General features: G+C 52.8%; 6 protein-coding genes across 16 annotated transcripts in view; 3 read left to right on the top strand and 3 right to left on the bottom strand.

Moving 5' to 3' along the window:
* Positions 1 to 10,686: 10,686 nt before the first annotated feature.
* TMEM138 (transmembrane protein 138) lies at positions 10,687 to 17,192 on the bottom strand. The gene is given in 7 exon segments (XM_032356926.1): positions 10,687 to 11,406; positions 11,681 to 11,756; positions 13,115 to 13,222; positions 13,225 to 13,262; positions 13,265 to 13,287; positions 14,524 to 14,789; positions 16,789 to 17,192. Coding segments are annotated over 6 exon segments (486 nt in total). The 5' UTR covers positions 14,652 to 14,789; positions 16,789 to 17,192; the 3' UTR covers positions 10,687 to 11,293.
* Positions 17,193 to 17,282: 90 nt separating this feature from the next.
* LOC116598301 (cytochrome b ascorbate-dependent protein 3) lies at positions 17,283 to 26,863 on the top strand. 2 transcript variants are annotated; one of them, XM_032356918.1, is made up of 7 exons: positions 17,283 to 17,436; positions 20,396 to 20,503; positions 21,571 to 21,769; positions 22,835 to 23,043; positions 23,637 to 23,791; positions 24,540 to 24,696; positions 25,330 to 26,863. In XM_032356918.1, the coding sequence occupies exons 3-7, from the start codon at positions 21,586 to 21,588 to the stop codon at positions 25,351 to 25,353; spliced, it is 729 nt and encodes a 242-aa protein (XP_032212809.1). In that variant the 5' UTR covers positions 17,283 to 17,436; positions 20,396 to 20,503; positions 21,571 to 21,585; the 3' UTR covers positions 25,354 to 26,863. The 2 variants fall into 2 exon arrangements, with proteins under 2 accessions (XP_032212809.1, XP_032212810.1); XM_032356919.1 differs by having other exon boundaries at positions 17,290 to 17,669.
* Positions 26,864 to 28,070: 1,207 nt separating this feature from the next.
* On the bottom strand, positions 28,071 to 40,800 carry TKFC (triokinase and FMN cyclase). Of its 5 annotated transcripts, none has more exons than XM_032356906.1 (18): positions 40,715 to 40,800; positions 39,250 to 39,365; positions 36,475 to 36,664; positions 35,465 to 35,575; positions 35,209 to 35,390; positions 33,885 to 33,963; positions 33,472 to 33,561; positions 32,707 to 32,741; positions 32,543 to 32,627; positions 32,362 to 32,451; positions 31,713 to 31,829; positions 31,271 to 31,390; positions 30,980 to 31,117; positions 29,534 to 29,640; positions 29,326 to 29,429; positions 29,182 to 29,215; positions 28,985 to 29,074; positions 28,071 to 28,686 (listed from the first exon to the last, which is right to left on the bottom strand). In XM_032356906.1, the coding sequence occupies exons 2-18, from the start codon at positions 39,250 to 39,252 to the stop codon at positions 28,525 to 28,527; spliced, it is 1,737 nt and encodes a 578-aa protein (XP_032212797.1). In that variant the 5' UTR covers positions 39,253 to 39,365; positions 40,715 to 40,800; the 3' UTR covers positions 28,071 to 28,524. The 5 variants fall into 5 exon arrangements, with proteins under 5 accessions (XP_032212797.1, XP_032212800.1, XP_032212799.1 ...); XM_032356909.1 differs by having other exon boundaries at positions 40,708 to 40,790; XM_032356908.1 differs by having other exon boundaries at positions 40,683 to 40,776.
* Positions 34,102 to 72,823, top strand: DDB1 (damage specific DNA binding protein 1). Of its 2 annotated transcripts, none has more exons than XM_032356899.1 (27): positions 34,102 to 34,791; positions 42,505 to 42,653; positions 44,115 to 44,231; positions 44,583 to 44,804; positions 46,992 to 47,106; positions 48,068 to 48,165; positions 48,934 to 49,092; positions 49,698 to 49,781; positions 50,337 to 50,453; positions 51,058 to 51,160; positions 56,051 to 56,126; positions 56,223 to 56,331; positions 58,089 to 58,267; positions 58,366 to 58,529; positions 58,613 to 58,720; positions 58,900 to 59,107; positions 60,094 to 60,189; positions 60,299 to 60,410; positions 61,403 to 61,526; positions 61,860 to 62,024; positions 62,733 to 62,827; positions 68,973 to 69,143; positions 69,473 to 69,582; positions 69,826 to 69,995; positions 70,235 to 70,337; positions 71,309 to 71,432; positions 72,022 to 72,823. In XM_032356899.1, exons 1-27 carry the CDS (start codon positions 34,713 to 34,715, stop codon positions 72,103 to 72,105), a joined length of 3,441 nt encoding a protein of 1,146 aa, XP_032212790.1. In that variant the 5' UTR covers positions 34,102 to 34,712; the 3' UTR covers positions 72,106 to 72,823. The 2 variants fall into 2 exon arrangements, with proteins under 2 accessions (XP_032212790.1, XP_032212791.1); XM_032356900.1 differs by lacking the exon at positions 34,102 to 34,791 and adding an exon at positions 40,845 to 41,103.
* A 1,588-nt stretch (positions 72,824 to 74,411) lies between these two features.
* On the top strand, positions 74,412 to 101,939 carry VWCE (von Willebrand factor C and EGF domains). 5 transcript variants are annotated; one of them, XM_032356903.1, is made up of 20 exons: positions 74,412 to 74,838; positions 79,496 to 79,590; positions 79,695 to 79,784; positions 80,100 to 80,228; positions 82,949 to 83,065; positions 85,166 to 85,282; positions 86,217 to 86,345; positions 87,168 to 87,589; positions 87,672 to 87,765; positions 88,995 to 89,077; positions 90,584 to 90,671; positions 92,329 to 92,414; positions 93,732 to 93,849; positions 94,375 to 94,460; positions 95,703 to 95,799; positions 96,862 to 96,944; positions 98,033 to 98,123; positions 98,206 to 98,288; positions 98,564 to 98,654; positions 100,943 to 101,939. In XM_032356903.1, exons 2-20 carry the CDS (start codon positions 79,566 to 79,568, stop codon positions 101,545 to 101,547), a joined length of 2,634 nt encoding a protein of 877 aa, XP_032212794.1. In that variant the 5' UTR covers positions 74,412 to 74,838; positions 79,496 to 79,565; the 3' UTR covers positions 101,548 to 101,939. The 5 variants fall into 5 exon arrangements, with proteins under 5 accessions (XP_032212794.1, XP_032212793.1, XP_032212792.1 ...); XM_032356902.1 differs by lacking the exon at positions 74,412 to 74,838 and adding an exon at positions 75,513 to 77,180 and having other exon boundaries at positions 94,375 to 94,440; positions 95,707 to 95,799; XM_032356901.1 differs by lacking the exon at positions 74,412 to 74,838 and adding an exon at positions 75,513 to 77,180.
* Positions 101,940 to 108,411: 6,472 nt separating this feature from the next.
* Positions 108,412 to 114,683, bottom strand: part of LOC116600196 (pepsin A) — an 8,932-nt gene continuing 2,660 nt past the window's right edge. Inside the window, exons 3-9 of the mRNA XM_032360317.1 lie at positions 114,506 to 114,623; positions 113,829 to 113,947; positions 112,938 to 113,137; positions 111,325 to 111,441; positions 110,241 to 110,385; positions 110,049 to 110,147; positions 108,412 to 108,715 (exon numbers count right to left, since the gene is read on the bottom strand). Coding sequence (XP_032216208.1) covers positions 108,566 to 108,715; positions 110,049 to 110,147; positions 110,241 to 110,385; positions 111,325 to 111,441; positions 112,938 to 113,137; positions 113,829 to 113,947; positions 114,506 to 114,623 — 948 coding nt within the window. The 3' untranslated portion in view covers positions 108,412 to 108,565. The remainder of the gene's footprint in view (positions 108,716 to 110,048; positions 110,148 to 110,240; positions 110,386 to 111,324; positions 111,442 to 112,937; positions 113,138 to 113,828; positions 113,948 to 114,505; positions 114,624 to 114,683) is intronic.

Genomic DNA, 114,683 nt, shown 5'->3' with positions numbered 1-114,683 from the left:
CATTTCACAGCAGAGGAAGTGCGGCAATGGGCTCGTGCCCACAGAATTAACAGGACTTCCCACACATACTTCGTCACCCGGAACCAGGGGGCTTGCTTGAAAAGTGGAACAGCTTACTGAAGACTGGGTTATAGCACGGGGTGGGAGACAACATCATGAAAGGATGAGGCTTGATATACAGAATGAAGGACTTCTTTGAATGAGAGTCCATTAGATGGCGCTGTCATCCCCCTGGCCAATATCTATGGGTTCTGGAACCAAGGGGAAGTAGGAATGACTTGTCCCATTAGACCTTACCCACTCAGAGTTTTTGCCTCTTATCCTGAAAAATTGGAGCCTACTGATTTGGAGATCTTGGTTCGCAAGTGAGGAATGGTCCACAAAGGGACACAAAAATGGTACCACTGAATTGGAAGAACGGACTGCTACCTGGCCATTTTGGGCTTCCTATGCCACTAAACCATGGGGCAAAAAAAAGAGGGAGGGGGGCCCAAGCTACCGGCTCGAATAATTGAATTGATGCTGATTCTCAAGGGAAAATTCCACTGTTGCTACACAGTGGAGGTGAGCAAGACTGGCTCTGGAACCTAGAGGATTCTCTGGGAGCATCTCAGTACATCCATGCTTCCCCAAAAGCAGAGCAATTAAGGACCAAGATCTTTTAAAATGAGGGTTTGGGTGACTGTACCAGGTAAAGAGCCCAAAGCACCAGAATCTCAGCTGAGGACAAAGGAAATATGGAATGGGTAGCTGAAGAAGGAAGCCATGGATATCAACTGTGACCGTGTGATCTGTTACAAAAGTGACCCGTTACAGGGGTGCCTGGGTGGCTCAGTGGTTTGGGCTGCTGCCTTCGGCTCGGGTCATGATCTCAGGGTCCTGGGATCGAGCCCCACATCGGGCTCCCTGCTCCGCGGGAAGCCTGCTTCCCTCTCTCTCTCTCTCTCTGCCTGCCTCTCTGCCTACTTGTGATCTCTGTCTGTCAAATAAATAAATAAAATCTTTAAAAAAAAAAAAAAGTGACCCGTTACAAAAACGAGGACTGTAGTAATTTGCATGTGTTTCTTTGATTCTTATATATATCTTTGTATGTACTGACCATTTTCTCCTTTTTTACTTCCCTTTTTATTTTATGTACAAATTGCAGCAGGTTAACTTTATAATTTAATCTTTAGGTAATAGAATATTTTGTGGAACCATGACTAAAATTGTGGAGTAATTACTATAGCCAGCTCTGGATACAGTGACGGTTAGAATTGTGTCTTCTCGGGGCACCTGGGTGGCTCAGTGGGTTGAGCCTCTGCCTTTGTCTTAGGTCATGATCTCAGAGTTCTGGGATCGAGTCCCACATCGGGCTCTCTGCTCGGCAGGGAGGCTGCTTCCTCCTTCCTCTCTCTCTGCTTGCCTCTCTGCCTACTTGTGATCTCTCTCTGTCAAATAAATAAAATCTTTAAATAAAAAAAAAAAAAAAAGAATTGTGTCTTCTCATTTGGAAGAGGGGTGAGAACATCACTTTTAAGGATAGACATATTTTTATTGGTAGGACTATAACTGATAGGGAAGTTCAAATATGTCTAGAAGGACACATATGGATCCTAAGTAGCCAAGAAGATGAATTCTGGTATCTATTTTTTGCCTCTTAGTTCCAGATTCACCCTATTTAGTACCTGTTCTTTGATAATGGACGGGACTCAGCATTCGTTCCTCGAAGTGAGCCCGATTTTAGTTTTGTCAGTAGAGGGCACTGGAGGGACACTCGAGGAAGGAAAGGACTTGTCTTCTTGGCTGCAGGGAGCTCTGGTTTGCTCTTCCTTGCTCTGGTGCCCTGCCTGAGCACACGGACGTCAGGGACCATGGTGGGCCGGGGGAGCTCAGCGCCAGCTCAGCACCAGCAGTGGGCACTCCCTCGGCAACCTTGCAGGCTGGGTCCAGCCCCAGCGACTACTTTGCGGTGGCCCTCCTGGGAGGGAGGCTGCATGCTCCAGGCCTTGTACCTGTGGCAACTCCCTAACTCTCTGCATATGCACCCTGGGCCTTTTTCACTTATGCCCTGGACCATTGTCCCAGAGCCCCCCAGGCATGGACTCCGCGTACTCACAGCAGTGCCGACTCCCTCTGCACGTCTGCTCACCAACCTCAGCCCTTCTCCTGGGAGGGCTGATTCGCGTGGCCCTCCACGCCTTGTGTGGAGGTCATGCATTCCAGGCCTCAGGCACACAGGACACGCTTAATTCCTTTGGTCACCTTCCCAACAGTCTTGGCTCCCCTGTAGCCTGGAAGGTTGTTTCCTGGGAGCTTCCCAATGTGGACACTGTGGTCTCTGGGCCTGGGGCCTACAGGTGGTGTCCTTACGCTGCCCGTGCACCTGCTCACGGGCCTCGGCTCACCTGTGTCCTGGAGGGCTGCGTCTTGCCTGGCAGCCGTGAAGCAGCTCTGGTCTGAACAAACCCGTGAACCTGTCTCCCACCTAGTGGGCTACAGTGAGGTCTGAACCCCAGTCTCAGGGTTGGGGGACCCTGCCAAGTTTGTCCTTTCTTGGGTACTCTCCCTCAACCCTCAACCTTTTTAGGTTTCTCTTTTTTTAGAATTCTCTTTACGTCTTTATAGTTACTCTTTTGTCATAACTTTATAGTTAATTTATTAATTTATAGTAGACGTGCCACGTTTAAACTACTGTATGGTTTCTATCTCCTGATTGGACCTAGACTGAACCACCTTGTTACCTTGTTACTGATTTCTAGCTCGATCCCATTATTGAGAAAGAATGTACTATTTGTGCTTTTAAATTCACTGAGGATTGTTTTATGGTACATACTGGCCAATATTCTGTGTACTTGGGAAAAAAATTGCATTCTCCACTCCTATATGTTATAAAGAAATTAATAGGAAAAAAGACAAAAAGACTTTCCTTTTAACTGGGCACTATTTCTGATGTGCTCCATTCCTTTCTGAGAATCTGAGTCGCCATCTGTCCATTCCCGTTTCCTTCAGGCCAAAGAATTCCTGAAGCATTTCTTGTTGTGCAGAATTGCTGGCGGCTCATTCTTTGAGTTTTCTTTTATCTGAAAATGTCTTTATTTCATCTTCCTTCTTAGAAGTATATTTTTGGTGAATGCTGAATTCTGATGATTTTTTTTTTTTTTAAACATCTTAGAGATGCTCTGTTCTCTCCTGACTTCCAATTTTTAGTAAGCCAGCCGTCAATTGTTACTCATTTCTGCGTGGTGTGTCTTCTCTTGATGTTTTCAAGATTTGCTTTTCACCTTTAGATTTCAATGATTTGACTAGGATGCCCTAGAGGTAGCCTTTCTGTGTTTCTCAAGGTGGGTTCGTGCAGTATCTTAAATCTATAAATCTTTCATCAAATTAGGGTAATTTTTGGTCATTGCTTCCTTAAATATTTTTTCTGCCCTGTTTCTTCTCTTTGCCTTCTGGAACTCCAATTACAGATATGTCAGACTGTCTGATGTGATATAACTAGCCTGTGGAATTTTTAAAAAATCTTTTCCCCTCTGTTTTTCAGCTTGGGTGATTTCTGCTCGTCTATCTTCTAGTTCACTTAAGTTCATTGTTATCTCAGCTTTTGGTGTTAAATCCATCCATTTAATTTAAAACTTCCCCGTTACTGTCATTTTTATTTCCAGAATTTCTATTTTTCAAAAAGTATTTGTTTCTGTGCTGAGGTCACCTATCATTTTGCTGGGAATGTATTTTCATTGCTGCCTTAATATCCTTGTCTGTTAATTCCAATATCCGGCTCATCTCGATGTCCATGTCAGTTTTTAAGATTTTATTTGAGAAAGAGAGAGCACAGCAGGAGAAGGGGCAGGCAGAGGGAAAGGGAGAAGCAATCTCCCTGTTGAGCAGGGAGCCTGACCAGGAGGTGGGGAGGCTCGATCCGTGGACCCTGCGATCATGACCTGAGTCCCAGGCAGACCAGACACTCAACCGACTGGGCTACCCAGGCGCCCTCCATGTCAGTTTTGAATGTTAAAGTGTGGAGACTCTGGTTTCTGTTCCTTGTCTGCAAAGACTAATGTTCCTTTGGTTGCCTCTAGTGATTGGCCTGGCCGGATACACACCAGAGGCCACGCTTACTGGGTGGTGGCTCCAATCTCAGCCTAGATCTTCTGTCTTTAGCTGAGTTGCGGTGAGTCTGCATCGCACATGCGTGGTGCAGGGCTTGGGCAGAGACGTGGGCAGACAAAATCCGGGGATTCCCACCTCTCCGGCTACTTCCCTTCTGAGATTCTCATCTTTCTCTCCCATGCCTTCAGTTGCCCTGGCTCGGTGCTCTGATCCTGGGATTTTTTTTAACCAGCATCCTGTACATGCCACTTTGCCTACTGCCAAGTTACGAGTGGCAGAAATAGGGAAGTTTCTCTGTGTGAATCTCCTCTTGAGAATGTGGACTGCCCATCAAACTCTCCCTTCATTCTGTTATCTTCAAGCAGCTGTTTTTGCACATCATGTCCAGACTTTACAGTTATCTGTGGAGGCGTCATTCCCATAAGTTCCTAGGTATAGTTTAAGTATTTTATCTATTTCCTCCATGTTTTCCTCTATTTCATGAGTGTATCATAGTTTAAACCCCTTGTTTACTTTCTCCAATATCTGGATCCCTTGTTTCTATTTTTTTACTTTTACTCTGGTTTTAAATAATGGGACCTATCTCTTGACTTGCCAGTACTTACCACTAGATCCAGAGATTGTGTATAAAAAACATAGCGTTTCTAGATTTTTTTTCCCACTCTTTTCTCTGAAAGGGAGATAGAAGGGGACTGATTACCTTAACTTACTCATGAACTCTATAGCCGGTGGAAGCTGCACCGCCACTTTGATAAGCGTCAGTCTACCTGTTTCATCTTGTTCCTAGTGAGGAGCCCTGAGCTTTTTATCTGTTCAGCAGTTCCCTCCCGCCGGCAGGTTCTGAATTCTAATTATCAGCACTGTAAATCTGCCAAAAATTCTGCTCTGCTCTTCGGAGCTTTGCAGCTTAGCTTTTGATAACCTCTGGCCCTAAGATTTGGTAAATATCTGGAGGAGGTAATTGTTCTCTGTGTAAGTCTCCTCGGGTCCTCAGTTCTGTTTCTCCAATGTTGTAAGACAACCTGGCTCAGCAGGCTTCTGTTTCCTGGCTGTAACCCTCCATCTGAGCAAAGCCTGGATTCTTGGCTTCTTGCTCAAACCCAGAATCAGCAAATGCCCCAGGGAAAAATCTGCTGCAAACTCTCAGCTCCCTACTTTAGAATTTAGTATGAATCTCTCTACTTTAGAATTTTAGGTCCCTCAACCCTCCTTCCTTCAGTAATCCTCTGAGGCCCTTTAAAAAGTTGATTTTTATATTTTATCTGTTTTTTCTAGTTACTAACTGGAGCACTGGTCAGCCAGAAGCAACTCTGTCCTACTAAGTCTCTAAGCATTTGTAAAATGCTTTTCTTTCCTCTGATGGCTGACTGTCCCCAGGGAGTTAATTTAACATTCCATCTTAAATACACATTCCTACGGCTAAGTGGGGGGAGGGGAGGCAAACGGTTTTATGGCATTTTCCCCCATAATCATAGCTGCATATAAAATATATACACATATCGTCAAAGATTTGAAATAAGGGGCGCCTGGGTGGCTCAGTGGGTAAAAGCCTCTGCCTTCAGCTCAGGTCATGATCCCAGGATCCTGGGATAGAGCCCCGCATCTGGCTCTCTGCTCAGCAGGGAGCCTGCTTCCTCCTCTCTCTGCCTGCTTGTGATCTCTGTCTGTCAAATAAATAAATAAAATCTTAAAAAAAAAAGATTTGAAATAAGTGAAATAAATGACTGGGACAGGACTGTGGCAAACTGCGTTTGTCTGTTTTTTCGTAAAAATATTTCTGAAATGTTATATTATCTGTAAGAAGTATACAGGTAAATGTAGATTGTGGGGGCGGATGGAGGGGGAACTCAGTGGCTGAGATACAGCAGTGGGAAGATTAATTGCATAAACCTTTTTAAAGCTTAAATTTTGTATCACATGAATATATTAACTATTAAGGAATACACACCACACACCCCCCCCAGAATTCACAGGGCCCCAAAGTGCCACAAATATTTTGAAGAAACAGGCATTTGGTTATTCTCAATAGCTGCAAAGACTACAGAGAACAATCTAGGCCAGATTCATTCTGGGGCACAGAAAATTTCATCTTCCCGAAATTGTTGTGAGCAAAGGGGACTATAACATTCCTATACAAGCTTTTGTGAAAAGTTCAAAGTTGGGCTATTTTTTCATGGATGTGGGTGTAGTAAGCATAGATGATGGTTGCTTTGTTAGGTTTTTTTAGATCACTTGTTCCAATTATAGGATATGGGTCCTTACATGGTTTATTTAACCCTGTACCTTTTCTTCTTAAGTAACTGTTAAAATCCTGAAAGCACAGCTGATTACCTATACAGTCTCTCTTTCCCCAGAACTTTATTCCAGTCTTTTAAACCAGGACTCAGTATACTGTGGCCTGTATGGGGCAAATATAGCCTATTTTCACACAGCCCTTGAGCTAAGAATGGCTTTACATTTTTACATGGCTAAAAAGAGTTTAAAGAAAAATGTTGTGTGACACATGAATAGGATATGAAATTCAAATTCGTGTCCTTAAATAGTTTCATTAGAACACAGCTACATTCATTCACTGATGTGTCATTCCAGCTGCTTTCACATTCTGGCGCAGAAGCGGAGCACAGCAGGACCCAGACAGGCAAGTTCTGGTTCCAGACCACCACAGCAAAGAAATAACGCAATAAAGCGAGTCAAATCAAATTTTTCATTTCCTAGTGTACATAAAAGTTGTGTTTACACCATCCTATAGTCCACTAAAGGTTCACTAGCCTTAGGTTCTAAAAAAACTCTACATATATACCTCATTAAAAATTATTGCTGGGGCGCCTGGGTGGCTCTGTTGGTTAAGCATCTGACTCCTGGTTTTGGCTCAGGTCCTGATCTCAGGGTGGTGGGATCCAGTCCTGTGCTGCATCGGGCTCCACACGCTCCACGGGGAGTCAGCCCGAGATTCTCTCTCTCCCTCTGCCCCTCCCCACCGCTCTCTCGCTAAAAAAAAATAAATCCTTAAAAAAATTAAACTAAATTGGGGCGCCTGTATGGCTCAGTGGGTTAAATCCTCTGCCTTTGTCTCGGGTCATGATCCCAGGGTCCTGGGATCGAGCCCCACATCGGGCTCTCTGTGCAGCGGAGAGCCTGCTTCCTCTCTCTCTCTCTTCTCTCTGCCTGCCTCTCTGCCTCCTTGTGATCTCTGTCAAATAAATAAATAAAATCTTTAAAAAAAAATTAAACTAAATTAAAAATAATAAAAAATAATGGACATTGAAGGAGGGTAGGGGAGGGTATATGCTATGGTGAGTGCTGTGAATTATGTAAAACTGATGATTCACAGACCTGTATCCCCGAAGCAAATAATACATTATATGTTAATTTTTTAAAAACAATAAAAAATAATTGCTAGGGCAGCCTTGGTAGCTCAGTTGTTAAGCGTCTGCCTCTGACTCTTGGGGTCTTAGGATCGAACCCCGCACTGGGCTTTCTGCTCAGCGGGAAACCTGCCTTACCCTCTCCTACTCCCCCTGCTTGTGTTCCCTCTCTTGCTGTCTCTTTCTCTGTCAAATAAATAAAGTCTTTAAAAAAAAAAACTGCTAAAAAATGCTAACCATATCTGAGCTTTCAGTGAGCTGTAATCATTTTTTTAAGATATTTATTTATTTGACAGAGAGAGTGAGCAAGCACTAGTGGGGGGGGCAGTCGGCAGAGGGAGAAGTCGGCAGAGGGAGAAGCCGACTCCCCGCTAAGCAGGTAGCCTGATTCAGGACTTGATTCCAGGACTCTGGGATCATGACCTGAGCCAAAGGCAGACGCTTAACTGAGCCCCCCCAGGAGTCCTGAGTTGTAAACTTTTTGCTGGCGAGGGTCCTGCCTCAGTGTCGCTGCAGCTGCTTCCCGTGAACTTGTATGTTACGGCAACTGCTGCTTTCCTTGAACCTCATGACCCAGCCTCCACTAGTTTTGCACTTCTCTTGGGCACCTGCCCACCTCTCTCAGCCTTCATAAAACTGGAGTTTGGGCCTGGCTGTGGGTTGCTAGGAATGGTGATGCTGGTTTGAACTTCTACCCAAACCACTCAAACTTTCTCCGTATTAGCAACAAGGCTGCTTTGCTTGGTGTGAACGCTAGAGCAGCGCTTCTAATTTCCTTCGAGAAATTTCCTTTGCATTCACAGCTTGGCTGTTTGGCCCAGGAGGTCTACCTTTTGGCCCATCTTGGCTTTTGACTTGTCTTCCTCAGTAGGCGAAGTCATTCTAGCTTTTGATTTTAAGTGAGAGACACACAACTCTTTCTTTCACTTGAACATTCAGAGACCATTGTAGGGTTATTCACTGGCCTAAGTTCAATACTGTTGTATCGCAGGGAACAGGGAAGCCAGAGGAGAGGGGGAGAGACAGGGGACAGCCAGTCGGTGGAGCAGTCAGAAGATGCTGAACATCTATTGCCTAAATCTGCTCTCTAATATGGGCGTGTTCATTGTGTCCCCCATAGTTACAACAGTAACATCAAAGAACACTGATCGGGCGCCTGGGTGGCTCAGTGGGTTAAGCCGCTGCCTTCGGCTCGGGTCATGATCTCAGAGTCCTGGGATCGAGTCCCGCATCGGGCTCTCTGCTCAGTGGAGAGCCTGCTTCCCTCTCTCTCTCTCTCTGCCTGCCTCTCCATCTACTTGTGATTTCTCTCTGTCAAATAAATAAATAAAAATCTTTATTAAAAAAAAAAAAAAAGAACACTGATCATGGAGCACCATTTTAACAACTATAATCACAATGAAAAGTTTGAAATGGTGCAAAAATTACCCAAACGTGACAGAGACATGAAATGAGCAAATGCTGTTGAAAAAGAATGGTACTGACAGATTCACATAACAGGAGGGTGCCACAAACTTATTTCTAAGAAACACAGTTTCTGTGAAGTGCAAAGCAAGGTGTGCAACAAAGACCATATGGCCCTCAAAATCTAAAATACTTAATATCTGAAACTTCACAGAAGTTTGTCAACCCCTGTGCTACGATGCTTCTGAATGAAGAGTTTCACAGCAACTTTCTGATGAGGTTAGACTGAATGGAATGAATGGCCTTCCCTGTGCCTGTGCCTTTTACCAGGACACTTTGTAGTGCGCTCCCAGCCCGGCTCTGGGCTTGGTCACATGACTCCCTTTGGCCAGTGGGAGTCCAAGAGATACAACACAAGCTGGGGGATGGAAGTGAGATTGCACAATGGGGCTCATTTTTTTGTTCTTCTGCCACTGTCATGTGAATAGACCCAGGCTAGTCCTCCGAGGATGACTCATGAGAACCAGAGCAGCCCAGTCATTCCAGCTGAGACCAGCCTAGGTTAGCCAAAAGCCCCAAATCCCAAGATCATCACAGCTGACCTGGCTGACCCACAGATGACCATAGACACGTGAGCAAGCCCAGCAGAGATCACCTGAACCGGCCCAATCAGCTGAATCCCAAGGCTCAAAAGCCATGTAACTAACTATTCATTGGTACCTGCCACTGAAGTCTGGGGATGGTCTCTTTCATGTGATTCTGGCAAAAGAAAGCTGATACCACGGGCATGTGAAACTTTTAAAAGATCTTATTGGGGCGCCTGGGTGGCTCAGTGGGTTAAAGCCTCTAGTTTCGGCTTGGGTCGTGATCCCAGGGTCCTGGGATCGAGCCCCATATTGGGCTCTCTGCTCATCGGGGAGCCTGCTTCCTCCTCCTCCCTCTCTGCCTGCCTCTCTGCCTACTTGTGATCTCTGTCTGTCAAATAAATAAATAAAATCTTAAAAAAAAAAGATTAAAAAGAAAGATTTTATTTATTGATTTGAGAGACAGTGAGAATAGAGAGAGAATGGGGGATCTGCGGAGGGAGAAAGAGAAGCAGACTCCCCACTGAGCAGGGAGCCTAACGCAGGGCTCACTCCCAGGACTCTGGGATCATGATCTGAGCCAAAGGCTGAATGAGCCACCTAGGCGCCCCACCACATGAATTTTTAAAAATTTATTTTGCTGGGGTGCCTGAGTGGCTCAGTTGTTAAGTGTCTGCCTTTAGCTCTAGTCATGGTCCCAGGGTCCTGGGATCAAGCTCTGCTTCAGGCTCCCTGCTTGGCGGGAGGCCTGCTTGTCCCTCTCTCGCTCCCTCTGCTGTGTTCCTTCTCTTGCTCTCTGTCAAATAAATAAATAAAATCTTTAAAAAAAAAAAAAACCTATTGTGCCAAAACAGGCCAAAGAACATTTTTATTCTTCTGAGGGCAGTTTAGGACTCTGAAGATGGGGAGAACCCGAATAAAGCATAGAAGTCCAGGGTGTCTGGGTGCCTCAACTGGTTAAGCATCAGACTCTTGGTTTTGGCTCGGGTTATGAACTCAGGGTCAGGAGACCGAGCCCCACCTTGGGCTCTCTGCTCAGCACAGTTTGTCCTCCCTGCACGCCTCTCCCCCCACACCCAGGCACCTGTGCACAGGTGCACACGTGTTCTCTCTCTTGCTAAATTAATTAATTAATTAATTAAATCTTTAAAACAAACAAACAAACAAAAGAAGCCTAGAACTCCAAGGGTTGGGGTGGGGCATCAGACTGCATCTTGAATTTCTATAATAGCTTGTACTCATAATGGCATTCAATAAATATCTTTATTTGTTCTGTGGCTCAAGCTGCCCACTGGGTCAAGTAAATGCTAAGGCCAGGACCTGACATGCCTCTTATCTGCAAAGAGATCTAGCTACACAAACAGACTCCACCATTTATGGAAAAAGAATTCAATTTATTTCCTATTTATAAAATGTAAAAAAAAAAATGCCTTGGTTATAAAATCTAAATATCTCCAGTGTGATCAGTCAGGAGTTCAGAAATGTCACTCTTTGCATCCATTAATTACGTTTGGTGCAAAGAAACAGGTGCCAGGAGCCCCTCCTGTACTAGGCTAAGTGACAGCTTCCCAAGGATCAAGCCTCACAGCCTTATGTGAGAAGAGGGGTAGAGAGTAGGAAAGGGGCAGAACTGAGGGTATGAAGGCCAGGGAGGGTTTTTTACTGAAGCCTGTATTGGGAAACACTTTAATTTGCAAGAGGGAAGATCTTCCTTCTTGACTGTTGAACGTTAAATGGCCCGTCGTAGGAAAGTCAAGGTGCTTCCTGTGCAGAGCCAACCCCCACCTCACAGAGGCACAAATGTAGCCTCTGTCAGGAGGGAAAGGCATCCATCAGTGTGACAAGCAGCGGTCACCTTTGGACTTGCGTGAACTCCTTGCGCAGCCATAAAGAGTCCTGGTAGAAGCGAGGATCACCCAGTCTCACAGCTGTGCGTTTGTAGAAGTAACAGTATAACACTGCCGCTGTGGACAATAAGTAGGAAAGAAGCTTCAGGGATGCTCCCAAATATTCTTTTTAGGCTAAGAACACAACCTAATAAGACAGAGGGGCCCAGCCTCGTGATGTCCCAGTGACTCCCAGCAAGGGCAGCGGGCCATCATCTCTCCTGTTCTTGTCATGGCTGTTCCCCTCATCCCAGGCGGGCAGTGATGGACTGGGAAAGCCAGGATCACGGCCCTTAGTTGCCTGAGCCATAGGTGGGACCAAAGTGAGGCCTGCGGTGGCTCTGGTCCTTACCTAGTCTCTGGAATACAAATAGCGTTTGAAGTCCGTCTGTCCAGACAAAACGGTTGGAGTTTTTCCAGCGTAAGTTCTGAAGGAGACATGAGTAGACAAGGAAACGTTAGTGACCAGATGAGGCCCTAGCATCTCCAACTTGGGTTAGCTGCAGAAATGCGGCCTGTTTTTAAATCAGGCTAATCTCCCCCTCCTTCTTTCTTCCCACAACCCCAAGGAGTGTTTCTCAAAGAAGCTTCAAATTCCCTTTTCCAGCACAAAGAAAATATCCTTTTAATCCTGAAGGATAGCCTTTTCCAAAGTGAAGTGATACACATTATCTCAGGAGTTCAGTGCGGTCACTGTCTTCCTTTGAAGATCTCAGGCTCAGTTCCTGTCAGATAAAGGCTTACTGCACTCAGGGTTTAATCAGATTAACAGCTTTAGAGTACAAAGTACAAAGCCAGGACCTATTTTGGCCCCAAGAACCAGAGCAGAGACAATCCTCTTCAGGAAGCACCGAGAGACTCTGGCACTGTTATTTCTTTCCTGTGAGCTCTACTTCTCTCTGTAGAATAACAAGGACAACTTAATAGAAGGTTCAGTCTTAGAAGACGGCGTTAGTAGAGAAGTGACTAGAGAACCCTGAGGTTTTAATGTGTCCCATCAAGATGAGTACTTGAGAAATAGGTGATACACAAAGAGATGGAATGATTCTCGAAGCAGGAGAAATCTGGAACCACAAAAACTGAGATCTGCTGTGAAGACGTGTTGGCACCTTGGAGATGAGTCCTCGTGTGATAGGGACAGAGCAGAGGGCATGAAGCACTAGAGGGAAGAGGCACTCTTGGCCTGGCCATTTCCTACGGAACACCGATATCTAAGAATACCTTGTCCCAACACCCACCTGCCCAACAGCTACTGATGAAACACAGTCACTTTCCTGTGTTACCAGGACTGCTTTGGGGGAGAGGTGAACAGAATATTCCAGAAGTGTCCCCTGACTCCTGGATAAGGCAGCTCTTTAACACAAATGGTTGGGCAGAAGTGCCTCATGCAGGGACGCCTGGGTGGCTCAGTTGGTTGGGCAGCTGCCTTCGGCTCAGGTCATGATCCCGGCGTCCTGGGATCGAGTCCCGCATCGGGCTACTTGCTCGGCGGGGAGCCTGCTTCTCCCTCTGCCTCTGCCTGCCATTCTGTCTGCCTGTGCTCGCTCTCTCCCCCTCTCTCTCTCTGATAAATAAATAAAATCTTTAAAAAAAAAAAAAAAAAAAAAAAAGAAGTGCCTCATGCAACTTGCAGATGCCCAAGCCCAGGCAGGACCACATTCATTCATCAGAAACACATGTTTCCTGTCAAGGATTCTGTGAGATATGAAAAAAATGATGCCGGATTCCTAGAGAAAAGACACTACTAGCCCCTTAAGGATTCAGGAACTCAGAGCTCCGCTCTTACCATGACCCAGACATGAAGGGAGATGCTGAGGGCGAAGTAAACAGCTGTGAGGATGATGGTCCCTTTGAACTTGTGGAACAGGAGGTTGACCAAGCCAGCCTGGAAGACCGAAGGTGTTTGAAGAACATGAGGAAAATGATGATGATGTGAAGAGGATTGCGATATCCTGGATGCTGCAGACAGTCAAACACAACACAGTCAAATGGAGGTCTGTGCGGTCACCCAAGGGCTGGCCCTAAGTCCTAAGGGACACCATGAAATCTGGCCTTCCCTCTGCTCTAGGCCTCCGAAACCACACACCCTGCCCCACAAGGTGGCACGGACCTTGGGTCCCAAATGACATGAAGCTTGAACCACCTGCTGGCACCATCAGCGTGCTGCAGCCCATAGATAAGGCTTTCCTGCTCTGATGCTCTTAACCTTCTAGACACTTGGGAGGAGAAGCTGCTTTCTTCCCTGTGTCCAAAAAAAAGCCAGCCCTGCCTGTCACATAACCTGGGCCTACCAGACATTCCCATCTAGAGAGACAGCAACGCCTTTCCCTTCATCTCTGCACGGCCAATGTCTTAGTGCATTCAAGTCTCAGTTCCAATGTCTCCTCTTCCAAAACCCTCCTATAACCCCACTGCCTCAAGGAGCCCTCCCCTCTCTGCTTTCCACCCCCTGTACGACATTTGTTACTATTCAAAATTATCTTTAAAAAAGGGGGGGGCCGCCTGGGTGGCTCAGTGGGTTAAAGCCTCTGCCTTCGGCTCGGGTCGTAGTCCTAGGGTCCTGGGATGGAGCCCGGCATTGGGCTCTTTGCTTTGCAGGGAGCCTGCTTCCCCCGCTCTCTCTGCCTGCCTCTCTGCCTGCTAGTGATCTCTGTCTGTCAAATAAATAAATAAAATCTTTTTTAAAAAATGTATTCATTGTCTCTTTCTACTTGAGTGGAAATCCTGTGAGAGCAAGAAATTGTCAGCTTTACTACTGCACCTAGAACACCGGCTGGCAGGCCAATGAACAGTTGCTGAGTGAAGGGAGACAGTGTCGAAGACTGGTTTTCTGTTGGTAACTTGCCTCATGGAGTCTATGAATCGTTGTGGAAGAAAAATGCCAACAGCTTCCATCCCATATATATAAAGGATATGACTGCCCTTTTAGCCTGCTGTTCTATAATCCTCTTTCATGGCACTGTAAGACAATACTTCTACTCACAGATGGAGAAAATGACCCTCTGACCTCTCCCTGGATTCCAGACCCTTGTTAGAAGCATATAAATACAGGACCTGTGTGACATGTCTGTGGAGTACCCAAGATATGCGAAATTTTATTTTCCCTGAGATTTCTTTTTAAAATACGGAATCACAATTGTCAGGGCCTTCAAACGGCTCAGGGCTCAGCTGTCCGGTCCCACCCAATGAACTCACATGAAGAGCACCAGCTGGATGACGGGAGCCGTCCGGAGCAGCTCCGAGAAGGAATTGACAAAGAGGTCATAGGACAGCAGGAGGAACTGCAGGGAGAGCACCAGGCTATAGTTACTGGTCTGCAGCATCTTCCTTCTGCTTTACTGGGCCCCCAGGGGCACATTCCACAGTTCCCCAGAAGACAGCTCCGGGTTTTCTCCCCAGCACTGAGGAAGAAGCACTAGTTCCTCAAATGGGAGTTGTTTTCCTTGCTCTAAGACAAGGGCCTGTTGAGGCAAAAAGAAAAAAAAAAGAGAGGAGAGACAGGTGGTTAGAAATTCATTAATACAGTAAATATTTACTGAGGACCTACTACATGCCAGGCGCCATTCCAGGTGCTTGGGATAACATCAATGACCAAAACCACTACCACCTCCCAAAAAACCCAACTAGTCACTCCTAGGGGCCTTTACCCTCAAACTTTCTCCATGCCTGGAAACTTCTAACTGCAGAGCTCTTTCTTTTTTAAGTTTTAATTTATTTATTTTAACTAATCTCACCCAGCGTGGGGCTCAAACTCAGGACCTTGAGGCCAAGAGTCACGTGCTTCTCCCAACTGAGCCAGCCATGTACCCCAACGCAGAGCTCTTTCTAACCACTTCTGAGTTCAAAGGAATCTAGGAGCACTACAAAGAGTGACTGTCTGGTCGTGCAATTAATACGAATTCTAATACTAATTGCAGCAAACCTTTATATATCACTCACAATATGCCAGGAACTATTCTTTCTTTTTAAGTTATTTTTATTAACATATAATGTATTATTTGCCCCAGGGGTACAGGTCTGTACACATTTCATAGCATTCACCATAGCACATATCCTCCCCGATGTCCATAACCCAGCCACCCTATTCGTACCCCCCTTTTTTTTTTGAGTAATCTCTACAACCAACCTGGGGCTCAGACACATGACCCTGATCCCCGATATCAAGTCACATGCTCGACCAACTAAGCCAGCCAGGCACCCTGGCCAGGGACTATTCTAAACACTAAAATTCTTGAACTCTCACAATAACCCCATGAAGTAGAAGACACACAATTATTACTCTATGCATTACACAGGTAGGACAACGGAGGCCCAGAGAAGTAAAATAATTTGCTCTGGGTCACACTGCTTGCTAGTAGCAGTGGCAGAGCTGGCATTGGGATTCAGGTAGCCTGGGTCCAGAGTCTGTGCTTTTAACCACTACCCAAAGCAGCCTCTCCTGAAATAGACGGGCTGACATGTAACTAGGCGGGAAAGATGTTGGCGCAGAACGGGAAACGGTGCAGGCAGTGCAGAGGAAATAGTGCTCTCCTGCAAAAGTCTATGTTTAAGGTGGTGGCAACACAGTGGCACCAGGTAAGGGGGACTGGGCCTTTACTTTCATAAATCCCAAGGCCCAGAAGTTGCTCTGCAGGTGTCCCATGACCCCTTCAGCTGGGTCAAATTGATAAACAAATTTCAAAATGCTCTGAAGCCCAACACGATGAGATTAAATGAACATCTGCAAAATGTTCTACAATTTACAAACTCTTTTTTTAATATTCACCAGATTCCTTAACCCCGCATCCGTGTTGAGAAGCAGCCATCAGTAGGAATATAATGGCCGCATACCCAGGGGCTCTGAGAGGTTAAGGAACCGCATCCCCCTCACCTGGTGGAAAGTCCCACCTCCGTGGCCGCGGGATGGCACTTCCTCTGAGCGGAGATTCCGCATTCGTAAACAACACTGACAGCTATCAACTACGACCAGCACCGTGACACGCCCGGCGACCTGGACAATTGCCTTTAATCCTCGCCACTGCTCCGCGAAGCGGGAAAGAATGAGCGCCCCCCCCCCCGCCCCCGTTTCACAGGCAAGAGCACAGGGTCAGCGTTCAAGTGCCTCCAGGTCGCGGGGGAGCAGAGCCAGGCTTCCCAGCGCGGGGGGGACACCAAAGCCCGCGCTCTAAACCACTTCACGGGCCCCCACGGCGGGCTGTCGCGAGGTTCGGTGACAGGGAACCGCCGCCGCCAACTCCGCGGAAGGGAAGCCCCGCCCCTCCGCTTTAGGGCAGCAGGGATTCGCGAGGTAACGAAGCCGTCTTCGGTCTGTCCGCCGCTCCCTGCCGCGCGCCCTTTGTCCCCAGAGCAGTTTTCCTCCCAATCCTTCCCAAGCCACCTCAAAACGCGGCTGCCTGGGCAAACAAACCAACAAAACACCCAAAACAGTGACAACAAAAAAGCCGACTCTGGTCACCTCACCCAAGCACTCGCGCCTCCGAGACCCAACGTCGGTTGTCATGGGGACGCCGTCCTGGCTTCCGGACACCGGTGTAGCTCCCGGAAGTAGATGGCGGACGCGGGCTGCGTTCGTCCCGAGTTAGCCGCCGGTCCTCGGTTTCCCCTCCAAGCTCTGCGGCCGGCCCGGCCGCCATGTTTGGCCTCCGCCGTCCTGGGCCCGCGCCTCTCCTGCCCTCCCAGCGTCGCCGCACCCGGCTCCGGTCCTCCCCAGCAGCTGCCCGCGGACTCCCGCCCACGCCGCGCGGGGCCTTGCTGCGGGCCAGCCCCCGGCGGGAGGCTTCGAGTCCGCCCAAACGAGATGGCGGTGAGGGATCCGGCCGAGCGGTGGCGGCGCTCCCCGGGAAAGAAACGCCCGTGTTGGAACTGGAGATGGGAGCCGGCCACCTCGGACTTCATTTCCCAGGCGGCCGCGCGCGCGACCGGAAGTGCGGGGAGCCTATAAGAGGGGGAGGCGGCCGGGTTCGTGGGCACTGAGGCGCTGGCGAGGACCGTGTGTTCGTGTGTGATGTGGAGGGTTCGTGATTCCATACGCCTGGAGTCCTGGTAGCTGCGGCGCCGGGGGGCGAGAGGCGGGTCTCCGAGACCCCTGCGACGCACTGTGGTTCGGGGGTGAGGAAGAGCTCGGATGGGGAGTCCGGGGATCTGGGTTCGAGTGCTGGCTCCGCTACTGCCTCTCTTCGTGCTGTCGCTACTCCTCACTCGAGCTCAGCTTTCTCTTGTAGGACATGGACGCCGTTGTCCGCGCCCTTCCTTCTGCAGGTGTGGTGTGGTTGTACAGGCACAAAAGCCCTTCGGAAGTCGCAGTCAGCAGGCGGAGCCCCTCGCCCTAATTGTCATCGAAGGTTAGCTAGGACCAACAGCCCCTTCGTCCCCGCACAAGAGTCGGGGATCGGGCTCGGGGTTCCTGGAAGGGTTCTCCGGACAGCTGAGCCACACCGGGGCAGCCTGGAAGGTCGGGTCTGTAATCTCTGTGGCGCGGAGGAGCGCCTTGCCTAGCTACCTCCTGACTGTAATTTAGGGGTCCTCGCTCCTGAGCCCAGACTTTACAGAAGCCACGTTTGGACGTGAGGAGACCTTGGAGCTGAGGGAAGAGAACTGGGAACCTGTACTAGCTCTGCCACTCAGCGTGGCCAAGTCGCTCTCCTTTGAGTCCCAGTGATCTTGATCTGTAAGAGAAGAGTTTAGGACTTGAACCCGAAGTCTGATTCTTAGGATTTCCAAAATCCCCACCATTCATCCTGGAAGCGGGGGCAACAAATCGACTTTCTGTTCCTCCATCTATGTAGTTCTAAATAATAAAAGTAGTACTGTAAGAGTTTGGAGTAGAGCCTTTTTCTAAGATCAAGGGCTGAATGGAAAGTACCCATTTCTTACACTGGGGCCTGATTTTTTTTTTTAATATTTTATTTATTTGACAGGGAGAGACACAGCAAAAGAGGGAACACAAGCAGGGGGAGTGGGAGAGAGAGAGAAACGGGCTTCTGCTGAGCAGAGAGCCAGATCCCAGGACCCTGGGATCAGGACCCGAGCCAAAGGCACACACTTAACAGCTGAGCGAGCCCCAGGCACCCTGGGCCTGATCTCTTTTTATTGAAGCCAGGGAGAAGCCTTTTTGTCAAGGAACTGAGGGGAGTATTGGGTTGGAGAGTACATTTCTTAGATCATGGTTGACAAACTATGACACACCGCCTGCTTGGTTTTTTCATTTTTAAAATGTTTTAAAATGCTTCCCCCTCTCTCTCTGCCTGCCTCTCTGCCTGCTTGTGATCTGTCAAATAAATAAATAAAATCTTAAAAAAAAAAAGCAACAATTGAAAAGGAAAATATTTTCTTTTTTTGTTTTTTAAAGATTTTATTTATTCATTTGACAGACAGAGATTACAAGTAGGCGGGGAAGCAGGCAGAGAGAGAGAGAGAGGAGGAAGGCTCCCTGCTGAGCAGAGAGCCCGATGTGAGGCTTGATCCCAGGACCCTGGGATCAAGACCTGAGCGGAAGGCAGAGGCTTTAACCCACTGAGCCACCCAGACGCCAAAAGGATAATATTTTCTGATATGTAAAAAGGACATGAATCTGAAATTTCAGTGCCCACAAATAAAGTTTTTTGGGAACATGGCTGTGTTCATTTGTGAAGGTACTGTCTATGATGACTGCTTTTGCACTACATCAGAAGAGTTGATGACATAGTTGGGAGAGAGACTGCGGCTCGAAAAGCCTGAAATATTTACCATTCCGGCCCTTACAGAAGGGCAAGCTGACTTCTGCCACAGCCTGGGGCTCTACAAAGTGAGGGCAGAATAAGAAACCAAACAATGGTGAGCACATCTGGAAATCATAGCACAACTTACTTTCTTGGAATCAATGAGAGAGTATTCTCAGTGTTAGGGTTGCAATTTTCACTGCATTCTTTTCTTTCTTTCTTTCTTTCTTTTTAAGATTTTATTTATTTATTTGTCAGAGAGAGAGAGTGCACATGCGCAAGCAGCAGAGTGGCAGGCAGAGGCGGGAGAGAAGCAGGCTCCCTGCCAAGCAAGGAGTCCGATGCAGGACTCGATCCCAGGACCCTGGGATCATGACCTGAGCCGAAGGCCACGGCTTAACTGACTGAGCCACCCAGGCTTCCTGCATTCTTTTCTTCTTTTGCACTCTTGCACAGAGGAAGGGATCATCTTTGTATTGTGAACAGTGTTAACTCTGCAGCTTTCTGTCAGAAAAGCGTCCCCATTGTGAACTCTAAGGCTGTCCCAGGGCAGTAATCCAGGACCTCTTCTAGAAGGGTGGATACAGCCCTTTTGATTATATTTACTTTGGTTTTTCTTCCCCAAAGGAAAAGGAAGTCATGAAAGATAATTGTCTGAGGGAGGGAGCCTGCTGACCGAGTGCTTCATGCTGACTTTCCTGGGCAGGTGACTGAAACATCCGGTGACCTGAAACTTTCTCTGCTCTTACAGGGACTAAGGGGTCACCTCTGAGGCCAGGTAGCGAATCTCTGAGCTCAGTAGTTGAGTCACGAAACTTCTAGGAAGATGGTGACATTATTTTCCCTCGGCCTTATGGAAGCTTATCCCCAGCCCCTTGGATCTTCCTTTCTCAGTGATTACTGCCAATTTGGGTCACATTGTGAGAGTTCGGGGTCTGTTTCTGTGTCATTTGTAGGGGGACACCTGCTGTGGAGAGAGTTGGCACAGTATCAGGGCCACCGAGGGGCCTGGGCTGGCACGGGGGGCACGAGCTGTAGTTTGTAGCTAGGATGGGCTGTGACAACACCCAGAAGAGAAGAATACTTTGCTCTCACAACGTCCTTATGGACATTTCCTCACTTGCCCTTCCAGCAACCTATGGTCAAGGAAAAAACAGGAGCCTTGAAACCCAGCAGACAAGGGTTTCACGGGTTTCAGACTGGGTCCAAAGGCTGGTGTTTAATCTTCCTGAGCCCCAGTTTCCTCATCTGTAAAATGGGGATGGTAACTGCTCACAGGAGCTAAGGGGTTCATGCGTTCATGGGTTCCAGTGGGGCATCTGCTCATAGCCACTCTTCAGTATGTTCTTACTAGCATGCATGCCTTTCAGATGAGACAACCGGGTCTTACAAATGCCAAGTGATCTGCTCAAGACGCCCTACTTCATAAGAACTGGAGTCTCGGCCATTGCTCGGTGAGCCTACCGCTACGTCTAAAGGTGAGGAACCGAGTGTTTTATCTCCATGGGCGTTCTCGGCTGTGTCAGGGACTTTCCTCTCCGCTACCTGGTTCAGACTGAGGGATTTCAGCTGCAGGAGACCGCACTGTCCCCTCCTCGGTGTGAGCCCATGGGACATGGGGACTGCCACGAGAGCTGGGCCCGTGTTGCCTACACGTCAGGCGAGAGCAGAGCTGGCCCTGTGGCTTTGTGCATTTGCCTGCTAGCCGGCCCTCAAGTCCAGTTGCCTGGTTTGTAAGAGCAGCTGCTCAGGGGCCTAGACATTTGTCTGAAACCGGAGTAGGTGTCTGAGTGTACCTAGGACACAGAGAAATCTCAAAACAAACTCTTGCTTTCTAGACCATGAGTTCTTGCTTCCTCTTTTTTCTTCTGAACTTTCCTCAGAGGAAGAGAAAGCAGAAGTCTGGGGTCTAGGGACATCTGAGGGCTGCTGTCCAAGGTGTGGAGTGTGGGGACTTCAGAGCCGAGGCCCGATCTTACTTCCGCAAAGGGAGGGTTAGCCCCAGAGAGTTTGCCATCTGGCAAAGAACTTTTCCGTAGAAGTGGACGATCCCAGGACTTCCTCTCAGCTGGCCTGATCGCTGTGTGTTGGCTCCTTGCACGTGATATTTTTGCCTCCTTCTGTCAGAACCGAGGGCCTAGGCATTTGTGCGATCTAGCCTGGGTCTGGACTCCTGGCCCTTGTTGTTTGGTGGGGGACGGTGGTTTGGATTCTTTACCGTTCAGTCCTGTGAACGGAGGCTAATCCCAGGGCTTTGGGCCGAGAGCCTTGACGTCCAGCCCCTCTCCAGAGCAGGGCCCAGGCCCATGCTGGCTGCACTGTGTGCTGCCAGGTCCTGGGTGGGGCCTCCCTTACTGTGCATAACCTGAGATCAGGCCGACCCAGCACCCCAGGTCTCATGGGGTGCTGCCCAGGCTGGTGGCAGGAGGGCTAAAGTGAAAAGTGCCCGCTGTTACCAGTAAGAGCGAGTTCGGTGTTCCCTGCAGTAGCTGGTGCGTGGGGGGCACTTGAGCCAGCAGGGACGTGTGACTTCCGCTTCTCCCAGGAGCGCCTGCTCAGAATGGCCATGGGGTGGTTCTACTTGTCCTTCTACGCCCTGTGCCTCCTGGGCTTGCTGTGTGTCATCCTCACCATCTACTGGATGCAGCTGTGGCACGGGGGCTTTGCCTGGGATGGCACCATTCACATGTTCAACTACCACCCAGTGCTCATGGTTGTTGGCTTAGTGGTGCTCTACAGCGCTGGTGAGTACCCAGACTTCCCCGGGGCTGGCCTTGGTCGCCATTGGCTTTGTGGCTCTGGGAGTGCGGTGGGGCAGGCTGTCTCCCGGCCCAGGTGTCATTCGCAGGAAGGAGTAGTGAGAATGGGGGCGTCTGGGGAGGGTAGCTTTACTCTAGGGCTGGGGTGGCAGCCTTTTCCTGTACAGGGGCACATGACAAAGGCTTGGCAAAGCACAGTACCCGTGTTGCAGCTGCTCATCTCTGTTCTCGTAGTGTGAGTAGCCATGGTTAACCCCAAAACATATTCGTGGCCGTGTTCCCATAAAACTTTACGTACAAAAACGTGCAGCAGGCTGGATGTGGCCCATAAGCTGTAGTTTGCTTTAGGGAGCGGGAGATCGAAGCCTCTCGTGCCCTAGTCAGGTCCTTACACAAGGAAGCGGCTTCCTCCCGCCACTCCCATCTTTGCCCTGTGCATTCAGAGCTGGGCCTTGGGGCCCAGGGGGAGCCTCGTTTCCCCACCTGTAAAATGGGAATGATGGCATCGATCACAGCAGCTCATTCTGTGTACTTCTGAAACCTCATCCCGTTTTGTCCTTCCAAGAAGCCTGTGAGATGGGTCCCCACCGTTATGCCCATTTTTGGAATGGAGAGGTTTGGAAACAAGATGCCAGATGACCAAGAGGCAGAGCCAGGGGGTGGACATAGGTTCTCTAACCTTGCTAAAAGCCTGCGTTTGTGACCGCTAACGTCAGTTGTGAGAATTCGCTTAGAAGAAATATTGAACGTGACATTGCTTTTGCAGCTGCAGAAGTGCACACGAATGTGTGTGTAATGCAGTCAAAGACGGGCAGGTCCCAGAAGCCCACTCCTCCCTTTGTATCACTATGCTCCCTTCGCCCCAACACACACCTCATTATGGCCACTATCCCAGCAATGAGCAGGGATAGGAGACGCTGGGGGGTGTGTGGGGGATGCTCTGTGCTACCCTCCCCTCCTCCTCTGGTTGGGAGGCCGCGTTCATGCCCCTAACTTTGGGGGAGTAGCACGAAGGGGAGAAGCTGGGCCCTGGGACATTCTCTTCCACAGCCTCACTGGTGTACCGGCTGCCGCAGTCCTGGGCAGGGCCCAAGCTGCCATGGAAGATAGGCCACGCGGCCCTGCACCTGCTGGCCTTCATCCTGACGGTGCTGGGGCTGGTCGCCGTCTTTCAGTTCCACCGCCGCTCCAAGATCCCCAACCTCTACTCCCTGCACAGCTGGCTGGGCATCGTCACCGTTTTCCTTTTCGCCTGCCAGGTGCGTTCTCTCCTTTGGGTTCCCGCTCCCAGCTGGCGGCTGTGGGCTCTGCTCAGGGCTTCCCGTGCACCTGCACCACACGCTCCCTCTGCTCAGCGCCCGGAGACGGCTCCTCAGGGCGCATCCCAGAGCGCAGGCAGCTTAAATGCCGGAGACTACCGGTTCCCATGCTCGTCTGTTGTGCTCTTACCCGGTGCGCTGCCCATCTGTCGTCGCTGAGGTCACCCAGTCACTGCACACGCCACGCCAACTCTAGATCATCTTTTCCACTGTTCTTTGAACCAGAAGCAATTCTGGAAGTGGCTTCCACATTCTGACATCAGCCCCCTACAAGCGAGGAGTCTTATGGGCCAGGAATGGAAGGAAACAGAGACATACAAGGATGGCTGGGCTTTCGGGAGCCTGGGCTTATAGCTAAACTTTTCGTGGAACATTCTGGTTTGGCTAAGAAGCGACCACAGTGCAGAAGCTAGGGGTGGCCCCTGATGGGAGGTTTGAGCTGGGAAAGAAGGGCGGGGGACTACTGCAGGGTAGGAGGTCCCAGTGAGGTGCCCAGCACAGGGCAGTCAGGTTCTTTCTCCCTGTGTCCACAGTGGTTCCTGGGCTTTGTCGTCTTCCTGCTGCCCTGGGCGTCTGAGTGGCTGCGCAGCCTCCTTAAACCCGTCCACGTCTTCTTTGGAGTCATCATCCTTTCTCTGTCCATCGCGTCGGTCATTTCCGGCATTAATGAGAAGCTTTTCTTCAGTCTGTGAGTGCAGTGGGGCTCCCAACTGTAACACGGAGGGGGAAGACATGGGGTCTTCGAAAGGTGTACCCTGTGAGCATAGGACCTAGCCAAGGGAGGGGAGCCTTTGGAGTTGGGCTTGTTCCTGGTCTGGAAGGTCATGGAGTCTTCAGATGGAGATGGTAAATTGCTCAGCAAACATTTATCTACCATCAAATTGACTCAGTACCTACTGTGCGTATCAAGTACTTAGAGCCTACTAAGTACTAAGAAACTCTTCTAAGTGCCTTAAATTGAATCCTTTAATCATTTTTACAACATAGGTACTCTTGTCATTGCCATTTACAAATAAAGGAACTGAGGCACAGAGAGGTTAAGTAACTTACCTAAGGGCACACAGCCAGTAAGTGGCAGAGCCTGGCTTTGAGTCAAGATTACAGCCTGTATGTCTAACCACTACCATCTCTTATTCTTTCTAGGCAGGAGCATAGGTAGTGAAAGCAAATAGATATGAGGTCCGACTGGGCTTTACGTCTTCGCTGTGCCATTTCCTAGTTCTGTGACTGGACAAGCGAATCCCACCTCTTTGAGCTTTAGTTCCCTCAGTGGGAAAAAGCAGTCTGCAGAGATTTGCTGTGGTGGGAAGGGCTTAGTATGTTAACGTTCCAGGTCACAGATGGTCCTTGGAAGCTTTCTTCACCATCTGCAAATGGTGTTGGGCAAAAACAGGTACAAAGTCTGTCGAGGGCCTCCCTTGTTTTGTCGTCCTCAGGAACAATGCCACCCAGCCGTACTCCCATCTGCCCGGTGAAGCCATCTTTGCCAACAGCCTGGGGATGCTGGTGATGGTCTTCGGGCTCCTGGTGCTCTATATCCTCCTGGTTTCGTCTTGGAAACGCCCAGAGCCAGGGACCCTGACGGAAGGACAGGTACGGGGTCCTAGTCTCCCATTCCAGGTTGGGGTTGGGCCAGGTCTCGAGAAGGGTCCCCCAGGAAAGGCTTGGGCCTTGCCGGGAAGAGCACTCAGTAGTGTGGTGGGAAAGCCAGTGGCTTGAAGGTGGGGTTAGGTTGGCGGTGGGGCCCACGGGGGTCAGCACAGCACACCCCAGCAGCTGCTCGGGCTTGGGGGCTCCGGGAACCTCTTTTCTTGGGAGAGGACAGGTCTTTCTGCCCCTCCCCAGATTCCTGTGGTTTCACGAGGGGAAAGCGTGGCCTTCTCTCCCCCAAGGAAGGGCTTGGGCATGATGAGCGGGTGTCATAATTTCTACTTTTCCAGCCTTGGGGCTGGTCTTGTGAGGCAGGATTTATCTAGCAGGCCGAAGGGGTGAGCGCTTGGACTAGGTGTCGCCTGCTTGTGGCCATCAGGCACCCGAAGGGTGTGGTGAGGGGGCTTGTCTATCAGGCCAAGGGGCTCTGGGGCTTCCCTAAAAGACGTGGCTTGGGTGGAGAACGTTCTGCAGGTCGGGGTTCTGTCTGAGCCACTCAGGCCTGTGGGACTCCTGCACGTTAGGGCCATGCTGAGGGGATGCCGTTAACCCCGTTGCCTCTGCCTGTCTTTCCAGCCCCTGTTGCGTGACGGGGAATGACGCGGGAAGGGGCAGCCAGGGGCAGGTGAAGGTGCTGTCCTGTCCCTCAGCAGCTCTGCTCTGCCTGGGGCTCCCGTCTGGCTTCAGCAACAGATCGCCTTGGGCTCCGGGCCCAGACCGCTTCGTGCCTCCACATGGGGACTGCTCCCTCCGCCACCCACCGTGCTGCCTGCTGGCTTCGCTTGGCAGCTTCGCCTTCTGTACTCCCTCCTGGCCTCAACTTCTCGGTTCTTCATTTACATACGCCCCCCTCCCCCAGCCCAGGGCTGCTGCTGCCGCCCCTGCTCTCCGTGTGAAGTCAAGCTCATTTCCCCTTTAGACCCCTAGGATGTGGTAGGAGATCTTGACAGCTCAGTTGAGCCGGTACTCAATGGGCAGGTGCAGAGTCAGGGAGGCAGCGAGGTCCAGCAGCTTCCCCTTAAAGGCCTGCCTTCCGTTTGGGCCGCCCCCACCGTGGGCTGGGCATCAGCCGCCCAGCCAGGCGTGAGGCTGGGCACAGACTTCTCGAGGTGACGGAGGGAGTGGGGAGGATGGCAGCCGAGCGGGTTCCCAGAGAAGTCGGGGAGCTGACTGCCCTTTGCTGTTCTGTCTCATGTTTCCACATTCCCTGTCTGCCTGGGCTGACTGGGTGGCTCCCCTTTGCTGCTACAGCCCTGGCCTAGATTCTGGCCTTTGCCTATGACCCCTGCAAGCACCAGTCACGGCCAGGAAGCCCCACGAACCCTGGTAGCCTGCTCTCCCAACAACGGGCTGTACCCAGATGTCCCGGAGCACTGAGCCCCAGGGGGGCCTCACACTTCCTTTGCTGCCCCTCCCTGGACCAGGGCTCCCCTGCCTGTCCCCGGGCAAGCTGGCAGAGCTCCAGCCCAGCTGATTTTCACTCTCCAGCTTACCATGAAACAAGCCAAAGCTGTGATGCACCGTGCCCAGCGGATCCCTGGGGCCACAGCCACTTTCCAAGGTGCTCCCTGCTGAGTATCGGGCTGCCTCATGCCAAGGCTAGAACTGGTCTCCTGTTATGCCAGGGGGTGAGCAGCTGCTTGCCTCTCAAGAAGCTGGGCTTGGGGTGCTGTGGCTTCCCCGCCCTATCCCAACGAGCCCTGCCAGGTCCCAGGTTCCATACTGTCGTCCTTAGTGAGAAGCAGCGGGCACCCGAGGGCTGGGGTGCACTTCCCCTGGCAGGTGGAGATGAGGCCGACTGTCTACCCCAACCCCACGTGGCCTGATGGCAGGACTGACTGGACTTCCTGAGGGGATGAAGCCTTTGAAGCCATTGGGATGACTGCCACACACCTCAGTCAACATGACCAGTGCCCCCTCTTTCCGTGGTGGTGGGGGGCTGTAACCTGAAGCTTGATTTCCATTTATCATGTTTTTAAGAATCAAAGCCTTCTCTACTGTGCTGCCGTGACATGGTGGCTAAATGAGCTCTGAGAAACTTATTAAAAGCCTCTGGACAGTTCTGACCCTCAGCCTGGGGAGGAACAAACCCAAAGGCACCAAAAATCCCGTGACTGTCCTGGAACCCTATGTGACTCGTGGTCTGTGTGGGTGTCCTTAATAATGAAAAGCTTCTGAGTACTGGGTTATCTCACAAGGAAGGAAATGCTTCCTGTTTTATAATCCGGAACTCAGAAAGTGACTTGGTCACTGGTGACTGAGGTGCCTCGGGTAGGAAATGGTAAAATCGGGATCCACAGGCCAGATGTTTGTGCCAGTCTCCTTCCCAGCTGCTGGGTCTGTGTGTTCTGTGCACACTGATAACCATACCTAGCAATCTGGGATCCGGGGTGCACACTCATGGGGAAGAGGGGGCCCTGGGCCCAGGGACTGAGGGCGGCTGCAGTCAAGTTTGGGCACAGTAAGTGATGGAGAGCCCCCTTCCTGGGCCGACACCTCCTGGCGGTGGAGCAGATGACCCAGGAGGAGTTGGGGGCGGACACTGGAGGTGACGGTGCCCCTCAAACAGTAAGCACCTGGCCTGTGCTGGGGGCTTTACCTTCATCAGCTCACTTCAGGGCTCACCCCCGTCCCCGTGGGATACTGTTCCGATGTTACAGCTTCCAAGAGGCTAAGCAGTAGACCTGAGTTTTCGTAGCTGGCTTGAAGCAGAATCAGGATTTAGCCTTGAGTCCATGCCGGTGCCTTTAACTGCGCCTGCACCGAGGATGGGCCTGGCGAGGCCCGTCCTGTCCCCACCCCGCACCGGCCTCCGCGGCCCCTTCCTGCTTGCCCGCGTGCCATCAGCGAGTGCTTTCAGACCTGCTTGGCTTGGGTGCAGTTTCCATTCAACCGCTGAGCTTTAGAGTGTGATTTCTTTGGGTGTCCCATTTGCCCATCTGGATCCCTAAGAATATGTGAATTCTGTTTAAGTTAATTGCTGAGAAAAGCACGGCTTTCGGGTGTGGGTGTACTGGAAAACAGGAATGGTGAAAGAGCCCAGCGGCACAGACCCTGCCCTTGGGTCTCAGGTGCTAGGGGAGGGGTGGGGATCATTTTGACCTGGGGCTGAAGCCTTAGTGCCTGGGGCATCAGTGGGCCCACTGGTTCACACCTGGAAAAAGTTCCCTCAGCAGAAGCAGGAGCTCTTGTTTCAATGTGGTTTTGTTTTTTTAAAGATTTATTTATTTGACAGATCACAAGTAGGCAGAGAGGCAGGGGCAGGGGGTTGGGGAAGGTTCCCTCCTAGGCAGAGAGCCTGATGCGGGGTTTGATCCCAGGACCCTGAGATCGTGACCTGAGCCGAAGGTAGAGGCTTTAACCCACTGAACCACCCAGGTGCCCCTCAGTGTGGTTTTTACTTCACTTGCTTTTCTATACTCTCTCAAAGTCGGAAGGCCTTTCCCAAGGAACCTTACAATCAAGTTAGCATGGCCAGTTAAAGGCCATGGTAGCACCCAAGGAAAGTGCCTATGGCGGAGGCCCTGAGGTGGCTTGGGGCACGGACAGAATTCTATCTCCCCGAAAAGGGAAAAGGCAGGGCCAAAGTCCTACCCAACCCACTTGCCCTGCAGTTCCCGAAGGAACTTTCGTGGCTGGTAGAGGTTGCCTGCTGAACCCAGGACAGGCCCTGGGGGCAAAGGGTGAGGGAGGGTAACAGCTGGAAGACAGAAAGAAGCGACGGTGGCCACCTCTGCCCAGCAGTGAGAGGCACCAAGGTCCAGGAAGTCCTCACACACCCGGGCTCTGCAAGGCCTCCAGGATGGCGCGGAGGACAGCCGCGGCTGCCACTGCCCCAGGGTCCGGCTGATCCAGCCGCGCAGAGCTGATGTAACTGGCTCTTCCCGCCCCAGCTTCCATGTTCTTGGTGGCCTCGGCTGCAGCTTCTGCACTCTGGGTGGGAGCATGGGAGCAGGTTCAAGGACAAGCCAGCAGGCCTCCTTCCCCCACGGACCCTACACCCTCCTGTCCCAGCCCTTCCAGCACCCTGAGTACTGTCACCGGGGTGGAGAGGTCACCTCTCCTATCTCTAGCAGGGCCATAGGCCACCATCTACCGAGGGCTTGCTGTGTCCTAGATGCCCCGGGGCTCCTCCTATCTCGAGCCTCACAGCAACCCTTTGATGCAGATGATGCTTTCCATGTTTGAAGAAGGAAACAGGTCTAGGAAAGGTATTAACTTGCTTGCTCACCTGGACCGCTTTGGTCAAAACTTGGAACAGACTGGCTCCTGGGCTCTTCCAGGCTTGGAGCTCCTGTCCTGCCGCCCACAGGGAATCCAGCTGGGTAAGGTGAGGGAGAGGGGAGTAAGGACAGGCCCTGCCACTGAGGGTAGCCCTCGAGGCTTCTGTTCCACCACAAAGAGGGAGGGGCGGGGCCAAATACACACCATTGTCCTGTCGCCTGGAGCAGCCTTCCCGTACCTGGCAGGGAGCACGGATGAGTTAAGACTCCCTACAGGGACTCCCTGTGGGATGGACACCATCCACTGCCCCCGCCCACCCTTGGTCGAAGGCCTGGCGCTCTGGCTCACTTCTGCATGGCCTCCAGGCCGGCATCCATGGCAGCAGACCAGGCTGATAGGTCTGTCTTGGCCTTGAGTGGCTGAGCCGCAGCAGTCAGGAACAGGCCATAAAGCTGGGGAGGACCAGAATGCTGAGCACAATGGGCTGGCGTGCGCCTCAGCCAATCTGGGGTCCCTCTGGGTCAGTCCTTTGGTCCCAGGGGCTGCTGGCACTCACCGCCCCAGATGAGCCTCCCATCTTCTCCAGGAGCAGGAGGGACAATTTGGAGAGTAGCTGGGTAGGGCTGGCAGGGGGTGGACCCTCCTTCAGCCACCCTTGGATGGCTGCAGAAAGAGAAAAATGAAGAATTCAGAGACCTTCCCTCCCATCTGCTTGTGCCCCAATCAAGCAACTCAGGCCTCACTGCCAGGCGGAAGGCCAGGCCCCTGACAGAGGCTGAGGGGACCAACCTAGAAGATTCCCAAAGCTCCCTTTCTCCATCCTGGGTGCAGTCTGGGGAGGGCTGGGAAACAGGGACTGACAAGAACCTTGGGCAGCACGCAGAGTGAGGCCTGCCCCGGACACCCCCATGCTGACCTTCCAAGCCTCGCTTCCCAGCTTCATTTCTCCCCCTCAGCCCTGCGCACCTCCAACCTCTCTGTTTTGCTGATGGTTGCCGCTGACTGTGTGCCTCCTCCAGCCGAACAGGTACACAAGCCTCGAGGGCAGGGAGTTTTATTTGCTTTGCTCACTGTTGTATTCAGAGCAGCTAGAGCTGTGCCAAGCCCAGGGGAGCCCTGATTTTTTGCCTGAACTATGCTGGATAATTAGGAGCTTTTCATTAACCTCCCTCAAGCCGAGAAAAGTAAGGACAATTGTGGGAGTTTCTCTTGAACCCAAAGTTATTATTCACTGTAAAACATCACATTTGGGGACACCGGGCTGGCTCAGTCAGTAGAAGAAGCGACACTCTTGATTTTGGGGTACGTACACACACACACATACCTACGTACATACATAAATTTTTAAAAACAGATTACATTCGGGGGGCCTGGGCGGTTGAGCACCCGACTCTTGGTTTCAGATCAGGTCAGGATCTCAGCGTCAGGGGCTGGGGCTCTGTGTCCCACTCCACACTCAGTGTGGAGTCCGCTTGGGTTTCGCTCTCCCTCTGCCCCTTCCCTGACTCACTTTCTCTCAAAATAAATGTAAAAAAATACTAAAAAGGTTACATTTTATTTTGCAATAGCAACCCTTCTACGTTTATAGTGTTAGAAGAATCCTTTCCTGGGAAAAAGGGGAAAGGATGCCAGGTTCTGTGAATGATCTCTCTTGGCAAAATAAATGGTGGCCATTCCAACACGAACACTCGCCATGCTTTTGAAGATGTTCCGGTTCATAAAGTGCCCAAATCTCAGAACCCATGTTTGTTTGTTTTTTTAATTTTTTAAAAAAGATTTTATTTATTCATTTGACTGAGAGCATAAGCAGGGGGAGCGCCAGGCAGAGGGAGAAGCAGGCCTCCTGCCGAGCAGGGAACCCAACGTGGGGCTCCATCCCAGGACCCTGGGATCATGACCTGAGCCAAAGGCAGACACTTAACTGACTGAGCCACCCAGGCGCCTCTCAGACCCACATCCCACAGCAGCCCCGCTCCTGACGCCAGCGGGACCCCGCGCCCACCTCTGGCAGCGCGGCTGTGGGTGGTGCCACAGTCCCCGTCGCCCGCAGCGCGGTCCAGGGCGTTCAGGTGGTCCTCCAGGCCCAGGAGGGTGGCGCACACCCGCTCCAGCACCAGCACCACCCGCTTCGAGGACAAACCTGGAGGTGGGAGGACAGTGGCGCAGAGGCCCACCTGGCCCTTTCACAACCCACCACGACGGGTGTGGGAGATGTGGGTTCAAGAGCCCCCACCCATCCCACACCCACAGGTGGAAGCCCTGGGCCTCCCTCCCTACCAGCAGGGCTTGGTACCTCCTGCTGTGGTGGAAACAGAGGCCTCCAGAGGTTCAGCAGGGGCTGCCCGGCTCCGCTTCCGCCCAGTCACGGGGACCTTGGCCATGTTAGGCCAGGCTGACGCGGTGGTTTCAGCATCTAGGGACAGCAGGACGACTCATAGACATGGGTCAGCCAGACAGGGATCAAGTGGGGCCTGGATTCCCCACCTGGTGTCTGGCTCTCACCATATCGACAAGCAAGTACCCAGTGCCTGCTGTATACAAGGGAAGTGTAGAGGGTCCCTGGGGAGGATCGTAATCCCAACTCCTCAAGCAACAGTTGAAGGCTGGAGTATCTACAGAGGGTTTCTCTACAGGGGTCATGGTCAGCCCTGATAGGGTGTCGTCCCTAACTCCCCCGTGGCTCCTTCAGGCCACAAGGATGCCTGGCTTGGATGACCCCAGCTTCCAGGTCTTACCGATCAGTTTCAGGAGAGGCTCATCCACCAGCAGAAGGGTGAGAGAGATGCCGGGCATCTCCAGGGCGGACATGAAGGTGCCCACCAGGGCACGGGCGATCTTCACCCCGCGGCCCTCTGCAATACAGAGCAGGAAGCCCATGAGGCAAGAAGAGGAGGATGGGCACTTGTCCCCACAGCATCAGAGAAAGAACCAGGAAAACAAGGATTTTGGAAGCCAGGAGGTTAGTAGGGAGATGGCCAGAATCCCTCCAGCCATCCCTCAAGGATGCCCCAAATTACCCAATTCCCTGGCAGTGCCCCCTCTATGGGGAAGATGGGTAATTACAAGTCTCCTTTCCTGAGTTCCTGCTGGGTGCCAGGCCCTGTGCTAGGTGTGATACATATGTTTAATTTCACGTAATCCTCACGACAACCCAGAAGCACAGGAACTATCACTGCCCCCTCTTTACAGACAAGGGCAGAGGCTCACGGCACCCAGCAGTCAGCTGGCAGTGATGGTCTGACTCAGGTTCATCTGCCCGCACAGGCCCTGCTCTGGGTCATCACAAGACCCCACTGTGGCTGCTTTTCTTCTGTCCAGCTTCAAAGGGCTTCAGGGAAAGGAGCTTCAGGGGTTGGGGAAGTCCCCTTCCGTTGTGGGGCTCACCTAGGGCACGGACAGCAGCGTCCGCTATGATGCCTAGTTCCAGGAACGACAAGCCACCGAGGTTGTTGACCATCAGCACCACTGAGGAGCCTGTGGGCAGATGCGACCCCCACATGAGGCTCTCCAGGCCGCCTGCCCAGAGGAGGAGGAAAGGCTGGGAGACAGCATGATAGCCCCTCACCGGCCTGCACAGGCACACGGGACACGTTGGAGGAGGCCGTCATGTGGTCCAGCATGAGTGTCACAATCTCGTCGGCGCTCGCCATCTGTCGGAATGAGAGCCAGCAGTGAGCTTTGCTGGAAGGCCTCGGTCTGAGACCAGCCTGGGCCCAGGAGTCCGCTTACCTTTATCCGACGCACACCAGCTTCCCCGTGGATCCCTGTGGACAGATTCGGTCACTGCTGACCCACTCAGGGCCTGGGGACTCACTGATCATGTTTTCCTCGAGCATTTACGAAGTGCTCAGCACTAGCTAGGCACTGTGGATGTGAGGAGTGTCGAATAATGCGAAATGCACAGTCTCCACTCTCTGGGAGCTTACAGCTGGGCGGTGGAGACAGCCTTACTTAACTCTTAACTAGCTAAGTAGCTTTAACTGGAGGCAGTCACAGCAAGGCCACATGAGGCCTCTCTCCATCACTTTGGAAACACAGGGTTGGGCGGGGGAGGAAGAAGGGAGCTGGGTGGCCTCTGAACCGCCGATGAAAGGAGGGCTGCATTCTGGCAGGGGCCGAGGGACCCAGAAAGGGCATGAGCAAAGGCAAGGAGGTAGGTGAGGCACAGAGCCGCTGTGGCCAGAGTCCGGGTATGGACCGCAAAGCAGGTGAAGAGACCAGACAGGCTGGGCCAGAAGAGATCCAAGCGCCCGCTTAGAAATACTAATCTTAGGGTACCTGGCTGGCTCAGTCAGAAGAACATGTGACTCTTGATCTCAGGGGTGTGAGTGTGAGCCCCACATTGGGTGTACAGATTACTTAAACACATCAACTTAAAAAAAAAAAGCCTAAAAAAGTATGAGACCTCTTTGGTACCAGCTCCCTCCCAGGGGATAAGATGTGGGCAAACCCCAGGGCACAGGCAGAGCCGGGGAGGGGCAGCCCCAAACTTACCCAGGCCCAGCTCCACCTCATCTGCTGCGAGCTCAAAGGTGGGTCTGGAGCCAGGGACGCTGCAAGAGGACAAGCTCACTCCCAGGGTCCCTGCCAGAAGGGAGGTGTGGAAAAGGTAAGTGTTTTGTTCTTGGTGTCAGGCGGCAGGCAGCAGGCACTGGCCATGCCTCGGGGGGCCTAGCCCACCGCAGCTTCTTCACTGAGCCTGGCTGCCACACTGGTCACCTCAGTGGGGAAGGAGAAACCCAGCCTGTGGACCCAAGGCTACCAGTCCCCGGGAACTGCCCCAGGGAGACCTTCCCTCCGCCCCTGGGGAATCACCTGGAAAGTCACAGGGAACTTGCACCTAGTCAGTCCCAAGGTCAGCCTGGACCTCCCACCTTCCCCTTCCAAATCCCTGGGCCAGCACTCACCCATGGCCTGGGCGACCGCGCTCACACGCTTTGTGATTTCCTCCAGCCCCACACCCGCCTCAGCCAGGGCACCTGCCACCTGCGCCCACACAGACAAGAGGAAGCAGTCAGTGTATGGCTAGCGGGGAGGAGACGGGCTGGGGCTGAGTTTCTAGTTGGAAGAAGGCACCTCGGTACTACCACATCAGCCTCGCCCGCCGTATTTAGGGCAGGGCACTTGCCTGCAATCTTTAAGAAGCCCAGTCTGTGGGAGCCAGAAGGGACTTCGCAAATAGAGAAATGAGCCCAAAGAAGGGACGTGACTAGTCCAATGTCACACAGCTAGTTGGTAGCCAGTTTCCTGGTGACTCGCCTAGAGCTGGTTCTCCACGGCATATACGCTGTGGCTGTCTCTCCCTTCTCACGCACACACCCAGCCACTGCGTTTTTGCCAAGCACTCAGGGTGTGCTAAGAAGAAAAAAAGCTGACCGAGTGACAGCCCCTGCCTCGGAGGGATCGGAATCTGGGGAAAGAGACGCCTGCAGACTGAACACTGAACGTGAGGCGGACTGTCACAGCGGGATGCCACGGGAGCACTGAGGAGGGGAGCCTCCACCCAGGAGGGACATCGGAGGTGGCTGTACAGAATCGCAGGGGTTAGCTAGGTCCAGAAGAGCTTGGGCAGTGAAAGGATTTTCACAGCCTTAGATGAAGCTTCAGCAAAGCCCCAGAAGGGACCCACAGCCCAGGCATGCGGTGAACTGGCGTTAATGGAGCCCAAGACGCGTGACGGCAAATGAACTTAGAAAGTCAGGGAGGAGAGGTGACAGCACGGTGGCCACCTGACCATGGAGCCTAGACTGACTCTTGGAGCCCCAGAGGGCTTTCAGCAGGCGGACGACCTGGTCAAATACGCCTTTTCGAAAGGTACCTCTGGGGCAGCGTGGGGAACATGCTGGAGGGGCAGGCAGGAGGCGGGGGGCGGGGGGGCCCGTGAGCAGCAGCTGCAGCCGGCTGGGCAGGAGGACACGGGCACAGACTCAAGGCCGGGACAGGAGAGGCAGGGCTCTGAGAGGCATGTGCAGCATGGGGGCAATTCAGGAGTCGGATGACGAGGACAGGGCAACTGGCTGGGTGTGGGGGACGAAGAGGGAACGGTCTAGGAAAACACTTAGATTCTGGGCTTAGGGAGTTGAGGGGATCAGGGAACACTGAAAGAGTGGCCTCCTGGGGCAGGGGCTGGGCTGGCTGGAAAGGTCCAGGTCCCTGGTGCTGCGTGGAAAGAGAAGGCTGGGGGTTGCAGGGAGCTGGCCAGCCAGCCAGTGTCCGGGTGGGAAATCTCACCTTGTGAATGAGCACTGTGCCGCAGAGTCCCCGCCTGCCCGCCTTCTTCAGGACGGTGAAAGCGCTGTCGTCCCCAATGACCACCATCTCCACAGGGATGCCCTCAGCCTGGGCCTGCTCCAGGGCCAGGCCAAAGTTGAGCCGATCCCCAGTGTAGTTCTTCACGATGAGGAGGGTCCCCACTGCAGAAGCAGCCAGCAGGGCCCCGTCAGCGCCTGCCCTCACCACAGCAGCCCCTCCCGCCTGCCAGGCTTACCTGTGCCCGCCTGGGACACTGCCCTGATAGCTGCCAGGATGCTGCCCACTGCCGGGGAGGTGAACACGGCTCCTGCGATGACCCCCGTCAGCATCCCCTTCCCTATGAAACCTGGAGACAGAGCAGATGCTGGCTGGGGACCTGTGCCTGCGGTCCCCGGGCCTTCCCACGCTGCTGGGCGTCATGGTTTGGTGAGCCGTTCTGTGTGCCTGGTGCTGGAAGAGCCCCGGGGGCGCCCTCCTTGGGAGCGGTCTCCTCGGAGAGGCCTTCCCTGACTTCCCAACGGAGGCAGTCATCACCCTGCACCCAGTGATTCCCTGTTCTGTGTTCCCACTCTTCTGTCTTTGCTTCTTCACTTAACATGCTCTGGAAGGTTCTCTCTCACTTACACATTTACCTGGTTACATCTCCCTAAATGAGAAAAGAAGCTCTGTGAGGGCAGGCACCTTGTTTTTCTGGCTCAAGGTTATATCCCTCATGCCCCAGACAGTGCCAGATGATGAAAGGTGCCCATAAAGGGTGCTTAGTGGATGGACGGATTTGCCAAGGGAGACAGGAGAGGAACAGAGGATACAAAGCCGGGTCTGTGGCCCCCCAGGAGTTCTTGAGAGCTCACATCCCTGGCACTGAGCGGGAAACATTCCAGGGCTATCTGTGATGTATGTGAAAATGTGGGGTGGGAATTCAGAAGAGGGATACTACTCTAACTTAGAAAAGTCAGGAAGGCTTCATGGAGGAGGGGGAGGGCTCAGGGAGGCCTGGAGAGCCAGGATTCACAAAATCACTGACTCTCAGAGCTGGAAGGAGCTGAGAGATCACTTGGCCCATAAGATGTAGAGACTGAGGCCCAGAGAAAAGCCATGACTAGCCCTAGGTCACAGCCTGAGGGACTGAGACAGTCCCCGACCTGGGCTCTGTCCTAAAACTCCTGGCAGCACTGAGGATCTCCTGGAGCCCCCGTCCACTCTGCCCAGCACCTGCCCCTCACACCTCTGTCCCAGACTGCTCACCGGCATGGGCAGGCTCATGGCCAGACCCCCCACCCGAGAGCAGCGCCACCCGGCCCTTGAGGCTGTCCAGGTCGGAACGGAGGGCCACGCGGTGGCCGTGCAGGAGCTGCAGGCTGGGGTTGCAGGCCACCAGACCAGCCAGGGCATCGTCGGCACAGCCTGCCACCGTGTTCACCAGCTTCTTGGACGTCTGCAAGAGAGGAACCGGGAGGAAGTTCCAGGTGCGGTTGGCAGGGACACTCCCCGCCCCGCCACAGCGCTATGCTGGAGACCCGTTAGCCATAAGGACTCCAGGGACATGGCAGTATCTTGAATTGGGCATGACTTTCTCAGGCAGATATTTCTGTGAGTTCACTTAATTTGGGACTATTGATTAAGGGCAAAATTTATGAACTGTTTTGGACTACGGCTTAAATTTATCTAAGAAAAAGGGCTCCAATGTAGACCAAAGAAGGGAGCCAGAGTCCTGAGTCTAGAAGAATTTAATAAAATTAGGGCCCAACAGCCTTCTTCTGTCAAAGCCCCAGGCTGAGGCTCCTGTGCCAGGAGAAGGCATCAGAGAGGCCCTACACTCCTTTGCTCTGGTGCCAGACAAACATTTCCTGAGCCTCTCGGTGTGCCCAGTGTTCATCCAGACAGAACGCTGCTCCTACCCTTGATGGAAACAGAAAGATCGTCTCCACATGCTGTGGGAGGTGCTACGCAAGAGGAATGTGCTTGCCTCCTCAGTGGCTCCTGGGAGTCTTTGTGAAGAAGGAGGAGTTAGGGAAGTCAAGAGCGTGAGGGGCATGGGGGGAAGGGAAAAAGGACGAGAATATTCCAGGCCGAGGGAGAGTACACACCAGGGTCTGGAGATGTGAGCTCGGACAGTGGCCAGGGCAGGAAGCAAGTTAGAACAACTTAAGCAACTAGTGACCACCAGGAAAGGTGGGCAGGTCCTCACAAGCGGAAGGTAGAACCTGGCAGTGGGGAACCTCTGGCGGGAGGGTCTAGGGCAGCTGGCCTGAGGGTAGGGTTGAGTGGACACGGGGTGCAGGCAGAAGTAGACAGCGTGGGGGCTAGCGTGTCAAAGGCTTTGGGTTCTGCGGTCACGGTCACGAGCTCTTGGGCTTAAATCCCATCTGCCTCTCACCAGCTGTGAGAACTCAGGGAAGACACCTTGTTGTTCTGACCTTTGTCTTCCTCAGCAAATCAGAGGCTTAATAAACTAGAGTATACACCTGTTGTAGATTTAAGAACTGAACACAAGGCAGTTACTCCCTTTCTCAAGCGGACTCTTGAAAAGCTGGTGCCAGCTTCTGCCTCCGTCACAAAGAGGGAAAGACTGGAGCCCAAGGAGGAACCAGACGGCAGGCTCCCAGCGCCGCCTGGTGGCCCTGGGCAGCTGCTGCCACTCCAGGTCCCATCAAAGCTCATTTCCAGGAGGCTCCTACCCCAAACCCATAGGCACCTGGTTCCCCTGAGCAAATTCTGGCCTTTCCTGGGCCTGGGCAAACGCCAAAGCCAAGCCATCTTCTCTGGTCTAAGGAGAGCAGCCCAGGTCAGCAGGAAGCAAGCAGAATGATAACGCTGTTATGGGTTCTGTTCCCAAATAGTGACTGAGAGCCAGGCCCAGGGTCCAGGTGCTTTTTAAGCATGTTTTACTCAATATTCCCAATAACCCTATGGAGGAAAGATTAGCCTGAAGAAGAAACCGAGGCATAGTTTAATGACTTTGCCCAAAGTCACACAGCCAGCAAGTGTCCAGGTCGGCCTGACTCCAAAGATGGTTCCATTTTAGTCTTATCATGCTGCTCTCCCCAGGGGCTGAAGGGAGGCTGAGACTGGCAGAGGTCTTGCCCTAGTAAGGGCATGTGCTTGTGGCTCTCAGAGCCCTCTGGGGACTGGAATATGCAAAGAAATTGTGAGTTGGTCTCAACTTCAAGTCCAGCCTCCAGTGCCACCACCCTCCAAGAATGTACTACCCCCCCCCCACCCCGCCCTAACCACCATCTCTGATAGCCTTGCCTGGGATTTGCAACCACTTTTGACCCAGAGCCAAAGGAGGGCTCGGACACCAGTGCCAACCCTGGTTCCCAGCAGCCTGAGAGGATGGAAAAGGAAAGGAAGTTGATCAGTCACTGAGTGAGGCCCCCAGGATTCTGGTCTGATTAACACCTCGCAGCCACTTGTAGTTTGGGCCTTTATCTGCCTCACATTGTAGATAAGAAGGAAAAAAAAAAAAGCTCAGAAAAATCAAGTGTCTTGTAAGAAGGTCTCTGGTTGGTGACAGGCTGAAATTTGAACCCAAGTCTGTCCAAGGCCTGCTTTGGTTCAGATCTAGTTCTAGAGTGGGCCTGGAGCGATGCCCCCCCCTGCCCCCCGGGCCATGCCGAGCTTCCCACAGTGCAGATCCCACCTCTGGGACCAGCCCACACTTGTCCCAGGCTCAGGAACAGACATCAGATCCCTCAGGGCTCCTGGTACAGTGTCTATTAAAGAATACCTAACCAATAATTTTCTGATCTAAATGTATGACTGAGACCAGGGCCAGATGGGTCCTGCAGGGACTCAGGGGCTGCAGCCCTGGGTCTGGCTGGGACCAGCTGGGAAATGGAAGCAGGGATCAGGCCCTGAGAAGAAGGATGACTCTCTCTCTCTTAACCTCTCTGAACCTTAGAAGGCAGCAGTGTCTCTTCATCAGGGTGTAAGGAATTCCAGCATGCCTAGGGCTGGCACCCCCACTGCTCCAAGACCACAGTGTCCTTCCTCTGCCCCGGCCCTCATGGGACTCACCATGGTGGGGAGACTCTGAAGCACGCGGAGTTCACACCTTTGCACTGAGCCGCTGGAGGACAGGCAATCCCGTGGGTGCTAGGGGGGTCCAAGCACAGTGACAACGGCAGCGGCACCTGCAGAAGAGGCAAACAGTCTGGGCTGCTGGATGCACCGGCAGCCTTGCAGCACAATCATGCTTCCAAGGCCCTAGTAATGAGGGAGCTGCCCCAGACTTTGATCCAAGTCCAAACTCTAGTACGTGCACTGGGGATGGAGAAGAGCATGGGACTGACCAAGGTTCACACCTGCACTTGGCTGCTAGAAGACAAATCAATCTATGTTGGGCACAGGGCTGCCTTTATGCACCCCACCTCCTCACCAAGGGGCAGTTACCCACAGAGTAACTTCACCTCTCATGTGGGCATCATGTGCAGTGAGTTAGTTTACAAAGATCTTCACACACTTGGTTTTGGCACCACACCAGCAAGGAGGCAGCTGAGTCTGTGACCCCATTTTACTTCTGGGAACCAGACTCAGAGAGCTCTAGTGCCTTGTCCAGGGTCCTAACAGTAAGAGCCAGAACTCAAACCCACACCTAGTCTTTCGACAAAGCCTGTGTTCCTTCCCCTGGTAAGTCTGGGCCTCCCAAGTCAGGCAGAGCCCTTGCTGTGGGAAACTACACAGGTAAACTACAATGACGTTTTAGCTTCCCGCAATTCAGAGGTCTCTTGGGGTCATCCAGGCTCTTATGCTACGTGTCTGCAAGAGGTAGTATCCATACTAGGGTTGCCACCTGGCTCTGCCTTCGACTTACTGCGGGATCTTAAGTAAACCAGTTCCCTTGAACCTCAGCTTCCTCATCTGTAATACGGGGGGCTGCCTTCTCTGTGGCATTCTGAAGCTACTCCAAGCCACGAAGCTTTCCCTTACTCCTTGCAAAGCCTCTCTGCGGGGAGTAGCCTGGAAATTGGGGGTTGCTTTTCTGGGCCATTAACGGTCCCACCCAGGAAATCCTGGTTTTGTGTTTGAGGTCAGAATTCGTACAGCAACAGGGGCACGAATAATGCTGGGCAAGTGGCCCAGTGGGCCCTTCAAAGTCTGAAAAATAAAACCTAGTTTAAATGGGACAGGCGAGCCTCCTGGTGGCCTTCGAAGTGAGGCGGGGTGATCAGTCCTTGTAGGGTCAGGCGAGGGTACTGACTGAGTTTGGATGAATGCGGGGGGGTACTAAGGAGAGGGAAGTCAGGACCTGGGTTCTAGTCTGCGAGGTGCACAAATTGCCGTTACCCCCTCCCCCTCAAGACCTCTGCAGTACTTCCGGTTCCAAAAGGGAGAACAGCCCAGAGAGCTCCCAGAGAAATGGAAGGGGACGAGGACAGGGTCTGTGGATGGGCGAAGGGCGTGGACTGGGGCGAAGGTCGGCTCCGACAGCGGAGGGGGTGTCCGCGCACCTCCCCCACCCGCTCACGCCCGCACCAGCCACCTCCGTAGCAGCTGCCGCTTCACAATGACCCCCGACGGCGCGCCCTCATCCGGGTACTCCGCGCTCTGGCGGTAAGAGACGGGGCGGGGCCTCTGCGGGGCGGGGCCTCCTTTGGTTGGCCGCCTGGGGCGCCGTGAGTCCTCCAAGAGGCCAGGTGAGGCCGTCCCGTGATGCCCCGCGCCCCGGCCGCTCTGGCCTGCAACGTGTCTCTGGGGCGGAGGCAGCGGCAGTGGAGTTCGCCGCGCGCGGGTGGGGGCCCCGTCTCTTCGCCTGTGTCCATTTCTCTATCGTTGCGCTCGAGTGCCGACGGGCCGTCCCAGACCTCGACATGTCGTACAACTACGTGGTAACGGCGCAGAAGCCCACCGCCGTGAACGGCTGCGTGACCGGTGAGGCTGCCAGGGCAGGAGACCCCGCGAGGGAGGGAGCTGGGGGGAACCGAGGCCTAGGGAGGCCCGCGGCCCCTGGGGCGGCCGGGCGGGACCGAGTCCCGGGAATGGAAGGTGCTGGCGGCCGACGGAGCTCCTCCCCGGCTGCGACTTTAAAGAAGCTTTCTTCGGCTCGCGCCTTTTGGGGAGCAAAAGCTGCCCTCGAGGGTCCCCTTTCGTTCTGGGAGGTCACTTGGCCTCGGGGACAGGACGGGTCCATTGAGATGGAGAGCGAAGAAGCGAGTTGATTGTGCCGTGGTGCTTGTGCTTGGGGTGGGCCCCGAGATTGGCCTCGTGTGGTTAGGGGAAGGGGCCGTGGTGATGGCGACTTGGAGGGTCAGAATTTTCTTGTGGGAGAGCCAGGGGGGTGCAGGAGGTGGAGGGATCTGAGGAATGTCCGCACTCCCCCAAAGGAGGAGAGTTCTCTTTGCCGGGGGCTGTTGTTTACTCCAGGGAGCTGTTGGAGAGGAGGGTTTGGATGGCCCAGCCCAGTGCTGGGTTTGCCTTGTTGACTGTGCAAGGATTACAAAGGGCACAGATGTCCTGAACCCGGGAATAATCATCTTGATCCACGTTCCCAGTAGAACACGAAGACCTCAAATTTGTATGTTTACGTAAATTCTAATCATGATTCCAAAACAAAACTCTGTTGTTTGTAGAGTGGGAAGCTCTGAGGGAGTGTGGACGCGGGGGTATTGGTAGACTGCAGGGAAGACAAGGGATGTGGACAAAGCGGTGTTTTCATAAAAAGCTCTGGAAATTTGCATTCGTTCTGCTCTGATAAAGATTTTGTGAACATTTAGATAAGGACGGAATGGTGATGTACACTTTTTCTAGTGTTCCATAGTTAGCTGTCTGCCACTGCTGTAGGAAAAGTCAAATTTTTTTTTTTTAAAGATTTTATTTATTTATTTGACAGACAGAGATCACAAGTAGGCAGAGAGAGAGAGAGGGAAGCAGGCTCCCTGCTGAGCAGAGAGCCCGATGTGGGACTCGATCCCGGGACCCTGAGATCATGACCTGAGCCGAAGGCAGCGGCTTAACCCACTGAGCCACCCAGGTGCCCGGAAAAGTCAAATTTGAGGGCACAAAGCCATCTGAAAGGTTTTCACAGTCATTGTCAGTTGAAGGACATGCTACTCTTTGGCCCAGTCCAGTTTTCTTAGTCTGATTAGGGAAGTAGCTTGAATGTGTGAAGTGAGACTCTTTGAGGTGCTGGATTTGGCAAGAAGGAAGTGTGAATGGAGGGAGCCAGAGAAATAATGTGAAATAAATGAGAATTCTGGTGGTATTTAAGTAGAAGTGATAGGATTATTTAGATACTGCGCTGGCTTCAAAAGTTAGAGGATCTGTTCCTTTTAGGACACTTTACTTCAGCTGAAGACTTGAACCTGTTGATTGCCAAAAACACGAGGTTAGAGATCTATGTGGTCACTGCTGAGGGTCTTCGCCCCGTCAAAGAGGTGGGCATGTATGGGAAGATTGCAGTCATGGAGCTTTTCAGGCCCAAGGTAAGTGCTCTGGGTTGGGCCCAGCGACAAGAACTTAGATAGTTTTACTTTGTTTCACACTTTTGCTTGGGGTGGGTGGAATAAGGTTTAGGAGAGAAAATCATCTCTTTTGAATGGGGAGGGTTTCAACTTATATTCTTTTTTTTTTTTTTTTTTTTTTTAAGATTTTATTTATTTACCAGTGAGGGGCAGAGCGCACAAGCAGAGAGGGAGAAGCAGGCTCTCTGATGAGCAAGGAGCCCAGTGTGGGACTCCATCCCAGGGTCCTGGGGTCAGGACCTGAGCCGAAGGCAGATACTTAACTGACTAAACCACTGAGGCGTCCCTCAATTTATATTCTTAAATAAGCTTCTTCAGGGTAGAAGAGAGTCACTAGGAAAAAACTGATCAAGTTGACTTCTTTAGAAGACAAAATTAAAGCATTTTGAAATGTGGGTCACTACTGATCAAGGCTCTAGATTAGGGCAGTCCTGGCTTTATTCCTTATTAATTTTAACTTTGGGTATCGCCTAACTTTTCAGAGCCTTATTTGCCTGTCTGCAAAATGGGGATAATTGTAAAATCTCTGGGTTATTATGAAGATGAAATGTTCTTAATAACACAGGAGCTATTACATAGCAAACATTTGTTGTTATGTTAACAGTCATCTTAGTATTATCGTCTTTACTGCAGTTGAGATGTTTTCATCCATATTGTTTCATTATAATCTAATTGCATCTGACAGGAATGCAGTGGATTTAAAATTTTAATTGTAACCCTTTGAATAAAATATTTTCTCTTTTGGTGAATAAGTAGGTAAGACTTTGTAGATCCATTTTATTTTATTTTTTTTATTTATTTTTTTAAAGTGAGCTGAAACAAGAGTTTTGGTTGAAAGTCTTTTTTTTTTTTTAAGATTTTATTTATTTATTTGACAGGGATCACAAGTAGGCAGAGAGGGAGGAAGGGAAGCAGGCTCCCTGCTGAGCAGAGAGCCCGATGCAGGGCTTGATCCCAGGACCCTGGGATCATGACCTGAGCTGAAGGCGGAGGCTTAACCCACTGAGCCACTCAGGTGCCTCATCATAGATCCATTTTAGCTTCCATTGGTATTCATGTTTTTTTCTTTCTTCAAATAGTTGGAGAGGATTAGAAGGAGACATCACATTCATCTTTCAGAATTTGAATGGAATGAGTGAGATTAGCTTGAGATGGAAATAGACAAGACGTTGTAGGTGGGGCAAAGAGATGCACAATCATCAAAGCGTAGGCTAGGTGTTTACCAGCTTCAGTTCTGGCCTTTTGCACACACCCTAAGGGTGTGTGTATCAGATACGTGTTACCTGCTCGCTGTGGATTTTTCTCTTCAGGGAGAAAAAGTTCTTAAAGAATTTAGCATGCTTAGAGAAAGATGCTTGGAGGCTGGATAGGTATTCTTGTTTCAAAAAGAACTTCTTTTGATGGTATTATGTTGGTTTCCAGGGGGAGAGCAAGGACCTACTGTTTATCCTAACAGCTAAATACAATGCCTGCATCCTGGAATATAAGCAGAGTGGCGAGAGCATTGATATCATAACACGAGCCCATGGCAATGTCCAGGTGAGGTGGCTGCTTCAGGCTGATGAGAGTTATTTGGATAGAGCTGTCATGACTTGCTAAAGAAAATTGAATGGCTGGGGGCAGCTCTCCCTGTGATCAGAGAAATGGGGAGAAAACACTAAGGGTTTAAACTTTTATGAAGAAAGGAGTCGTCCAAGGGACAGGGTACTAATTCATTGAGAATTAGTGTTTTGCGAGAAGGTGTGCACTGACATTTGGGCTCCCTGACATGTCAGTTGGAGGCCACTGGTTTTATTACCACCCCTAAAATTATTTTGGGGAAGAGGTGCCTGGTGTCCTCTGTTACTCTGAGTGTTGAGGTTCTTCCCTAACCCCAGTTTTACTTCTCAGGACCGTATTGGCCGCCCCTCAGAGACCGGCATTATTGGCATCATCGACCCTGAGTGCCGGATGATTGGCCTGCGACTCTATGATGGCCTTTTCAAGGTTATTCCGCTAGACCGGGACAATAAAGAGCTCAAGGCCTTTAACATCCGCCTCGAGGAACTGCATGTCATCGACGTCAAGTTCCTATATGGTTGCCAAGCACCTACCATCTGCTTTGTCTACCAGGTACTGGAGCTGGAGGGGAGAGGGAAAAGCTATGTGGCTTCCCATTGTGGGAGTTGATTTTCACTAATTGGACTGTCTGGATTTGGTAGTAGGGCAGGCAGAGAGTTTAATGTATTTGTCCTGAAATGATTTGAACAGCATAATTAATATGGGTCAGATTTCCGTCGCGTCTCCAGTGTGGTAGTACTTAATGAGGCAGGAAGCGCTCTGGCACTGGTAGCAGGTTTTAATCCCAAGATTACATTCTTGTGGACCTTGGAGATTTTATAGGGTGACCCAGTTTGTACTTTGTCTGAGTCTCTTAATGGCATGCCAGGGGATTATTAAAACTTAGCTGTAGAAAAATGATCTAGAAATTGCCCTTATAAGCAAAGAAAAAACGTCTCAGTGATGTTTACTTTCGTGTGTCTTCTAAGAAGGGGTTTGCATTTTGTCCAGCACTCACTTTCTGGTGACTCGTTGGCTGCTGACTTCTATTTTAGTCTGTGCCTAAAACTTCAGCAGAGCTGATCCTGGGCAGCTGTTTTCTGAGCCGGATTTGTTAAGTGGGGGTGGGGTGGCAGAGCATCACACCAATTTGCTGTATCGTGGTAAAATCTCAGCCTTTTAACAAAGAGCCATACAGCATGAGGTCATTTCACTTGCATATTGTCGAATAAATGGTGGAAGGAAACATAGTCCAAGTGCTGTGTGTGGGCACATTTGATAGCCGTGTTAAGTATTGGAAACACTGATGTATTTTTGTCTATTTCTTAGTGTCACCGTATGTGCTAGAGTTCAGAGGCTGGTTGGAATGAAGTTCATTTGAATAAGCTTGAAACTACTTCAGGATATTTTGTTTGATCTTGCTCACTGTGCCTTAATGATCAGAGCTGAGATAAAAACTTAAGAATTTCTTTCCTTTCTTCAGTTTTGTAAATATAAGGTTGTTAAAACACTGATGTTGGTTATTCAAGGCTGACTCTGTTCCTAGCCTTAGGGCTGCCAGTTTTGTGGACTATCAGCTTTCGTGTGTGTGTGTGTGTGTGTGTGTGTGTGTGTGTGTCTGTCTGTCTCTCGGGGGCCCAAATCAAACCTCCAGCTTGTACTTGTGAAGTTCAGTCTTAACTGCTGGTTATTGATGAGAAGATCTTCCTTCAACTAAAAATGATTATCTTTTGTTTTGTGCCCAAAATTCAAATATTGGTGTAAATATTTAGGGACTTACTGTGTGAAAGGTAGTCATTCTGAGGAGCTCTCCTGCCCCGAAACACAGTGTTGAATTCTTTCTGTAACTTCTTAGGCTTTCATCTGGCCTTTGTGGAGCTGTCTCCACTGGCTGATGGTACCCTCCCCATCCTGGTCTTTCCATCTTTCAGAGGTGGCTTTGACAGCCTTAGGACTGATTGGAGTCATGATTCAGAAAAGGAGGGGAACATAGCAGATGCTTAGGTGACTGAGCCACCAGGCGCCCCAAACAAATTTTTTTTTTTGTTTGAGATTGACTTTTATTTATTTGACAGAGACACAATGAGAGAGGGAACACAACAAGCAGGGGGAGTGGGAAAGGGAGAGATGGGCTTCCTGCCTAGGAGGGAGCCCAATGCGGGGCTCGATCCCAGGACCCCGGGATCATGACCTGAGCCAAAGGCAGACGCTTAACACCTGAGCCACCCAGGCGCCCTGCAATTTTTTTTTTTTTTTTTTTAAGTAATATCGAGACCCAACATAGGGCTCAACTAACAACCCCAAGATCAAGAGTTGCGTGCTCCACAGACTGAGCCAGGCGCCCCTCAAACAAATTTCTTAGATGTATATTTAGCTTCTCAATGTATGGTTTTTTTAAAAAAAACAATTTCATAAGTTCCTTGAGGTCATAGAACATCCATATATCTTACAAGTACCTATAAATACACCTGTGTACGTTGTCTGTCTTATGGTGATTAGTATAGTGCACCAGATTGATTTTTCTAATTCTTAAGCCTATCTTGATTGGTCGAATTGTTAGAAACGCTGGGTCTGAGCCTCCATCTACCCAGTCACAGGCTGAGTTGGTGGCTGTCAACCTACTGATGGGTCGGGATAGTAAGGCCACTGGGATAGGATGGTCAGATAGTGGGTGGTAGTGGCCTGTCCCTTTTAGGTCTCCTTTCTAGTCCAGGCTTCATCCATCCTGAGGGCTAACCTTGCCACCTTTCCCCCACCTAGGACCCTCAGGGGCGGCACGTGAAAACCTATGAGGTGTCTCTCCGTGAGAAGGAGTTCAATAAGGGCCCTTGGAAACAGGAGAACGTAGAAGCTGAAGCTTCCATGGTGATTGCAGGTTAGTTGGGGTTTTAGATATGTCCCCTGATCCCAGGCTGGGGCCTGTTCCTTACTCTCGTTCCTACCTCGCCTCTGCTCCTTCATTTCAGTGCTCAGGTGCGGTTATACACACTCATTACCCGGCAGCCCTGGGGTCTCCTCTGTTTCTGAATGTGCCTTCCTTTGCTCTTCCCGTTTCTGTCTTTGTGATTGTCTCTTTTTCTTTGCTCCTTCGAAAAAGTATAGCTTTCCTTGATCTTAGGATAGAGGGGTTAATTATGAACTGAGATTGATTTGCAAAGTGACATGCAAAAATTATTTCATTTTTGGGCATGACATTTATTTATTTATTTATTTATTTATTTAGGGGGTGGCAATAACATTTAAAAACTGTGAGGGGTCTATAGAGTTTACCTAATCTGTTTCACAGATGAGGAAACCTGGCCCCAGGGGCTTGCCCGTGCCTGTGCCGCACTGACAAAGCCTTGGCCTGACTCCAGGCCTCTTTGCTCGCTCTCCTGTATCCTCCCTATGACCTTATGTTGTGTGTCTCATCTAGGAGAGAAATCTAAATCTCTCAAGTGAGAATTGACTTTTCTAAATGGTGGCCCCAGTCATGGGGAAATTAAATTAAGGAACAAGTGGGGGGAAAGCTTTGAGTTAGAAAGGACCAAAGTTTAGGAGAGAAAAGGGGAGGAATCCAGGCGGAAGAACACAGAGAGGTCTCCCCACCCCTAGAAACTGAGAAATACCGAAAGAGTGACACTAAAAACATCACCCGGGTTAGATAATGCCAGCCTGAAATTTCTCCGACAGCAGTCTCAGTTAAAGACTATCATGTTCCGGACTTTGATGTCTTTTTTAAAAAGAATGATTATCTTAAGGTTTGCCTCAGAGTTGGCTGGATGGGTGCCCTTGCTGCTGCAGGGCTTGGCAGGTCCAAAGTGCCGAGCATTCTAACGCTGCCCTCTCTCCTGCAGTCCCAGAGCCCTTCGGAGGGGCCATCATCATTGGACAGGAGTCCATCACCTACCACAATGGAGACAAATACCTGGCGATTGCCCCTCCTATCATCAAGGTGAGCAGCAGTCTTTTACCTTCCTGATTTTCTCTCTTGTTCTTCCCCTGCTCTCTCTCCCCCCCCGTTTGTCAAAGGGACAGTAACGTCTACAGATGTCTGTCATACCGTTTGCTGTGTGTGTGAGACAACTGTGGTAGTCGTTGGGAATACAAGGAGAGACTGGCCTGGTTTTGCTTCCTGAGAGCTTGCTTGCTAACTAAGAGAAAGAAGTACTAACCCAAGGAGGTTTGCCCTTTCCACCAGCTGGGACAAGAAGGGAAGAATTTTGCAAATTTTATTGAATGTTTTCAGAGCTCAGGTCATGCGAAAGGTAGCATAGCGATCAGTTGTATATACTTAAAAAACTAGTTCTAAAAGTTTCAAACTTTAATGTTTCATGTTGTAAGAATCAATACAAAATTCAGTTAAACGGTACATAGCAATGTGGTATATTAGCAGGGGGAGGTAATTAGTAGTAGTGAGGAAATAACAAAATCTGTGGGGGCATCCACAGTCCGGTGACTACTTAGAGTGCTTCCTGCTTTCTGCGGATTTCTGTGTTCCAGTGGAATAATACGTGTATAACCACTTAAGGTACATTGAGTTTCTCAGAAAGTTATCTTCAGAAGAACATGTCCTCATCTTCAGTCACACACGTAGTCCTAGCTAAGTGGATTCCTTGCTCCTGAAATGGCTGGGTTTGGTGAAGGGAGTGGCTCACAAGGGTTTGCACTTTGCTTGTGGGAGACACTTAATCTCTACTGACCATGTCTTCCCTCTTGGCAGCAAAGCACAATTGTGTGTCACAATCGTGTGGACCCCAACGGTTCCCGCTATCTGCTGGGAGACATGGAAGGACGGCTCTTCATGTTGCTTCTGGAGAAGGAGGAACAAATGGATGGCACCGTCACCCTCAAAGATCTCCGTGTGGAGCTCCTCGGAGAGGTAGGGCTTGTCCCTGCTCTGTCGCGTTCTCCTAGGGGTGGCGGATGTGGGAATGTGACTCACAGTGTGAGCGCCGTGAGCTTGGTAGTACTTAGCTGCCAGCAACAGACGGTCAGTCCTGCTGCGGAGGGAGGTTTCTGAATAAGTGACGTGGGAGAATCATACAGGCAGGTGGGCACTATCTCAGGCATCAAAAGGAAGAGCTAAAGGATGCCATTCGGAATTAAAGATTAATTTAATGCTGATATTCAGTTCCAGGAATGGGTTCCCCCAAAAGTTGAAGAATCAGGCAGTGAATTTTAGAGGTTGCTAATTACTCAGAGGAGACTGGAGCCATTGGGGCTAAAGTGATCATTTGGAGCAGGCACCTGTGAGAGAAAGTGTAGCTTTTTCTGACTGTAAGGATGTGATAGATGGAATCACAAGCCTCAGAGGTTTAGGAACGTTTACTCAGTGTGACGTGGAGATTTGAAATGGAGAATAGTTTCAGCACTCATGGCTGCAGCTGTTCATTTGCCTAGCAGATGTCGAGGAGGGGGTTTGACATGTCGGGCTCCCATGGGGTGTTTGTTCTGATGTCTCTCGTGCCCTTGATTCTCTTCTAGACCTCTATTGCTGAATGCCTGACATACCTCGATAACGGTGTTGTGTTCGTTGGGTCTCGCCTTGGGGACTCCCAGCTTGTGAAGGTGAGAAGACGCGTTCTTCTTCCTGTGTACTTTACTGCCTTCACTGCTGCTTCATCAGGCTTCTGTGTTGGGAGCATCGCGGAATCTTTAATTCCTCAATGTCCGTACTACTCAGCTTTCTCCTTGGCTGATTTCATGTCCTCCCTGACTAGCTCTTTGTCTTAAAGTTTCATTCGACAAATGTGCCAGGCAGAGTGCTGGGCGCAGCAGATACAATTATGAAGAAGACCCAGCTGCTACCTTCAAATAGGTCATAGTGTAGTGTGCCGGACTCCTCTAGAAAACAAAAGCTTCCTACCTTCCCTGCAGAAAAATGCATGTGAGCATTTTGCATTAATTTCCAAACTGCTACTTTGAAATCCATCCACAGGACTGACTGATTAGGTCTCCTGTAGGCCAGCTGTGTTCCTTAGTAAGCAGTTCCCCTCCAGAAGCATGCAGTGGAGCACAAGAAGGCAGATCCAGTAGGACTGAGAGTTTCCTTTGGATGATAACCATCTCTTTAGAGTGGATCTCTTAGGAGCATTCCAGGACTAACTGTGTTTTTCCTCTTAGCTGAACGTTGACAGCAATGAGCAAGGCTCCTATGTAGTGGCCATGGAAACCTTCACCAATTTAGGACCCATTGTGGACATGTGCGTGGTGGATCTGGAGAGGCAGGGGCAGGGGCAGGTAAGGAGTTCATCCCAGAAATGAATAGTTGATACACCTGTCCACTCAAAGCATGTCCTTCTAAATTTGCCTGTTTGGAGTGGGGAGTGCCCAGTGAAGACAACTTTCAAGAGCCTCACTCACTAATCCCAATGATGCAAGGATAACTTCTATTTATCGAGTGTATCTCTTGGTCTGCGGTACAGATCTACCTCATCCGTGGTCACACGAGCACCCTAATTAGATAGGAATTCTTGACCATTTCAGAAGAGAGGAGGCTGGGGACTGGGAAAGATCAAGTACCTTGTCCAAATTTACATAATGTCCAAGTCACAGGTGTGTCTGGCTCTAGATCCTGTGCTCTTTGTAGTAAACTAGGTTCTAAGGATGGAAGCCAGCTTGCTAGGAGCAGTGGTAGTTGCCTTTCACTTCTTGAACTAGAACATCCTGCTGCTTCGTAAACTTGGGGACATGGAAATCAGTCTCTTGTTAAGTCTGTTTCCTCAAAACTAGCTCCACTGAAAGGGTCTTTGGGATTAGGTATAGCTTAATTATTTCCTGGGCATCGGTATGATGGCCCCGGGCTCTGGAGGGAGGTATTGAGAAACATTCTCTCTGCTTGCAGCTGGTTACTTGCTCCGGGGCTTTCAAGGAAGGTTCCTTGAGAATCATCCGGAATGGAATTGGAATCCATGAGCATGCCAGCATTGACTTACCAGGCATCAAAGGTAAACTTTTGGTAGACATAGGATGCAAATCTTATTTGAGTAACCGTGGCCTTTGGCCTCATTATGCATTGTGAAGGCACGTGGGTGAGAGCTAGAGGAAAGGTCACATGAAGAGTAAAAGTCATAATGACAAATAACGGGCAGGAGCTTAAACATATTTAAAAGTACCATAGTCAACTTGAAAATATGTGTTATTGACCAGTCTTGGATAATGGAGTAGAGAAATGGAAAGGGAAAGTTTGTAAGTTAAATTTGATGATGTTTTAAAGGAACTGATAGGATTCCTGCGAAAAGAGGAAACTGAGAATATCCTACAAAGGTGTAAGTGTAAAGGTAGTAACTTCTAGAACAAAGCTAAATTCCAGGAGAACTGTAATAATTAAAAAGATCAAAGAAAAAAAAAGATCAGAGATAGACTACGTAGTGGAAGACTTCTGTGATACGTAAGTAGTAGACGTGACTCAGGATGCTGTGGCATCTGAGTGTCTGATATTCTGACATGTTGTAACAGTAAATGTGAATGCGCTGCACTCGCCTCTTGTAAGAAAAAGATGATCAGATTGGATCATAAAGCAAAACAATCCGAAAAAAAGACAATCAGAAAAAGATATTTAGACTACCAGGAGATGAGAGGATTGGAACAGATGAATAGAGGTCTATGAATTAGAAAGGAAGAGCTAAAAGTACAAAATCCAGGAAAGTCGGCTGAAAACTAGACAATGAGATTTCATTAAGGCAGCAGGATATAAAATTAATTTACTGAAATCAGCATTCATGTGCAAACGCAGTCCATTTGAAGGTATAGTGGAGGGAAGGAGCTATTTACGATAGTAATAAAAAGGCAAAATACCAAAGAATAAATTGTTTTAAAAGATTTTTATTTATTTGTCAGAGAGAGAAAGTGCATGCATGCCACAAAAGCCGGGGAGCGGAGGCAGAGGGAGAAGCAGGGGAGCCTGATGTGGGGCTTAATCCTAGGAGCATGACCTGAGCCGAAGGCAGACACTTAACCAACTGAGCCATCTAGGCATCCCGACCGAGGAGTAAATTTAACAAGAAATGTAGAAAACCTATACAGGGAAATCTTTGAAGTACTTAAGGATTCAAAGATAGATTGATCAAATGAAAAACATACCAAGGGTCCTGTAAATTAAATTATAAAGCGGTCTCTCTTTGACCAATTTTTTAAAAAAAAGATTTTACTTATTTCAGAGAGAATGAGAGAAAACACAGGTTGATAGAGGGTCAGAGGGAGAAGCAGACTCCCCGCTGAGTAAGCCTCATGTGGGTCTTGATCCTAGGCCCCAGGATCATGACCCAAGCCAGAGGCAGGGCTTAACCAACTGAGCCACCCAGGCGCCCCTTGACCTGTTTATTTTTGCACTTAATGTGTATGGATAAAAATATCAAGAGGTTTTTTTTCTTGATCTAGATAAGCAAGAGTCCAAATGGAAAAAGGAAGAAGAAAAGCCAGAAAGACTTAAAAAGGAGCAGCAAGACAGGACTAGCCCTATCAGATATTAAAACATACCATTAAGCCTTAGTAGATAAAAGTGTGGTTTTGGTTCACTAATAGGCAAAGTTCCTTGAGCAGACTAAAAAAATCCAGAAATTTAAAAAAAGTCCAGAAGTAGACACAGTTACGTGTGGGAATTTAGTGTACAGTGGTGGTGGTGTTTCAGCTCAGTGAGATAAAGATAATTTTTTATTTTTTTATTTTTTATTTTTATTTTAAAGATTTTATTTATTTATTTGACAGAGAGAGATGACAAACAGGCAGAGAGACAGGCAGAGAGAGAGGAGGAAGCAGGCTCCCCGCTGAGCAGAGAGCCCGAAGTGGGGCTCGATCCCAGGACCCTGAGATCATGACTGGAGCCAAAGGCAGCGGCTCAACCCACTGAGCCACCCAGGCGCCCAAAGATAATTTAAAAAAAAAAAGTTTAAGTTTTTTTAATGTTTTATTTATTCATTTAACAGAGAGGGAGAGTACAAGCAGCGAGAGCAGCAGGCAGAGTGGGAGGGAGAAGCGAGCTCTCTGCTGAGCCAGGAGCCGGATGGGGGACTCCATCCCAGGACCCTGGGATCATGACCTGAGCTGAAGGCAGCCCCTTAATGAACTGAGCCACCCAGGTGTCCCAAAATAAATGGTTTTTAATAAATGGTGTTCGCAGTTATCAACTGGGAAGATACGTTTGGATCTGTACTGTACTTTGTGTACCTTGCTAGAACCCAGATGTAAAAAGGAAGTCATACAAAGGTCGAAAGAAAAGATTGTCAAATTCCTTTATGATCTTACAGTGGAGAAGGCCTTTTATTTAGTTATTTATTTATTTATTTATTTATTTATTTTTTAAAAGATTTTATTTTTTTATTTGAGAGAGATTTATTGAGAGAGGATCACAAGCAGGCAGAGAGGCAGGCAGAGAGAGAGGAGGAAGCAGGCTCCCTGCTGAGCAGAGAGCCCGATGCGGGGCTCGATCCCAGGACCCTGAGATCATGACCTGAGCTGAAGGCAGAGGCTTAACCCACTGAGCCACCCAGGCACCCCCCAAATAAATGATACTTAAAAAAAAAAAAATTCTGACCAATCTTTTCGTGAATAAAATCACCCCTGACTTCCTGACCTGCAGCTGCTCAACCCGCTGAGCCACCCTGGCGCCCTTGGAGAAGGCCTTTTAAACTGTGACTCAAAGTGTAGAAGCGAAGTGAAAGATTGGTTAATTCAGTGACCTGAAATGCTTCTCCATGCAAAAACAAAACACTGTAAGCTGTCCTAAGAAGTGCAATCCAGATAAAAACGTTTGTAGTTCTTCTTACAGACAAAGGCTTTATCTCCCTAATTGATTGAAGTACTTTGACAAAGAAGGTCACCAAAATTCTTGCCCCCAGATTGGCAAAGGGCATGTGTGGACGGGTAACAGGCCTCACTTGTACTAAGGGAGATGCAAATCCAAACTGAAGAGTGAAACCATTCTTTACCAGGTGACCAGAGTCCAAAAGTTTGACAGCACTGTGTTGGTGAGGCCTGGAGGAAATAAGCAGGCTCGTTGGTAGCATCTGCCAAAATTGCGTCTGCATTTAATTTAATGAGTTCTGGACAATCCAGATTGTAAGTGTGTCCCTCCTAGACCTTCATAAAGACAGCGTGATGTAAAGATAAGATCATTTTTTGTGGCATTGTATGCAAAATAGTGAAAGAATGGCCATCAGTGGAGACTTAAAACTGGTACATCTGTCATTAAACGCTGTGCAGCTCGAAAGCAAGATACTGTTCCGTTGTGATAAGGGCTTTAGTATAAAATGGAAAAATGTAGCATAGAACGGTATATGATGGACTGTTTTATACATGTGTATATGTGAGTGTGTGTCACTTTTTAAAAATTTTATTTTTTACTATTTTAAAAAATATTTTATTTATTTGTCAGAGAGAGAGAGAGAAAAAGCGCGGGCGCGCGCACACACGTGAACAAGCAGGCAGAGGCAGAGAGACAAGCAGGCTCCCTGCCAAGGAGCCCTATGTGGGACTCAATCCCTGGACCCTGGAATCATGACCTGAGCCAAAGGCAGCGGCTTAACCAACTGAGCCACTCAGGCGTCCCTATTTTTACTATTTTTTTTTTTTTTTAAGATTTTATTTATTTGAGAGAGACAGTGAGAGAGAGAATACAAGCAGGGCAGGGGGAGTGGGAGAGGGAAAAGTAGGCTTCCTGCAGAACAGGGAGCCTGATGATGTGGGGCTTGATCCCAGGACCCTGGGATCATGACACAAGTTGAATACAGGTGCTAACAACTGAGCCACCCAGGTGCCCCTAAATTTTATTTTATTTATTTATTAAAGGTTTTATTTATTTATTTGACAGAGATCACAAGTAAGCAGAGAGGCAGGCAGGGAGAGGGGGAAGCAGGCTCCCTGCTGAGGCTTTAACCCACTGAGCCACCCAGGTGCCCCCTTAAATTTTATTTTTAAATGATCTGTATATCCAGTGCAGAGCTCAAATCCACGACCCTGAAATCAAGAGTCACACACTCCACCAACTTAGCCAGCCAGGCACCCCTGTATTTGTATCTGCTTATAAAACAGTGACTACCGAATTCCTCAAATTTAAAAAAAAATTTTTTTCAAGAATTGGGGCGCCTGGGTGGCTCAGTGGGTTAAGCCGCTGCCTTCGGCTCAGGTCATGATCCCAGGGTCCTGGGATCGAGTCCCGCATCGGGCTCTCTGCTCAGCCGGGAGCCTGCTTCCCTCTCTCTCTCTCTGCCTGCCTCTCTGTCTACTTGTGGTCTCTGTCTGTCAAATAAACAAATAAAAATCTTAAAAAAAAAAAAAAAAAAAAAAAGAATGGACAGGAGACTTGATGATTTATTTGGGGGATGGGTTTCAGGGAGAGGTATAGGAGTGAAACGTCTGTGTACACATTTTAAAGATAAATTTTGATTTTGAGGGGCGGCTGTGTGGCTCAGTGGGTTAAGGCTCTGCCTTCGGCTCGGGTCATGATCCCAGAGTCCTGGGATTGAGCCCCGCATCTGGCTCTCTGCTCAGCGGGAAGCCTGCTTCCTCCTCTCTCTCTGCCTGCCTCTCTGCCTACTTGTGATCTCTGTCAAATAAATAAAATCTTCAAAAAAAAATTTTTTTTTAAAAATTTTGAGTCATAGAAATGTATCATCCTGTCCAAAATCAAAGGAAGCACTTTAAAATATTAGGTTCAAAAAAGTTTTTTAAAAAACTTCTTCAGGGTCTTAAAGCCAGGAAAGAACAGAGTGGCTGTTCCAGCTTCAGGAGGGACTCCACAAAGTTCCTGCTCCTCCTTGAGGCCAGGCTCCCTTTCCTCAGATGTGGGGAGCTGAGTGTCGCGCTGTGCTCTGCATCTTTATCCTTGATCTTTGTTCCAGGTCTGTGGCCGCTGCGGTCTGACCCTAACCGGGAGACTGATGACACTCTGGTGCTCTCTTTTGTGGGCCAGACAAGGTGAGGATGAATCTGGCGACTGCGCCAGGTGCTCCTATGATGGTCATAGGGTGGGGGAGCTGGGCTGGCTGACCCAGGCCTTCCCTTCCCCTGCAGAGTTCTCATGTTAAACGGAGAAGAGGTGGAAGAAACCGAACTGATGGGTTTCGTGGATGATCAGCAGACTTTCTTCTGTGGCAACGTGGCTCACCAGCAACTCATCCAGGTAACAACTCAGAAAGGGGCAAGCCTCACTGACTTGAATTTGCTCTAGAGTGGAGTGTAGAGCCCTGCAGGATTTTACAGAAGTCCATTTTTATGGTTCTAGAAATAACATCATAGAAAAAAAGTAAAATTACCCAGTAACCCACCACTCAGAGAAAACAGCTTCTGACTTTGGAGTTACTCCTTTTAGCTTTATGTTTCTTCTGGAAGTATATGCAGTATTTATTTGCATTCTCTTTTACAGACTAGGCTCATAATATTTTTATGTTTGGGGGTATCATATTTGCACTCAGTTGTGCCCCATTTTCTGAGACATGTGTTTTCCCTTGTTGTACTAATAATGTGCCTATTCAGTCCTAGTGCTCCCCTCCATATGTGGCTGTTGGCAGTGCTTTCCACAGTAACTGTTAGAACCAGAGCTCTTACTCTGTTCTGATCTCGTTTTATTTTATTTTTTTAAAGATTTTATTTATTTGAGAGGGAGAGAGAGAAAATGAGAGGAGAGATGTCAGTGGGAGAAGCAGACTCCCTGCTGAGCGGGACTCGATCCTGGGACTCCAGGATCATGACCTGAGCCGAAGGCAGTTGCTTAACCAACTGAGCCACCCAGGCGCCCCGTGATTTTGTCTTAAATCTATATGTGTTGTGGGGTCAGATACCCTTTTGGCCCTTGAGTTTGATTTCTGAGTACCTGCCCACCCCCTGGTGGTTTTCAGTTCAGAGTGACCCCTGGTGTCTTCACTTTTTGCACATCCTCTTCAGCCTTTGGAACTTCTCCGAACTGTGGCCAGAGTCAATATTCGCCAGTGTCGGGTATAGCACTTGTGCGCCTGAGGATTAATGAGTCCTCTCCCTCCTTTTATCCACTTGGGATTTCCTTGTAGCCAGTAGGCAGTTGTGGATTTGATAAAGGCCAGAGGGAAAGTTCTTTTGGTTTGTGGACCAAGTGTGGGAGGTACCCAGATACTGATTCATTGCTTTGTGAGTTTTTTCTAACTAGTGGCCTGAAGACTGAAGACCAGCTCATGTATCTGTTATTAAAGGGTTTTCCTCTTTAAATAGGAGCTCAGCTTTTTTTTTTTTTTAAGATTTTATTTATTTATTTGACGGAGATCACAAGTAGGCAGAGAGGCAGGCAGAGAGAGAGGAGGAAGCAGGCTCCCTGCTGAGCAGATAGTCCGACGTGGGGCTCGATCCCATGACCCTGAAATCATGACCTGAGCTGAAAGCAGAGGCTTTAACCCACTGAGCCACCCAGGCACCCCAGGAGCTCAGCTTTGATAGGTTAAGGTGAATTGATGCGAACATGACAGTGTCATCAACTTGCTTTTTGTTTTATTTCATTGATGAAATAGATTGATTAAGCATGTTTCAAGATAATTTTGTAGCCTTTACTAAAGAATTTTATTTTCGGGGTGCCTGGGGGGCTAATTTGCTTGAGTGTTTGCCTTCGGCTCTGGTCACGATCCCAAGGTGCTGGGGATCGAGCCCCGTCTTGTCAGGCTCTCTGCGCAGTGGGAGTCTACTTCGCCTTCTCCCTCTGCCTGCCGCTCCCTGTGCTCGTTCTCAGTCAGTCTCTCAGTCAAATAAATAAAATCTTGAAAAAAAAAAAGAATTTTATTTTTTGCAGGAGTTTGGGGAAGAAAATACATAGAGCAGAGAGCACTTCTGTAGTTTATTTTAGGGCAACATTTACCACCTTCCCACTGGCATATGGATCCCAGCAGGTGCCTGGAGACCTTTCTCTTCTTTTTCTAGATCACTTCAGCATCTGTGAGGTTGGTCTCTCAGGAACCCAAAGCTCTGGTCAGTGAGTGGAAAGAGCCTCAGGGCAAGAACATCAGTGTGGCCTCCTGCAACAGCAGCCAGGTGGTCGTAGCGGTGGGAAGGGCCCTCTACTACCTGCAGATCCATCCTCAGGAGCTCCGGCAGATCAGGTGTGTGCCTGCCTGCCTGCTCCTTCTCCCCCTTCCCTGTTCTCCGGGCCGCCTTTCATCCTTGGAGTCCTTCCTCTGCCATATTCCTCTTTGTTCAGCCATACAGAGATGGAACACGAAGTGGCCTGCTTGGACATCACCCCGCTGGGGGACAGCAATGGTCTGTCCCCTCTTTGTGCCATTGGCCTCTGGACAGACATCTCCGCGCGTATCTTGAAGCTGCCCTCTTTTGAGCTACTGCACAAAGAGATGCTGGGTGGAGGTAGGTGGCTTGTACGGAACTTTTAAGGGCTGGGGTCAGCGTCGGAGTGTGGAACAAGATCTTAACGTGCCCCTCTCCCACAGAGATCATTCCTCGTTCCATCCTGATGACCACTTTTGAGAGTAGCCACTACCTCCTTTGTGCCTTGGGAGATGGGGCGCTTTTCTACTTTGGGCTCAACATTGAGACAGGTGAGAACCACACTTTGAGTAGTGGGCTCTTGGAGAAACGAGGGGTGTGGAGTTGCTTTAGCCTCGGGGTACCGCATTAAATGAGCATTTTGAACTTTTGAGTTTTTGAACCTTCACGACCCAGCTGTTTGTCCTGTTTCCTTCCTTCCTACTTTCTTCTGATGCCATTCTTTCTGTAGGCCTGTTGAGCGACCGTAAGAAGGTGACCCTGGGCACCCAGCCCACGGTATTGAGGACTTTCCGTTCTCTTTCTACCACCAACGTCTTTGCTTGCTCTGACCGCCCCACTGTCATCTACAGCAGCAACCACAAATTGGTCTTCTCCAATGTCAACCTCAAGGAAGTCAACTACATGTGTCCCCTCAATTCTGATGGCTATCCTGACAGGTGAGCCTCTTTCTTTAGCAAGAGCCATTGATTGAGGGCAGCATGATGTTTTCCTCACACCCTTCCCCTCACCCTTTCCCAAAGTCGAATCCGTGTGAAGAGCTGAGATGGGGAGTGTTGAGTTCGGGTTCTCCCATCTGGGCTACCATTAGAAACCCTTGGGACACTTTTTTAAAAGTACGGATTTTTTTAGGGGTGCCTGGGTGGCTCAGTGGGTTAAAGCCTCTGCCTTGGCTCAGGTCGTGATCCCAGGGTCCTGGGATCAAGCCCCGCATCGGGCGCTCTGCTCAGCGGGGAGCCTGCTTCCCTTCCTCTCTCTCTGCCTGCCATTTCACCTACTTGTGACTTCTGTGAAATAAATAAATAAAATCTTTAAAAAAAAAAAAGTATGGATTTTTTTGAATCCTCCTCAGATTCTGATTCAGTAGATCTGGCGTTTGGGCCGTAGAATCTGTATTTTCAGGAAAACCTCCCCCGTGACTCAGATGGTTAGTCAGGTTTCGGAACCCCTGATTTAGAGATCATTCTGTATTCCCCTGGAGCAGGGATTCTCAAAGTACAGTCCCCCACTAGCACCTCGCTGGGAGCTCATTAGAAATGTAAACTTTCAGGTCTTGGGTGAGGGAGGGGAGGGCGCAGAATCAGAACCTCTGTTGGGGGAGCTGTCCCCTTAAATGAGCACTCCTCGTTGTGATGCAGGTGGTGACTTGAGACTTGTTGTTCTAGATTCTAATGCTACGATGAGCATTAAACGGAAAGCAGTTAAAAATCTCAGTTGAGGCTCGCTCAGACCTGTTAAATAAGGTGGGGGGTGGCAGTGGACCAGGCATCAGGACCCTTTTCAGCAAGGAGTCGGAAGTTGAGAGCCATCGCATGGAGGAAGCTAGTGTAATTCTGCCTTGTTTTTCTTCCCCTTATGGAGTTGCCTTGTAGAATCCTTTCCTTCCTTGGGTCTACTCAGTCTAAACCCAGACCCTTCTTTCCAGCCTGGCACTGGCCAACAACAGCACCCTCACCATTGGCACCATTGATGAGATCCAGAAGCTGCATATCCGCACGGTTCCCCTCTATGAGTCTCCCAGGTGAGGGCCAGGGGAGGAGGGCTGCAGAGCGCGGTGATCTGGGTGTGTGTGGAGGGTGCTTCCCCTCTCAGACCAGTTCTGAGTGGCACTGTCCACACTTGTTCCCCAGGAAGATCTGCTATCAGGAAGTGTCCCAGTGCTTCGGGGTCCTCTCCAGCCGTATCGAAGTCCAGGACACGAGTGGCGGCACCACGGCCCTGAGGCCCAGTGCCAGCACCCAGGTGAGGGCACGGTTGAAGAAAGATGGCGTTAGAGCAGGGCTGGCAAACACTCTGGAAAGGGTCATGTGATAGGTATGGCTTTGTCCACTGTATGGGAACAGCTACTCCGATTGGCCATCACAGAAGTGGCTGCAGACAACAGGTAGGATAGTTGGGTTCCAGTCACACTTTATCTGTAAACACAGGCAAGTGTTTATGGAGCTGGAGTTGGGTCCCCTCTTTGGAGGGTTGGGAAGAGTCTGGGATAAGTGTGGCAGTGAGTGAGTCTGCTACTCCGTAGCCTCACAGGATGAAAAATTCTCTTTCATCATCAATTTGGACGCTTTGTAGGGTATGCGTAACTGGGGTCAGCATAATGTTATCGGTAAGAGGTGGGGTTTAGAGTCTGACAGGACTGGCTTCAAGGTTTATTGCTAGCTCTGTGACCTTGGGCAAATCTACACTTCAAGTTCCTTATCTGTGGAATGCGGAGGGTGGTAAGGCAGTCTGCAGCCCCATAGAGTAGACTCGATGGAGATGGTAGCCAATGGTCTTACCTCACGTGTTCTTTGCTTTTCTTGCTCCCAAACATGTGTGATGGGACTTTTTTCCTTAATCGAGAATGCATAGTCTTTGCACTTTCCTTTTTAATTCACGTGCTCCCTGCTCTTCCCATTGAGAGAGGTGGAGTCTCTCCCCTTATCAGGTTGCCTTAGTTCCTCATTTGCTTTGTTTGACTGACTTGGCATCCCTGTTTTAGCGGCCATTAGTAGCCCTTAGCTGCTTCTGTTTTGGGCTGCTATGTGAATTCCATGCAGAAGTTGGCTCCTGGTCCTCAGTCCCCGGGCTCTGTCCTCCAAAGCTCTCTGTTCTCGAGGCTCCCTTTGAGCTGTCAGCCTCAAGTTTTCCTCATTCAGACTCGGCTTCTGTCCCGCACTCCGGCGGCCCCTTCGCCCAGATGCACCCTACACCTGGTGTGCCTCTGAGCGGGGCTGTGTGTGTTCTCTGCTCAGGCCCTGTCCAGCAGCGTCAGCTCCAGCAAGCTGTTCTCCAGCAGCACGGCGCCGCATGAGACTTCCTTCGGAGAGGAGGTGGAGGTGCACAACCTCCTCATCATTGACCAGCACACCTTCGAAGGTACAGACGAGCTCCTTCGTCCTTCCTGAAGCGCTTCTGGGCTCTGATAGATTCCACAGTTGGATAGACCTTCTGACAGACCATCCTAGGCAGAGTCAAAAGGAGGGCGGGAGCCCCGGGTTGGCCGGGAATCCAGGGTGCGGGGTCCCCTCCTGTGGTGTGGGCTGGTGAGGGCCGGTGAAGGCCTAGTAGTCTGGGGAGGTGGGAACAGTAGGAGCTGGGGTCCCAGCACCACTCACCCCGTGCTTGGGCCCGGGCTGGGGCACCCCTGGAATTCAGGGTTACGTGTGCGTGCAGCTTAACAGCCGGTCATGCCTCTGGCTCTCCTTCCAGTGCTTCATGCCCACCAGTTTCTGCAGAATGAGTATGCCCTCAGCCTGGTCTCCTGCAAGCTGGGCAAAGACCCCAACACGTACTTCATCGTGGGCACGGCCATGGTGTATCCCGAAGAGGCGGAGCCCAAGCAGGGTCGCATCGTGGTCTTTCAGTATTCCGATGGTAGGTGGGCACCATCCCCAGCTTTGAGAGATCTGGAATTCTGGGAAAATAACAGACCGTTTTGGCTTCAGAGCTTTAGTTAAGCAGTAGAAGAGCCTGGGCGTAACTGCTGTGACGAGAGACTTCCTGTTCCTTCCACTCAAGCTGTGGATGGGCTCAATGAGTTCAGGGGGAGGGGAGTGAGCAGACACAGGAGTAAAATCTGGCTTGTGTTTCTTCCTTTTCTACGCTTTGAAAGGAAGACGATGGGAGAGGTGAACGGTCGGTAAGAGATCCTGGTGGCCAGGGTCACAGGAATCTTACATTTGCTTTCCACTTGGTTGCTCCGCCACGTAGGTCCTCTTTCCAGCTTTAGCACTTCGTGTTCCTGTCTCTGCTCTTTTCCCCTATGCAAGATGGTTCCAAAGACTTGCTGTCAGCCCCCAGATCTCGGCTCAGATGGCAAAGATGGAATTCGGTCTCCATCTTGAGAGTTAGATCTGCAGTGTTTGGGGGGAGGCAGACCTTGGACACAGTCTGCAGTGTGGCGCGTTCTATCAGGGCTTATAGTTGTGGTGGAGGTTAACCGCAGTGGACGCTCTCTACTTCCTGCATTCACATGCGTGGTTTGGGAGCAGGAATTAGAGCCAGAGGGAAAATCAGGATTATTCTGATGAGTTGAAGTGTGGGCTCATAAAGGAGACTCTGAGTCTGTCTTTCTCCCCTCAGGAAAACTACAGACCGTGGCCGAGAAGGAAGTGAAGGGAGCCGTGTACTCCATGGTGGAATTTAACGGGAAGCTGTTAGCCAGCATCAACAGCACGGTGAGGTCCATGGCATTCGGTATCCCAGCCCAGGTTGCACACCGTTGTCTAAAGAGCATGTCTCCTTTATGTTCCCTGAGGCCACCTGCGTGTCAGATTTTAAGAGTGGCGGGAATGGAGGGTAGAGCTGGGAGTCCGGGGAGCTCAGGTTGGTCCATATGTTAGCCTTGGTTACGGGAACCTCCCCTGAGAATCAGACCCTAAGTGCTGTGGGCACTGAGGAGAGGGTGAGGGCCACGGACAGCCCCTGTACTTCCAAATATGTGGTGGTGGGTGACTAATCCGTGTGAAATAAGGTGAGCCAAACCATGCTATCCCACGTATGCCCCTGAAATACTGGTCCCATAGAGTCTGCTTCTCTGCTGTGACTCCACCTCCCTTGGAAAAAGTTTTTAAAAGTTCCATAGATACGTCTGTGAAGTACGGTGTCTTACAATCCCTCTTGGAGCTCCCCCGTGCATCATGGGATATTCAAGGTGCCGAGAAGTCAGGGAGTGAAAAAACATCAATTAAGTACTTAAAATCGAGGCCTTCCGGTAGTTGTATTTATTCACAACCTATTCGTTGAACGCTTGTGTGCCCGGTACTGTTAAGATGTTGGTATAGGGGGCACCTGGGTGGCTCAGTGGGTTAAAGCCTCTGCCTTCGGCTCAGGTCATGATCCCAGGGTCCAGGGATCGAGCTCCGCATCGGGCTCTCTGCTCAGTGGGGTGCCTGCTTCCCCATCTCCCTCTGCCTCTCTGCCTACTTGTGATCTCTGTCTGTCAAATAAATAAACTCTTAAAAAAAAAAAAAAAGTTGGTTTAGCAGAGGACAAATATGGACAAAGAAAACGGACTGTTTGCTCCAAGCTTACTAGCAAATAGTATATATGTGTTCTCAAGATGGTGAGAAATAAAAACGGGGCAGGGACTGGGGGAGCGTCAGAAGGAGCGCAGGGTGGGGATGGCTGTTTTGTCACAGGGTCAGGGTTCTTGCTGATAGACTGACTTCTGGGCAGGTTCCTGAGGGAGGGGAGGCAGAAGCCATGCCTGGGTCTGGGAGAGAGTAAGGGCAAGGAGCCTGAGGTGGGAGTGGTCCTGCTGTCTTCGTGGGGGCGAGCTGGAGGGGGCGGGGAGGTCAGTCGGGCAGCCAGGCGACTGGAGACACTGGCCATTTAAGGACTTTGGTTTTTACTCTGAGGATGATGGAAACTTCTGGAGGGTTTGAGTAAATGTTTGGATGTGATTGGACTTCGGTCTTGGAAAGATCACTTTACACCTTGCAAAAGGCTGGAGGGGCCCAAGGACAGAGGTGGTGACATCTGTGGGGCTCTGGTGGTCATGCCGACCGCAGCCGCTGGTCGCTGGGAGCTGCTGGTCACTGGGAGCCGCTGGTCGCGGAGCAGGGAGCCACGGAGGTGAGGTGTGAGGAGGGGAATAACGGGCCAGGAATTTGGTCTGAGCAACAGGAACGGCAGCGTGGCCATTTGCTGATGGAGTAAGATGAAGTGGAGCAGATTTGGAAGGGAAAGGGAAACGTTTCTTTACTCAAAACACTTGTGACACCGTATGTGTGGGGGTTTTATCCCCACACCAACCTGTTTTCCAATCTTGACACCAACTAAGTGTGCTCTAGTTTAATTCCGTTCTGACGCTGGCTGCCTGGAGCTCGGGTCCCATAGGACTGTCCCCGCCTCAGGCACCATCCCGAGCAATGGGGGCCAGGGGTGCCCAAGCCTCTGTCCTGCATGCCTACAAACTTGGCTTCCCCCAGCCCCCTCTCAGGTTTGATACCTTGCTGACACAACTCCCAGAACTCCAGGAAATGTTTACTTACATTTACTGGCTTATCATAACAGGTACTGGTGGAGAGCCAGACGAACATCGTGTGAGGGCCACAGGGGTCCTGAGTGCAGGAGCGTCTCTCCCCGTGGAGCGGGGGTCTGCCCTCCTCCCAGCATGTGGGTGTCACCAACCTGGGCGCGCTCTGAACCCGGACTTGAGGGATTTTTATGGAGGCGCCATCACAGAGGCATGATCGATCATTAACTGAATCTCTGGCCTGTGCCTTCCCCAGGGGATGGGGAGGAGCGCCAGCATGTCCAGACTTTTTTTTTTTTTTTTAAAGATTTTATTTGACAAAGACAGAGAGAGAGGGAACAGAAACAGGGGGAGTGGGAGAGGAAGAAGCAGGCTTCCTGCAGAGCAGGGAGCCCAAGGCGGCGCTCAATCCCAGGACCTTGGGATCATGCTCTGAGCTGAAAACAGACGCTTAACGACTGAGCTACCCAGGCGCCCCGGGTCCAGGCTTCTAATTGGGGTGAACAGTCCACATCCTGAACTATCCAGGCACCACCAAGAGCCACCTCATCAGAACAAAGGACTCCTACCACCCAGGGAATCCCAGGGGATTGAGGAGCTCAGTGTAAAATGCTGCTCACCCGTAGGAAGTTATAAGGGTTTAGGAGCTCTGGGTTAGGGACCAGAGTCAGAGGTCAAATGCATCGTTCCCCAGTGGGGAAACCAGAGGTCTGAGTTCGGACATGTGTCCGTCGTTTCGGTAGTCAGGATGAGCGAAGCTGTCGGGGTGGTCGCTGGATGAGAGGGCTGGAGTCCAAGTAAGGGCTGGGCTGGGGATTGGCAGGGTAGCAGGTAAGACCCGGAGTTTAATGCCAGCGGTCTGGATGGGTGGCCTGAAGCTCACCCATGCGCTGCGAGCGGCAGAGGAGGGATGGGAAGGCTGAGCCCTGGGACCCTCGAGCTTTTAAAAGTCATGATGAGTGATGAGGAAGAGGGTGCCAAAGAGAAGGGGTGACGAGTGAAGTAGGAGAGGAACCGAGAGAGAAAACTTCTGAAAGCTGTGGAAAGAAAGCATTTCAGCTGCGGGGGAGTTGGTAGATGGCAAGCGCTGCCCAAAGTCAGGTGACTTGAGAATTAAGAGTCGGGCGCTGGTTTTAGCAACGGCGAAGGTGGTGCTGCCCTTGACCAGAGCTCGTTTGCTTGAATGGTGCGGCGCGGCGCCGCTGGGAAAGGGTTTGCTCAGGACTGGCGGGAGAGGGCCGCTGGCATTAGAAAACGCTCTGGAGTTTCGCGATGAAGGAGAAGAGAGGGAGTGACTGGACGGGACAAGAGAGTTGTTCGCTTCTGAAGCATGGAGCCACGGCTGCGTGTGTCTGTGCCGATGAGAGTGGTCCGTTAGGAGGTGCTGGAGCCGTGTTGCTGAGTTAGACCAGTGGGAGGTGGGACCCAGTACTGCACGTGGGCCTCAGACGGTGGAAGCACTGGAGGTCTCCTGGTTGTGTCCGTACTCCGAAGGAGCTGAGAGGAAGGGTGGAAGCAGAGGTAGTAGAGGTTCGGGGAGGTTTGGCTCCTTGTTTGAGGACTTGGAGTGTAACGGACCAGAAAAAGTATCCAGTTATTAGGAAGTTAAGGAGGTCACTGCCATGAGTGGTCATGGAGTTCGAGCGCTCCGTTGTTGTTCCGCAGCTGTTGTTGAAGACGAGCCTCATGCCGGAGTCTGGTTAGGTCCGGTGAGCAGGATCAAGACAGGGCAATGGGGTTGGGAACCTGTGAGGTTTATGGTAAGGGACTCACTCGGGGCACCTGAGACACGGTGAACCTGAGGACACCAGATTCTGGAGTTATTTTTAATGACAGGCTCTGAGGGGAGACCACTGGGTGGACAAGATATCACAGGGACAAGGAGGGGTCAAGGAAGAAGAGAGGTTGGTATTGGGTCTTCTGTGTGAATGTAGAAGTCACCAAGAATGACAGGAAGGTTGTGTGGAGGAGAGTGGTGGGGTGAGGGTGTGCATGGCCGCTCGGGGCTGGCGGTGCTGGCAGTCTGTGGCGTGAGCTTCGGGACTGGCACGTGGGGGAGGAGGCAAGGCGGAAGTGAGAAAGGGCCGCCGGGAAGCCCTTGGAGGGCTGCCTTTCCTCTAGTCCCAGCTGTACGGGGATGGCGGCAGGGAGAAGCTGAGAGGGCCTGTGGTCCTTGTGAAAGAGCCACGCTTGAGTTAGAGAATGGGGGCGGCCCAGGGACTGTGCTGGGCTGGGAGTGGTGGCGGCGGCGGGAGCAGAGCCTGTGTGCAGGAGTTGGGAAGGCCGGGTGCGAGGTTGGGTAGGAGCTGTCTAGGCCACTGCTGTCTATTGGAAACACCATAGGAGCCATAGGTGTGATTCTAGACTTTCTTGTTGCCACGTGAATAAAAGTAAGAAGCATATGAGATTGATTTTAGGAATTTATTTATTTATTTAAAAAATATTTTTAAATATTTGATTTATTTTTTGACACAGAGATAGCAAGAGAGGGAACACAAGCAGGGGGAGTGGGAGAGGGAGAAGCAGGGTTCCCACTGAACAGGGAGCCTGATGTGGGGCTCAGTCCCAGGACTCCGCGATCATGACCTGAACTGAAGGCAGACGCTTAACAACTGAGCCACCCAGGCACCCTCGGAATGTATTTTATTTAACCCAATAGAGCTAAACTATTTCAACATATGATTGATACAGAAGTTATTAGAAGATGATGTCTAGGTATGTTTCATATAGACTTCAGAATCTGATTGATATTTTGCATGCACAGCATGTCTCAATTTGGGCTAGCCACATTTCAGGTGTGTTTTTTGCTTGCTTGCTTTTTTTTTTTTTTTTTTTTTTAAGATTTTATTTATTTATCAGAGAGAGAGAGGGGGAGAGAGCGAGCACAGGCAGACAGAGTGGCAGGCAGAGGCAGAGGGAGAAGCAGGCTCCCTGCTGAGCAAGGAGCCCGATGCGGGACTCGATCCCAGGACGCTGGGATCATGACCTGAGCCGAAGGCAGCTGCTTAACCAACTGAGCCACCCAGGCGTCCCTGTTTTTGTTTTTTTTAAGATTTATTTATTTTTGGGAGAGAGAGACAGAGTGTGTGCCCATTGTGCATCCGAGCAGGAAAGGAAAGAGGGAGAGAGAATCCCAAGCATTCTCTGTGCCAAGTGCAGAGCCCGACATGGGGCTCAATCCCTCAACCCTGAGATTATCACCGGAGCCAAAACCGAGAGCTGGATGCTCAACTGACTGTGCTAGCCAGACGACCCCACTTTTGTTTGTTTGTTTATTTATTTATTTAAAGATGTTATTTATTTGGGAGAGAGATCACAAGTAGGCAGAGAGGCAGGCAGAAAGAGGGGGAGGCGGGTTCCCCACTGAGCACGGAGCCTGATGTGGGGCTGGATCCCAGGACCCTGAGATCATGACCTGAGCCGAAGGCAGAGGCTTAACCCACTGAGCCACCCAGGCGCCCCCTTTTTGTTTATTTTCAAGATTTATTCATTTGAGAGAGAGCGTGCATGTGAACGGGGGGAGAGGCAGTGGGAGAGGGATGGGGGAGAGTCTTCCCGCTGAGTGCAGAGCCCGACACGACCCCATGGGTGGGACCACTGGGATCCTGAAGGGTCTGCCAGGGCAGGCTTCCCAGGGAGTTGAGTCTGTCTTCTCTGACTGGATAGCTGTCTGCTGATGTAAAGCATCTGCCTTCGTTTGGAGGTGTGGTCGTAACTGAAGAAGCATTGCAGGGGACAAGACAGGAAGGCATGGGGAAGGGGGACCCTTTGGTGGAGTCTGGTGGCCACAGACTCCAGTGCTTGAAGAGTCCTTTAGTTATTTGACAGTGTTTGTGCTGGAATTTCCATTTCGTTTTCTCTACTCGTTGGGCTCACGTCAGAATGTTCTGGGAGTGCATGTTTTGAGAAGATGTCTTTCAGAAAAGACGGTTCATTGGGAGGTGATTTTGTTCCTTTCTGATCAGGAAACTGGAGGTGGATCTTCTTTTTTCAGAAATATTTCTGCAGGTCCGTTATCACCCTTCAGTCACGAGAAGACCGTCTTTTGTCCTGTCCTCAGTATTACATGCATCACTGTTTATTTAGTATTTTCATGCTGACTCATTTTTTAGGTAAAGGGAAACTTTGTGTTACCAGTTGGACATTCTTGCTCTATTTTCATGTTTCGTAAATATATAATACCCAAATAATAAATATCCACACCAGTACCACAGCAAACCATGTCACACCCCGTGCTGCGCTTTCGGAAGTGGTGCTATAGATGGAGGGTGGCGGAGGGGGACATTGGTCAGTGCGAGAGCACTTGACCCCTTGGATTGAGAGAAATGAGATGTCCTTCACAGGTGCGGCTTTATGAGTGGACAACAGAAAAGGAGCTTCGCACGGAGTGCAATCACTACAACAACATCATGGCCCTCTACCTGAAGACCAAGGGCGACTTCATCCTGGTGGGCGACCTGATGCGCTCAGTGCTGCTGCTTGCCTACAAGCCCATGGAGGGGAACTTTGAAGAGGTAGTTGGGGGGATGGGGGCAGATGTGGTCCCTGCAAGTGTTTCTTTGGTGGTGAGGGGTAATCAAGCCCAGTGGGGGCCGAAGGTTTTTCCCTGGAGCGAACGCTCTGCGTTGATGAGGTATTTTCAGAGGTTCCCTCCCCGCAGCATGAATCTGAGTAGGGCGCCATTTCTGGGCAGCTGCAACCAAATGGGGCGTGCCGGCCGGAGGGGGTAGAATCCGTGTAGAGTGGCAGTTGTGAAACTGGGGCTGCGTCTTCTGCGGGGCAGGATCTTGGCTTCCGGGCGACCGCTGATTATATTTTCTTGTTGTACCTTATCTGTTTTAAGATCGCTCGAGACTTTAATCCTAACTGGATGAGTGCTGTGGAGATCTTGGACGATGACAATTTCCTGGGGGCCGAAAATGCCTTTAACTTGTTTGTGTGTCAGAAGGATAGGTGAGCGCGGGCTTCGGGACTGGTGGGGCGGGGGCGGGGCCCTGGGTCCGGTGACGAGGTCCTCTCTCGGGCATAGGTGCTGCTCTTCACCGGGGTAGAGTTCTTTCACCAGCAAATCCGAGCCACAACCGTCAGCCCCTCAGACGGGCTCTGCCGCTGTGGGCTCCTCAGGGAGTGGTCCTTGTGGGGGCCTCCTGGTGGGGCCGGGAGGTGCGGGGAGTGAGTGTCTCGCACGCCTTTCAGTGCTGCCACCACCGATGAGGAGCGGCAACACCTCCAGGAGGTCGGTCTCTTCCACCTGGGCGAGTTTGTCAACGTCTTTTGTCACGGCTCTCTGGTCATGCAGAACCTGGGCGAGACTTCCACCCCCACGCAGGGCTCGGTGCTCTTTGGCACAGTCAACGGCATGATTGGTAAGGTTGGCCCCTGCAGGGCGCCCTCCCCCGCAGGCCTCTGTCCTCAGACCAGCCTTCCGGGGGACGGGAGAGCCGTTCGACGCCTCGAACCGAGCACCTCGGAGCTCACTAGCAGAGGCTGCCCCAGCTCGTCCCTCCTCGCGCTCCTTTCCCGGGCTGCCCTTGGTAGAAGATGCCTGCTGCGGGCTCCGCACCCTGCAGCTGTCGGCAGCTTTCGGCTCCCTTTGCCGCTTCAGGGCTGGTGACCTCGCTGTCCGAGAGCTGGTATAATCTCCTGTTGGACATGCAGAATCGACTCAATAAAGTCATCAAGAGCGTGGGCAAGATCGAGCACTCCTTATATCCTTCCCAGCGGCGTGTCCTAGCACAGCCAGAGCGCTGCCTTACCCTTAGCTGCTTCTGGAAACTGCTGTTCCTTTGGGAAATGTCTTGACTAGCGTCCTGTGGGGAATAGGCTCTTGTGCTGTTTTTTAAATATACTTTTTTTGGGGGAAAAAATTAAAACCCACTAGTGGAATTGTATCGGGAATCCTCGTGTACAGTCACCCAGCTTACCTGGTTCGCCTCGGAAGTGTAGACTGGTGTTCTTGAAATACATCTGCCTCTGGTTTCTCTGGCCTTACATGTCAGACATGAAGTTCAGATGACCATGTTAGGAACATACTTTTGGAGATCTGTAGGGGACGGCATTGTCTGAGAAACCTCGTGAGAGAGGCCAGTGGAAGAAGAGGGGGAAAGTGAAGCCGGAAACTCCAGAAGCCCGGGGATCAGCCCCGCTGGCACACCCAGGATCCAAGTATTGCTGGACATTCGCTCGTTCCGGGAGATGGAAAGGGTCCTCCCCAGGCCGGAGGTGGGAGGGCTCCTGCTCTCCTCTGGGAGGGAGGTGATGGGCTGACGTGTTGGCTTCTGCCAACCAGCGGGGCTCTGGGCAAGCCTCCGTTTGTTCACCTGTGAAGATCAGGCTAGGCTCCGGAGCGGGGCTCTTTCCAGGCGGGCACATCTGGCTGCCTGGAGCACTTGTAGAAAATGTCCACGTACATCTAGGCTGTATGCCAAGGAGGGTCTGATCTGCATTAAAAACATTGTCTTGAACATCACCCCAGTTGAGAATCATTAGAATGGGTAATAATTTCACCTAATGTCTTCCAGTTCCAGACTGTCCGAAAAGCAATGTGATTTTTAGTTGAAAATGTTATTTCCTGTTCCCGTCCTGATGCTTGCTTTAGACTATGGTCTAGGCAGAGGTGGGGGTGACCGAGAGTAAGGCTGTTGGTGGATACCGCCCATTCCTTAACTCACTTGTCTACCTGGAGATCTTTTCATACTGAGCGAAAGACAGAACCCGCCACGGGCTTCATTGATGGAGACTTGATTGAGAGTTTCCTGGACATCAGCCGGCCCAAGATGCAGGAGGTGGTGGCAAACCTACAGGTGAGCTAGCTGGTGTGGTGTTTGGCCCCGTGCCTGTGACCCAAGTCCATGGTGGGGCCGGCCGTGCTGGAGAGCATCGGAGCACCGAGTGCTCCGCTTCGATCCCCCAGCGCTGGCGGCCTCCTTCCTGAGTATTTCCTTCCCCTGCGGGAAGGCGGAGTCTGAGCGTCATGGCACCGCGCTAGGACCTTTCCCTGTGTGACCTGTGCTGCGGAAGGGAGGGCGTGATGGGCACGTGTGGGGTCCCTGTCAGCCCGCAGACAGGAGGCACGGGGACCTGGTCAGCATCCTGCCGGGAAGAGAAGTTCTCCAATGGGGGGTGTTGAGATACTGCTCACTGGAGTTGGTGCCTCGGGGGACATCCTAGAAGGGGGAGAAACATATGCCAGGTGGTGGCCTCCCAATCAGCTTTGCCATCCGTAGACCTTGCTGACTTGTACCTTTCAGGAGAGCGTGTGGGTTTCTGATGAGCCCTTCCTCCTTGTCACGGCAGTCGTGGGGCCGGGTGCCTCTTGCTGTGACTGTCCCGTGTCCTGCTGAGGGAGAGCGCACTCGTGGCCCTCACAGCCCTCCCCTTTCCTCCTTGCAGTATGATGATGGCAGCGGGATGAAGCGAGAGGCCACCGCAGATGACCTGATCAAGGTTGTGGAGGAGCTGACGCGGATCCATTAGCCCAGGGCTGGGAGCCCCCTTCCCAGGCCCTCCCCGAAGGCTTTGCTCTCCTGCCCTGCTCCCCTCCCCCACCATTGTCTTCTCGGCCATGGGAAGCCTTTCCCTACGCCAGCTATCCCAGAAGCCACAGTCTACCTGTGTGAAAATGGGGATTTCTTTGAACTAAAACCAGTTCACTGGAGACCTGGGAATGGGGTGAAGGCGGAATATTTTCTCCCTGGATTTTTACCAGTCGCAGAGGATTCCCACCATCACTCTGGACACCGAGCCTTGATTGGTGTTGCCTCTGCCCTCCTTCCAGGGAGGGATTTTGCAGCTCTTGGGCTGAAAGGAAGCTCCGTGTGTGTGCTGTGCGTGCGTGCGTGCGTGCGTGCGTGTGTGTGTGTATCTCACACTCATGCATTGTCCTCTGCTATCTTTTTATTTAGGTTGGGGTGTGGGGAGGCTATGGGTAGGGGGGGGAGGGGCGGGACGGGTTCATTGTCTCTGAAGTGAGAGCTTCCTTTTGCTTTCTCTATTGCCTGAGAGCTTTGGGTCTGGAGGCCTGACCAGGCCGTGAGCTGCCTGAGTCTGAAAGCTGGAGATGGTGGGTGATTTCCAAGCCACCGTAGCCTTTTGTCTCTGGGGAACTGCCTTCTTCAGAGGGAAGGAGGTGGGGGGCCGTGAATTGGTTGTTAGTTTCTGAGTTTTACCAAATAAAGTAGAGTCTAAGAAGAAAGCTCTGTTCGCCTCCACTTCCTGCCGCCCAGCTTCCCAGTCACACAGTGCCCAGTCCAGTCACACAGTGCCCAGTCCAGGCACAGTTGTCTCCCTCCTTTAGGGCAGCGGCTGCTGCCGCAGCTCCTTTCAGGTAGTGAAGTGACCTCTGTGTGTCTCCTTTGCTGTGCGATCATTTTTGGTGGGATCCCAAGGATAATGGGTGTTGGGTTTTCAAAATACAGCGGTTGCCCTTGACTCTGTAGCCACCATGTGGTTCCCAGTTGCCTCTGTCAGTGACCTGCCAAGCCTGGGAGTTGCTCGGGCTCCCTTTCCGGATGGCATTTGAGATGTGTGCACAGCGCCTGGCCAGCTCGCCCCCAGGCGCCACTGCTTGGCCAGGGCAAGTGGCTCCTCGTGTACCTCCCAGCTTCCTGTTACCACAGGCTCTTTGGAGGCGGATTTTATTTCCTCTGGTTTAATCAAGTAAACCTATGGCGCCTTTGGTTTGAAAATACAGGAGTGGGACACATTTGGGGTTCACCCTTCTATCCAGCAAACAGAGCCTGTCTTCTTTCAGCTCAGTGGGTCAGAGTGCCTGGGCCCACATTTCCACCAGTGATCCAGTGGGAATAAAGGCTGCTCTGTCCCAATAGTGGGGAGTAGGGTTGATCCTAGGCATATTGGCAGGCTCCTTTAAGACCAGCCTTTGATACGGTGTCAGGAAAATTGTGGTTTCAAGTTCAAACTGTGGTTTTGAGAGATTCTAGCTTAAAAGAGAAAGGGCCAGGAAGCATCTCTGCTTTGGGGGTCTTCTGGAGTAAGCTTCCTTCCTTGGAGGCATTCCTTGTGTTTCCTTACTGTTCTTTTCCCCATCCTCTTCTGGGATTTCTGAGGGTGGGGGATAAGGGTCTTCAGGGGGAAAAAATCAGCATCTCAAAAACCACAGTTTGAACTTGAAACTCAACACTGTGATTTGAATTCTTCAAGTCATGGTTTGAATTGAAAAGGCCTGCCCCCATGCCAGAGACCAGCTTTCATGGGGCAGGCAAGCAACGGTCTCCAGATTGATTATTTTAAAATGTTAATCCGAGATGGAGGATTGCCTATAAGGTGCTAAGATCAGAAAGAGAAGGCGGTGGGATGATGATTCTGGTGCTTTTTCATGGTCTGACCTGCACCATGGAGACGTGCTACACGTTATTACTTACCCGTGGCTTCAGTCTTGACTTCGGAAGCTCTGGAGTCCTTGCAGTTTTTTGTTTCCTATAATCTTGGGTATATTCACCGAGGATTGAATTCCAGCAATCTTTTGGAAACTGACATTGTCTTGCCACACTCCCACATCCCCTCTAAAAACCATTAATCACCTCTCCAGGGGTGAAAGGTTGCCCTTGGAGCTTTGCTGCAGCCAGCTGGAATGGGTCCTTCCTTGTAGGCGCTCATGAGCTACTCACTTCAGGCCTCTGCACGAATGGACCTTGGGGAGAATAATAGAAACACTGACTCATCACATGACCATTTGGAAGGGTCACAAGCCAGAGGCCGCCTTTCTGGAGCCAACAATAACTTGGATCCTCCGCCCTCCGTGGAGGGTCCCTTTTGTTCCGGAGAAGCCGCAGGCCACAGAAGTGGGAAGGAAACCCGGAGAAACCCGGAGAAGCTGCGGCCAGAGGTCTGCGGCCAGAGGATATGCCTAGAGCAGTCCTTGAAGACGAGCAGTATGAAGTTAGAGTCCCTCAGAGCTCAAACTTTGAGAAGCCTCAGGGTCTAACCAAAAGACTGAACAAGAAAGGAGCAAATACTAAGCGAAAGAAGCAAGCTGATGGGAGGAGGAGGAAGGTGAAAGCCGCAAGGTGGAAAGGAACCAGGGGAAGGAAAGGTGTTTCTTCTGAAATTCACCGGTAGGAATTTACTAAGTCTTAAATATCCTGGGCTGTTCTTGAGGGAAAATGGGGATTTTCTTCAAGCATGAAGTTGCATCTCAGCTATGCCCCCTGCTTACTGAGTATGGAGCAAACCCTGCAGACAGTCCAGGTGAGCTGGGGGGTTGGGATGGGGCGGGGCGGGGGGTCCGGCGACAGAGAGTAGTGGCGTTCAGGGAGGAGGTAGCCGGGGGGTGCTGGAGTGTGGGAGAGGATGGCACGAGGTGGGACAGGTGTGTAAAAAGAATATTTGTCCAGCGTGTTGTGTTGAACACTGAGTGGCTTCTAGGATCAGGAAGGAGCACCTGTTCGACATTGAGTAGTGACCCAGGTAACAAAGACAAAGAGTGGTGCGGAAGATTTTGTGGGCTCAAGAGAAGGAAGAGCTCGTGTTCATCCCTATTCTTAAATAAATCAGGGCTAGATTCCCAATGACGTGGACACTGAAATACTTTGGGGGGGGGAATAAAGGTTTTTTCATTTGAGAGAGTTTCCCCCACTAAGCTGGGAACTCGACATAGGGCTCGATCCCAGGACCCTGGGACGATGACCTGAGCTGAAGGGAGATTCTTTTTTTTTTTAATTTTATTTATTTATTTGACAGAGTTCACAAGCAGGCAGAGAGGCAGGCAGAGAGTCAGGCAGAGAGTCAGGCAGAGAGAGGAGGAAGCAGGCTCCTCGCTGAGCAGAGAGCCCGATGTGGGACTTGATCCCAGGACCCTGAGATCATGACCTGAGCCGAAGGCAGGGGCTTAACCCACTGAGCCACCCAGGCGCCCCTGAAGGCAGGTTCTTAACCGACTAAGCCACCCAGGTGCCTGGACACCGAAACACTTTTTAAGTAGCAGAGATGTGGCCTCAGCGGTGCAGGGAAAAGTGAACCTTGTGGCTGTTTAAGGCCTGAAAGAAAGGTACTATAGGATCCCTAGCGTCCTCAGGACTCAGGATGGACGTGCATATGAAAGTTGCACTCATCTTAGGATACAAAGTATTTTGGTGACGTACTTGCTGAGAATGTGTTGCTTCAATTAGAAGAGGCCCCAGCACTAACAAGGTGAGATAATGGACCTAAATCTGAGCACCTGGGGAAAACACAAGCACTCAGGTTCGGGTAGGGAGACTGGCTTAGCAGCTCGTGTTCAGGAAACAACAGTAACAAGCATGACAGCCAGAAACACCGGTAGTGGAAACTGTGATATGAACCACCAGCATCATGCATTTGCCAGAAAAGCCAGGTCCTATTGGGCTGTGTTAATAAAAGCACGGTATCTGGAAGGAAGGAGATTATAGAGTCCAGACCATTGTTGGCCCCCCGTGGTCATTTGTGGTCACCGGTGTTAACCTAAGGTAGTCAGTGGGAGGACAGCTGCAGAGGCAGAACCACAGGAGCTGGGATGATGTAGCTGAGAAATAAAAGCACTTCCTAACAAATGTAGATACTCAAAACTGGCTTGGGATGCCTTTTGCCAAGTAGTGAGTTTCTTATCCCTGGAAGTGTTTAAGCAAAAGCTTGACTCACTGGATCTGGGTGCCTAGGGAGGCTTTCTACACCAGGCAGAAAGAGGGGTCGTCCTTCCCGCTTCCTCCCACTGGATGATCCCGGTTTTTCCTCCATCACCTGCTCACCATTTCCCCGCCTACCTGGCTCTGATTCTGATCTGGGGCAGCTGCAGAAGGGGGCGAAGAGGAGCCTCTGGATTCCTGACTAGCTAGTGGCCCTGGCCAGGGAGCAGGTGGATCCACTGACCGGCACACCCAGGGCTAGTGTGCAGACTGCTGGCAGGCAGGGAGTCAGAACTGGCGAGCAGCGAAATGACCCCGCGTCCCACCTTCTCGGGACAACACTGGCAACTCCAGCTCCACCGAGACGAGCAATGATCCGGGCGCACAGCCTGCAGCGCCAGCCTTCCTCCGAGTGTCTCTTTCTTCCCCGGGCCTCAGTCTGACGCCCACAGCCCTTCGCAGAAAGCCGACTCCCAAACCCGGGCGGAGGTGTGGGCCGAGGCTAAAACCCCGCCCCCAGGGGTCCCTGATCTTTGCCCTCGCGCTGGGCTCCGCGCCTCCCCAAGAGGCCACCAGCCGGCGGACGGCTCTGCCTTTTGTGTGTTTCGCTCCGAGGTGCCAGAGACCACCCCCCGCCCCCCAGCCGTCCCGCGCGTCCCCTCGCGGCCCCCGGCCCCTCCTCTCGGAGTCCCCCAGCCCCCCTGCTCGGCTCCGCGTGCCAGCTCGGGGCTCGCTGGTTCGCTCCCTGCGGCGCCAGGAGGAGGGGCGAGGGCCGGCAGCCCCCTCCCCCGCGCGCGGCGCCGGAGCCCAGCCGAGCCGGGGGGACCCGCCGCCGCCGGTCATGTGGGCCGGACTGCTCCTCCGGGCCGCCTGCGTCGCGCTTCTCCTGCTGGGGGCCCCGGCTCGCAGCTACACCGGGAGGAAGCCGCCCGGGCATTTCGCCGCCGAGAGGTAAGCGCCTCTCGCCCCTCCCCTGTCCCGCCGCAGGGGCGCTCCCCCCGTGGGGCAGAGGGGCTCCGGGGAGCCGCCGGCAGCCGCGGGTCTGAGCGCCCCTCCAGGGCGCTGTCCGTGCGCGCGAGCGCAGCCCAGGGGGTCCGGACAAAGAGACAGCAGCCTGTGCTCTGGGCGGGAGCCAGTCCTGCGCCCCTGGCGGGGGCTGCCCTACCAGGACCGGTGGTGGGGGGGATGGAGAACCAGGCTATGGGTGAGCCCCTGAGTGTGCCCTGGGGCGCGGACCCCTGGCGAGGGCAGCCCGGGACGTGCCACCGGGTCTCCGGAGCGGCTGGCCGTCGCTGGGGCTGGGGGCTTCCCCCCACGTCCAGGCTGCACGCACGCCGTGGACCTTGGAACCGCCGGGCTCTCCAATGGGTTACGTTTCGGTTTCCGCCTGTGTGCGCGCGCGGGCGGGGGTGGCGTGTTTGCCCCTTTGCTCTCTCCCGATTGATGCCACCCTCCCCTCTAGTCTCCGGGCGGAGGTAGGGCCGCCGCGGGCCGAGCGCGCGTGTGTGCGTGATGCTCCGAGCGAGGGAACACGGTGTCAGCTGGCGGCCTGGCCCGCGGCCACCGCCTCAGGGGGCGCGCAGGGGGGCGGCCCCGCCAGGCTCGCGGCTCGCACGTGTGTTCTGCCGCCACCGCCAGTTCCTGCCCCGATGGGCCCGGCTCGCGGCGCACCGGAGCCTTCCCGCCACCTGTCTCCCCATCACCGCCCGTCCGAAGAGGCTCCTTGGGGCGCTCGGCCCCTGGCCAGCTGAGGGGGCGACAACACCGGCCTCCGGGGCGACAACACCGGCCTCCGGGGCATCCTTCCGTCTGCCGCTACGAGGGCACCCCAGTCCCTTTCAGGGCCCCGTCCGAGGAGCAGGAGCTACCGGCTCTTCTTTCCCAGGCTGCTGTCCTGATCGCTCTGGCCAGGGCCGCCAGTGCCAGCTTGGCCAGCACCTCCCACCCCCCAGGGCCCCGCTTCTTTGCTTCTTCTGTGATGACTTCAGAGAAGGACACGTCTCTTTGAGGCTCCAGGCACAGTTTGTGCAGATGTCTCCGCGCTGCCCTGTGCCCGCAGTTCTCCTTCCCAGCTGCTCTCCCTGCGTGGAGTGAGTCTGCCTCTGCCGCCCTGTCACCCCCGTGCCTGCTGCCGCGCCTGGACCTGGGGGGTACCCTGTAGACCACCTGACCGGCAGAACATTCCGAGCAGGGGGAGAGCACAGTCCGGGAGGGTTTTCTTGTCCCTCCCCCGTGGTGCAAGGATTCGCAGTTAAAACCGGGCTGGACTCCATCACTCTGCCCAGCCCATCACAGAATGAGTTCCAGTCACCCTCTCTGACCCCTCTGGGGCGGTGCACCTGCTGCTGCCTCTGCCCGGAGCGCCCTCTCCCTGCCTCCACTCTCACACCTTACCCCTACTCCTCTGGCTCGACTCTACCTAGATCCTGGCCTTCCAGGAAACCTCCCCTTCTCCGAACTCCAAAACCTGTCCCTGTATGGCACTGGTCACACTATTTTGTTATCACCCGGGTCTTTGCCCAGCGTCCCTTGAAGGTGGGAAAGTGGCCCGTTCTTGACTGTCCTGCCATATCTCATCCAGTGCTGGGCACACTGTCTCCCTTTTACTGGCACCCCCGGCCCCACTATGAGATTTTACCTGGGGAATGACATTTCTGGCTCCCCTGGGACAGCCCTCTTCCTTCGTCCCTTCTGCTGGCTTCCTTTCTCAACCTTTCCCTCAACAGCTGTTTAGTGAGCACCTAACACATGCCAGGCATTGCTCTGGACACTGAGGGGAACACAAAAGATGGACCTGGGTCCTCAGAGAATGAGAGGGGAGACAGACAATGAACAAATCAACAAATTGATAAGTAATTTAATGTCCCAGGAAGCAAGTGTTAAGAAGAATAAAGCAAGTTAAGGGTGGATGAGATGGATCTCTTTGAAGGTGCAGGAGCAGAGAGAGACTGGGTAAAGGCGTACACTTATGGGTACACTTCTGAGGAAAAACCTTCCTGAATGAGGGAACTGCAAGTGCAAAGGCCCTGTGGCAGCCATGCCTAGGGTCCTTCCTCCATTTCCATCTCTCCCCCTCAGTGTTGAGGCCCCTCTGAAGTTTCCCCCCACCCCCTACTCCCCCAGCCACTCTGCTCTATGTTCATGTGGCAGGTCTCAAGAACTGTTTGTTGACTGACTTACTGACTGGTCAGGAGGCTTTCACTGCATGGCAGACCAATCCCTGGCCCAGAGCAGAAATGTGGAAAATGCTCTTTCCTCTCTCCTAGACGCCGGCTGGGCCCCCACGTCTGCCTCTCAGGCTTCGGGAGTGGCTGCTGCCCTGGCTGGGCCCCCTCCATGGGCAGTGGGCACTGCACCCTGCGTAAGTGCCTGTCCCCATGCCCCAGATACCCTCCCCAGCAGGGCGCTCGCTCCCTGGGCTGGCCTAAGTAGGTCCCACTCCCTCACCTGCATTTCTCCTCTCAGCGCTCTGCTCCTTTGGCTGTGGGAGTGGCATCTGCGTCGCTCCCAACGTCTGCTCCTGCCAGGATGGAGAGCAAGGAGCCACCTGCCCAGGTAACTGGGGGTGGGCCACGGCTGTTGGGAAGAATTCTTCTGGTGCTGAGACTATGTGCCCGGCTCAGGGCTTTTGTCTTACTGAGAATATCGTCTTCCAGCAACCACCTTAGGGAGGCCTTCTCATCCCCATTTTACAGAGGGGAAACCGAGGCACAGAAGTTAGTGGCTTGCCCAGAGTTACCTGGCTAGTGAGTGGCAGAGCTGGATTTAAGCTCTGGCCTCTTGGCCTCCAGAGCCATCTTCCCAGCAGAGTTTATGAGCTGCCAGTACTGAGGCATGCTATGTGCTCATGGGGGGTGGTGCCTGTTCTAGAAGCCCACGGACCTTGTGGAGAGTACGGCTGTGACCTGTCCTGTAACCACGGCGGCTGTCAGGAGGTGGCCCGAGTGTGCCCCGTGGGCTTCTCCATGACGGAGACGGCTGTCGGCATCAGGTGTACGGGTGAGAGACTTGGGGGCCAGGTGGGTGGGAATTCTGTCTCTTCCGTCCATCCGTCTGTCCTGCCAGGGCAGTCTCCAGAGAGATGCAGGCCAGGCTGAGTGAGGCCAGGCTCTGGCTGGGGGTATGGGCAGGGAGGCAGGCAAAACCAAGAAAAGGGTCCCTTCTGCTGTGAGCCCCTCTTATGGGCCTACGGGCTAGGGACTGTGGTGATGCGTGGTGGCTCGGTCCTGGCTGCTGTTGGTCCCTGCTTCTGAACAGGAGGAGGGGAGACAAGTCAGGATAAACATGGTCCCATGTAATGGGGCCATAACTGGCCAAGTGCCCAGAGCTGGGTCCACAGAGGGGCAGATAACCAGCACGGGAGGTGAGTTGACCCTGGAAGGTTCCCTTGGGCTTGTGATGTCTGGAAGATGAGGAAAGGCAGCCTCAATAACTACTCTGTAAAAGTGCTATTTGTTTGTGAGTCTAAAATGTTCTAACAGGCAAAGTCTGTCACCTTCCTCAGAGGCGGCCGCTAGGACCCATTTCTTGCGGATCTTTCCAGAGAGCTGAAAGGAAGCCACTCCCCTGCCCCCCCCTTTTTTTTTGGAGTTTTGGCTTTGTAAAAATAATGTTTCTTTCCTAAATATGAAAGTAAAAAATAACCTATTTTGGAACATTTGGAAAGTGAAAGAAGGGTAGAAGCTACAAACAAGCATGTCCCCAAAAAGTCCCTACCCAGAGATATTTGTTACTAAAATGAAGTTGTTTCTTCTGCCCTGTTCCCTGGAGGTGTATGTGTTTGTAAGTGTGTGTACCTGTGTGTGTATGTATGTATGTTAGTCGTGCATATCTGTGTGTCTTGTAAATGGGGCTCATGCCTTATACAGAGTTTTCATTCTTTTTCTCACTTTTTTTCTTTTTAAAATTTTATTTATTTATTTTTTGAAGATTATTTATTTATTTAACAGAGATAGAGAGAGATCACAAGTAGGCAGAGAGGCAGGCATAGATAGAGAGAGGGGGAAGCAGGCTCCCGGCTGAGCAGAGAGCCCGATGCAGGGCCCGATCCCAGGACCCCAGGATCATGACCCGAGCCAAAGGCAGAGGCTTTAACCCACTGAGCCACCCAGGTACCCCATTTTTATTTTTTTTAAATGTTTTATTTATTCATTTGACAGCGAGAGAGGGAACACAAGCAGGGGGAGGGAGAGGGAGAAGCAGACTTCCCGCCGAGGAGGGAGCCTGATATGGGGCTCCATCCCAGGACCCTGGGATCATGACGTGAGCCCAAGGCAGACACTTAACGACTGAACCATCCAGCTGCCCCTTTTTCTCACTTTTTATTGGGGTTGGGGAATAGTCCTCACAACAGAGGTTTTAGGGGCCGCGTCTGTGACTCTGCTGTGGCTCACCGTCCCTCACGGACGTCGTCGGCATCTTCGCTACTACCAGCTACGCCGCAGTAAAGAGGCTTCTCTTTATTGTTCCCAGAAGGAGAGCCACTGGGTCAAGGGTCTTGCTGAGGATTTTGGTGCTTGGGACTCATTGCAACATCCTCTTGAGGAAGGCTGAAGCAATTTCCCCCCTAGCACCCCTGCCGAATGTTTCCTGGGGAGTTCTTTCTGCACACACTTCTTGTTGCTGAAGCAAACGGAACTTGGAAAAGCCGTTGTTCTAATGTCAAAGCTAGGCCCCGGGCAGGGGGGATCTGGCCACTGCCACCAGGGGTCCCAGTGGGATGGGGTTAGTCAGGGTGGGCTTCCTAGAGGCGCTGGGTGTGGTCCCGAGGGGCCAGCTCTGGGGAGAGCAGGTAGGGAGAAAGGAGGTGTCCAGCAGGCTTAGGGCCAAGGGTTGGGAGACCCGGAGGCAGACTGCAGTGGGCGGCACAGATCTTGTAGGTCCTTGAGAGGTTATCATGGTTCTTAGAGAAGGGAGGACATGAAGCCAGGGTGGGGAGTTCTGTCCCCACGTGCCCCTGACCCCATAGGCCTGAACTTCCGAAAAGGACTGCTTGGATCCAGTCACCCCGCCCTGGGCAGCAGCCTCAGGACCTTCTGGGCTCTCTGCAGCCCTGCCTCCACCCATTGGTCTGGCCTCCCGCTGCCCCTGCAGGAACCTGAGCTCCTGCTAGTGCCAGCGCAACTGCGGGCTCTCTCCGCTCATGGCCCCCCTCCTCCTGATGCCTCCTGGTCCTCTGCCCACCTGTCCTCCAGGCGTTCCCCGGTGGGGCATGTATCACCCGGGCGGGTGCCGACCTCGTGGGCTTGTGGCTCTTGATGTTATCAGACCCTAACCAGCTGGAGAGTCTGTGCCACGTCTCGGCCACATTTGTGTCCTCAGTGGCTTCCCTCTGGATCTGCTGCATACAGGTGGTGCTCAATAAGGATTTAGTGGAACTGAATCAGCCTTCCTGCTCACTCCGCTCTGCCCTCTGAGCGTTGCCCTGCAGTGGGGCCGTTGGAAATGACTCTGTCTCAGCCATCCTCTGGTCTGAGCGGGTCACAGAGAAGGATCCTGGCCCTCAGCCTCTGCTCTCTGGTGGTTCCCTCTTGGCTGATGACTTTCCTGGGAGTGGCTGGTCTTTCTTCCTTGGGGAGGAAGAAAGGGGGTGGTGGTGCTTTCCACCTGTTGAGTAGGTAGGCTGTCTGAGGGGAAAGCATCCTCATGGGCTCCATTTTACCCTCACACCCGACCACCATGCAGAGTGGTCCATGCAAGGATGTCTTCTCTCTTCTCAGACATCGATGAATGCCTAAGCGCCTCTTGCGAGGGCCAGTGCGTGAACACGGAAGGCGGGTTTGTGTGTGAGTGCGGGCCGGGCATGCAGCTGGCTGCCGACCGCCACAGCTGCCAAGGTGAGCGGCCTGGGGACAGGTAATGATGATGCCGTTGCCCCTGTGGCGGGGCTCTGAGTCAAAGGCGTGGTGGCCCTGCCCAGCCCAGCCAGCATGGGCGCTCCACACCTTACCACATTTCCTGGTCCCGCCAGGGAGATCCTGTTAGTCATCCCTGCTTTAGTGATGGGGAAACTGAGGCTCACCCAAGGCCATCCCGGAAGGAAGCGCTGGACTCGGCTTGAATCCTGGCATGTCCAGCTCTGAGCTGGCTCTGCAGGGTAGAGGCACAGGGCTGGAGAGGCCGAGGGGAGGGCCGGGGCAGGACCGAGGAGGCCCCCAGGTGAGGGAGGGCCGTGGGAGAGGCACGCCTGCAGTCCTTCGCCCACCGCCCTCATTAGCTCCCTCGCCCCAGTGGTGTCCCAGCAGCCACATCTGGTGGGGAGGGGCAGGAGGAGGTAAGGGTGGGGCAGGATGAGGGAGATCTTCTAACATACTCATCCCTTCTTTGAAGATGCTCCTTACTTGTGGAAGGAAGCCTTTTCTCTTAAACCAGGCAGATAAAACAAAGGTCCCCCCTGAAAGTGTGGTGTTATTTTCTATCATTTGCAATAGTCATAAACTGTAAAACAAGTTTTAGAAGTTGCTACTTCTAGACTCTCTTCACCACTCCTGGGCCCTGCTCTCCCTCGGGAATAACCCTGATGTCTTAGTCTGCTCGGGCTGCTGGAACAAAACCCCACGGTCTGGGCCATTTACACAGCAGAATTTATTCTCATGGTTCTGGAGGCCGGGAAGCCGGAGGTCAAGGGGTGAGGGACCTTCCTGGCTTGCAGACGGTCTCCGTGCTGTGTTCTCACGGGGACAGAGAGCTGATAAGCACACTGCTCCCATCATGAAGGAGCCCCTTCAAGACCTCAGCTAAACCCAATCACTGCCCAAAGACCCCGCCACCAAATCCCATCACACCAGGGGTTAGAACTTGAACATGTGCTTCTGGGGGAATACAGCTCCCCCTAGCACCTGGCTATTGCTCTGATGCATGCCATCGTTTCTCGGCCTTTTGGCTAAGATCAAGTGCTCTGATGCATGCCCTCCCTGCCTGTCCCCACAACATGTACACATACCCACACACACCCACACACCCATACACACTCACAGAGGTAGGCTGAGTGGCAAACAGGTGCAGAGCTGGATTCTGGCCTCATGCTAAACACCTTATGTGCATTTTCTCATTTCTTTCTCAGACTGATGCTGTGAGGCTGGTACTGTTTATTTCCATTTTCCTGATAGGAACACTGAGGCTTAAAGAAATTGAGTAATTTGCCCAAGACCATGTTAGACCTGGGATTTACGCCTCTGGTTGGTTGTTTTCTCAGCGATCTGTCTGGAAGATCTCTCCAGATCAGTGTGAATGGGCCCGCGTTGCTCTTTTTAAGTGCTGCCTGGGTCTCTGCCTTGTGACTCTCCCACAGTGGACTAACTCTTCTCTTATTGATGGACACATACATTATTTCCCGTGTTTCACAATTTCAAACAGTGGCATGGGGAAGCTTTGACAGAGGAGGTGCTATAGAAACTGAGTTTTGAGGTATGCGTAGGAGTTTTCCCCCAGACAAGATGGACAGGGATCCCAGGCAAACAAAAGAACGTGGGCAAAGAGGGAGGCCCACAAGAACATGGTGCATTTGGAAGGTGCCAGAACAAAGGTGAGGGACAGGGAAGGAAGTGGGCAAGGCCACCCACGGCTTGTGAGCTGTGATGTGGCATCAGTGCCTATCGGAGCAGAGAGTGGCCCGGGTGTTCGGTCAGAATATCCTGGATGCTTTGTAGCAGAAGGCTTGGGAGGAGCACAGGGAGACGCACCAGGCTGTCGCTCTTCTCAAACCAGAGACAAAGGTGGCCCAGGCTGGGGTAGGACAGTGAGGATGGAGAGAAGAGGGCTGGCCCAGGGAGGATTTTGCTGATAGGCTGAATGTGGGTAGTGAGAAAGAGGGTGAGGAGGGTTTCCCACGGCCCTGAATGGGGGAGGGGATGGCAAGAAGAGAGGAAGGGGGGAGCACCCCCAGTTCTGACACTCCATGGGGTAATGAGCGGCAGCCTTGCCCTGGTCCCTTGCAGACACTGACGAATGCCTCGGGACCCCCTGTCAGCAGAGATGCAAAAACAGCATAGGCAGCTACAGGTGTTCCTGCAGACCTGGCTTCCATCTCCATGGCAACCGGCACTCCTGTGTAGGTAAGGTGGGAGGGCCTGTTGTCTTCATACTTAGGCTGCCCATCAGGAGGTTGGGCAGAGCGAGCCCAGGGACTGGGAAAGGCCAGGGGTCCGGACCTCCTGGCCGCCTGGAGCCTGGAAGCCCTTGAGCCTTGGGTCAGCCAGAGCCTGCCCTTCCCTGGGTTTGGCGTGGCTCCTCATGGAAGACCATGTCTTGGACTTTTCCTGGCCACGTGCCACTTTCATCCTGTTACGTTTCTCTTCCACCCCTCTCCCAGATACATCCCAAGGATTCCTCTCTGCTCACCCATTTTCTTGGCTGCCTTTGCTCCCCTTGGTAAATAAAGCATGTTATGTCTTGGTTCCTCTGGTTTAGAAGGAGACCCCTGTTTTCTTAGCCCATTAGCTGAAATTTCCAGAAAGGGATTGATTGGCATGTTTGGCTTAAGCTTGGCTCATGGGTTGAAGGTGGGGGCCCTTGGGCCTGAAAACAGACCTTGTTCTGGCGGACTTTGGTGTTTGTCCCGAAGACTACCTTGAGCTGGGCAGTGATGTTTGAGACTCTTTTTCAGGGGGCCACACCACCCCTACCACACTTGGGGAGGCTGGAAGTTTTGAAGATGAGATTCCCGGGGGAACCATCCCCACCAGCCAGTATCCCCACAAGCCAGGGCATAACCATTGCTGCCTAGCAGGGCAGGGGTGGGGGTGGGGCGGAAATGAGTCATCGGTGGGTCCATTAAATGCCAAGGGGATGTATGAACTTTCCAAGGGGACTAGCAGCAGATTTCAGCCCCACTCCTAGACGTCTGAGTCATGTCCCAGATCCTGAGGCAGGAATAGAGCCCATAAGAACATGGCAAGGAGACTGCCCCTGCCTTCTGGGCTCAGGGATGCAGGAACAAGGGGTCGTCGCCCCAAGAAGGCAGCTGTTGGCAGCGAGGTTCTCCTACAGATGTAAACGAGTGTCGGAGGCCGCTGGAGAGGCGAGTCTGTCACCACTCCTGCCATAACACCGTGGGCAGCTTCCTGTGCACATGCCGACCTGGCTTCAGGCTCCGAGCTGACCGCGTGTCCTGTGAAGGTGAGCCACCAGCTCCGCAGTTCCGGACCCAGGCCAGGTCTCAATGCCAGGCCCCGCCCCCATGCCGGCCCCGCCCCCGCCCCCATGCCGGCCCCGCCCCCGCCCCTTGCCGGGCCCCGCCCCACCCAGGCCCCACCCCCACCCTCAGGGCTTTGGCCCTTCTTCCTTTTCCACCCATTCATTTCCAGTTCATCTTGTTATTTCCAACTCCTCACGTGGTTTCTCATTTTCCCCTCCCTCTTCTTTATCCATTCGTCGTCCCTTGCCGTCTTTCTGTTTTCCTAACCCTTTTGTTTTCTTGCAAATGGTAATGGGGAAAGACAAATGCTAGAGGAGTCCGCGACAGGAGTCCCTCCCCTGAACCTGAGCTCCCAGGACACTTTGGACCAGGTGGCGTCAGCTCACGCTGCCATGCTTCAGCAGTGTGCCTATAAACATGCGTATAAGGTCATCTGAATATGGAGCTCACTTATTTCTAGTGCACCTCGAGCTTTCCCCAGGCTGTGCCTCCAACTGGAGCCTCAGCATCTCCTCCGGGGAAGCCACATCTGGGAGGGGGAGCCGGGGAACCAGTCCCAACTTGTCACTTGGGCCTGCTCCTGTGGTGCTTTTCCATCCACCTGTGTGATCGTCACCGCAGCCCCCGTGGTCTTGGGTTGAACTGGTGGTGTTAGATCACCAGTTATGCTGATGAAGAAACTGCATATCCGGAGATATCCAGTGACTGTTGGTGGAGGAGCTGCCTTCAAGCCTCACCGCCCCCCGCCCCAATCCATCTGCTTCCCGCTGCCTCCCTCAGGAGACCCTTTGCTTGCGTTTCAGCCTTCCCGAAAGCCGTGCTCGCCCCATCGGCCATCCTGCAGCCTCTGCAGCCGCCGCCCAAGATGCTCCTGCTGCTCCCAGAGGCCGGCCGGCCTGCTCTCTCCCCCGGACACAGTCCTCCTTCCGGGGCCCCGGGGCCCCCAGCTGGGGTCAGGACCACCAGTCTGCCTTCTCCCACCCCTGTACTACCCACATCCTTGCCGTCTGTCCCAACTCGGCTGGTGGCTACCCCCATGCCTCGTGCCTCCCTCTTGGGGACCCTTGGACCTCCCTCACAACCACAGGAGGGGTCCCCGTCCTTGCCCAGGGGCCCAGCAGCCACACAGGTGGCGCCAGGGTCCTCTGCCTGCTGGCACCTGGGAGCCACGTATGACTCAGGGAGCCGCTGGACAGAGCCTGGGTGTTCCCAGTGCTGGTGCCAGGTAGGTGGGAGGGATCCTGGGGCCTGCCTGGGTCTGGTGTCCGGGGCCTTGGGATGGCTGGAACTCCTGCTTCTGCTTCCAGAATGGGGAGGTGACCTGTGAAAAGGTGACATGTGAAGCTGCTTGTTCCCACCCGGTTCCCTCCAAAGATGGGGGATGCTGCCCGTCGTGTACAGGTGGGAGCTGGTCTGGGGAAGTCTGTGAGTTCCCCACATGGTCCTACTCCTTCCCTTCCCCAGCCTGTCTGCAGCTGAAAGGCTGTTCTCCAACTTCGGGGTACATTAGAATCACTAGAAGGGTAATTCCTGGGTCTCATCCCCCAGAGCTTCTTATTCATCAGGTGTGGGTCGGGTCTGGGAATCTGCGTTTCTAACAAGATCCCGGCTGATGCTGGTGTTGCTGGTCCAGGAGCCACACTTTGAGAACCACGGGTCTATGCTGTGGTATCCCTGGGGGGGGGGGGGACTTTTCATGTTCTGGGGATCCTTTCTGAGCTTCATCCTTTCTTACATTCAGTGAGTTCCCCCAACTCTACCCAGCGGTCCCCCTCCCCTGCCCCAACTCCCCTCCTGTAGCCAGAGGAGTAATCTTTTGCAAATTCTGTCCACTTTCCAGTTTACTTCCATAATCTGCTTACAGTTTTTCATTCACTTCCCCTTGCTGTTAGGATACAGACCCTAAATCTTAACAGGTCCTTCCACAGAGCTTCTCACAACTCACTCTGCATGCGGATCCCCAGGATCTTCTGAAAACCCAGCTTCTCATTCCGTAGATCTGGGGAGGGGCCTGAACTCTGGCCATAAGATGCTGGGGCTGCTGCCGGGGGATCAGCAGTGAAGACATCTTTTGAAGGGTTAGAATGAGAAACAGACTTAGTGGCTTCTTAATGATAATCGTGACCTTTGGCCATGTTCCTACTGTATACTGAGCTCTGAATGTGAACGGCTGGGCACCTTCCATGTGAGGCTGTGGGTCCATCCAAAGCGCCGGCAGGGCATGTGGTGGTATTCCCATTTTACAGTAAAGACAACCAAATCCATGAAGGTTAAGTGACATATCCAAGGTCACTCAGGTTAACTGAATGGACAGACCAGGTTTTTGAACCCGGGGCTGCCTGGCTGCCTTTTCTGCCGTATGGGAATAAAATGCCATGTTCTCAGTACAGTTCGGGGTTTATAGACCTAGATGGAACCCTCCTGGGCCATCTTCTGTGGGTGTCTTCTGCTTACTTCTCCAGGGGTCCTAGGACCACACAGTCCTGGGTACCTAGATCTGCCGCTCCTGGGGCATCCTGGCCGGTGAGAGAAGGTTCCAGGGACATTACGCCTGGAAAAGTAATGAGACCTCAAGCTTCCTCTGCTTTGAAGAGGTCTGATGCCTCCACTCCTGTTTGTCTTTCAAAAAGGCTGTTTTCACAGTGGCGTCATCCGAGCCGAAGGGGACGTGTTTTCCCCTCCCGACGAGAACTGCACTGTCTGTGTCTGCCTGGTGAGCATCCCAGGAACCCCAAAGCCTTGTGGCTGTTTTCCTAACCTTTGGGGGTTTTAGAGGAAGAGGGAAAGCTCCGATGTTGAAGGTGAGCTTGTCAAACGGAGGAAGAGTTCCCTCCCAGGTTGTGGATCTTGGTCGGAACCTGTCAAATTTAAAGGCGTGGGGGTCTGTGGAGTCCAGGAGCTTTCTGCTGAGTAGCGAAGAGCCAGCAGGCAAACAGGGTCCATCTGTCGAGGAAGGGGAGGGGATGGAACTCCCTTGGAAACTTCCCACCAGGGAGGCTGTTTTTCTCTCCAGGCAAAATATTTGCCAGCCCAATAAAGGCATCCACAGTTGGGAAGCAAAGCTTGAGTCTGGCGTCTTAGACCCCTCGGCCATCCTGACAGCCTAGGTATCCACACTTGGGAGGGAGGAAGCTTATTACCAGTTTGTTAAGAGGAGTATTTTGCTGTAGGCCAATTCGCTTCTCAAGGAATAGTTATTAAGCACCTACTGTGTTCCGGACATGGCCAGGTGCTGTCCCATGGATTCCATTAGGAGCCCTCCGGGCCTACCAGGCTTGGGGCTTGGGGCTTTTCTTCTGTTGCCTTAGCTGGTGGCTTGTCCGGGTCAGCTCTCCCGTCCCTGTTCTACTGATGACAAGACCAAGGCATGAGCTGGGATTTGAGCTGAGGTCTGTGTCCACAGCCTGGGCTCTGCCCACCACCCCTCACCGCCACCCTCTGACCTTCACTGCTCAGCTGGCGAGGGCAGTGGCCCCCGTGGAAGGCTGGGGAGGAGGAGTGGGGGGCAGGGCACGGAGACAGCCAGCGCCCCCCCTTTACCGAGCTTCCCCCCTGTGCCACGCACACACAGTGGCCAAGCCCCTCTGTGGATCATGTCATGGCACCAGTCCTCAGCAATCCCTGATGGAGGCGCCATTTCTGGCTCGTCTCGCAGATAGGGAAACTGAGGCTCAGGGAGCTGATGGACGTTTGGTTAGCGTCCATCCTTAAGTGTCCATCCTTAAGTGTCTAAAGTTACACGACTCGTTAGTCGGGGAGCAAACACAGCTTCTTAGCTCTGGCTGACTCCAGAGGCAGGTTTTCGTTTTTTTGGTTTTGTTTTATTTTGCCTTAACTTCAAATTTTGAAATTTAGTTTTAAAGTTAATTCTTTGAATAGCCAAGATTTTACCTGGTTCAAAACTGGGATGCACAGGAAGGTGTTTCTGGTGGCGTAACCGCCGCTTGCCTCTTCCCGGCATCCTTGCGAAGCTCCTGTTGCCGTGGGAGGATGTCCTCGGCGTGCGGCGGTAAACGCCAGGACCTGGGTCCCTGCACACTGTCCTTGCTGTCACCATGGTGGCATTCAGAGGTCTTGGATGACTTCCTTTAAGGGGTTTTGGTGTTGGACAGGGGACCCAAGGGGTTGCGTGAAATACAGGACAAACCGAGGGGCTGTAGGGCCTGGTTCTCCTCCTGCCCTCTGCCCCCCCACCCAGCACCATCTCTCCCCCGCTCAGGCCGGAAATGTGTCCTGCATCTCCCCCGAGTGTCCCCCCGGCCCCTGTCAGAGCCCCCTGAAGTCAGATTGCTGTACTTGTGTTCCAGGTCAGTGAATCTTTGGGCTGGGGGTGGGGGTTAGTTTTTTGTGTGTTTTTGGGGGAAGGATGAGTGGAGCAGAAGACGGAGATTGGTTTTTGCTTTGGAAACTCAAATCAAGTGCAGCATTTTAAAGTATCAGTTTAACTGAGCACCTACTACGTGTGCTGTAGTTTGGACGCTAGATCGGGCTTCTTGCTCAGGCGGCCCCTGCTCCTGGAGGTGCCTTCAAGACCGCCAGGAGGGGGTGTGAGGCCACCCTTGGCATGGCTTTGTCTTGAGACTGGGAAGGCGTCTCCCCTTCCCCACTAATGAGTTGGTCCTTTGTTAAAAATGTGGTTCTCTTTTCCTGGGATGACCTCATCATCCTCACGAATGTTCCCTGACAGCTCTGTGCTGTTGCTTGCCAGCACTTAATCTCATTGCATCCGTGTGGCTCAGCCTTGAGGGAGTACTATTCATAACCCTATTTCATAGATGACAAAACCGAGGCTCACCAAGGTCATCACTGCCCAGAGACCTACAACCAGTTAATAAAAGAAGAGAACTTGAAGTTGAGCCTACCTGATTGCAAAGCTGGTGTTAATTAAAAAAATATTTTTCTTATATTTTAAATATTATTTTTAGCTAAGACATTTTTGAGTAGGTAATATACTGCCTATGAAGTAGTAACCGCCAACAGCTCTTATCACCCCCATTCTACAGATGGGAAGACTGAGGCTTAGTGAAATTAAGGATGTTGCTCCACATCCCTCCCTAGTGAGTTGTGTAGCTGGGATTTGAATCCAGGGCAGACAGACTAAGCGGGGTGGGCCTGGGCCGGCTTGCGGGCTGTTTTATCAGTGCGGGGGTGCCTGGGTGGCTCAGTCCTTAAGTCCTTCGACTCGGGTTATGATCCCAGTGTCCTGGGATTGAGCCCCGCATCAGGATCCCTGCTCAGTGGGAAGCCTGCTTTCTCTCTCCCACTCCCCCTGCTCATGTTCCCTTTCTCACTGTGTGTCTCTCTCTGCCAAATAAATAAATCAATCTTAAAAAAAAAAAAAAAAAAAAGAAGAAGAAGCTTTCGGTGATTCCTCCTGGTCTCCAGGGGATGGCTTCGGTCTCGGACCTTGTCTTAGGTATCTGGGGCCGTCTCTTTTCCTTTCCTTTTCTTTTCTTTCTTTCTTTTTTTTAAAAGATTTTCTTCATTTATTTGACAGAAAGAGCAAAAGCAGGGGGGAACAGCAGGCAGAGGGAGGGGGAGAAACAGGCTCCCCAAGGAGCAGGGAACCTGAAGCGGGGACTCGATCCCAGGACCTGGGATCATGACCGGAGCTAAAGACAGACTAACTGACTGAGCCACCCAGGCGCCCCTGGGACAGTCTCTTTTCATGTCTGCTTTTCTGTTACTCCGTAGTGATTCTGGGAGTCCCCTCCCTTTTTGTTTAAGTGTCTTAGTCTACATGTGGGTCTTAGTTTCAATCCTGCGTCAGTTTCCAAGCAGCCGTGTAGTTTCGGTGAGGGGGGTGCTTGGGAGGGAGTGGCTGGCTCCTTGAATGGGGCACACGCTGTGGACATGGTGGGAGGATGTTAGCTTCCCCAGGGCCCCCCCGACCCACCGTTCTGCTTTCCCTTTAGCTGCCCCAGCCCAAAGACCTTGAGCTGCCTCTCCCTTTCTCCCCCGCAGTGAGATGCTATTTCCACGGCCGGTGGTATGCAGACGGGGCTGTGTTCAGTGGGGGTGGTGACGAGTGTACCACCTGTGTCTGCCAGGTAGGTGGGTGCAGGAGACGGCCGGGTGCAGGGCTTCCCGAGCATGCCTCAACCCGGAGAAGAGGAGCTGTCGTGCGGCACAAGGGACACGGAGGAAGCAGAGACGTTATGGGGACCTGCGTTCACCAAGGCCTTCCCACCGTCCGCTTGCTGTTCTCCCTTTAGCGGAGCTATTTATAGAGCACCTACTGTGTGTCTGGGACCGTTTTGAGTGCTGGGGCCACAGCTAAACACAGGACAGCCCCGGTCCCTTCTTCGGGGGGCCCACAGCCTAGGTGGGCCACGGGCAGGTGGTGGCAAGGGTTCCTGACCAGACGGGCAGGTTTCTGGGAGGGAGGGGAGCTAAGCCGAGATCTGCAGGGTGAGGGACTTACCAGAAGAGGAGCCAAGGCAGGGGTGCCTGGCAGGGGGCAAGAGCACACGCCTGTTGTCAGGGCTTGAAGATGTCCCTTCTGGCAGTGTAAGATGTGGGCAACGAGTCAGGCAGGAGAAGAGACTGCAGACGGGTTGTGTGTGTGTGTGTGTGTGTGTGTGTGTGTGTATGCTTGGCTGAGAAGCAGGGCCCGGGGCGGGATTCTTGTGTAAGGGATTTTCCAAAGATTTGCAGGAGGACCCACCCAGGGAAGAGGGACTGGGGGTGGGGGAGGGTGGGGTGGGGAAGGAGCCAGGTGACCGTGGGGTCTCAGGCTGATCCCAGGGGGAGCTCTGGAGTGAGTTGCACGGCCCAGAAGGGTGTGGCCAGAGGCCAGGGAGCTGCACTTGTCTGTACTCTCTCTGCTCCCAGGGAGGGGAGTGGGGGTGGGGAGAAGGACCATCCAGGTACCTGGAGGGCCCGTCCCCTGTCAGCCAAGGGCAGTACTTGGGGGAAGGAGTCTTGGGGAGGAGGGGGCCCCATAGTCTCTGCCTCAGACTCAGTCGTGAGGGGCTTTGCCAGCCTGGAGGAGGGCTCTGGGCTCGGCAGAGCTGCTGATGGGTTCTAGGTGTGGAGCTGTGCGATACCATTGGTGCATGAGAACTTTCTCTGGCTGCAGAGTGAGGGCAGACCGGAATGAGAGCTGAAGTGAGGGCATGAGGGGCTGGGGTGCAGCCGGGGCCAGCAGGGACCCCCATCCCAGCAGCCGGGACATCCCGGGACGCGGTCCCAGCCTTCCCCGCCAACCTCCTGCGTCCCACCCCCACTCCTACTCCTTCTGCTCCACGAAGATTCTTTGTCACTTTTAGGAGGGTGACAGCAGCCTTCTAGGCTCCTCTTTAGCTTTCGGACGGTCCAGGGCTGGGGAGCTGCCCTCACAGCCTGTGCCCTTGGTTCTCTTCCAGAATGGGGAAGTGGAATGTTCCTTCACACCATGTCCAGAACTGGACTGCCCCCGAGAGGAGTGGTGGCTGGGCCCTGGACAGTGCTGTTTTACCTGCCGGGAACCCACGCCCATGACAGGTGCAACCCTCCGGCTCCGCTTGCTGGCGTTCTGCCCGACACGGGGCCTGGATGCCCTCCAAGAGGCAGGCTGCGTGGCCCCTGAGGAGATCGTGTGTGCGCGTGTGTGCGTGTGCATGTGTTTCGGGAAGCGTGTCTATGTGTGAGTGTGCCCATGAGTGTGGGAGTGCCATCTGCGTGTGTTTGCCTCGGAGTGTGCATGTTTGTGTGAGCGGGCCCGTGTGCGAGTGTGTGCATTTATGGGTTCGGAAGTCGGCAACTGTTTGCGTGAGCCTGTCTGTGTGGAACAGGCACGTGTTTGGAGGCAGCACCCCCACCCCCAGCCCCCAGCTGGGCCGGCAGCTGCAGGCAGCCCCTGGGCCCAGCAGGGGGCGGAATGGACACTCTGGGGGACTGTCTGTGTGGCATGAGTAAGTCCAGCGTCTGTCCTTGGGTGGGGGGCGCCCTGTAGGTTGGGCAGGCATTAGGGACCCTCCTCAGCACTTGTGCCCAACCGCGCTTTCTCCTTTGTTGTCCCCCGGCCAGGCTGCTCTCTCGATGACAACGGGGTTGAGTTTCCGATTGGACAGATCTGGTCTCCGGGTGACCCCTGTGAGTTATGCATCTGCCAGGTGAATGGCAACCTGCACGCCCTCAGCTGCTCCCCCAACCCCCGGCTGTCCCTGCCTCGCCCTGAGCAGAACCCCTTGGCCCTGACCGGGTCCTCCCTGCGGCTCCCGAAGCTGTCCCCCTCCTATGCCGGCACTTCCCATTTGTACAGAATGGGATGTGAGCCGCTGGTCCGGGAGCAGGACTTCCCTGGGGACGGATAACCGAAGGAGTGGGATGGCCAGAGGCTCCATGGTTTGGGTCTTCCCTCTGAAACTGGGACCTAAAGCTGTGACCTCAGCTCAGCCGAAGCGGGTCAGGAGACGGGTCTTAGAGTCAATGGGCCCAGAGGCAAACAGCTGCTTACCAAGGAACAGCCTGGTTTCCACTTGCTGTTTAAGCACTCGCTGACTTTCCTTTCTGCTTTAGAAGAGCTTTTAGTCCCTGGGAGCTTAGAGCTTTATCTCTCAAAACCAGGGTCATGCCCCGGGGGGTGTCTGCTGAACACACAAACTCTCAGGGCTGCTCAGACCTCTGCACTCAGAATCTGCATTTTAATCCCCTGGGTGACTGGTCTGGCCATTGGCATGTGAGAGGTACAGGCTTCCCCGGTCTCCGATGCACGGTTTGGGAAAAAGCCTGAGACCCTTGCAAAACTTGGAAACATTTCATCAGAATTACAGTTGGGAGGAGGGCACATCCGCTCCCTCTCCCCTTTATGACTGACCCAGGGCCCTCACAGTATGAGAAAGCAACACAAAGGCTTCATCAACATTCAGAGTCTTAGAGACCAAAAAAAAAAAAAAAAAAAAAGGAAACCATATGTGGTGCTTTTGTCTTCTGAAATAGACATTTCCGGTGGAATAGTTTTCTATAAAAATAGGATTTTATTGTACTCCATAGGTTTGGGGTGAGCAAGGGTTCCAGGGAAAAGCTGAGAGAAGAATTTGGATGGGCCGGTGTTGAGCTTTGGCTGCCACTAGAGAGGGACAGGAAGCCACGGAGACCAGAGCCCCGCTCTGACCTGCTCTCTCCATACATAAGGAGGCTCTCGTGGAAGGCTCACACCCCCTTTCCCCAGTAGCCGGCCCTCTTTGTGGGGGACCTGCCACCCCCAGCGGCATCATGGTACCCTTTGGGCCAAGCCTCGGCCAGTGTGCAACACGGCCCTTTCTTGGGAGTGGGGGTGCTGGGAGGCTGGAGCATGGCAGGGAGGCGGGGCCGGGGTTACAGGTGGGGTCTGGGTGAAGTTCTTCCTCCTTCAGGCAGACGGTTCGGTGAGCTGTAAGAGGACGGACTGTGTGGACTCTTGCCCTCACCCGATTCGGATCCCAGGACAGTGCTGCCCGGACTGTTCTGCAGGTAATTTCCTGCTGGCGGAGTTGGGGGGGGTGGGTTGCAGCACAGCATCTCCTGCTCCCCTCGGCGGGGATCCGTGACACTGCCCCCTGCTCCACACACATCTGGGCTCACCGTGCACCAGGCTCCTCCATGCAAAGCGTGGGCCCCACAGGCTTCATCCCCATAGCCCCACGGGGCATGTCCCATGGGGCAAGCCCACCGTACAGATGAGGAAGCCGGGCTCCAGAGACCTAAATCTGTCTGCCCAAGACCAGCCCTATCTGGGTTCTGGAAGCAGATACAGACATTCTCCGAGCTTCCAGCCTGGGTAGCCTGAGCTGAAGGCAGACACTGAGTCGACTGAGCCACCCAGGTGCCCCTGCTTTATTTTTTTATACCAGTGTTCCCCTCTTCCATGAGTTCAAAAGTAACATTTTATTGAAGTACATGCCGCAAAAATAAAAACAACTAAAAAAGGCCCTTATCACTTTTAGCCTCATGGTTTTGTTTTTCTGATCTCTTTCAATGAAGTATCTCTGTCTCTGTAGACCACAGGTTTGTAACATGTACCCGTATCTAACAAATAACATACTGATGTTCTAGAACATTCCCCTGATGTCCTATCACCTGCTTTCATTCTTCCCAGGCTGTGATAAATGTCCTCAAGGTGGCAGCATTCAGATCAGACCTCAGCGGGCTTGGGGAAGCTGAGGGGAGAGATGTGGGGGAATGTTCTGGAAGGTGGGGACTGGGTGAGTGGGTTGCTGGGGGGAAGAACACAGAGGATGGCTGTAGTGCCTGGGCCAGTCCCTCTGGCCTGATCCTGCCCAAGAAATGCTCCCTTCCTTGGAGGTGGAGACACTCTGACCCCTCTGCTAAACCCAGTGCAAAGAAAACAAAAACAAAAACACCCAATCCAGACCTGTGTTTTGTCCCTTCCCTTAAACCCCGGGGATGACTGCCTGGGGAGGCAGTTGGCCTGACCTTTGTTACTCAGAAGACTCTCAGACCTTCGCCCTTGGCAGGAGCCTGGTCACCAGCCTCCTACCCAGCGGGCACTCACCCCTGCGCTCTCTCCGACAGGCTGTACCTACACAGGCAGAATCTTCTACAACAACCAGACCTTCCCGTCCGTGCTGGACCCGTGTCTGAGCTGCATCTGCCTGGTACGGCCCACCCGGCCCTGATCCCGGTCTATGGAACCTCCCCACAGGCTCACACCAGTTCCAGAACCTTGGACTCCCATCCAGAGCCCCGCACGGGGAAGGTCATTCTAGGTCACAGTGAAAGTTGACTCCCTCTAGCCCTACCCAGGGTCAATCTTTACCCAGGGCCAGAGAAATCTTTTTAAGCTTGCCCCATAAAAGTCCTCTGCTAGGGGGCATCTTGGGGGCCCCTTATAGTGTAATGTGGGAGTGTTCCCTGAGGGCTCGGGGGAGGGGCTCAAGCCCAGGGCTGAGACACCATCTTTAATAGATTCCCATTATGGTGCTCTTGCCGTGGGCCGGTCTGGCTCTCGGCCGTTTCCCTGCATGAGCTCAGTTAATCTTGGAGAGAATCCTATGAGGTAGGAGCCACCATGTCCTCCATCTGTGGGTCAGAAAAATGAGGCACAGAGAGACAAAGTCATCCTTCCCTCAAGATCCTACCGCCAGTCCTGCTTGTCGGCCGAAGTGCCAGGAGTCGAATCCTGCTGTTCTGAGTCTCTGCTCTGGGAGGCGCACTTGGCCTCTAAGCCAGACTGACTCTCAGTCTGAAAAAGCCTGTGGGACTGTTCATATGATTCCGATTGGGAAAATGGCTGGGGGTGGGGCGGGGACAGGCCTTGCTGCTTGTGCTGCAGGAAACGTTTGATGCAGGGGGAGCCCCTTTGCTGGCAGTGGGTGAGGACGCAGCGTGGAAAGGGACAGGGTCCGCGGGATCAGAGGACCTCAGGGCGAACATCTCGGCCTCTGAGTGGCCCTGTTCGTTCATGGGCTTTGTGGAGCTCCAGGCTTCTAGGTCCTTCTCTCTCCTTGGCTTTTGGTGCTCACCCTTCCTGGGTAATTCGTGGGTTTGTTCAGCTGGGGCCTGGTGATAGATGAGCTGCCTTGTGGGACTTGCCCTCTGTCAGGAAGACAGACTCTGAGTGAATGAACCTGTCCCCGCACCATGGGGGCTCTGAAGGGTGCTTGGTGGCTCTGTGGCTCTCCTCCCAGAGGGTCCTGGTGGTGGCCCAGAACAAAGGGCCTCGTGTGTTTTCTGTGTTGCGCAGCTGGGCTCTGTGGCCTGCTCCCCCGTGGACTGCCCCATCACCTGCACCTACCCTTTCCACCCCGACGGGGAGTGCTGCCCGGTGTGCAGAGGTGAGTGGGGGAGTCACCGCCCCACGCCCGAGGCGCCTGGGAGGCCTCGGCTCTCACGGCCCGGTCTCCTCTGCCCCTGCAGATTGCAACTACGAGGGAAGGAAGGTGGTGAATGGCCAGGTGTTCACCTTGGACGATGAGCCCTGTACCCAGTGCACATGCCAGGTGAGCTGGGCCTGGGGACTGCTGCTTGCCTTTTGACCCTTTGCAAAACGCTGAGTCCCCTTAGCGCACAGAAGCCCATCTTTCTCTTGCTTCCCAACTTTAAATACCAGCCAGAATACCTTTGGATTCGATGATACCCTCCCTCTTTGTGGGTTCCTTAAAGCCTCCGTCCCAAGATATTTCTGTGGGTGGAAGAGGGCACTCTTCTGTGGGGGCGCTGTTCCGGGAGGGGTGATGATCTGGGCTTCCTCATGTGTGTCCTTGTGCTTCCCCAGCTGGGAGAGGTGAGCTGTGAGAGGGTCCCCTGCCCACGGGCCTGCTCCGACCCCTCTGGGCCCCCCGGAGACTGCTGTTCCTCCTGCCCAGGTAAGCGGACCTCTGGGTCCTGAAGCTTCTCCACTGTCTTCCTGCACTTTGCTCTTCTTCCCAGAAACCTAGAACTTGTAAAGGGCTGGATGTGCAAAACCCAGGCTCAGAGAGGGAATGTGTTTTGCCCAAGGTCACACAGCCAGCATGTGGCAAGGACACATGGTTGGGCCCTGTGGTTAGCAGGTGGGGTACTGGGTGGTGGGGCATTGGGAGCCCTGTGGGGCCTCCTGGGGCAGGACAGCAGAGAGGCGTCCTCACCTGATGGGGTCCTCGAGAAACAGGAAACCCATCATGATGTAGCTGGTTCCCCTTATTCCCACAAGCTCTGCACTGTGTGTCTTGAATTGAATTTTTCTGATTTAACATGTCCATAGAGTACCTTAAATGTGGCTATTTTATGCTTTTTTTTTTCTTTTTAAAGATTTTATTTATTTATCACAGAAATCACAAGGAGGCAGAGAGGCAGGCGGGGGTTGGGGGGGAGGCAGGCTCCCTGCCGAGCAGAGAGCCCAAGGCGCGGCTGGATCCCAGGACCCTGGGATCATGACCTGAGCTGAAGGCAGAGGTCTTAACCCACTGAGGTCTTAACCCACCACAGGTGCCCCTTTATGCTTCTTTTTAAAAAAATATTTTATTTATTTATTTGAGAGAGAGAGCACAAGCCGGGGGTGGTAGAGGGAGAAGCAGACTCCCTGCTGAGCAGGGAGCTTGATGCGGGACTCGATCCCAGGACCTTGGGATCATAACCTGAGCTGAAAGCAGACGCTTAACCATCTGAGCTACCCAGGAACACCCTGCTTTATGTTTTTTAAATTTCCAGAAAGACAGTGAATTTTTCTACTGTTTTGTGGCCTGGATTTCCTCTTGGATAAAATACCTGTTTAACTCCTTTGGCCGTTTGAAGAGGATCCTCTCTATTTAGGGTCACTTTTGGGGTCCGTGGCTGGACAAACGCAGCCCTCAGGACTGGTGGGGGCTGGAAGCCTCCTGAGCCCCTCCGGCCCTGTTGTTGAGAACCCTTGATTTGTAGATTTTGTTTCCTGAAACTACCACACGCTTCTCGGCAAGCTGATGGTTATTCCCCCTGCTGTCCGGAGGCTAAGCATTCGCGAAGAAGCCAGGCCGCGTCCAGAGCATGTGACCTGTGTTCCTTCCTTTATTTGCTCCCAGGAATGTGGCTGCTGTGGTTTTATCTCCATTTTACAGATGGGCAAACAGAGGCCCAGAGAAGTTAGGTTTCTGTCTTAAGACTGCTCTCTAGTTGGTGGCGCTGGGCTCAAGCCCAGGTCTCCCTGATTCCTTCCCCAGTGCTCTGCTGCCTCCGGATGGGGAAACAGAGGCACAGGGAGGGGAGGTGCAGCGCTGGGCCCCTTCTCCTGGAACACACTGCTTCGGCTGTGTTTGCCTCGCACCTCTTCTTCACAAGAGCTCTGTATACGGAGAAACCACTTTTTGCGGCGGTAGAATGTGAATGGTTTCCTTTCGGTAATTAACAAAAGCCACAGTTTTCGTGAGCTATAAATCACGTACTGTTCCATTCACACACTCCGTGTACAAGCCAGGGCCTTCAGGCATGTTCAGAGTTGGGGACCGTCCTCCAGGTGATTTTTAAAACATAATCATTCCTGGTTTTCTAGGCTTGACCGCATCTGTCTCCTCCTGATGGTACCTTTCTCCAACACTCCTCCTTCTTGTGGTTCTTCCCCTCCGGCTTCTCTTTGCCCATCCTCTCCCTTTGCTATTTCTCCTCCCGCATATCAAGCCATTATGATATTCCAGGCTCCAGGCTGAGATTAAAAAAAATTTTTTTTCAACAGACTTGATTTTTTTAGAGCAGTTTAAGGCTCCCCGCACAAGTGAGCAAAGGTAGGAGAGCCTCTCCTACTCTCAGCAGCTTGCACGCAATGGAACGTTTATTACGATCAGTGAGCCTCCTGCCCTGACACATGGTAGTCAGCCGAAGTCCCGGTTAACTGCGGGATGTGGGCTGGGATTTCCCACGCACCATTCACTGAGTCCTCAGAGTGGCCCTGTAAGTCGTTAGGATGCCCATGCTATAGATGGGAACACGGAAGCCCAGTGGAGTTATGCGCCTCCTACAAGGTCACACAGCCAATGCCTGGTAGAGTGAGTTGGGCGGATTGCCTCCCTCTGCTCCTGGTTCCCTCTTGGTCTCGCCCTGGAGGCAGGGGCCACTGGTCCTCAGCAGCCATGAGAGGTCTCTGTCCCCGCCGTGGCCGTCTGGAGGAACCCCAGGGCATCTTGTTTCCTCCACCTCTCCCTAGATGCCCCAGAGAGGAAGTCCGCGGAGGTTGGCAAAGCAGCTCGGAGTCCCCGTGGAGATGCCGAGGCCCCGGTGAACTGTAGCTCCTGTCCAGGCCCCCCGGTGGTGTTGCCTCAGAAGCCAGTGCCCCATGTCTTCCAGCTCCTCCTCAGAACGAACCTGTCTAACGTGCAGACTTTACCCACGAGCCCCTCAGGAGCCCGGGCCTCGCCCTCACCCCCTTTGGGGCCTGAGGGTACATTCCCAGGGGAGCCCGCGGCCTCCCGGCCCTCACCAGGGCCTTCGATCCCGCCGGGAGCCTCCACTCTACCTCCAGCCTCTCCCGGGGCTCCTGGGCCTCCTCCTGTGATTCCAGAACCGTCCGCCTCCACCTCTGGGGTCCAGACAGGGGCCAGAAGGTCTTCTTCACCGGCCGTTCTCCTGACTGAAGCTTCAGCCCATTCCACGGTGGCCCCCAGCCCCTCAGAGAACCTGGCCACCCTCCTCAGGCCTCGCAGACCCTCTTCCTTTGCCTCCAGACTCTCTGCGGTCCTCACGGCCACAGCCAGCTCCAGCCCCCAGTGGCCTGCTCCAGGGACCTCACGGGAAGACGAGTCCACCGGGTAAGCAGGCCTCTAGGTCGGGGCCCTGCCTGGGAGATGCTGGACAGAGTAAAGGGCCAGTGGCCTTGGGTGCTGGCAGGGAGGCCCTGGGGCAAATGAGGCCACTGACCCCGGATGCTCACTTCTGACCTCCGGCTCCTGGAGGAATGGAAAGTCCCCAGGACCCCATGTAACCTCATCCCCAAGAAGCATTTGGAACGTCCTGTGAGAACAGCAATCGGTACTCTCCATGGTCAGTATCCTCCTTGGACAGCACTGGGCTGTCCAGGGCTACTGGGCTCCCCGCTTTGGAAGAGAGGAGTCAGCGAAGACTCCTGAATTCCCCTGGGACTGGGCCACCAGCTGTCCCGTGTCCCTCCCTGAGGTTTCCTGATTAAAGCCTGTCTCAGTCCCCCACATGGCCCTGCTCACTCACTTCTCGCCTTTGGAAAGGTGTGGAAACGTCGCTCCAAGCCCACGGGTGCTAAACCAGCACCCCACCTCAACCCTCCAGCTCGGGAGAAAAACCAGCACCCGACTGGGGTGGCGTGGGTGGTGTCTTGTGGAAGCACCTGCTGCCTTTGACAATCGGGGGCTCCTCCAGTGAAAAGGGAAAGGATGGAGGAGGAAGCTCTGCGGGTTCGGTTCCCTGAGGGGGCGCCTCTCGGAGATGGACCGGGAGTGCGCAGTTCCCCAGGGTACCCTCAGCAGGGGCACCGGCGGGCAGGCGGGAGGCGGCGAGGGCAGCAGTGAGGGAGAAGTCCTAAGCCTCAGCCAGCCCCCTTCTGAGGCTAGGGTGGCCCTTCAGAGTTGTCCGGAGTTGGCACCAGGAGCCAGGGCTCTGTGCCCCCGGGGTGGACGAGTAATTCGAACTGGGCTGCTCCAGGCAAGGGGCGTGACCTTGGCAGGGCTCCCTTTAGCCCAGGCCGTTCCTAAGAGGGCTGATGGCCGAGAGCTCTTAGCCAACAGCCTTCCCAGCAGCTGGGGGACTAAATCTCCAGTCTGGAAGGGGCGTCTGGGCAGTGGAACCCAGTTCACACGACAGATGGAAAGAGGACAGTGCTGTCGGTAGTGGGGGTGGGGTGGAGGTGGAGGGCTCGCAGCTCTGCGGTCGCCGAAATCCCTTTATTCTGCAAGCCCCAGGGCACAGACCCTACCCACATTTGTGGGGTATCGCATGCCCTCCCCCACAGGTCTTCTCTGCCCGGCTGTTCAGCGCACGTCCCAGGGCAGAGCCTCTGTGGGGGCCCTGGCTGCAAGGCCATCTGGGGGCACCGACCCAGACCCCAGTGTGACAGTGAGGTTCCTAATCCCCGCACGGTGGCAGGAATAATGAATTTCTAGTTCGGAGCATGGAAACCTGAGGCTTGAGAGAGACCTTCTTGTCCAGTAAGACCCGAGGCATGGGGTGCGGAGTGAAGTCGGGGACGCTCTGGTCAGCTGTGACCTGCCCAGGGACCTTAGGTCCGGCTCCTTCCTCTGGATAATGTCACACGGAGCGGTGACCGAGGCATGTGCTAATGGCTCCATACCTCTCCGTGGCTTGTCCTCGCACCCCGGGACCACCGGCCCACGTCGCGATGCCCCCGATCTGGTTTCAGGGTGAACGTGCAGCACGCTGGCTGTCTCCACACTGCCTCTTCTCCAACAATCCAGCTGTCCATGTGGTAGTGGCTGAGAGCATCAGTTTTCTCATCACTAGTCCATAACGTGCGCAGTTTGGGTTTTAATAACGGTTTCCCCCTCCGTAGAGCCCAAGTTAATCGTGTTTATGAGTGTTGGGAAAAAGCAAACGAAGGGCAGCAGGATAGCTGCAGACGTTTTTCCCAAGGTGGTCCGAGCCTACAAAACAAAACAAAACAAAACAAAAACGCTTCTCTGGACTCCCTCTCCCCATTTACAGCGAGGACTGCAGAGGCCCAGAGACGTGTCCTGAGGTCACTTGGATTGTGACGTCTGGGCTGGGAGGAGAGCCCTGCTTCTCTGACCCCCCGCCAGGCTTTTGTCCCTTCGCACCACACCTGCTTGGACTTTTCTGGTGGGGTTTCAGGGACAGTGTGTGGAGAGGGATGTGATTATCCTACTTTGGTTTGGGCTTCCCCCCAAGAGCAGATCTGGAGAGAAATATTTGGGGGAGAGTCATTGACTTGGCAGGGAGTGATCCCGGGGGCATGGTGAGGGAGGGGACGATGAGACAGACGGAAGAAAACCAGCCGCGGTGCATTACAGAGCAGGTCACAGCTGTAGGTTATGGGCACCTGGTCCTTCTGCAGACCTTCTGGGAGATTGGCACACACCTCAGCATTGTTCTCCTTCTGTCCCTCTCTGGGTCCCAGGCTGTTGGTTCTCCAGCTTGTCCAGCTGGCTGGGGACAAGGACGCAGACTGCCTCCTTCCCACTGACCACACGCAGGCTCTCTGGGGAGAGGTGAGGGACCTGTCTGCAGAGGGCCTCCGGGCTGGCCGGGATTCTCACTGCCTCAGCACAGTCCCTTCCCAGGACCCCTGGCTGTTTCAGAACTGTCCCCCTTCAGGTAGTGTTGACATAACACGTTGGGGGGCCCTAGTGGGATCTAACTTGGTAAGAGCATGTTCTGCCCGAGAGAAGCCTCAGGATGCTCGGGCCCCTGTCTGGGGCTGGCCGGCTCCAGCAGCCCCGAGGACTGCCTTTAAGACCCCGGAGGGGTGAGGGCTGCTTTTAATGAATGGGAGGAGCTGGTCTGAATGCTCAGACTCCAAAACTCTGTGGGGTGGCCGTGGGGTGGTGTTTGGTTTTGGGTGAACCCCCCCCTTCAGTGTCCCTTACCTGGATTCCACACTGGGGAATCTTCAGAGAGGCAGTAGAAAGTGCGGAAGAGAGGATGCCCGAAGTCTGGTCCTTGGTGTCAGTTTCGCCGGACCTATGGGTTCCCAAGGAGCCAAATGATCAGACCCAGTTCGAGAGGCCCGATTTTGGAGGTTTTCAGTTCAACAGGTTCCAGGATAAACCATAGTAGGCTTCATATGAGAATAACTCAGGGGCATCTGGGTCGCTCAGTCGGTTAAGCGTCTGCCTTCAGCTCAGGTCGTGATCCCAGGTCTTGCAACTGAGCCCCACGGTGGGCTCCCTGCTTGTGCGTGCGCACTACCTCTAGCAAATAAATAAGTAAAATCTTTAAAAAAAATTTAACAGGGGCGACTGGGTGGCTCAGCGGGTTAAACCTCTGCCTTTGGCTCGGGTCATGATCTCAGGATCCTGGGATTGAGCCCTGCATCGGGCTCTCTGCTCAGCAGGGAGCCTGCTTCCCCCTCTGTCTCTGCCTGCCTCTTTGCCTACTTGTGATTTGTCTGTCAAATAAACAAAATCTTAAAAAAAAATTCAAGATAACTCGGAGGTTTAAGAATTCCTTCCTTTAGCTTTTTAAAAAATATTTATTTTGGGGGGAGCCCCTGGGTGGCTCAGTCATCAAGTGTCTGTCTTCGGCTCAGATCAAGATCCCAGGGTCCTGGGATCAAGTCCCGCATGGGGCCCCCTGCTCAGCGGTGAGTCGGCTTCCCCCTCTCCCACTCCTCCTGCTTCTGCTCCCTCTCTCACTGTGTCTCTCTCTGTCAAATAAAGAAATAAATCTTTTTTTTTTTAAAGTATAGTTTAAAAAAATAATTTTTTAAGACTTATTTGACAGAGACGGAGAGGGAGTGGACAAGCACGGGGAGTGGCAGGCAGAGGGAGAGGGAGAAGCAGGCTCTCCAAGGAGCAGGGAGCTTCATCCCAGGACCCTGAGATCATGACCTGAGGTGAGGGCAGAAGCTTAAGTAACTGAACCACCCAGGTGCCCTGCGTTTTGTATTTTTGTGTGTGGGTGTTTTTTTTTTTTTTTAAAGAGAGAGCATGAGAGTGGGTGAGGGGGCAGGGGAGAGAGAGAGAGAGAGAGAGAACCTTAAGCATACTCCCACTGAGTGCAGAGCCTGACGTGGGGCTCAATCTCATGACCCTGAGATCACTACCTGAACCAAAACCAAGTCAGAGGCTTACCCGACTGAGCCCCTCAGGCGTCCTCCCTTATTTCAAATGTGTAATATTTTCACATCATCAGATATAAAGATGTGTAAAATCGTGTCCAGGGTGATGTTTCCACCATCCCACATCTACTCAGCAACCCCCTTCCTCCTTTTACGGTTTCTGATTCTGGGTGTCCTTTCTCAGTTGCTGTATGTAAGTGCAAGCAAATCTTATTTTCTTTCTCTGTAACCCAAAGATAGCATGGTCTAAGCCCGGTTGTCACCTGTTAGTGTGTGTGTGTGTGTTTCACCTCATGATTTCTCAAGCTTTCCCCAGCACCTGGGGCGCCCATTCATTTTTAACCTTTTTACACCAGCTCAGCAGTTCCTTGCATGCATTATAGTCTGCTGAACGGTCCCCCCCACCCCGTGGGAGGACATTTGGGTCATTTCCAATCTTCCTTTTGCAAAAGATGCTACCAAGAATAACCTTGTACTTACATCATTCTGCACGTGTGCAAGGGTATGTCTTAAAGCTAAATTCCCAGAAGGGAAGTGACTGGGCCAGAAGATCTCCACGTTTCTCATTTGGATAGATATTGCCAAACAGCGCTCCTTAGGGGCTGTACCCGTTTCTGCTCTCACCGGCTCGGCGTGAGACCCCCGCGTCCGGGGGAGGGGGTGTGTGGGTTCCACGGACGAGTGGAGCGGAGACCCAGGAGATGAAACTATACTCCTGGGTAAGTGTGAAGTTGAGGGATGGAGCGAGCTGTGCTTAGACCCCCGAGGTCTGCAGGGAACAGAGAAAGATGACGGGAGGGAAGCCCGAGATGATAGAACAGGAATGTGAATCTATTTTATTTTGGGGTGTGGGGGCGGGGGAGAAAAGCAGAAAGAGTCCGATCAGACATGTCAGCTCTGGGTTTCCCAGTGCAAACGGTCTGTTTAAAGGGGAGTCTTTTTAGATTCTGTCTGGATGCAGGAATCCCAGGGCGAGGAAACGGAAGCAGGGTGGGAGGGACGGGCTGAGCTGCAGCTGCGGGGCCCAGGAGCAGAGCAGGAAGGGTCCAGGAAGACGGGCCCGCATCCCCAGAGCCTAGTACGCTGCCTGGCTCGTGGGAGGTCCTCGGGAAATGCCAGAAACGCAAACACAGCAAAGGGGCCCAGACGGTGTGAAATTCCTCCCCAGAAACCTGAGAAGTCCACCTGTCTGTCTCCAGGACCAGACAGGATTGAGTGGGGGTGGGAGCCGAACCATATGCTGTCTGAAGCGTGCCCTCGGTGAAAGCAGGTCCGCTTCCTTGTCGTTTTCTTTCAAGGTCATCTTGAATTCATCACTCAGTCTGCAAGTGTTGATTGAGCATCTGCGACATGCCAGGCCTGCTCTTGACGCCGTGGCTTCAGCCGTGCCGGCCCTCGTGGGTCTAAAGCAAGTACTGGCAGAAATGCAGTGCTTTTCTGCACCCCGAATGCCGCAACGGATAGGAGGGCTGGGATCTGTGAGATGGTGGCCAGGGAAGGCTTGGCAGGGAGGTGCGTGGAAGCTGGGGTCAGCAGGAGCCTCGGTGGTCGCTGGTCAAGAGAAAGGGAGCAGCAGCCCCGGTAAAGGGCACTGTGTGTACAGAGCCCAGAGGTAGGGAAGGAGTTTGGGTATTTGTGGAGGTGGCAGAAGGTCAGGGCGGTGGGGACTCAGGGGGAGGGAGGTTAAGATGAGGCAGGGAAGGTACTCGGGGACCTCGGGGACCAGAGCGTGCAGAGCCTGGACGATGTATTGTCTTATTCCAAGTGCAAGTGCAGGGTGTTAAAGGTTTTAGGCAGGGAAGAGATGTGATCAGGTTTTCTGTTTTAAATAGATTGTTCAGCTCTGGAAAATGGGTTGGGGAGCGGGTCCGTGACATGGGGGAGACCCGGGGCACCCTAGAGCCCAGCACCTTATATTTGTGTGAGTGACAAACAACACACTGGAGGAGGATGTGACAAGAGAGTTTCCTAAGCCATCCCTGTCTGGGCACCCCAAAGTCACTCCCTTCCCGCAGGGAGGCCCAGCACCAGCCCTCAGCCTGGAATCTGGGTCTCCGGCTGTGGGAGTTTTCCCAACAGTCCAGCCGAGGAGGGCAGGACTGCAAAAGGCTTGCTAGCAAGAGATGCACTGGCCTCAGGTGAGCTGGGTCAAGGTCAAACAGATGACTTCCTGGGAGCTTTTGGGAAACCAGCCTCCTGTACCTCCAAGCAGGGCCTAGAATGCTACTTTGTTTTTCCCTGGACGTTTTGCTACCAAACCCACTGGGAGAAATGCTTCTCTATTTTTTCTGTTTGCCAGCGTCGGGTGTATTTGCTGACCGGCCTGCCCACTGCCTTCTCCCAAACTCTGCCCAACCCCCACCCCATCTCCACCCCGCCCCCCTCCTCCCACCAACCCCGGGAACTGGAAAACCATTGGGTCAGTTCAGTGTCCCGCACCCAGAGCCTGGAGGGGTTTTCCAGTGTTCGTCTGGATCAACCAGCTCATCCCAGAGAGCAGCCCTGTTAGATGTGAGAGTGTCACCCTTGGTCACCCCTCCTCCCCCTGCCTGGCCTGCATAGGAATGTCCCCATCAGTGGAAGGCTTCCTCTTCCCAATCTCTTCCCTTTCCTGTCTCCTACCGCCTTGGGGAGAAAGAAGAAGTTGACTCCCTCACCGAGAACCTAGGTGCCCCATTCCCCGAGGAGGCAATGGGCCTGGGATTTCTGGTGCCTGTGTTTCTCTCATGGCCCCATCCCGGCGTGCTGAGGGCCCATCATCTCCCTGGCCCCACACAGGGTGTGTAGCCCTGTCTGGTGCCATCCAAGTGGACGTCGTTGTCTTGTCCCTTTGCCCCAGTGTTCTGATCCTCGTGGTGTGGGAAGAAACACACAGCACGTTTTTCAGGAGGATGGGTTTTTATTCTACGTTATTGGTATGACAGGGAAGGGGGCCAGGATTCCACCTCCACAGGTGCCTAGGAAGCACAGTCAGGAGAATTATATACATCTAGAGTGGGCGACTAAGGCTAGATCTTCCTGGGATGCGGCGGGAGAGACGCGGGCTCAGGCCACGGGAGCCAGGCCGACCTGGTTGTTGCCCCTGTCGAAGACCGCGAAGTATTGGCGGATGAAGACGTCACCCAGGATCCAGAGCTCTCCGGAGGGGGTGGGGAGGTTCATGCCTTGGAAGCCGCTGACACAGCCCTGCTGGTTCTGGAGGAAAGGAGAAGAGAGCTGGAGACGGGGCACAGGCTCCCCGGTGACGGGGCGCGGGGGCAAAGCATCAAGGTCTGCAGGCAGCCGCACGGCACGCGCAAGGGAGGAATTTCCTGGCTGATGTCCGGGGACCTGGCTCTTCTTGGCCAGGGGTCTGCCTGTATAAGCTGCTGGCTCTGCTGTTGGTTTCCAGGGATTACTAGACATGATCCAGTGTTTCTGGCAGACATACAGACCCTGACATCAGCATCGGAGCTAAGAGGTTTGGGGGAGAAGTCAGCCGCCGGGAAGGATTTTGGAAGCCCTGGTGACATAGCCTTTTCTCATTCTGACCCTGTCTGGTGGCAAAGCACATCAGCTGTGAGTCCTAGGGGCACCGGGGCCACCACCTTGGCTGTACATTTAGAACTGCCTGGGGAGGGGCGCCTGGGTGGCTCAGTGGGTTGAGCCGCTGCCTTCGGCTCAGGTCATGATCTCAGGGTCCTGGGATTGAGTCCCGCGTCGGGCTCTCTGCTCAGCAGGGAGCCTGCTTCCCTCCCTCTCTCTCTCTCTGCCTGCCTCTCCATCTACTTGTGATTTCTGTCAAATAAATAAATAAAATCTTAAAAAAAAAAAACAAACTGCCTGGGTAACTTTAGACTAGGCCCTCCCACTGCTTAGGCCACGCCCCCTCCTAATTAATCAGCATCCCTGTTAGGGGTGGGGACAGCCTAGCCATCAGTACTTCTTGTTGAATGACATCGACCCTCGGGGCAGAATTGGTTTTCCACCTGGCATTCTAATAGTCCAGGCAGCGTAGTCCTGTGGCTCATCTCTACCAAGGAAAGATTGGTTACTTGGTAGATATAGTAGGAGCATCATAAACCCTGTCCCCACGGAAGGTAGGGTTTCCATTTGCTCAACCCTCTGTAGCTTCGACGTGGCTGATCCCACTCGATCACCCCACCCACACCCTGGGGGTGGGGAAAGCGGACATCTTTAGCTTCTAGAGCAGGACACTGAGAGCCAGGACAGGTTGCAACTGGTTCGGAATCATGAGCCGGTCCCTGAGACCCAGGGCTTGGACTCAGGTGTCCGACTGGAAATCCTCTCTTCCTGCCACCGGCCTTTGCCTCCCTTTTCCCCTTGGGGGGCGCCGCATCCCCCCATTTTCATTTATACACTTATTTTAAGTGTCTTCTTTTCTCTGGAGGCTGTCCAGAGCAGATGTCAGCTTCAGCCTGTGGAAAATCACTTTCCCTTGTGCAAAGGCCGGGATGGTGGGGGGTGAGGGGCATGTGGCCACGTTTGCTGCAGGCGCCCGTTGGTGACTGGCCCCAAGCCCCCTTACCTGCAGGATGTAGGCACTGGGAGGCAGAGGATACTGGATGCCGTTGATGGTGAAGACGATGTCGGGCAGGTTGTTGATGGCTGAGCAGCTGATCACCATCTGGAGAGAGTGAGGGTTAGGAGGACTTTGATTTCTCCTGCATGGCCCAACCACCCCTCGGGTCTAGAACAGGGCAGCCGGGGCTGGACTCACCTGGCCGTATGAGTCCTGGCTGGCTCCGATGGTGCTCTGGATGTTGGCAATGGCATTGCTTGGGCCAGTCAGCAGAGAGGTGCCTGTGTCAACAATGGCCTGGCAGCCCTGACTGCAAGCGATGGGCTGTCCGTTCATGGTGATACTGAGGATGAGACACAAGTAAGCATCTCCTGAGCCCCCGGGGGGTGTTATCTCCCTCAGGAGGAACCAGGTAGCCCCAGAGGGGCCTTCTTCCATCCATGGGCCGATACATAAAATTCTAGCAGCTCGCATGCTTTCACGTATTCAGTTACTCCACAAATATCGATGAAACACCCACTTTGTGCTAGGCACGGGAGATGCACAACCGGACAGCCACATGGTTCCAGGCTGCAGCGAGTGCATGGTCTGGAAAGATGGGTTATGATGGCACTAGAGCAGAAGGAGCAGGACACATGGCCAGGGGACAGGGTGGTGGTGCCGGGGAAGGCTTCCAAGAAGGAGCAGAGCTGGAGAAGGACAGCACAGGCAGGGACTGATGGAGATACTGAGCAGGGGCAGGAGGCAGAAGACGTGACGGGCTGGGGCAGACACAAGGTGACCAGTATGTGCCAGTTTGTTCGGGACCATCCTGGTTTTGGTACCGTGAGTCTGGTGTCCAGGGAACAGCTCAATCCTGGGCCAAACTGGGTGGCTGGTCCCCCTAGAAGGCCAGCTGGGTGACAGACAGCTGGGGAACGAGGCTGCTTGGGGGAGGGGCAGGTTCCCAAGGGGAGAGTGGAAAGGAATGCCTTGAAACAAGTCAGCCCCTTCACCCTAGGGTGGGAGGGACGTGTGCTAGTTCAATGTCCCCTCGGGGCTGGGCTGTGTGGATGTGTATGCTGGGAGATTGTCCTGCTTGTTTGAAGGAAAGTGGCTTTTCTCTTCCAGTGAGATGCCTTTCTTGGGGTCTCTCTGGCTTGGCCAACACGTTCTCCCCTGGGGTACATTTCCCTGTGCAGGCTGTTCGAGGGGGATTCTAGAAAGCTTAGTTAACTACAGGTCTATATGGAAAGGAGACCAGGGCCCACGGCAGGGTGTAGGCCATCCACAGAGCTCTCACCTGTCCACGGAGATCTGCCAGTAACCCTCGACAGAAACGGGCACCCAGTTCAGGTTTCCAGTGAAGTAAGAAGAATCGATACCACCAAACATCACCACGCTGCCACTCTGGTCATTGCTATGGAAAGTGAGGTGAGAGACAGAAACTCATTCATTCATTCATTCATTCACCCGAATATCTACTCTGCGCATCCCAAGAGCTATTCTTGATGGGGCTCTTGCCAGCGCCAGGAGCTGTGCCAAGTGTATGACAGACACAGTGGAAATTTTCATTTCCACTTTATGGTGAGGCTCAAAGACATGAGGCAACTCCCTCAAGGTCACACGGCCATGGAGCCACGGAGTGCCTAGGTCCTTCTGGTTCCAAGGTGTGTGGTTTCTACCCCATGTTCGCTCTCCTTGCTGCGGGGACCTCAAGAGAAGCAAATACGTGACAGTTGCCGCTCATCAGGACCTGATCATGGAATTTCCTGGCTCTCAGCCAGGGGTGGTTTCCAGTTTGCCAATACCTGGGATGTTTTTTGATTGTCGTGATTTGGAAGGGGTAAGGGGGTGCTATTGAAAGCCAGTAGACAGGCCAGGGAAGCTGCTAACCATCCCGCAATGCACAGGACAGCCCCCCAGCAATAAAGAATTCTCTGGTCTAAAATGTCCAGAGTGATTGTGATGGAGAAGGCCCTGATCGGTCGGAGAAATAAGATGAATACCGAAGTAGCCATAAAGACAGGTTCTGTGTACGAGCCGACGGGAATATCAAGTGGCCAAGGGCAGACACAGAGGAATGGCTGCTCCTGTTGTAAATTGCAGGAGTCCTGGTTCCTGGGACATTTGTTTTCTAAATCTCTGCACTTTCGGGTCAGACAGGGAAGCAAAGGTGGGCGAAGATAGGAAATTAACCAGGGAAGAACTGGCCACGATACAACGGGCCCCACTCGCTAACCCCACCCCGCCTCCCGGCAAACGTCCACCTGTACAGTGCGACCCAATGCGGTTACAACAGAACAGTTAGCCACTCCGGGAGAACATGGCAAAGCTCTTCGAGAGAGCAGGATGTGTTGGAGGAAGGCTGAGTGTCTCGAGGAAACTGATGACGCCCTCTGATATTCTTAGATAAAACTTTGCTCAACGAAACCAGCCCTTGGCGTATTCTTTACTCATTCTTCCAATTAATTCATAGTCATAACCGGAACGTGGATTTTGTTAACTAACATAAGAAACTTGCTTTCGTCAGTTAAAATTCCCTTGTTCAAAACATTAAGTCCTATTCTCATTTTTTGCTATGGAATTTTGGCCCCCATTTTAAGTGGATTCACTTAATCCACTCCTGGGGGCCAGCCACGAGGGGGCTGGTGCTGGGAGCAACTGGCTAACGAGATTTGATCATATAAGTCAAGGTGACAGAAGTCACACTGGTAAAAGAAGAAGAAGGAAGGAGGTTGGTCAGGGAGGGATTTGACACCTTCGTCTCCAAGATTTACCTCTTGAGACTCGGACCTTGACCTTTCAAATCCCTTGCAGGCTGAGACCCCGCCCACCCCACCCAGCCCTGGACAGCCCGGCTGGGCCAGGCGGCTGTGACCAACCCCCCCCCAACCCCGGCCCCGCCCAACTTACCTGCTTAGGTAGACGGAGAAGAGGTCCTGGGAAACCAGCCCCTGGTTCCACATGTTGTCGAAGACAGGGGTAGCCCCGGAAGATGCAATCTGGGGGTAGGCCAGACCCAGGATGCCGTCGAAGGGAGCGTAGTACAGGAAGGAGCCGGGCTCAGTCTCGCTCAGGCCGAAGATCTGGTTGGTGTCTGAGATGCCTCCAACCTGAATTGGGGGAAACCAAGATGTTCTCCATCAGCATGTGTTGACGGAGCGCAGTGGGGCGCCCGCCGTGGGCCCAGAGTATCCCCGCATCATTTCGAGTAGGACCCCGCTTCTCAGGCAGCGGGCTGGAAGGAAGGGGGAAGGACTGGCTCCAGGAATGCTTGTTACGGGTCTCCAGATGGCCTCGGTCGGAGACGAAGAGTGAGAATTTGGGGCCGAGCAGATGGTCACAGTGTGTGTGTGTGTGTTTCTGACGACTGGATGCAAAGCAGACCCCAGGCAAATCAGAGCCCTTGACCCCTGCATCACCCCACGGGGGGTGGGGGTGGCAGGGCTTGTGGAGTTCTCCTGGGGGTGCGGGGAGGGCTGCAGGAGGGGCATGAAAAGGGGGAGGATGTGCTGAAGGAGAACTGGGCCTTTTTGTCTTCTGCTCCTGCCCCTGCCCAGCCTTCAACTTGTGGGTGTGGAGGTTGGCTAATGGCTCCTGGCCTTACCCACCACTGCCCCACCTAGAAATGTCTGTGACATCTTTGCCACTTTTGCTTCCCGCATCCTTCTCAGGTTACTTTTGTGGTCACTGAGACCCACATTGCTTGAATAAGCTTGCTCGGGGTGGGGGTGCACTGTGCTCCCCAGGGTCCTGGGAAGATGGCTTCAGGGTTGGGCGGGTGGCCGGCCGTCAGGTGCTCACCTGGACGGTGTCATAGCCCAGGATGCCTGTCATGCTGCCGGTGCCGTAGGCGATGGAGACTGTCTGGCTGGTGCTCTCGTAGGTGGAGGACTGCTGAGGGTTGAAGCGCTTGTGGTTGGCTGCCAGGGCGAGAAGTAACTACGTTACACTCAAAAAGCAGAGCAAGAGTCATGGGCTGAGAGGGTCTTCCTAGGGTGGGGGCCTTGTTTCTGGGTGGGCTTTGGAGGAGAAAAGTCACCTCTCCCCCGAACTTTAGAGCCTAAGAATCCCAGTTTCTGCTTCTGTCTAGTTGGGCCGGTTGGGACCCTGTCCCGGATGGGAGGTCGCCAAGGACATCCTGGTCTCCCCTCCTCCTGGAAGTCCTCCTGATTTCTCCCCTGAGCAGAGCAGCCTCATGGCCACCCATGGTGCTAAACACCTTCACGCTTCTCTCTGCAAGTGGGCTGACGTCCCGGAGGGCAGAGACCACACGTGATTCACCCCCCAATCTTTGGGCACCTAAGCCCAGGGCTTGGCACATAATAGGTGCTCAGTTAATGCCTGTGGCGTGAATCCCTGATTGACACCCAAGCCCCACCCCCCAGCTTGAAAATGGACCTATTTGCAGCCCTGGGTGTTCTGGGCTCCCCGATGGGTTGGTGCCTGGAAGCCCAGGTGGGGAGGGTCCACGAACTCACAGCAGGCAGGACTGGAGCAGTAGACGGAGGGCACCCAGAGGTTGGAGGAGCCGGTGTCGAAGATCACAGTGAACTCCTGAGGGGGGGTGCCGATGCCGATGGTGCCGAAGTACTCCATCTGTCAGGACGGGGTGGGGAGACACAGTTCACTGAGCACACCATTCGCTGGGACCCCACG

The sequence above is a fragment of the Mustela erminea genome, chromosome 9 (assembly GCF_009829155.1).
Source record: "Mustela erminea isolate mMusErm1 chromosome 9, mMusErm1.Pri, whole genome shotgun sequence".
NCBI lineage: Eukaryota > Metazoa > Chordata > Mammalia > Carnivora > Mustelidae > Mustela > Mustela erminea.
The sequence above is the reverse complement of the archived record's forward strand: the minus strand, read 5'-3'. Positions and strand labels throughout refer to the sequence as shown.

Excerpts from the sequence above, each read along its gene's own strand:
- LOC116598301 (XM_032356918.1), top strand. The coding sequence starts at position 21,586 with ATGGCCATGGGGTGGTTCTACTTGTCCTTCTACGCCCTGTGCCTCCTG. Across the intron at positions 23,792-24,539 it reads GAGAAGCTTTTCTTCAGTCT|GAACAATGCCACCCAGCCGT; the intron begins GTGAGTGCAGTG and ends TGTCGTCCTCAG. Across the intron at positions 24,697-25,329 it reads GGACCCTGACGGAAGGACAG|CCCCTGTTGCGTGACGGGGA; the intron begins GTACGGGGTCCT and ends CTGTCTTTCCAG.
- DDB1 (XM_032356899.1), top strand. The coding sequence starts at position 34,713 with ATGGAGCCTAGACTGACTCTTGGAGCCCCAGAGGGCTTTCAGCAGGCG. Across the intron at positions 34,792-42,504 it reads CAAATACGCCTTTTCGAAAG|GACACTTTACTTCAGCTGAA; the intron begins GTACCTCTGGGG and ends TGTTCCTTTTAG. Across the intron at positions 56,332-58,088 it reads CTCACCAGCAACTCATCCAG|ATCACTTCAGCATCTGTGAG; the intron begins GTAACAACTCAG and ends TTCTTTTTCTAG.
- TKFC (XM_032356906.1), bottom strand. Across the intron at positions 31,830-32,361 it reads CGCTGCTGTCCGTGCCCTAG|AGGGCCGCGGGGTGAAGATC; the intron begins GTGAGCCCCACA and ends TCTGTATTGCAG. Across the intron at positions 29,075-29,181 it reads CTCCAGGCGACAGGACAATG|CTGGATTCCCTGTGGGCGGC; the intron begins GTGTGTATTTGG and ends CACCTTACCCAG.
- VWCE (XM_032356901.1), top strand. The coding sequence starts at position 77,071 with ATGTGGGCCGGACTGCTCCTCCGGGCCGCCTGCGTCGCGCTTCTCCTG. Across the intron at positions 85,283-86,216 it reads CAACCGGCACTCCTGTGTAG|ATGTAAACGAGTGTCGGAGG; the intron begins GTAAGGTGGGAG and ends GTTCTCCTACAG. Across the intron at positions 95,800-96,861 it reads CTGCCCGGACTGTTCTGCAG|GCTGTACCTACACAGGCAGA; the intron begins GTAATTTCCTGC and ends TCTCTCCGACAG.